At 41.8% G+C, this 144179-nt stretch overlaps 4 protein-coding genes across 17 annotated transcripts; 3 read left to right on the forward strand and 1 right to left on the reverse strand.

Moving 5' to 3' along the window:
• Nucleotides 1-247: 247 nt before the first annotated feature.
• Nucleotides 248-27932, forward strand: LOC142160551 (uncharacterized). 3 transcript variants are annotated; one of them, XM_075215413.1, is made up of 12 exons: nucleotides 248-423; nucleotides 7060-7164; nucleotides 7882-7914; nucleotides 10089-10172; nucleotides 18674-18771; nucleotides 20174-20304; nucleotides 22607-22672; nucleotides 24245-24325; nucleotides 25346-25456; nucleotides 26150-26248; nucleotides 26348-26407; nucleotides 27468-27932. In XM_075215413.1, exons 1-12 carry the CDS (start codon nucleotides 313-315, stop codon nucleotides 27530-27532), a joined length of 1044 nt encoding a protein of 347 aa, XP_075071514.1. In that variant the 5' UTR covers nucleotides 248-312; the 3' UTR covers nucleotides 27533-27932. The 3 variants fall into 3 exon arrangements, with proteins under 3 accessions (XP_075071514.1, XP_075071515.1, XP_075071516.1); XM_075215414.1 differs by lacking the exon at nucleotides 26348-26407; XM_075215415.1 differs by lacking the exon at nucleotides 25346-25456.
• Nucleotides 27933-43498: 15566 nt separating this feature from the next.
• On the forward strand, nucleotides 43499-88687 carry RHBDL3 (rhomboid like 3). Of its 5 annotated transcripts, XM_075178084.1 has the most exons (9): nucleotides 43500-43912; nucleotides 45184-45207; nucleotides 72630-72788; nucleotides 75976-76200; nucleotides 77122-77273; nucleotides 78274-78386; nucleotides 79484-79584; nucleotides 79673-79733; nucleotides 86045-88687. In XM_075178084.1, exons 1-9 carry the CDS (start codon nucleotides 43796-43798, stop codon nucleotides 86314-86316), a joined length of 1224 nt encoding a protein of 407 aa, XP_075034185.1. In that variant the 5' UTR covers nucleotides 43500-43795; the 3' UTR covers nucleotides 86317-88687. The 5 variants fall into 5 exon arrangements, with proteins under 5 accessions (XP_075034187.1, XP_075034188.1, XP_075034185.1 ...); XM_075178086.1 differs by lacking the exon at nucleotides 72630-72788 and having other exon boundaries at nucleotides 43499-43912; XM_075178085.1 differs by lacking the exon at nucleotides 45184-45207.
• A 5657-nt stretch (nucleotides 88688-94344) lies between these two features.
• C6H17orf75 (chromosome 6 C17orf75 homolog) lies at nucleotides 94345-106120 on the reverse strand. Its single transcript, XM_075178089.1, has 10 exons — nucleotides 105923-106120; nucleotides 105009-105089; nucleotides 104544-104669; nucleotides 103042-103182; nucleotides 99574-99631; nucleotides 99024-99143; nucleotides 98577-98641; nucleotides 97876-98012; nucleotides 97324-97427; nucleotides 94345-96817 (listed from the first exon to the last, which is right to left on the reverse strand). The coding sequence occupies exons 1-10, from the start codon at nucleotides 106054-106056 to the stop codon at nucleotides 96596-96598; spliced, it is 1188 nt and encodes a 395-aa protein (XP_075034190.1). The 5' UTR covers nucleotides 106057-106120; the 3' UTR covers nucleotides 94345-96595.
• A 2280-nt stretch (nucleotides 106121-108400) lies between these two features.
• ZNF207 (zinc finger protein 207) lies at nucleotides 108401-125247 on the forward strand. Of its 8 annotated transcripts, XR_012677758.1 has the most exons (15): nucleotides 108401-108574; nucleotides 109742-109868; nucleotides 109944-110082; nucleotides 110174-110338; nucleotides 110567-110642; nucleotides 111004-111077; nucleotides 111454-111608; nucleotides 112002-112094; nucleotides 112836-113078; nucleotides 113262-113433; nucleotides 113974-114154; nucleotides 114369-114436; nucleotides 115079-115131; nucleotides 120744-120802; nucleotides 122192-125247. XR_012677758.1 is itself a non-coding variant. In XM_075178092.1 (12 exons), exons 1-11 carry the CDS (start codon nucleotides 108534-108536, stop codon nucleotides 114132-114134), a joined length of 1446 nt encoding a protein of 481 aa, XP_075034193.1. In that variant the 5' UTR covers nucleotides 108401-108533; the 3' UTR covers nucleotides 114135-114154; nucleotides 114369-114626. The 8 variants fall into 8 exon arrangements, 4 of the variants coding, with proteins under 4 accessions (XP_075034193.1, XP_075034192.1, XP_075034194.1 ...); XR_012677756.1 differs by having other exon boundaries at nucleotides 113974-114436; XR_012677757.1 differs by lacking the exon at nucleotides 120744-120802 and having other exon boundaries at nucleotides 113974-114436.
• Nucleotides 125248-144179: the final 18932 nt, after the last annotated feature.

The raw sequence follows: 144179 nt of genomic DNA on the forward strand, positions 1-144179 counted from the left end.
CCCTGCAGTAGAGTGTTAATAACACACAGATGCATGGTTGGGTGTCGGAAGAGAGAGAGAGAGAGAGAGAGAGAGAGAGTAATATAGGGTTAATGACAAGTAGGTGTTGGGTGCCCGGTGAGTGATAGTAGGAGAGGGTTAGTAACATACACATGAGAGGGCAGGTGCCTGTGAGAAAGAGTTAATAACAAGCTAGTGTCTGCTGAGAGTCAAAAAAGGGTTAATAACACACAGGTGAGTGGGCAGGTATTTCCTCCTGTCTGTGACAGGGAACTGAGGATTTATGAGGAAGTGTAGTAATTTATTACAACCATGGCTTTAAATGATTCACCTCCCGAGGACAAAAATCTCTCCGAGATCATGGAACCCGTGAAGCAGAATCTGTTCTTCGAGGGATTTCTGCGTAAGAGGAAAGACACTATGGTGAGCGCTGCCTTCTTGTATTTATTTATCCTGTGCCTGAGTGGTTGTGTACAGCTTAGCTCAGCTCTAACTCTGTCACCAGCAGCCAGAACTCTTTCTACTAGAGAAGTAGTTCGACTGTAAACTATCCAGAGTCTATTTGTCATAGGAAGAAGAGCCCTAAACCTGGCGATAACGGATCCCCTACCGTTGTAGCTTCTCTGTGCAGTCTATTTAACAAGGATTGAGGTGGTACCTGTACCACTGCAATCCACTGATTGCAATTGTCATCTCAGGATATAGGCAGCAGCAGCGATCGAGAGAAAAAAAAGGCTAATAAGGAATTTTTTCCATTTAAAATTATTTTAAAAATTGTTATATATATTTTTTTGACTATTTATTTTTTTTCTAGTTTTTAAAATGTTCTCATTGTCCAATACTGGGCTTTTGGTGCAGTGCACATGTGTGACCCAGGTGTTTTAATCATGCATACGCAGAAGGGGCCCAGACTGGCCAGCGAAGAGGTTAGTCTCTGCTTACTGCTGCCAGATAGTGTCACTGGGGAGCTGAACATTGCCTACCTTTTTTGCTCACACCTAAAACAATATTAATCACCTATGGTTGACTAGTGATCATTAACACTCTCAGCTAGTCCTTACTGGGACATCATGTCGTAAACAGGTGGATTTTGGAGGGCGGGTTATTGTCAGGGCCGTCTTTCCCACTGGGCACGATGGGCAAGTGCCCGGGGGCCCCACGGGCAAGAGGGCCCCATAGGCAGGGCTCTTTCTTGGTATTTCTAGGGGCTCCAGTGTACTGCTTTGCCCGGGGGCCCATAATGTTGGCACGATGGCCCTGGTTAATGGTAGGTTGTGATTTAGGTGCAGAGGTGTTTGATCTACCAAAGCCCATCAGGAGAGACATTAAGGAGGGGGCACTTATAGATGTGATTGCTTTAACGGAGGTTGGCTTGAAGAAAATAATAAAGACTCATAAGATGGGGGCGGTGCAAGCCGAGGAGCATAAGAAAATCGAAAACTAGTTCAGTGTAATGTTGGTCTATACGGTATGTTACATAGAATCTTATCCCCTAATTTTATATATTCACTGTATAGAGTATATGAGGAGCTTTCTAGAGGAGATATGGTGAGACTTTTAGGCAAAAGTTGGTTTGGAAGTGAATAGATTTTGGGGTTATGGTCCTAGACATTTTTTTTCAATCACAAGGTGGTTTTTGGGTAGACAAGGCAAGTGCAATGCTGACGCCGTGGACCGGGAGCCCCGATCCACCTAAGCGTGAAGTGTGGGGGTTTTAACGAATCGCATTGCGCATCAGTACAATGTAGTTTCAGGCAGCCTTGTACATTCTGCCGAGGAAGCTATTCAGATAAGAGGCGATTAGACGACGGGATTTGAATGGGCCTAGAGAAAGCAAATAATCCCTTGATCCCTATGTTGCATTCTCCCAACATGTAATCCTAGAATTTAAGGTCCATCGAGCTATGAAAGATATGATGCTGGACCGAATGGCCGGCTTATTTCACCAGCTACCCACAGAATATTTGATCGTTTTACCTCTGGTTCCAGCTTCAACAGTTGGGCCTCATCGGGCAACGTGCCTGGAACATGTGACAGGTTGGTGTGCGCCAAATGCTGGTTCCAAGGAGTGTTTACATGCTAAGTAGAACACGCTCTGGTTGCTGGCTGGTAAATAGCATAACTTTCTATGTCTTTTTCCCTGCATGTGTTAATTATGTTGATAAAGTTGTGACCATTTTTCGCCAATACCAGCCTGCGAGTAATTACTTGGTTAGCGTGTGGCAGGGGGCACATTTATTGTGCCAGATAATATTAGCCCTCTTGAGTTATTGAATGGTACTAACATCACCGGAAGATGTAAATTAGCACTAACTGGAAACTTACCTTCATTGTGTTACTTTCACTAGCCTAATATAACCTAATTACATTCCAATTATAATGCATTAGGGAGCATGCTGATGCCATGTACATAAAATGTGTATATACAGTTATTAATTGGTTGCTGTGGTTTTAATGTAGATTTGCATTTAGCAGGGGTGTTAATAAATAATTCTCAATTCAGCTAGGAGATGCCCCCTCCCAATTCCAGTGCATTGAGTGGTTAAAACATTGGGCTATATAATATAAATAATTGTGACACAAGCACACACAACTTCTAACACACACACAGAGACAGACAGAGACAGACTAGGGTCAATTTTAATAGCAGCCAATTAGCCTACTATGTTTTGGAGTGTGGGAGGAAACCCACGCAAACACGGGGAGAACATACAAACTCCACACAGATAAGACCATGGTTGGGAATTGAACTCATGACCCCAGTGCTGTGAGGCAGAAGTGCTAACCATTAAGCCACCATGCTGACTTGGTTCAGCATCAGTTACATCTTGGAACTGAAAAGACAAGTTTAAATACACAAAGCTCCTCCTTTTGGTCTAATTACCCCATTAGACTCTATTTTCCACATGTATGTATTAAACCAGGGGTTCTTGGTTTGAAAGAGCTTAACCGTTTCTGCAGCCTGTACCAGCAGACTTTCCGGGACCTCCCCTGTCCCTATGTAACAGCGATGTGGCAAATAGACCCCTTTGCTAATATATAAAAGCACAATTTTTACACTAGTGGGTGAGAGGCCTTATTATATATATGTCTGTAATGATTATTCTCAAATGCCTGAAAATGAAAAAAATAAATAAAGGACTTCAGAGATTAAGCATACTCCTTGTGACCTGTTGACGTTTACTTACTGTTGTTGAGCCTTATATATTGTATGCTAGCTTTTACTTGTGACTATAAACATATTTCCTTCTTTTATTAATTGACTGACTGAGTTCTTATGGGATTATGGAGTCTTTATTAGTCTGTGTAACAAGTGTATCTTGCCACGATGCAAGAACACTCTTTGCTTTCGGGCATATAACACACTCAGAAAAGAAATGTCTGGGTTGGAGCTGGCTTGGATTTCTGATAGTTGGGATTCCATGGTGTGTGCTCTCACACATGAGCATGAAGTAAAGCTTGGTACCTTGCCTTGGACAAGAGATAGTCCAGATAAGGAATGATTGTCATCCTCTTTGGATCCCAGAAGAGTGGCCAACGCCAGTATGTGAACACCCATGGACTTGTTGCTAGGCTGAAATGCAGAGCCCAAAATTGGAAATGGAAAGGCCAAACTGTGAATTCTAGAAGACATTGAAGGCCTTACCAGAACTCATCCAGTTCTATGCTGGATGTGACAGATCTTTGAGATTCCATCTTGAACCGATGTACTGGAGTCTTGGTGTTCAGGGTCATGAAGTTCAAACTATGCCAAAAGGAGCCATATGGCCTTTAGTCTAAGCAGAGGTTGAAGTAGGACCCCATTCCCTTTTGGTCTGTAGGCACTGGAATGACCACCACTGTCCTAATTAATGTCCAAATAGCTTCCTGTAGAGCCCTATGTTTTACTATGTCTCCAGTGCTGAGGGCTTGGAAGCCAGCCATCTGGCTTCCCTAATCTACTTTCTCCATTGTTAACCTCCCAAGGGGAGATGTCCTCTTGCTTTACCTGCAGTGCAGAAAGATATGTAGACTGTCAAAATATAACTTTCTATCTCCAATGAGTCCATCATCCAGAGCTCCATCCTCCCATTGGAAAGCTTTCTCAATGTAAGGTTAATAATTCAGACCAGGGTCTACAGATTGTGAACTCTCCAAAAGCTACTCTGAGCCCTTAGCCACCACTTTGCTAAACCATGCGGGGGCTACATCTAGTCCAAGAGAGACTAGAGATGCAGATGACTAGCTTCTCTCCTTTGAGGAAAGCCTAAGCGGTCTGTGCTAAGTCTGATAAACCCTAAAACCCTTCAACTCTGGAATTACTCCTATTATCAGCAAAAGATAAGACACAAAACTGACAGCAGCCGTTCACAAAGAAAAGTGAAATCTGCATAGATAGACACAATCCCAACAAGAGTATGTAGTCAGAACCCACACAGAACCTCACTCACTCTAATACTTCTCCAGGGAGAGATATGGAGGAGGAGGTGCAGGAGCCTGTGCTTGACCGCTTTAGTGGGCTTTTCTGTGTGAGGAATGGCTGCCAAGAAGGATGTGCTCGGCTGTTTGAGGTTTTGCACATACCCCTAGGGCCCAGCACTAAACATGGCCACTGTCCAGAGTACAGACCCTTTGCGCATTCACACTGGTTGTTGGGGGCTGACCACAACTGTGGATTCCTCTCTGAAGCCACTACTCTGGCGCCCTTTCTGGTGGTGCGGCACCTGATGGTGAGGTAGCAGTGTGGGGTCATCAGTACTTGTGGCAGCAGTGACCGGGAATCCCCAAGAGTCAGTCCCTCATAAGGAGGGGGGGTGCGGCAGAATGAAGCACTGAAAGGGTACCTCTTCAGCCCACTCCTGGCATCAGACTCTTGCCATCAGGCTGTCTGGATGCTGCTGGCCGCATCAGCAATGAAGAGGTTAAATGAAGTAAAATTACATCTTTTGCTGCCTGAGGCACTCAGAAAAGCTGAGTTGTTGGCAGGGAAGAGATATAGAGAGAGAGTGGAGGAGTTTCAGACTTAGTGAAGAAAATTTAAAGTGCCAAACTCCGGCCGGAAACCTCTATCCCCATTGTCTGTGTCCCCTATAGGATGTAAGATTTATGGTTTCAGACTAAATATTTGCTTATGCTATATGTTTACATGATTTGTTTTTGTGATAAGATTGTACAATTCGACTTTGATATGTGAAAGGCAGAACATACTTTGACCTGGAGAGATCAGAATATATTGATTTTATTTTTAGTGCGACTGACTTAATTGTTACTCATTGTATTTTATTTGCTTCAATAAAGAAACTTTATCCTTTCAAGTTAGTGTAAACATCTGGAAATTGAAAACTGGGAAACAAAATAAAAAAAACTACACAAATGAAACTGTTATGTTTCCAGTTTATTTATCTTCACAAATGTTATATTGGGGACAAATGATGAACTTCATAAAGTGTTCCCTCCTTATACCACACGACTTTGTACACACACCTTACACCCTTGCTTAACACTATATATGTTCTCTCCGAGAAACTGCATTAAAGTTGTATGCCACTAAATGAGCGTCTTCCACAAACCACCCAAACCATGTACTTATGCATTTATTTATTTTCTCCATCTTAGAGGATTGACTTGTTTAATAAAAATAGGTTCCAATAATATTCTGTGTCCATAAACAGTGTTGATTGTGCTTACTGCATGGAACCATGTGTAAACGTAATCAATATCTGTTTGTCAATGCGGTACAGAAAGCCTAAAACTCATAGGTGGGTAAGAATCCTTAATCTGTTTAGGAGAGTAGAGCCAGGGCTGTCTTAACAGCATTATGGGCCCCCGGACAAAGCAGTGCACTGGGGCCCCAACCTACACAACCACTTACAGGGACAAAAAAATTACATTCTAAATAAAATTAGGCTTATGTATGTTGTTACCTGCAACAAAATCAGTGTTTAAACATTCAAAAATCATGCTATACAATTGTTACCTCTCTGATGTATCCAGCAGAGGAGGGTTTAAAGAGCTACATATAGTCTCTTCACAGTACTTCACAATCGCTGTGGAGTGAAGTGTTGAAGTGGGGATAAAAAAAAAGAGTCATAAATGGCCAACAAACCCATAACACCACTCCACATGCCATCACATCTAACTAAATGCCCCTTGCATGCCCATCAAATCTCTCCATATGCCCCTTACATCCACATCAGCTGCTTTTGCTCCCCTTCTGTATACCCTATTTCATACTGTGCCCTCCATTATGCTGATTTGGTTTCCCTTCATCTATCTCCCCTGTTTCACGCTCCCCCTTTACTTACCTTTCTATTGCCTTCTTTTTCTGAATTCTTCTCTTTTGTCTCTTCTTCTGTCTTTACTTGTCGCAGTCGTGGCTCCTCTCTCTGGGCTCTTCACAGAAAATGTTGGGCGTGATGACGTTGTACCCAACATTCAGTGCTAGCGCAGCAGGGAGGAGGAGGGCACCGAATGCAGCAGAGAGGGTAGGGGAGCGGAGAGGGGGGGGGGGGGGGGGGCACTGGATCGCTATGAGGGAGATTAAAAAAAAAATTCCTTCCTATGGGGCCCCCTATTCCCATAGGGCTCCCGGGCATTTGCCCAGCGTGCCCATGTGTAAATACGGCCCTGAGTAGAGCTTCCCTATCTTGCATCACTTTGAGGCAGTGCAGAAACTGTAGTATGAGTGACAAGTCTACAGTCTCCTAGGTAACTCTCTGTACAGTTGGTGGGATTCACACACTGAGATGTGGACAGTGATGTCACTGCAAGCATTGAATGTTTGTCTAGTATACTGACCACAGTCACTCTTGTAGAGCTGTAGGTTGAGTCTTTTGCTGTTTGAAATAAAGGTGGAGAAAAATAAGATTTTGAAACCACTGCAGTGAATCCTGATTAATGTGTATTAATTACCCACATACTTCATATAGACATAAATTAACTTTGTGATTTTATTTGTCCTTTTAACCATCCTTTATTATAACTTGTATATTATTCTCACCTTCATTTAAAAAAAAACAAAAAACGACTACATAAAAACATGGTCATTAATTTGTTTTATAACAAGTTTCCCTTTCACAGAAATTTACATGGGCAAAATATTGGTTCAAGCTTCAAAATACAACTCTGTATTTCTACAATAAGAGAGATTCCCAGCCAAGTTGGAGCCCTCTATCCCCCAAAGAGGTAAAAAGACAAATTACACTATGTCACTCTTTGTCGTGATTATTATAAAATCAGTGGTTTTAATTATTTTTTCTTATACTCTTTCAGCCTGTCCTTCCTTATAAAGTTTACAATAATAGAAATTGTCCTGTTACATATAACACATGTATTTTCTGCTTTTCTCCTCTATATAGTTCCGTTACCTCTATATCTGTCTCTCTCATTGCATTGCTCTACAAATTGATTTACCAAACAGGAGGAGTTGCCCATAGCAACCAACCAGATTCTAGCTATGATTTTTAGAATGTGCAAGGTCAACGTTGGGCAACAGACGGCCCGTGCGCCACCAGCAGCCTACTGAAGCTTCACCTCCGCTCCCGCAGCCAGTTACTCCTGTTCTTATCCGTGTCACATGACTTCCTCTGCACAGGGCAGGAAGTTACGAAAGAGGAGGGAGTGCACTGTGCTCTCCCTTCTTCCTCTTTGTGGCAACTTTGAAGGCGCATGTGGCCTTCCACCCCTTTCATGTTGCCCTTTACTGTACTAGATAAATGATCACTAGAATTTGGCGCTACGGGCAACACCTCCACTTTGCCACTTTTGGTTTTGTTTATTTAGAAGCATTAGTAACTCTACCCCTAAAGGCTTTTCAAATTGTAATGCTTCATAAAGAATAATTAGTTTAGATGATATCTCACCATATATGCTTGATCTGAACTTCTTCCATATATTTTCTAGGACTCCCTTCGAGGTCAATATTACATGAACTCTGTAAGTATGAGACCTTATTGATGCATTAACAATACTTTGTTTAGTCGTTTATATTCTACTGCTGGCTGCACCCCCCTCTCACTGCAGTCTACAGAAGCTGGAACTGCCTTCACACCTACATATCACCTCCCAGGTCCTCTCTCTCATCACCTCCCACTCCTGGTGACCTCTCTACCAACACAAGGCATTTCGTAGGCAACCCCAGTATTCCCTCACACTCCATCTTCTACCTGATAATTTCCCAATCACTACATACCTCAAACTTCATTCCCATCTCTAGTTTTGCCTGGCTCCCCTTTTCTCTCTGCAACAAGCTCCCATCCATCCAGTGATCCAGGGGGTGCTACTGCTAAAGAGCCTGAAGGTACAGTGAGGATGACAATGCCAGTACACCTCGTGGCACATCCTCCCCTCCATTCCCACTATCTTTTGGGGTCCAGCAAGGGTCTGTTCTTGCTGTTCCCCATCCGCTGCGCCACTCTGCAAACTCCTACATTGGTTCCCCATAACCACAAGAATCCAATTCAATCTACTTGCCCTCACTTCTATGCCCTCAACAACCGCCTCCCCAGCATACATCTTTGACCTCATCGCAAAATACTCTCCCTCACGCCCTCTTAGATCTGCCTCTGATCGGCGCCTGTCTGTCTGATTACCACCTCGGCTCTTGCTTCCTTCTTCTCTTATGAAAATAAGAAAAACTTCAATGGGAAAAAGCCAAATAAAATATAAAACCATTACTGAAACATAAAAATAAAAACTTAAAATCATGTACAGTGCAGCTAGAAAGTTTGTGAATCCTTTAGATTTTTCTGAATTTTTGTATAATGACCATAAATGTGTTCAGATCTTCATAAAAATAGAGAACTTCAAATAACACATAAAAGGATATTTTTTGTTTTCAATTCATTTATTGATCAGAATGATCCAACATTAAAATTCTTTGTTAGAAATAGTATGTGAACCTATGCTTTCGGTAACTAGTGTGACCCTATCGAGCAGCAATAACGTCAATCAAACGTTTATGGTAACTGTTGACCAGTCTGGCACATCGGCTTGGAGAAATTTTGACTCATTTCTCCTTACAGAACTGCTTTAACCCATCAATGTTGGTGGGGTTTATTGCATGAACATCCCTGCTTCAGGCTCTGCCACAACATTCTGATTGGATTAGTGTATGGACTAGACTTGGCCATTCCAAAAGGTGAAATTTCTTCTGCTTCAGCCACTTTGGTAGACTAACTTGTGTGTTTAGAGTCGTTGTCTTGCTCCAGGATCCACCTTCGGTTGAGCTTGCGTTCCCGGACAGATACCCTGACATTCTATTGTAGAATTTGCTGCTACAGTCGAGAATTCATACCATGGTGTTTCACGGTTGTAATGAGGTTCTTATGTTGGAATGTAGTGTATGGATTTATTCAAACATAACAATTTTCACTTAAGCCAGAATGTTCTATTTTAGACTCATCGGTCCACAGAACATTCTTCCAGTAGTCTTCTGGCTCATCTAGCTTTAAAAAGCCGTTATATTCTTCTTGGAGAGCAGTAGCTACCTCCTTGCTATCCCCCATGCAGAGAATTCTCTTTCAGTGTTTGCCTGATGGCGGACTCATGAACACTGACACAGTGGAAGAGTTGCCTGCTGATACTTTGATGTTACTCTGGGGTTCTCTGCGATCCCCCGGAGTGGTTTTTGTTGGACGCCCACCCCTGAGGAGAGTAAAAATGGTTTTGAATTTTCTCCAAATGTACTATGTGTGCCTGACAGTTGATTGATCAAGCCCAATGTCTTTAAAAATAATTTTTTAACCTTTTCCAGCCTAATGATCATGGAGAACCTTTTTCTGAGGTCCTCTGAAATCTCCTTTGATCTTGACATGAACATCCATTCACAGAACTGTTTGGTGAAGACCAGTCATTGGTAATGAGGTCTCAGGTTTATGTTTACTAAAAAGACCAAGGCCATCAAAGTCACATGATTGTCATGCGAATGATTGACACTCCTGACTCTAATTATTCCCTTAACTGAACTGATAATCCTAGAGGTTCACATACTCTTTCCGACAAAGAAATTTAGTTTATACATTTTGTATATAACTTAAGCACTGGGATGCACAATATGTAACTACAGTTTCTCCTGGACAGTGATTCTTCATCTTCTCGTGTCCCCACAGGTGCAATCGGTGAGGTGTGTGACCAGCACAGATGCCAATTTCTCCTTTGAGATTGTCATGAAAAATGGCAAAAGGAAACTATTGGTAAGGGCATCAGATAACCAAATTATTTTCCTCAACCCTCATCTCCAAATGCTCCACATATGTCGCCTTCATTCATTGAATTATTCACAAATAGGAGGCCTTGTTATGTATAATAGTGTACAATGAAATAATGACGTATAAGTGTATGGAATTTAACCAGTAATAATGCATTTTATATACGTCAAGGTTTTTACAAGTTCAGTGTAAACATGACAGACTCTAATGTCATAAAACAATTGATCAGATCATTTCGTGGACATTGCGTCCAGCTGCTGTTAACCAAGGATTAGATAACGTAACGTATAACTTGTTCTCGGTAATAAGATGCCAATTGCAGTTGGAAGATTATGACTAACACACAAAGGGTTAATAGAGAGCCTCTGAGCGCACACAATGGATTTTTTTCTGTTTTTTGATGTCCAAAGTTAGCTTACAGCTGTAACACAAAGAGGATATATTTAGGTAGAAGAAAATCTGGTTTAGATTCACAAAATAGCTAGACAGGTTTGTTACTCTGTAGGCGTTCTATAAAAAATGGGTGAGGCTTGCAATGGAGTGAATGATGGTTCATATTAAAAGTATGGAAACAATACTGAAAATCATAGGGAAATGTGGCAAGGTTCCTTCCAGCTCACTGTTAGCCATGGTCACACCCATTTTGTCTGGCTATTTCATTGTTGTTGGGTTCTTTTATATTGGAGGTTTTTTTGACTGAATTGATGAACAAATTGTGATGTGGCTGGAGGGTCCTATCAGCCGAGCTGTGTGTGCGCTACCATCTACCATCATGAAACGCAGGACAGTTGTAATCTGTTCATTTGACCTACCTACCAAATAACAATTTAATACATGCATATGTACGTATCAAGATTATAATCAGGGTTGCAACTCTTATGTACCATATGCTATGCGTACTTGTCTTAGATGCAACTTATCCCTTGTATGAGGGACTATTACTTAACTTTTATGTTACATTATTGCATTGTTACAAGACTCGCATTTTTATCTGCTTAATACCAGAAGAATGTATAATCTATAATAGACTTTTGCTTATAATCGCAACCTTTAGTGATCTGTGAGCCTAGCATCTTCATATGCATCGCCAGAAAGGTCTGGTTGCGTTTCATTGGCTGTAAGAACCACAGCCCTAATAGCAGACTGAACAGGAACTGGCCAATCAAGAACCATTACCAGGCATGGCGCCTATTTAAACCCCTCATAACCAAGACCATCTTTATTCCTGAGGAAGCCTAAGGGTGAAACGCGTTGGTTAATACACTCCTGTACTTTACTTTGACACTCTGTTCATTTCACCACTTCAACACTATTGTGGTACAAAGAACGACCCTTGTACACCTACAACCGTATGCGCAGGTTGGACTTAGCCGCGGCCGCGACTACTCCGTTCCCAAGGCCACCACTCCGGTGTCTCCACACACAGACGGAAGGGACCAGAGGAGACGGGAGCACTATCAACCCTACATAGGGGTAAATTTGTTAATCTACTCGTCCCGCTACTGCTTGACCACAGTAGACACGCCGATTTTATTGACTCTAGCCATTTGGCTTTTGGACAGTTCACCACCCTGCGAATTTATTGCTTTCTATTGAAGTGCACTGCATCCTGCCATTCTATCACCATTTGCTTAATACAGTGCTTGCATATTAGCCCTCGCCATAGGAGCTACTACATTATGGAATCAGTTGTTTTTCTCACTCAGAGACTGAGACAACATGGAATAAGTTATCCTTTTGTTTGGATTATATATTTTATATGCAATGTTGGTATGTCAGACCATGACTATAAAAGACATTTTCTTGAAAAGAACGTAATTGTTTGTACCAGAACCATGCTTAATGACACAGTTTAAGTTCATGTCTGTGCTAGTATATGGTCCTGCTTGTTGCTGTATTTATGGTACATAAGGGTTGCAACCCTGGTTATAATCTTGATATGTATATATGCATGTATTCAATTGCAATACCACATGGTGACATGCCTAGCCCTCTACAAGCCCAAGACCATTCTCCAACCCTGTGCTAAACTCTCCTACCTGTTATTGTAGTTTTGACTACCTGCAGCTGATGTCTTAAGCTCCATTACTGCTAGGCCGGATCTTGGAATGATGGGGACTTGTTTCGAAAAGATATAGTAGTCATATGCAAGCTAATTCCTAGTCCTATAAAACTGCAAACATGTGTTTCTGAATTAATTCATAGTGTTAATTTGGTGTGGCTCAGATGAACTGTGTCCAGCCATGAGTAAAACCGAGTAGGGGGAGACTAAATTACTTTATTTCTTTGATTTGGTTTCTAAACTCTTCTCCTCTACCAATGAGGTATTTATGGAGAGGGAGTCCCAGTTCAGTAGTTACTGATGAGTACCCAATACCAATTTATGGCACGGGTCATAAAAGCTAAGGCCCTAGAAATCTCTTTCTAAAGTTATATTAATAATATTCCAAAACACACCCCTCACATTCTTGATGGTTCTGTGATATCCCAGAATCTGAGCTGCTGGGATTGATTTGAAGGTGAATAAGGTAACAGGAAAATGTCATATGTTTTCAAATATCAGGAGTCAAGTTTGGTATGCAAATAAAGGGAAACTTATGACCTGTTGTGTGGAGGTAATATCTTCTTTGTAGGACATTCTGGTAATAAGTTAAGCTAGTGTAAATAAACCCTAACTTGAAAGGTGTTTGAAAAGAGGTCATAAAAAAACTAATTTGCATTTACACAGGCTGACATCACAGTGGAAGAGCTCAGTAAGGGAGAATACACTGCGTTACCTCAGACTATAATGGTGTGACTGAGAGACACAGCATCTGAGTGCGTGAACCCTGAGACATCAATGCTGGAGAGGCAGCATACATTGAAGTGTTACCCCCCCCACCCCCACATAGAGGAGGGTTGAGCAGGGCTGAAATCACTAGAAAATAAGTAGAATGTCCTGGAAAGGATAAAAATAATAAAACCTCTGGAAAAAGAAAAAACGCCACTCCATGCTGGGATAATAGCCGTTGCAACGTCCTTGGCTAGGGAGTTAGTAACTGCAGTCTTTAGGTTTCCAAGAACAGATTCACAAGTGGCTGGTATGGGGTGTCAGTCTTGGCTTTATCTTGTACCTTCTCCAGATTGTTGGCTTTTCTGCAGTGGGTGGAATGGATCCAAGTGTCTCTTTCTGCTACTTTCAGAGATGTGGTGCTAGTCATCAACACTTGGTACGGACCTTCCCACCTGTCTGTGACAGGTTCAACATCATGACAGTTAGTGTCTGGCATACCAGGTGATAGTATTTTGAGTTTCGATTGCTGCTGTTTTAGCTGCTTGATCATTTTTATGAGGTATTGAACAGTCACTTCATTGTTGCATTTTAAATCTTCCTGTGGACCTATCATCAAATGAGGTTGACGGGCAAAAATATCTCAAAAGAAGACAAATTAAGCGGTGTTCTGGGAGTAGTTCAGATGCTATGGAGGACTAGTGGCAAAGCTTCTGGCCACGCCAATCCAGTTTCAGCCATTATCTTACTCTATTTGTTCTTAATGATACCGTTTACCCTTTCCACCCTCCCACTGGCTTGTGGTCGGTAGGGAGTATAAAGTTTGCTATCAATTCCCATGAGTTTACACATGATCTGAAATATATCACCAGTAAAATGAGCACCCCTATCACTTTATATAATTCTAGGGATAACATATCTACATACAAATTCCTGGAATTTGTTTTAGTAAAACCAGCAGTATTAGTGGCAGCTGGAAATGCCTCTACCCAGTTAGAAATACATCAGTACATACTAATACATGAGATTACTGCAAGGTGGTAATTGGATGAAGTCAATTTGTATTACCTGGAAAGGTCCATCTGTAGGAGGGATATGGAATGGCTCCGTTGGTATTGACATTCCGACATTTTTCCTCAAACAAGTAAGACAGGATATTGTCTTCTTACCAGCTTGAGAATAAAAGCCTGGTGCACACCATTATGCTCTAACCAGTTTACACATACCTTCTTTACCTAGATAAGTCAGACCATGTGTTGCTTCAACTAGGCCTGGGAAATATGCTCTGGGAGCCACGGCCCTACCTTGTCCATCTCTCCAGTGACCAGAGGACTCTTGACCATATCCCTTCGCCTTCCAGACCGCTTTTTCCTGTAGGGAATGCAAATCTTGCATTTCAATTAATTTTTGTTTGTTTGTTGTTTGGAAAACCATCATCTTGCCAGTTGTTATGTTTACAAATAAACTTGCTGCCCACTTGGCAGCTTCGTTTGCCCTGCTATTACCCGGTAATACCAGGTCTTCTTCATGTGTGTAGGCTTTGCACTTGATGATGGCTACTGCCTTTTGTAGATGTATTGCTGTCAAAAGTCCTTTTATGCGCTGTGAGTGTGCTACTGGTGTGCCTGTTGCTGTCATAAAGTTCCTAAGACGCCAGAGGTCCCTGAAATCATGCACTACCCCAAAAGCGTACCTAGAGTCAGTGTATACATTAGCTAATTTACCCTCTGTCAACTCACACACTCTTCTCAATGCCATGAGTTTGACAACTTGGGCTGAGTAAGGTGGACCAAGAGGTTCAGCTTCTACAACATCCTCGTCATCTATGACAGCATAACCGGTACATAGTTCAATGTCAATTTGTCTATGGCAACTCCCATCTGTGTAAAACATAAAATCTACATTCACTAAGGGGTCACATATGTCAGGTCTCGCAGTAAAAGTCTGGCTCAGATATTCCATACAATCATGTGTATTTGTATACCTGCCAAATTCACCCTCAGCTTGAGTTTCCTCTCCTTCCACCCTTTGTGCATCTCGAGGCACATATGGTAGGTATGTAGCTGGATTTAACGTATTGCACCTTTTTTAATAGTGATATTTGCAGGTGCCATTAGAGCGAATTCCCATTTTGTGAACCTCGCTCTTACCTACCAGAAGAGCAGTTGCTGCTACACTTTTTAAACACGTAGGGAGAGCTCTTGCCACAGTGTCCATTTGTGCACTGTAGAATGCTATTGGTCTACTAGCATCACCATTGTGTCAAAACACCTGCTGCACAACCATTAGCTTCCGTACAATATAACTTAAAAGGCTTTTCATAATCAAGTATTCCCAAAGTAGGTACTTTAGTTAGAATCTCTTTAAGGTTAAAGAATGCCTGCTCTGACTCCTCTGTATGTGTAACATGCTCATATTTTGAGGATAAGACTAATTCCTGCAATGGTAATGCCAGAATAGAGAAACCTGGAATCCATGATCTACAATACCCACACATCCCTAAGAAGGTGTGGATCTGCTGTTGGTTCTGCAGCAGTGTCATGTCTTGTATGGCCTTAATTATGTCAGTTGTCAGGTGTCTTAGCCCCTGGGCGAGACAGTGTCCCAAGAATCTGACCTTGTTGTGACATGGCAGTAAGTTGTCCTTTGCAACCTTGTGTCCTGTCTGTGAGAGATTCTCTTCTCTTTGCTTCTCTTTGCTTTGCAAAGCTACCTTCCGCTGTGCATGCGCTCTCGTGCCACATACTCCCTTCCTGTTGCCACGGTTTCAAACAGTCAGTGTGTTTAATTCTCAGTTTTAGTGATTTTATCAAACAAATTTTATCTCTAACAGTACTTAATACCTCTGCATCAAAACTACCAACTTTAGGAAAGGGTTTCACACATTCATCGGTCATATTGACCCATTTATCACAGTACGCCATTGCGTACGCACCATATTTCACACACATAATAAACTTCACTGAACCTATCGGCCCTTGCTTAACCCATACTTCAGTGGTCATCTCACATGTTTGTTTAGCACCCATGTGAAAACTAAATCCTCAACGCTTCGCAGTACAAATCTCCAACTAGAGATTTTTCGTGGCTGTGCATGAATTCTGTAAATGGCATTGACTCGCTTCTTCTCCACTGTGTACAACTAAACAATTCACCTGATTGCCAGCGTACAGAGCGAGGCCCCTAACACCGTCACTTTCAACTAGGGATGTGCACCGGCCACTTTTGGTGTCTCGTGTTTTGTGTTTTGGATTTGTATTTGCTTGAGGTTTTGGGTTCGGATTTGTTTCGCAAAACACCTGACGAAAGGTTTTGGTTCGGATTTAAGGTTTTGGATTTATTTTGAAAAATACAGCACAGCACGAGATATAGCAGGACAGAGGACCACCTAACACAACCTCCCTCTACCCTGATCAATGCCCGAGTGAAGATGGCGGCGGCTAGCGGGGAATTTATAGAATACGAGTATCGTGAGATCCGACAGCGGAATTATGACTCAGAGCCTCGGTTTCAGTTTTGCAATTGGCGGGAATACCCGAATCTGTCTCGGATCCGGCTCGGATCCGCAACGTTCGGGTGGGCTCGGATTTCAGATATCCGAGCCCGCTCATCTCTACTTTCAACTGGGAGAACGGAAATATTAATGTTTAGTGCCTGTGTGGAAGTGGAATCCTCAACGTTTCGCAGCACTAAACAAGAGAACTCCTTCCAGTGAAGTTCCTGCTAAGTACTTTAGAACTGGGAGCACTAAATATTGAATTTCCTTCCACCATTTCACAATCGCGGTGCGTATGCAACAAGTGTGGTCCGATCGCACAGTTTACAGGTACTAATTATATGCACGCTCTACGATTACAATTGGGATTATGAGGAAGAACCCTGTTTTTTTTATCACCGTATACTCCGTATCCTACCTCAAAGTCTTTTATACCCTGTTTCCTCAACAGAACGTCTGAAAGGTTATTTTATACCCTGTTTCCTCAACAGTAACCTTTGTCCTTAACCCTGTACTTTCACAATCGCACAATTCTGTTTTCTGTATAGAAAAATACTTTCCCAAATGTTGGTAATAATTCTCAGATGTTTTAACAATCCATGTCACTATAAAATACAACAGCAATATCTATCAATACAACTGTTTAAACATGTGGCAGATATACAGAGAAATATATGCATATGCTATGCAAACAAACCACTTTTCTATCGCAAAATGATATAAAAAAGAAACAAATTTTCTTTTTTGTCCCTAAATCCTCGCAAGCACAAGCACAAAGCAGATATTCAGTTTGGCAACACTGGATGAGAAAAGGTACAGAACTATTTGCGCTCTTACCTGTATATGACGCGTCTCTACCCTTTGTTGGTAAACCGAAATCCAAAGGATTTTCGAATCCAGTAAGGTGGCGTCACTCGACGAGCCCCCAAATTGTTATGTCCGTATTGTCGCTACCAATAAATATTGTCAGATGTGATTAATGTGGTTCCAACACACAAAAGAAATTTAATAGCAAAATTTTGCAGAACACAATGATAATACAAAGTACAACCGATACATATGCTGCGATGACCTGGATCCAGGAACAGTCAGTCAATTCTGATGTCTGTTGGCAAAGAGTGAGGCTGTTCCTGAATCAGGGGCTGCTTATGTGCTGTTAATTTTAGAAAAAACACAGACAATGTCACAAAATATACACAGATAACACAAAGAGAGTTCTTCATTGGTCTAGGGTTAACAATGTTCCAGTAGACTGCTGGTCATAGGTCAGTTCATTTGATCTTCTTCCAAAGGAGGGGGCTGCTCATGCCAACTGTTGCATACTTGTCTTCCTGTTTAAAAACTGGTGTAAACTGACCCATAAGAAGAGTGCTTTCGAGTATTAATCTCATATTGCTCATAACTAGTGACCGCTAGATGCGATCGCTACTCTTGAAACCAGGTTACTACTGGTGAAATATGAATTAATATGAGACCAAACTCTATATATTTTAAGGGACCTGAACCATACATACCTTTACTGTAACATTATCTGTGCATAAATAACCTTGAATTAATTTATGAAATAATCGATTGTGGATTGGAACGTTTATAAAATGTGTACTATTTCCAAGTGTAAGTGTGAATGTAAGTGTGTGTGTTATTTACCCGTGCGATTGTGTCATTAGATGTGGCATACTAACCGCAATCGCACAGTAAACCAATATTAATTTATTTAGCCTACTTTATCCAATTTTTCGACTTCCCCAGTTACTTTATTATCTGCAACACAGTATGGTGTTGGAGGAGTGTATATAAAGCGTTTATGTCTTACATATACAGGGAGATAGTCTGGCACCCAACTTACTGCAATACTACACAACAACACCTGTATCCACATAGACATTGCTGTAAAACTTGCATGAGCGGGAACCCTCTGTTCACTGATGCCCAGACCCAAGAGTCAGTCAAGACAGAGAATAAAGCACAGGTGAGGAGGTGCCTTACTTACACATATTCTTCAGGACCACAGACCGTTTCATGGTGTTCCAATACCTTATAATGCATGTGACTGTGTATGCAAATGAGAAGGAGGAGACAATATTCATCGGTATTCTAGTAGTGTATAAAGAAAGATGGCCTCTGACACTGTATGTACAAGAAATATTGATAAGCATATACCCTCAGACCTGGCTGTCAAGGTGTTTTAAGCAAGACCGGTTTGTGTTTTTTTTTTTGCAGAGTGCAGAGTCAGAAGATCTGCGAGACGTGTGGATAAAACTGCTGTGGAAATCCATGCAACTTCCAGGACCGGGGCGACACAACTCCTCCTGCACGTGGTACGTGAATTGTTGGACGCTTATCAAATATCTTAGGTAATGTACTCACTGAATGTACCAGTGAAAGGGGCACAGATACATGTGGATGGGCTAGAAGACTGCACCATCTTGTGTTTACATTGGAGATTGCCGTCACTCATTAAGTCTGCTCATCGGCCATCTTTCTTATCTCCCTCACCCCTCTGATTGGTCGATGGCGTTAACTATGCTCTCCAGGAGACCCCACTGAACACTGTACACCCATTATCAGCAAGACTATAGATGCAACAAATTTTTATGTTCTAAAATGAACAACTTGCTTTATATATTAGATACATTTTCAATAACAGCAACCGTCGATTGAGATTTAGAACAAATACCATCATTAGACCTTTGTTGGATGATTAAACTACATGCTTTAAAAAAAATAAAAAAAAGCAGTTTAACCAGTTCAGCTGAAAGATTTTTTGCTACATCTTCATGTACTGACGAACCCATATGTTTTAATTGTCGTAGAATTCCATTAAACATGACAGGATCAAAGTCAGATTTTAACGTATGTGGCCAGCTTTAAGGAAATGCTGAACTTTGTTGGGCAGTCATCCAATTAACACACTGGCAGCCACGGCACTGGGATAGCAATGTCCCTAATGCTGTGGCTGGATGGTGAAGGGCCACCAGCATTTCATCACCTCTCGGTGAAACTCTTCATTAAATGTATTTATAATATTTATAGTTCAGTCAATTCCCAAGCTGTAGAAACTCCCGCTCCGAAAATCAAACAAAAAAAACCCTAATTGTTCTATGGCACTAGCTATAATGTTTATTAACTCCTAGATACAGGGTAATCTGTACCCACAGGAACATTTCCATAAATTTCTAATCTCAGGAATTCCTCTGACTTAATAATAATAATAATAATAATAATAATAATATTATTTATTTGTTAGGCGCCACAAGATTTCCGCAGCACCGTACACCGTACAAACAGTAGACTATACAGGGTGAAACAGTACAAAACAATAAACAAAAATACCAGTACTTCAGAAACTCCAGGCAGGCTAATGCAATAAACACGGAGCAGAAGAACAGGTAGGGAGACAGGAGGGAAGAGGGCCCTGCTCATGTGAGCTTACATCCTAAGGGAGGGTAAACAGAACAGGCACAAATCCGCACAAATGATTTATTCCGCAATCAATATGAAAACCTGGTTATAAATACATTGCTTTTCTATTGATCTAAAAGAGTTGGGTTAAGATTACTGTCTGAACAAATTATTTTATCAATACACACTCTACCCTGCTGAAACACAGTATTTCACAAAACACCTAAGAATTTGAGCTGCAACTTCAGTGTATGCAATATCACTCTATATCCCACATACTGGATCTGTATTAGCGAGTGCCCTCTGTTCTCATTTAAGGTACGACATCCCAGAGCTGGTACAACGGGGTGACTTGGCTTCTGTGGACAGTGAGCAGGGCAGTTTAAGCCCAGATTCCACCGGGAGGGATGACGTCTTTGAGCAGCCTCAAGAACCAGAGCACACAGAAGGTAGTGACTATAACTTACAGACATGGACACATTTATATCCCTCTTATTGAAAATACTATCTTTGCCTCATCTAGACACCTACTATAAAGCATGCACATGGTTCTGCACATGTAGAATAAAACCTGTATATATGTAATGAGGTGCATTACTGCAATCCATCCGAAATAGCTGTACTAAACATCTGAGAAGCTGCAGCGTGGACGGAGCAAGAATTTGCAATAGATGTTTGGTTTGGGTTTGGTTTTTTTTTGGGACTAGTTGTTGGAGGATGATTTTTGTACATCCAGACACATTTGATGCAGGTAACAGCACTTATATGCGCTCAATTACACATGTAATAAAGATAATAATAAAATGAATACACAAAAGTTCCATTTTTAATATAGAATATATAATAAAAAAAAGCAGACCAGCACTCTGAATCACAAAATATATAAAGCATTATGTGTCAGCATATACATAGTTAGAAGAATTTTGTGTACAATGTAGTTATATTGGGATGAGCTCACCTGCCATCATCAAGACATCTCCTGTCGGCAGTGCCCATTGAGAATTATTAGAACTGCGGCATTATGGGTACTTTGCCTAATGCAGGGGATATCTCTGATATCTCCTGCATTAGGCATTTGTTAAATTGCTACTATACTTAAAAATGCATAAACCATGCAGAAACAGACGTTTCTGCATGGTTTGAGGCTTGATAAATAGGCCCCATTGTCGTTTATGTATTGTTTGTTTCAGAGTGCCGGAGTATATTTTCTTTAGAGATGTTCACTGACCCCGTGTTTTGGATCTGGATTAACTTCGTGTTTTGGTTTTGGTTTTGGTAAAACCACCCTCGCGTGTCCCTCTTTTTTTTTTTTTTTTTCTAAAATCCTTATTTTTAAAATCACATAATTTGGCTCTTTTTTTTTTTTTTTCCCTACATTATTATTAACCTCAATTACATTAATTTCCGGTCATTTCCAGTCCATTTTTGTCAAGTGACTAGAACACCGCTACCCATGTTTCTGTATGAGCAATGGCGCCGGATCTCCTGGGGAGGGAGGTACTTATGGAATCCAAAACCCACGAGATCCGACAACGCAACAATGACGTTTTGCCTCTGTTCAGATCTGAGAAGGCGCAAAAGTACCGAGCCAGCTCACAAACCTACTCGGATCCCCTAAGTTCGGGTGGGTTCAGTTTTCAGAAAACCGAGCCCAAGCATCTCTAATTTTCTTTTGTTCTCACATACACAGTGGTCTTAATTGTCCTGGTTACACTTTCTCAAATGATTTTATTGACCTGTACACATTTCATTCATTTAGAGGAGTGCACCTTGGTTTCACTGATTCTAATTTGTTTTTTGGAGGTCGGACCCCTCCTCTCATAAAATGGCTAGCACGGGCTGGTCCTACAGTGGGCTATCTTGGGCTGGGTCACTGGGCTATCAGCATTTTTTTCCCTTTAAAATGTTCCTAATAGGCTGCAGAGCCGAATCTTGCCCCGCAGGCTAAAAGTTGGCCCTGCTGGGACTCGCCTACAGGAGATGTCTTGATGTTGGCTTGTGAGCTTATCCCAATATAGCTATATTGTGCACACAATTCTCCTACTTATGTACATGCTGATGCATAGTTATTTATATATTGTTTGTTTCAGAGCACCGGGCTATCTTCTATTGTGTTTTAATACAGACAGCCCTGATGTCCCCTTACCCCCATTTAGACATGAGTGAAGCTATACTGAGCAGCGTATTAAAAATGAATGAAGGGGTGATTGTAATAAGTTGGATTTTTAAGTGACATTTTTACTTAACCATGTACGTTTTCATGTGAACAGGAAACCCTGATAAAGTAGGCACATCCCTATTTTCCAGGGGAGGGAAGGGTTCCCAAAAGCAGAATACAGACAAACAAGTTGAGATTACCTGCTTTATATGTCAAGCTCTGTGATATACTTTATATATATATATATATATATATATATATATTGCACAAATCCTAATACACATCTAGAATTAACTACAACGCTGTTGCTCAAACAGTGACATGTTAGGCCTGAAACATGAAGCTGATTGATTCTGATGATCTGTAGAGACTTTCCATAAATATGTTTTTGGACTGTGGGAGGAAACTCGAGCACCCAGAGGAAACCAACGCAAACTCAGTCTCCACAGAGAGGGCCTTGGTTGGAATCAAACCCATGACTCAGCACTGTGAGCCAGCAATGCTAACCACCGTGCCACCACGCTGTTCTGTCTTTAGAGTAAGAAAAAAAGTGTTCAGGGTTACATCACTGCAACCTTTTATTTTCTCCTCAGAAGTGAATTATAGTGGCGAATATGATTTTCCGAATTCCCTCCGTGCAGTGCAACAAGTCCACATTGGTAAGAGGACCTGGGGTTTTGAAACTGGGGGCCTGGGGGTCCTCACCAGTTCTGTATGATGCACCCATCTAGCCTTCAGCTCATGTAAGGGGTGGGGAAAAGAACGCTAGTCCAAACTCTGCCACTGCAGACAGCTTGAATTACAAAGTGTTTGGAACATCATTGATGCATTCTATAACATTTTCATCAAATTTTCATAAAATATTTAGCTTTACAATTGTTGGGATCGCACATTAGTTTAAATATATCAAATATAGGATGATCGGTGTTACAAATTAATAAAAAGTTTAAATGACCCTGAGCAATGACCATGATACTTGGGGCTAGATTTACTAAACTGTGGATTTGAAAAAGTTGGAGAAGTTGCCTATAGCAGCCAATCAGATTCTAGCTGTCATTTATTTAGTACATTCTACAAAATGACAGCTAGAATCTGATTGGTTGCTATAGGCAACAGCTCCACTTTTTCAAACCCGCAGTTTAGTAAATATACCCCTTGGAGTCCAGGCCTGACATTGTCCCATTTACTGTGCCTTATACACTGTGTTCCCTGAGAACCAATGCGGTGAGTGATTCAATAAACAAGTTCAATTTCTAAGTGGTGACACTGTCCATTGATTATTGGGAGGGGGCCCGGGGCATTCGGGAAGGGCCGTTCTTGTTTGTGGTTGATACACTTGTACTGGGTGCATATGATAGTGAATCCACTGGGTTCTTTGTGAGCCAGCTTTAGGATTTTAATTTGTATATATGTTTAATATCTTGGTAATGCATATGATATTTCTTATATTAGCTGTCTTCAGCTTAAAGGCTGATGTCTACTTTATTTGATTAAATTATGTCTATACACCTCAAGGTCTTTATTTGTGCCACATCTTGGATAATAATAAATACTCTGGGTCTGATTCATTAAGGAGCGTAAATGCCGATACATGCCATATTTTACGTAAAATCGCACTGCGCACGCCGAGAACTGGACCATACGCCAGAGAACGCAGCAATATCCAATTAATCTTCGAGCACAATGGGCGTATGCATGTAGTTATTGTACAGTAACGGTGAGCCGAGATCACGTACACGCTTTGTTGGTGTAAATGCCGATTACTAGTGATGACGGTCATGCATGCTAGAACATGTGTTTGCGATCAGGAGTAACTGTAAAAATGCATTTTATGTACATTAGACATTTCTAACATGCTAATAAATGTATGTTATGGGGAAAAAATTCAATGAAACATGCTTTTTTTTAATGTTTTGTCATTAATGACTACATTATTAACAGGTGACATTTAATAGTTTTTTTTCTGTGCATTCTTTGTGACTTTATATTCCACGTCTGTATTGGACATATCCTGCTGTGTATTGTCTGTTGGAATTGGTAGCGCTTAGAAGTGTCTTTAAATTTGCTTCTTTCTGAATATAGACGCGGATATCCCCGTAATTTACGTTCGTTTTTAAAAAACAAGCATATAAGACGTTTGTTTTGCGCACCTTAATGAATCAGTTACTCTAAGTATATGTTTCTGATGTTTTATGTGGATATTAATGGTTTATATTACCTCTCGGTTAAAGGTACTGAAAGTGAATCCAGTTCTGACTCTGAATTATATGATGTACCCAAGCGACAAGCAGACATTGCTGCTCCTCCGTCTGGTAATAGAACAAGCCCCCTTCTAACCTATAAACACTTACCCCCCCATATACCCTTCTCACACTTCTCGCATGACTTTTCCAGCTGTTCCCAATCTTCAACTCCTAAACCCGCTTACTGCTCCCACTGTTCTCCCTTAACATCTGACAAGACTCCACTCTGTCCACGTTTTGATGTCTCCTGAAGTCTCCCAGCTCCTACTGTTCTTCTAATCCAATAACAATCCGCTCCCCTTCTAAAGTTCTCATTGACTCCTCTAAACTTCTGACCTCCTCCTGTATCCTACCAAAGCCTCAATCAGTGGCCACCATAACACAGTCCTTCGTCTACAAGTCCTACTTCCTCATCGAAAGATCCACTGGTTTTATTCGCTACTCATCACATTTTTCTGAATTTTTTAATGAAATTATCTGTTCATCAGACTAATGAACATTGGATGACCTTTAAATTAACACTGATAATATTAATTTCTGGGCTATCTATAAATCACTGTTACCTACTGCTGCTGATCTATCATTTATTTTCAAGAACGGAATTATTTTCTCACATTACTGTAAAAAGAATTGTCCTGGGTTGGTATACAGAGCGTCTGGTGCCTGTAGTCATTTAATTTGTGTCTGACCAGCAACAGATAGGATAATTTGTCTGTGATTCCAATCCGCTTTTCTTGCATTTGCGCCTTATCTGCTTCTTGCTTGATCTTCTTTAATAATGTCAAGAAGGCCCCAGGCCAAAGCCAAGCACTGCTTTCTTAATCTTGACAACTAATGTTAACTTTCACACTACCAACTAACAATTCCTTCCTCTGTAACATGTATTGTAGACCCTCTGCGAGAGCAGCTATACATCTCAATGAGTGCGCTAGACCTTTACGATTCTCCTACACCAAAAACCTTACAAAATGTTGTCTCTGGTCAGTATTTCGGAACAATGGAATCCATTCCAAATATACAGGTTGTGACTGATTAACTGTAACTCAGGTCTTGGATTCTCCCATAATCCTTTGCTCGTTGTCCATTTAGGAGAAAAGGCGACGTCACATGTGAAGGACGGCCCGTCTGCTTGTAATATTGTGCAGGAGAAATCTGTTAAATGTGATGAAACTGACATCAAGTCTGATTCAGTAAACTATGGTATGTCCAGGCCACAGGAAGGCTCTTTTGCTTCTCCGTGTGGAAATTTAAAAAAAGTGGCAAATAAAGACTCATCCTATTCCTAACCTGTTTGATCAGAGCCCTAATTTCCCTTCAGCATAATTTTCTCATGTTTGTAGAGATACTCTGCTCTCTCACCATGTATCTAAAACATTTCCTCCTCCTGCCGCAGTACAAATTTAATTTTTATAAAATAGAATCCTTTGGCATTGACTCAGGGGTATATTTGCTGAACTGCGGGATTGGAAAAGTGGAGATGTTGCCTATAGCAACCAATCAGATTCTAGCTGTCATTTTGTAGAATGTACTAAATAAATGATAACTACAATCTGGTTGCTATAGGCAACATCTCCACTTTTTCAAACCCGCAGTAGTGTTTATTTGAAGGCGTTTGTTTCTGAGCAGCTACAGATAGGATAATTTAGCAGTGATTCCATCTTCTTGCACTAGAATCGGCATGAACCTGTTTTCTTCATAACTTCACTAACTTTACAAGAGACGTTCTATTGACTCATCCACCATCGTAGAGCCAGAAATATAAAGTTGGACAAAAGACTTTTGATTATTTTTATTTTTTTTTAACACTTTAATTCTGGAAAGTCTTCAAGGCTACAAAGTTAATGTTCTAGTAACTTTCATATAAATGACTAACAATTCCTTTCTTTGTAATAGATAATGTAGACCCTGTGCAAGAGCAACAATACGTCTCAATGGATCAGCTCGACCTTTACGATTCTCCTACACCACAAACCTTGGAAAAGGATGTCTCTGGTCAGTATTTCTAAACAGTAGATGCTTGTGATAGATTAAGTGGAATCCAGGGCTTTATTTTAACAGAATACTTTTGTTCATTGGCTTGCTATCTCTAAGGAGACGTCACATTCTTTGAGGACCACATGTGCAGCCCACCAATCTCCAAAGGCCACAGAGGTAGGAGGGGTAGTACACTGCACTCCTTTCTCAGTCTTATTTCATTGTCTATTGTGAGCGCTGGTCCCACTGCACTCCCTCCTTCTCCGTTGTTTAGCGCAACTTCCCTGCATTGTGCATAGAAGACCTGATGGATGTTGGCTGCCCACGGTGTACCTTATTCTCTGCTTTAACAAAGCACAGAATATCATCAGGAGAAGCTTGCTGGGGATGCTACAGGTGAATGCTCAGTGGGACGTCTGTTGCCCACCACCGACTAAGGGCAAGAGATGACATCGTCCTGAGCAAACATCCGTTTTACCAGTTGAAAAGAATCCTAACCCTGTAAATTGAAAGTTGCAAACTTTTTAGTACACAGAAGATTTTGCCATTTATACAATGGTCTTAAAGGTTATTAACTGAAACATGTCACATCCATTTCTAAATGATCTATATTAACAAATCCATTCAGTTCTTGTCTACCATGTCCTGCAAACTTCATACTAGTGTCAGTGATCCTCATACTAGTGTCAGTGATCCTCATACTAGTGTCAGTGATCCTCATACTAGTGTCAGTGATCCTCATACTAGTGTCAGTGATCCTCATACTAGTGTCAGTGATCCTCATACTAGTGTCAGTGATCCTCATACTAGTGTCGGTGATCCTCATACTAGTGTCAGTGGTGTCTGTGCCCGGATATTTATAAATCAGAGACATCGTATAGGAATTTAAGGTGTATGTCAGTGTTCTACATTCAGAGTTGTGTGGACTGTGTGAGCATATTCTCCATTGTGGTAACTTCCAACTGACATTAACACTGCATTGATAGTTTGGTTTCAATGTGCACAATACAGCTTAACATACCATGGGCCCATAAGATCTGTCAGTGGTCCGCATCAGAAAGTGAGGAGGGGGAGGGGGGGGGGGCGACTGGATGTGTTGATCTCTTGCGTTTTCTTTACTATAGCATGATTAAATTATATTTTAAACATTCAATACAGCATGTTAAACTTAAAGCTTCATAATCATTCCCCTAGCAACCAGTTATCTGTACATTGACTTGTGTTTGTAATTTCTCAGGACCGCCTACTGATACAGACAACCTGTATTCAAATTTGCCACTGCCAGACCATCCCATCAATTGAAATATAGGTCTTCTCTCACACTTCTTCAGAGACTGAGATAGGTCATGATGTCTTCTAGCCAGAGCCTTCCTGATCCTGCCACCAACTCTCAGGCCAACGGCAGACAATCCTTGTTCCTGGCCTATATTTCTGAGCGACGGAAGGCAAAATTGACAGTGATCATTACCCATCACCTCTCCTGCTTGTCGCCTCCCTGAGGCGGGGGATGGGAACTGTTTGTACCTTATTTACCTTCACTTACAGATTGCTAGTATATTCTTTTATACAAGCGCATAACTTGATCTGTGTAAATAAGTGGAACACAGCTGGAGAGTGACAGTCACTACTGCAACCATGACAACTGTATAAAGTAACTAACTAAAACTAAACAAAGCTAAAACGAATAAAAAATACTCATTGATTTTTTTTTTATTATTTCTCTCATTAAATACTCATTAACTCTTTTTATTCTGGATATTTGGCTAAACAGTACCCCTATATCCCACACTGTGGTAGAATTAATTTACTCACGATATCCATTGAATTTATATATTTTATGTACACATAAGTTAAGGTATATATTTTATGTACAGATAAGTTAGGGTAAAGCTTTGTGATATATTTATGGTAAGGTCTTCACATATATGCCCAAGGCTTCACCATACCTATTAGTTTAACAGACAGGTGCAGACATAATTATAATACATGTTTTTGCCCATCTGCTCCACAGGAGGTTTCTGTCCTCCCTGAGCTCGCCTTATTAAACACTATTAAGGTTAGAAGGTTCTATAGAAAAAGCTTAAAAAAACAACAAACTTGCATACCAAAAAAGAAGAACATGATTAATACACCTGGGGGTAAATGTATCAAGATGAGAGTTTCCGGCGGGTTTGAAAAGTGGAGATGTTGCCTACAGCAACCAATCAGATTCTAGTTATCATTTTGTAAAATGTACTAAATAAAACATAGTAAGAATCTAATTGGTTTTTCAAATCCGCCGGAAAACTCTCAGCTCGATACATTTACCTCCTGATATTTGGATTTATGGGAAAATTTTATTCTGTTGTTATACCTCTTATAGTGTTAGCCAAGATGTAGCGGGGTTACCATCTACTGTTACATATAATGATCCCGTATTGTGCACTTAGGAAGAGTGATGCTGTCATCTAGTCATAGTCTGATTTTCTATATATGACAGGTAGGTAGAAGTGCCCTGAAATCTCTCCAGCGGACACTGAAGTATCAAATGCTCTTTTATTAAAGTGTCTTTTTTGGGTGCATTGTCAAATGTTATGGTGGGGATTTCCTTTGTGAATTCCAGATGCATGTACCTGTAAGATAAACAAAACAAACTAAGTCCATCACTTTTGTGTCTCTTGTTATTGCATATTTCATGATTGTAAAGCCATTGATTTCCACTTGAAACTAACACAAAACAGCCACTATTTCTCAACAATACACAAGAAAAGAAATTATAAGATGATAAAATATTGACGAGCCTGTGCGCCTGCAATTCTGACGCTCTAGGGCAGGGGTAGGCAACCTGCGGCTCTCCAGGTGTTGTGAAACTACAAGTCCCAGCATGCTTTGCCAGTAGATAACCAGCAGATAGGTGGCAAGGCATGCTGGGATTTGTAGTTTCACAACACCTGGAGAGCCGCAGGTTGCCTACCCCTGCTCTAGGGGCTAGATTGACTGAACTGCGGGTTTGAAAAAGTGTAGATGTTGCCTATAGCAACCAATCAGATTCTTGTTAGTTATTTAGCACATTCTGCAAAATGACAGGTAGAATCTGACTGATTGTCCTTACGTTCACCAGAACCACTTATTAATGTTTCACAATTAAATCATATACACATGTAGCATGAGCCTTCCTGGACTTCGTAAGTTCACAAAGAATCAAGGAGAACACACTAGATTAAATCTATTTAATCTGAAAAATGGTTCCAAGGCTTAGTTACAAAAATAAATAACAAGAAATACAATATGTTTGCACAAATAAGTTTCAGAAAATAAAAAATAAAATAAAATCAGTGTCACTACTTACTAGTTAAAACCTGGTTTGTGAGGGAACACAATTGAGAAATAAGTGACATTTCAGTCTTGATGGACCCCCTCATGAAAATGCACACATTATTGCCTAAGTCAGAAGATTTTAAACCTTTTTCCACATAGCTCTCAACCTCCACCTTTGGAGTTTAGCTGTCAATAAGGACAGATTGATCTCCCAAATGTCACAGAGCTTTCGAAGTAAGCTATGGATGTCCTGAGATCGGGAGTATTCACAGAACCTTGAGTTCTCACCTCTGTTCGTTCTGCTTGGCTAGATGGTTTACAACTTTGGGGCTTCAAACTCCTCAGATGCCTATCTCTCCCTGGTCTGGCTATTATCAACAGATTATGACACTTGCATAAGTTCAAACTCATGTCACCTAGCAAAGCACACGTTGAGATTACATTACAAGGTTACATACAATATTCACATTGTCCTACATGAAATCAACAGAAAATAACAATCAGTCATTAGATATAGTACATAATCGTCACAGACTGCTTGGGCGTTAGCTGACCTAAAGGCCTTCTTGAATTAAATTATTTCAAAAAAATCTTCCAAATCATTGAATTGGCTTCAACAGAGGTTTTACAGCAAGGAAAATAAAGCTAACGCTTTCTTAGCATCCAATCTGAAAGGCCAGCACCCCCTCAACAAAATCAATTCCATCAAAAATCAGATTCAGCTCATTTTCAGTCTCCGTAATATATCAGAAAAAGTTTGTGTTTTTGGTTTCTCATTATATAACTTAAACTCGTCATTGCCTGATCCCCTCAAGGTAACATCCACCATAGACCAATACTTACTTTCCTTTGGACTACCCCGGTTGTCCCTGCTTCTTCTCAACCCTGAAATCACAACTACAGAGGTTTCCTAAGCTATTAAAGTCTTCGTCTCTGGTGCAGATGAATACAGCACATTATTATAAAAGGATCTATGATATCATAGCTATGATACTAACCATCTTATTTTACACCTTTCTTCGAGGAGTTAAATATGAGCACACACAACTCTTGCCAAAATTGCAACTATACATAAATCAGGTAAAGATTATAATATCTGCTGCAGTTACCATTGTCTCTTTGCTTAATGTGGATCTTAAGCTCTATGCAAATATTTAGTCAATCTAGCAGAACTGTATTATTCCCTTGTTGATCTTCCCACTATTTTATACTTCACTGTCTGATTTATTTAACTTCTTTCTCTTCTTCCAAAGCTTAAGGACCCCTCCTGGCTCTCCACTCCCCCCACCCTACTGCCCTTTGCCCTCCTAAAAGGGAGCAATACAATTTGCTCCTCCTGGTACAATGTACATGTAGGTCAAATACATTCTATTATGGAATGCATTCTACCTTGTACTTGTTTGATGCACCTCCTTAATAAAAAGTAAAATATATATATATATATATATATATATATATATATATATATATATATACATATATATATATACACAGTATGTATATAAGGTTTAGTCGGTGACTAAGGTTAGTGTGAACCCTAAAGCAGTAGTGCACTAATGCAACAGAACACAAATTTTATTTAATGTACCATCACATTTTATACGTGTAGATAGGTCCTTCATAACGTAAAGGAGAGCAATCAATGTTTCTAATTCAGCCTAGCGCCATAAAACAGATAAAGTTCTTACCGTGATACGTACTGCAGTAACTGCACCAGACATGCCTTATGTGAACCATTCATTATCATCATCACCATTTATTTATATAGCGCCACTGATTCCGCAGCACTGTACAGAGAACTCATTCACATCAGTCCCTGCCCCATTGGAGCTTACAGTCTAAATTCCCTAACATACACACAGACAGACAGACAGACAGAGAGAGAGAGAGAGAGACTAGGGTCAATTTTTTATAGCAGCTAATTAACCTACTAGTAGGTTTTTGAAGTGTAGGAGGAAACCGGAGGACCCGTAGGAAACTCACGCAAACACGTGGAGAACATACAAACTCCACACAGATAAGGCCAAGGTCGGGAATTGAACTCATGACCCCAGTGCTGTGAGTCAGAAGTGCTAACCACTTAGCCACCGTGCTGTCCGCCTATATACCTTCTCCCAGGGACCAAAAATATCACTTTTCTAGACCGTCCAGTCCAATTTCCTGCCTAATTTTTGTGCTCATCTTAAATGGAGGTCAAGACGTTGGTTGAGACATTAGCTCAAATTAATTATCTCTATTGTATGACGATTATGGTGGATTTCTCACATATAATTCTCCATATAGTCTGTTGTTGCCGTCCCTCATATATCATGTGAGAAAACCACCCTTAGTAAGGACGGTGGTTACCCTCAATGGGATTCAAGTCATGTAGGCAGACCAGAGTATATCCAAAATAAGGCTTCATTATGACGGCACAACACCATAAGACGTTCACCGGGTACAGGGTAAATGGTAGCGTGTACCCTATAGCATCCTCTTACATTGTATCTGCAGCATTACACGATCTAAGTCTGTGATACATTTTGATACAATAACATTTTTATTGATACATATTAATACATTTTCCAATGCTATTTCAACCAGTATAGTACTGTGGAGACACATTGCACGTAATCTGCAAGTTCTAACCTAATTACCTCTCGGGTTATCTGCTGACCTAGATAACTAGCTTCGTCTGCCAGCTAGCTATGTTACCAGTCACTCAGACATTGTTCTGATTACTAGCAGCCCAGTTATATGCCACACCTCAAAACAATGGACTTTTGAGACAGATGGTAATTATTTTAGCTAACACAACTTTCCCTCCTGTCATGCAGTATGGCTTCTGCTGTCTTGCTATTTTCACACAATATGGCAACATTCTTTATATTTCTAATAAATACAATATTGCAGGTAATAGCAAGGGCAAAATGTACATAATAACACAAAATAAAATAACATAATACACCGATGCTCTGGTGTATATGCTTAGTTATTTGGCCAAGGATTAAAAAGTACAATAAACTGTGAGAAACGGGTGATGAATAAAAAGTCCTTAGTCGAGTGGGACCCCGTTTCGTCATAAATCATATTACCCCTTGGGCGTATTGAGTCTGAATTCTGGAGAAGAAAAACATTCACTGTGAAGGACTTCCAGGACAGTGAAGAATGTAATGATAAGATTTCTCAATGTGATCAGTCACATGAAACACACACTCTGTATATTTTCATAGTGACAATTTCAGGAATGCATTTTTGCTAACTGGAATGCTTTACTTTTACACACACCATACTCCAGGAACACTTTCTGCTGTCACCAGACATAAAATTCCTGGAATGAACCCCTAGAAGCAAGGTAGACGTGGTCTTGGTGAAAGTATTCAGAGTCCAATGCTGAGGTCAGGGCAGGCAGTGATCCAGAGAGACTCAGGGTCCAATGCGGAGGTCAGGGTAGGCAGCCATTCAGAGAGACTCAGAGTCCAATGCTGAGGTCAGGGCAGGCAGTGATCCAGAGAGACTCAGAGTCCAATGCGGAGGTCAGGGTAGGCAGCCATCCAGAGAGACTCAGAGTCCAATGCGGAGGTCAGGGCAGGCAGTGATCCAGAGAGACTCAGAGTCCAATGCGGAGGTCAGGGTAGGCAGCCATCCAGAGAGAGAATTCAATGCAGAGTTCAGAAGCAGTGTGACTCCACCTATTATCGGCACAGCAGTATGGAGCTTCCTGCACTATAAACATGAACTCTTACACACACTACACATACATAAAACAGTTCAACATAAATGATATGATAAAATACCACCAGTCGCTATTGCTCTGACTTTTCTTCCTATTTAGAATATGTGCACTGATCTGTTTGTAACTGCTTTCACCTACGTTAATAATTACTCGTTTTTACATTCTACTGGCCTGATCTGGCAGTACCACATTTTAATCAAATGCAAGAACAGGTTGGAGAGTGCAGCACCGGGTTGGAGGATCTATATCCAGTTAGGTCTCTTCACCACTAAGGCCCACACAACAATCAGTGCCTTTTTCTTGATCTCTCGTCAGTATCAATGCACCCCATGTCTTGCACCATTTGGTCGTCAATGCAGACCAATGCTGTTCACTCCAGAGGACTGAAGTCTGAGGACTCCATAGGACAGGCACGTGTCCCCCAGGCATGTATGGGGTGGTCTCTCAGTTTATCCTTAAGGCTTCTATTATCTGCATAGAAATCAGTCATAACAATAAGGAGAGAAAACGGTTTGTTCCATGTGGTGCACTGAGTGTCTTCCTTATTTCAAGGTTTCTGAATTGATATCAATTTATTATTTAAAACCAACTTTTTTATTAAAACCAAAAAAACGAAAATGTAAAATAGCTGGGTGTAATTTTAATTGTGGCTTCTATATTTGATTGAGGATATCTTATTTCAGACGGTTAGTGAAATGTTTCACAATTACCTATACAAATTAATGAAGAGGCTTAAAGAACCTCATAAATTAAATAGTCACATGTATGTAAGTGATGACTTTGTTTATATTTAAAATTAGTTTCCACTAGCCTATATTGAATATAAATTCAATAGGAGATCAATCACTTTATTTTAAATCACTGCTTCCACTCATACCTTTTATAGTCGTTACCTTTATAGCTTCTACATTCTTGTTTATATAACAGAATCTGCACTTGTATCTATTTCAACATCAATATTGAAGCTTGCTTGCAGAAAGCCGTGTATCCACATTCCTTTACTTGGAGTGGATTGCTACATGCCTTCTGAATGCTCCGTTTCGACTTTAAGTTGGAATGGGCTGCATTGTGTCAGTCATCTTAAGTTTTGCTTGCAGCAGGCTGTCTATGCGTTTTTCATTAATTTGTTTGAAGTGAATTGCTGACTATCTTTTTAAAGTTCCGTTCTAACTTAGGGCCGAAAGGAGTTATGTGATGGGGCTGACGGCAAATATCAATGTTAGGGCTGATGGCAAATATCATAAACTCGTAGAACAGGCAGAAGAGGTCTTCACCTATAGCAGCCGCCTTTCCCTTAGAGCTGAGCGTGCTCACAGGTACTCGGATTCCCTCAGGACTTAAACTCAGAGTAGTACAAGTTTATAATATTAACGTGGTGCAGGCGAGGGCCAGGTGGTAGCAGCAGCAGCAGCAGTGAAGTCCGAAAACAGGCCGAGGTCAAAAAGGATTCTAGCAGGCAGCGGTAGTGAGGTCCAGGAAGAGGTCAGGGCTGGCAGCAAAACAGTGTATCCAGGAAACAGGCAGAGATCAGGGTCACAAGCAATCCAATGGAGTCCAGTAAGCAAGCCAAGGGTCATACACAGAAGAATCAATCCAAGTAGCTAGGAAAAGAGGAGCAGAGAAAGGGAGCAGGTAGTACACTTAAGCAGAGAATTATAACCGGCAGGGAGGCTAAGCCCTCCCTGCCTAATATACCAGGAAGGACCAATGAAATTAGGGACATAGATAATAATCATTCCCCACCTGGGAATGAATGACTCATAGCATGACGCACGGTCCCGGCTGGCCAGCCGGCCGGGTCGCGGCAGCGATGAGAGGAGCGTCCCGGGATGCGTCTGTGTGGCCGACCGAGCCTGGATGAATAAACCCATCATAGTTTTACGAGCCGCCACAGCTCTTAACACTATGATGGGTTTATTCATCCAGATCTTTCATCGATCGATTATGTATTAGGGTGGGCATCCTCCTATTCCCCAATTGTACCTTTCGTGTCATCTCGTCTGACCCCATCCTTTCAAGTCCACTCTATCTGTCTCTTCTACCCCATTCATCTTCATTTCTAAGTCATCTACCGCCACACTGGTCCTACTTTCCAATTTCTTGATAATTTTGCTGCCTGGTTTAACCACCACTTCTCTTCAGACCTACCCTCCATCATCCCAGGTGACTTCAACATCCCCATCGACAGCCCCACAGACTCAGCATCCATCAAACTTCTCACCCTTTCTTCCTCCTTTGGCCTCTCACAATGGACCTCATCCCCCAGTCTTGGTTATTCCCTTGACCTTGTCTTCTCCCATCAATGTGCTCTTTCTGACTTCTCCAACTCTCCCTTCCCACTCTCTAACCACCATCTCCTCTCCTTCACTTTTTACCTAATCTCCTGCACCACTCCCCACACCCAAATCTACCCTTACAAGTTGCAATCTTTGCTTGAAACTTTCTTCTCCCCTCTTTCCACCATGTCCTGCCCCAAACAGGCAGCCTTTTTCTGCAACCATATCCTCACAACTGCTCTTGACTCTTCTGTCCACCTTCGCTGCTCTAAAGCCCAACCTTTGCACTCCAAATTTACTCAGTTCCTTTAAAAATGCACACATACTGCTGAATGTCACTGGAGGAAGTCTCGTTCCTTGGCAGACTGCCTTCATTTCAAGTTCATCCTCTCACCCCTCAGTTCACCTCTCTCCCTTGCTAAACAATCCTTCTTCAAGTCTCTCATCTCTTCACATTCCTCCAATACCTGCTGCATTTTTTGCTACTTTCAACACACTCCTTTCCCCTACCCCTGCTTCCCTCCCATCCTCCTACTGCCACTGACTTTGCCTCCTTTTTCACTTCCAAAATTGAGGCCATCAGACAACAAGAAATTTCCTCCTCTGATCGCTTCTCTGCCACTCGTACCACTCGACCCTCCATTCCCTCCAGCAACCACCTCTTGTGCTCCTTCCGCCTCACTACAGGTGACAAAGTCCATTCTCTTATATTATACTCTCCATCCTCAACCTGCAGCCTGGATCCCATGCCCTCTCACCTTTTTCGCACCACCTCACTCTCTAACTACCGCACCATTTCTCTTCTCCCCTTTGCCTCCAAAATACTTTTGGAGCGGCTTTTCTACAACCATCTCAGCAGCTTCCTCTCTGACAACTCCCTCCTTGATCCTCTCCAATCTGGCGTCTGCGCCGTCCACTTCACAGAACTGCCTTGATCAAAGTCACCAACGATCTTCTCTTAGAGCCAGATCCAGGAGCCACTTCTCCCTGCTTATTCTCTGGACCAATCTTCAGCCTTTGACACTGTGGATCCTACTCTCCTATACCACACCCTTCACACCCCTGGCCTTAATGACACCGTCCTTTCGTGGTGCAGATCCTTCCACGCCAACTGCTCCTTCTCTATTTCATTTTTTTAACATGCATAGTTTTTATTTAAGGTTTAAAAGTATGGGGAGACGGGGTACAGAAAATAGATGGGGAAAACAATGAGGGGAGGACAGACGAACAATAAGTACTTAGCCACAGAACATTAGCTTAATTGTAGAGTAATGAAAGTCTATCCTTCTCTATTTCTACCTCTGGTTCCTCCTCCCCCCCCCCCCCCTGCCCATCCATCCTTCTCGTAGGAGTCTCACAGGGTTCTGTCCTCTGCTTTTTTCTCTGTACACAGGTTGGGTACGAAATGCTGAGTTCCCAAAACCCGACACAAATTTCCCCGATAGTGTAACACCGATGGTGATCTTACCTACATTGTCTTCATATCGACTGCTTGTAATACACACTTGAAACAATTGCGGCTAATCAGCATGCCGTCCGGGCAAAATGACGTCATGTTAAACAGAGACACTGAGATTGTTGGTATTAAGGTGGTCATTTAAGGAAGCAACGTGTGTAGAATATAGAATGCTTTTTAAAAGAACATTCTACACACGTTGCTTCCTTAAATGACTACCTTAATACCAACAATCTCAGTGTCTCTGTTTAACATGACGTCATTTTGCCCGGACGGCATGCTGATTCGCCGCAATTGTTTCAAGTGTGTATTAAAAGCAGTCGATATGAAGACAATGTAGGTAAGATCATTATCGGTGTTACACTATCGGGGAAATTTGTGTCGGCTTTGGGTAGTCGGTGAAGTAACTACCACCGCTGTGCACCTCCTCTCTGGGTGAACTCATCAGTTCTATCAACCACTAGTACCACCTCTATGCCAATGACTCTCAACTCTACCTCTCATCTCCTGATCTCTCACCTTCCCTCCTCTCTCAGGTGTCTAATTGCCTCTCTGACATCTTCTCCTGGATGTCATCTCTTTAGGCTAGTTACCAAATTGAGCCATCTTCTTAAGCTTCCTAGGCTATTTTACCTGATTACCACTTCACTACACAGTTCACTCAAACTCAAAAAGAAGCACATTGGCAAAACCATGTTGCACCGCACTGGGTTGGGGGGAAAATGTAACATTTGTAAACTGATGTTCTAGACCATCTCTAAATTGCAGTGTGCTAATAAAGCTGTCTAGTGTTTGTGCGCTACATGCAAAAGAAGCCAGTATATTCCCTACATGCAGGCCCGGCGCTTCCATTAGGCAAGGTTAGGCACTTGCCTAGGGCGCCGGGCTCTGGAGGGCGCCTGGAGGGCGCCTGGAGGGCGCCACAGAATTCTGAAATACTTTAAAACTGTGCGGCGACCGCTGACCATACCTGTCACGGCCGCCGCACAGCATTCAGATGGACGGGGAGGGGTGGAGGAGGCTATTTTGTCACCACCGCCGTCTCTCTGCTCCGTCTCCTCCCCTCCACTTACTAGTGTCAGTGAGTGGAGGGGAGGAGACGGAGCAGAGAGGCGGCGGTGGTGAGACAAGGTAAGGAGAGGAGGGAGAAGGGCGGCGATTTTTGCGTGGGGGGGGGCGCAGTTTTTTTAAAAAAATGCCTAGGGCGCCGTGGACCCTAGCACCGGCCCTGCCTACATGCAAAAAAAAGAAATGCATTTGTATCTCTTACATTGCATCATGGCTTGTCCAGGAGTATGTTTTTTTTTTTTGCTTTGCTCCTAACGCTACATAAGACCCTATAATTATACTCTCTTTACTGCATTTCCAAGTTCTTCTTTCATCTATGTGAAATGGTGTTTATGTGCATGATTTCTTTAGTTGCCCCAATTGTGTGCATTTTAGTTGCTGTGACTTTGCACCTTGTGCTTGATTCATGTTCAGATGCAAGCTGCATGCAAGTTGTGTTTTACAATAGAGCGCGGAATTTGAGTGTAGTTCCGTCTGTATTCAAATCCAAGCGGATCTCAAGATACATTTCGGTTTGAAGATGAGTGTAAGTACACTCTGGCTAAACAGTACTTGCCGTACCTAGACACACACACAAAAGACTTCAAAATGCACACGTGTCTATACAATAAAAGGTCACATCAGAACCCTTAAAAAATATTGTAATATAAACTAAAAGAACAGTTCTTCACAAGAATAATCACGTATATATTTTTCCTTCATTTTTTTAACGTTAAATACTTAAATAAAGATACTTCAATGTGTACTGTATATACAATGTGTTTTCATAAGTTATCTTTCTTTCATACAGACATTCTGTCCAAGCTAGTGGTACGCCTACGTGTACTTTTTAAATCAAATGCTATTCTGTCATCACTGTCCGTTGGCAAACTTGGCATTTACTCCTGCTCTGTATTGTATGCAAATGATATGGCAAAAAACGAAGGCACTTACGATAAACCCAGGTCTTGAATCGGCCGCATCTGCGTTTGAACGCCATTACTGTACGTTACCGGTGTTAATCCACCCCACTGGCGTAAGGTCCATTTTGAAGCATGAACAGAGCTATTTCACGCAAGATACACTACGTAAATGGGCATACGTCCAAACATGAATCAGGCCCTGTATCTCCAACTTGCTTGGTCCATGTGTGTGTTCCTTGTGTCATTTCTTGTCTGTAGCCTGTTTGTGTTCATTGCCTGTTTCCGTGTTGTCTCATCATCATGGATCCCTTGCTTTGTGGGTCCTTGTTTCTATGGGTTGGGATGGGGCAAGGACAGTTGGGCATCTGTCCCATGAATTGGAATTGGATTTAAATCTTGCAGGCTGGCTGGCTGCTGCTGAACACTGCATGAATAAACCTGGTGGTCAAGAGGCGGACTAAAGATCTCGTTCAACGATGGAAGAATGCCGTTCCCATTCTGCAGTGTGTATGCGCTCTGGACCGGCAGTGTCCATAGATCTCCATGGAGTTTACAAAGTCACGATCTTTTCAGCAAATGGTTATGACAGATGAAGAGCACAGATCTGAAGGTAAATCGAGTAAAACGTGATTATTGTGTACACATGAATCGGCATGCTGATTGGAACTTAATTTGGTAAAATTGTTAGCATCGTTAAATATTGCATCGGAGAAATTTTGCATAGTGTGTACCCAGCCTTACAAAGCCCAGTCCAGCGCTCCCAGAATCCCATGCACGAAGACATCAGTGCACACACATGGAAGCAGTGACATTAGGGCCATGTGCAGTGAAGTTATTCATGCGCCATTGGGATACTTTATTGTACAGGGTCCGGCGGATGTCAAGCCATGAAGGAAGAGCTCAAACACTATACACATAGGCAAACCGAGGGGTGGGGGGGTTCCTAGTGCCTGGAAACCCCCTCCAAGCCTAGGGCACTGTATAATTGAGGTGGCTGGACACTGCCCCCGATTCACACGGCTCTGCTTGAAAAGGGAGAGCTGCACCTAACAGTAGTGCACGCAGCATTGCCCATGTATATTATAGGGATAGGAAGAGTTGGAGAGCAGCCAAGCACTGTCTAAAATTATAGCCACGCCCCCATGCAGCGTTTGCCCCTGATACATCTTCTGCAATGTATTTCATATATGAAATCCTGGTCATAGGCCCGATTTTCTGAAAAAGCCACATAGGCCAGGCCAATAGTGGGGGAATCTCAATGGCGACAGCGTGCTCACCATCTGTTGTACATTAATCATTTCAGATTTACCTGCTATACACAATGGCTCAATTAAGGCTGAATTATCGAGCTGTGCGGTGTTTTATGATAAATAAAAATTATATTTTGTCAAATAAAAAAATTAATTCAGATCAGGTTCCTGCAATAGGAAAATAAGTGGGCAAATTAAGAACAAGACATTTTGTTCCAGGTGAAATAGGTCACGCTGGATGGTCAAGGTGGTACATAGATGGGACATACACCTTAAATTTAATATTGTAACTAGAAAATAGGTGTAAAAATAGAACAGCATCATTGTAAAAAGGAAAAATTGACAGCTCACTCACTTCATGGAGAAGGTTGATAGTGTCACAACTGTTGCTCATTTTGGGGGTCGTTTTGGGGTCTATTTCACCCTATACCCAATATTATCATTGAAACTTTCACCTTATGGCAAATATCAGAATGTTGACTATACCATGGACTTTCCCAAACATTCGTTCTAGACTAGTAATATATAAAGGTTGTGTTGGTCATTCTTGCAAGAAATCTCTCTCCTCAACGTAATTTGTGAGACAGCCACTAGGTGGCAGCACACTGTTACAATTATTGAGCTGAGGCGGTCGGGAAGAATTAGCCATGCATAGCAAAGTTATAAAGCTGATATTATGTATTATGTTGAAACCCTTAGATAATCACAGTATGGCTTTCCTCAATATCGATATAGGTGAGTACTTATAATGAAATAAATGAATATTGGTGTCAGTCATCTGCAGTTTGTGCTAAATAAAGGACTACCCAGGAGCATCCGTGGAAGCATCTGAATACTCTGTTGTATGATGTAACCGGTCTGATAACATGTGTTTTTCACATGACTCCTTTCACACTGACATAATGCTTTTCTGATTTTAAGATTCATTTTACATTTGCTATGACATGGGTTAAATGTCATAGCTTTTTACCTGATATTAAAAATAGAATTAACCCCAGATAATCAACTCATTTGTAAAACAGATGTGAACAGCAGAATTAGATCACAACTCACTGGAAAAGGGACAGGTAAGTGTTTATATCTCCTAGCTGTCAATTTTAAAATTTGAACACCTAAACCCCCATATATCCATACCTGTCCCAGTTTTATGTCAGATGTATATATTTGTAATTGTCTCTCTCTTTCTCTCTCCCTCCCTTTCTCACACTCTCTATCCCTCTCTCTCTCCCTCTTCCTTCCTCCCTCCCTCTTCCTCTCTCTCTCTCAAACTCTCTCTCACTCTCTATCCCTTTCTCTCTCTCTCTCTCTCTCCCTCCCCCCCTCTCTCTACCCCTCTCTCTCCCTCCTACCCTCTCTCTCCCTCTCCCTCTCCCTCTCTCTATCCATCCCTCCCTCTTCCTCCCTCTCTCTCCCTCCCTATCTCTCTCTCCCTCCCTATCCCTCCCTCTCTCTCACTCTCTATCCCTCGCACTCTGTAACTCTCTCTCTCTCCCTTTCTCACTCTTTTTCGATCTATCTCCCCTTTCTCTCTCCCTCTCTCCCCCTCTCTCTCACTCTCTATCTCTCTCTCCCTCCCTCTCTCTCTCTCCATCCCTCTCTCTCACTCTCCCTCTCCTCCCCTCTATCTCTCACTCTCTCTTTCTCTCTCTCTCTCTACCTCCCTCCCTCTCTCTCTCTCCCTCCCTCTCTCACTCTCTCTCTCCCTCTTTCTCCATATCCCTCTCTCTCTACCTCCCTCTCTCTTCATCTCCCTCTCTCTCCATCTCCCTCTCTCTTCATCTCCCTCTCTCTTCATCTCCCTCTCTCCATCTCCCTCTCTCTCTCCATCCCTCTCTCTCTCTCCCTCTCTCTCCATCTCTCTCTCTCTCTCCCCCCTCTCTCTCTCTTTCTCCCTCTCTCCTCCCCTCTCTCCATCTCTCTCCATCCCTCTCTCTCTCCATCCCTCTCTTTCTCTCTCTCTCTCTCCTATGATGCGTTAGTGTTTTATGCTGTTTTTAGCTGTATTTTATACCTTTATATTTGAAGTATGTTAAGATGTGTGTCCACAGTACAAAACCACTGCAAATGTTTTTTTGCAATTTTTTTTTTACATTTTATAAACCTTTACTGATACATGTATTTTACTGACACATTAACAATATTTGTTGCAAACATTAAAGTTGCAGCAGCCTTAGCAGGGAAAGGCTTCGGGGACTGTAAATTAGGTGTTCACAGTCCTCATTCTATGGCTGTTATACAGCCTTGGTAGTAGAGATATCAGTTTTTTACTGACTTGTTTTTTTACTTTTAATGACCGAAACTATAAGTTAATTTTTAGTGACTGTCCGTTAGCTTAAAAAATAAAACCTACACCCATATGTCTGATAACACAAGAAAAGTGCATGTTTTTCTATGTGGCTTTGTTGGGGTATGATTTGAAATATTGGGGTATATCTGCCATTAAATCACACACAACACTATAACCAAGCAGTCCAGTGTATTATAGAGGAAATAAATAATCATATGTATGATCACATTGTTACTAATACCAGTGTGACTTGTTTTTCTAAATGGTATTGTTGTTTCTTCAGCTCTAATTACAAGTCATCATTATCTCCAGTTACACACTACAGGGAATGCCAGATCTCCAATAGAACATCAGTGGGAGGGGCTGTGTATAAACCACGCCCACCTACTCACCCCTATCCAATTGGAATCTCAACAGCTGCTGTTTAATCTGTTTATGTTTGAGCTGGTTGGTGTTTTGTGTCATCTAATGTACAGGTCTGACATACCAGATGCTGGTCAGCCAATGTTACCCTCCAGGGGGGGGAATTAGAGTTTTTGGTAAAGTGCTATCTACGTCAGCTGTCAGCATTTACCACTGGGACACAAAACACACTCATAGAAAACAGGAATGGAATAAATTACTTTAAAGATACACGTTAGTTGTAACTATTATCGAACATGACTTTTATTTATATTCTCCACTGCACAAACTTACACAGTAACTATAAACATAGTCTGTGGGTGAAAGGGAATAATTCAGTGTGAAGTCTTCTATTTTAATAGAATGTGGATTCTCTCAGATTTTAGTACTCCTGTTGTCTTTTCTGCTTCTTTCCTATATTGTCAGTGTCTTGGTGGTTGTTTGTGTGTGTCTTTTGCAAAAACAAATTTAATAAAATGCACATAGATTAAATGTCCCTACAATGAAAACAACATGCAGAGCAGTGTGTGGTGTGAGGCAATTCTCACCCTGGAATTGTGTTATTGTGGGTGGATTAAATGTTTGTCCCCCCCCCCCACACTTGTCCTGTAATTTGCAATTCTTCAGGCTGCCTGCGAGGGTGCGTTCTCTGTGGAGCTGCCGGATTCTGTGGAGGAGACGTGATGTCAGTGTGGGACTCGTATCATTCAGCCTGGCAGATCTGCAAGGGCACACAGTGGAGGTTTGGAGTGGTGCAGATGGATGGATCTCCTCTCCCAGCTCTCACATGCTGCTCTCTCTCCTCTCCCCTTCACACGGATGGCTGGCTCACTCTGGCATAAGGGGGGGGACACCTTCTTGCCCAGTAGCTGAAACTTTGCCAGGCATGAAAGTTGTCTCTTGAATGACAGAATGGTCGAGCAGAAGGACAGGGCACCCAGCTGTTCCCCGGCAGTGGCCGGCAGTTCCCAGGCGGAGCAGATTGAAGTTCTGGAATCTGTGGACGTCTTACCTATGGCCGCTGAAGATGTAAATATGATTATTTTTTTCCCCCTCTAATCGGATATACCTATTTAAGAGCTAAGTTTAGCTAAGCTGGTGGGGTGGGAATTACCTAATTAACTCCTATGGGTAACTCCCCCCCCCCCCCACACACACACACACTATGGTAGTATTGCTGGTCCTTATAATTAGCCCACAGGTATTTGCTACGACCCCAATAGGCACATCAGAGAGTAACAGTAGATAAAAATCAACAGAGGATAGAGCAATGTTGTATTCAGATTATTAGTTAGTATTGTAGACGTTAGTTTAGAGAGTTACTGAGTAGACACTTTGCTGAGCTTGTAGCAAGTACAGCTATATGTGGTACTGGTGCCCACTACTGTTGCAGAACTGACAAGCCTTAACACTATCATCATCACCATTTATTTATATAGGGCCACTAATTCCGCAGCGCTGTACAGAGATCTCACTCATATCAGTCCCTGCCCCATAGGAGCTTACAGTCTAAATTCCCTAATACACGCACAGACACAGACTAGGGTCAATTATTCTTAGGACTTGTATTTGATGATCAGACATTATGATAAGCAGGGGTCACAGTACATATTTATTACTGAATACGCTGTGAGCGCTGCATGCTTCCTTCCCAGAGAGTCAGGTTTTCGGAGGCTCACGGGCACATCACTGTCCTGTTTTAAATACAGGCAACAAAACTCCACAGTAATCAATGCAGAAAAGTAGTTAGAAGAGCAGAGAAGAGAGAGAATTTTCCTCCATCCTCGGACCAGTGTTTTGTCCCTGAGTTGTTACGCCAGAATATATCTTGATGTCTTTACAGCCTGTAGCTATAATTTATTATTATGGTGACAAATTACCTGAGCTTCACGTCTCTCTGTGATTTCTCACTTCACTAACAGAGAATAAACTAAAAAGGAGACGTGAACAGATGGCAAAAGCTCTTATCGGGTTCAGAGGTCATTTTAAAAGCTGCTTTTTAAGTACAATTTGATGGTATGTACAGTTAGGAATGTATTATGGTGGGACTGGGAGTGAAAACCTAGCTCAGTATTTACATATTGTCATAGTGGTTCAAACTGCATGTGATAGGCACTATCTACTTGTCCTAGAGGCGCTGATATCACCAGTTCTAGACCAGACAGTATCTCATTCAGTATTGGTGCACCTCCTTGGCACAGAGGCAGGGTCACATTGGTTTCTAGTGGAAGGGGTTAATTGTGGTTAAATCTCTCCCTTTCTCCCCTCTCTTTCCCCCCCCCCCCTTCCCTCCCACTCAGCACTGGAAAGATCTCTTTATCCAGGTAAGCACACTCTGTGTTCTGTGTTGTGGTGATGTCATTGTGCTATAATATCACTGTCCCTTCCCTTACACTGACTATATATAAGGCATTGCAGTTGATACATGGAGCAGACTCCCAGAGGAGGAGGTAGAGGCACAATTATCACAACAGGCAATGCATTTACACACACGTGCATCAAACAGCGAGGTGACGGGAGTGTAAAGGTGGCACCGTATGTGGGATCCGCTGCTGGTAAAGCTTGAGAGTCTGTGGTTGTAATGTGGGGCTCAGTATGGAGCAACGTGAGGGGTTACCTGGGACATGGTGTAAAATATGAAGGCGAGCTGCTGCATGACCACAACTCGTCAATGACTGAGATGTGTGAGTGAGTGAGAATGAGATGTAGATTATTACAGGTATATATATATATATATATATATATATAGATATATATATATATATATATATATATATATATATATATATATATATTCTATATATATGTGTGTGTAATTGTTTAGCGGGGCTTAGCAGGTAGAGTTATCACCTATCGCTCTTGCCGTATGTAGAAAGACAGAACAGGGTACTCTGTACACACAATCGTCTGTTCACTACAAAGTCACATCAGAACACTTAAAAAATGATAATTATAAAATAAATAAGCAACAGTTTAAGCATTAATAAAAATATGTATTATGAAAAAATTATATATATTTTTTACATTAAATACATAAATTGAGATGTGTACTGTACATACAATGCGTTGATATAGTAGGTCTTCCTTGCATACACATGTTCTGTACTATCTAGTGGCACGCACACGTGTAGTTTATAATACAAAGACTATGCCGTGTCAGCCATCACTATCAGTCGGCACTTACACCTGCGTTGTTGTGGGTGCAAGTGATATGGCTGAAACCAGGCGTACTTAAGAGAAACCCAGGACATGAATTGGCTGCATCTGCGTTGGCACACCCTTACTGTACATTGCCTGTGCTCATCCGCTGCTTACCACCCCTGTTCCGCCCTCCAACTCGTAGGCAGCTGTACGTGTTATTTGCGTTCAGACGTGAATTGCATGCACTTGTATTCATTGGCGTAAGGTTCCTTTCACACCATGCGCAGAACTATTTCACGCAAAATACGACACGCCTAACGTGAATCAGGCCCAGAATGTGCTGTTACTAAGAATAACCTACTGAATGGCACTAGGGGGTATATTTACTAAACTGTGGGTTTGAAAGGAGATGTTGCCTATAGCAACCAATCAGATTCTGGTTAGCATTTTGTAGAATGCACTAAATAAATGACAGCTAGAATCTGATTGGTTGCTATAGGCAACATCTCCACTTTTTCAAACCCGCAGTTTAGTTAATATACCACTAGGGCTGGAGGTGTGGATTCATATTGTATAAAATAGATTAAATTAAGCATTTTGCCTGTGGTGCACTAAAGATCTGAGAATGCCCAGGCCACCATAAAATGGTCGGGCATGCTGACTCTTGTAGCACCTGTTAGCATACCCACGGCTGCCAGGGCAAGAAGGCACTTGGTGAGCCACATGGGCCAACTTGCCCTGGCATCCAGGGCCCGCTGGGAACTGTAGTGCACCAGGGGAAAATATAAATAATAATACGCACACACTCTTTGAAAAAATAATGTAATTGAACTAAATACTTCCCTACACATCCCTCATTCCAGGATGGCACCTCTGGCACCTTGAAGTACAGAAACACGTCTTAGTAAAATAAAGCACCACAGGTGACACACTGCAGTACCAGCCTAGGTTGGCAGCACTAGGACTAGTTATGCTTTTGTGGAGGGCACAATTTTTAAATTGTAATATATTTTTGGTAGAATCTGTTACATTAGGCCCTATGTGAGGCAGCAGGAACCGCACACATACATGGTTAAGTAATTCTTATGTATGTGGTTATCGTTTTGCTAGTGTAATGTATTTGTCAAAGGAAGTTACTCCTTTGTAGAGCAGGAGCTGTCTGGCTAAATAGACTGAACCCCTGTCACGAGTTTATCCTGCCAGACAATTCACCCCCTGTGCTGATATAATTCAATTTTATCATTCCATATATCGTTTTCATTCTCTTTTGTTTGTGTTCAGCTATTTTCCATGCCTGGATTAGAAAGTTCCACACCTCCCAAGTGTTTTACAGTGTTCATCAGTACAGTGGGTACAGACCCCCACAAAGCGGAATGACATTTTGTTGTGACTACTGCTTTAGAAGCAGTAGGCAACTCCTCTCCGCTTCCTCTTAACTATACCTCCCAACTGTACCGATTTCAGCAAGACAGTCCCGATTTTAGGGCATTGTCCTGCCCATGGATGTGTTTGTCCCACAGAATGTTGGGGAACAGGAGGTATGTAATGGGAAACCTAGATCTTTGCAGCCCTCTGGGAGGCATGATCGTGCCCCTGGCTTGATGTGGCCATGCCCCCACTGAGTTTTGACCACTCCCCCACTGATGTGACCATGCCCCTTATCCCGCTCCCGGGGACAGACATGTTGGACCACCACCACCAGTGGTAGAATGGTGGTGAGCGATTTACACCTCCCTACAATAAGGGGCAGGCTGAGGGTAGAAGGGCATCTGCCCATGGGCTGGTCCCATAGTGAGCTACCTTGGGCTGGGTCACTGGGCCACTTGCATTTTTTTCTTTTAAAATGTTCTTAATAGGCTGCTGTGTCGAGTTTTGACCCCCCCGGGCTAAAATTTACCAGCCCTCCCCTGCCTAGAGTCCCAGTATTCGGGATATAAAAGTCTGGACTGTCTGGAATATCCCTTCAAATTGGGACCATCCCGTCTTAACTGGTACATTTGGGAGGTACGGTAAAGCCTGTACAGACATACGATGCACAGTAAGCGTCTGCTAATATGAGTTTCTGAATTATAAATTGCAGAGGTTATGTTTTTAAGAAGGATAACACTGTATAGTGTGTATATATATGTTACTATTTCTATAACCAGGACCGATTGTATGCCTGCCCCTCTCATCCCACTACTTGGTGGCACAAAACACATTGTCTTATTGTTGACACGCTCAGCCTGGGTGGCTGGTATGTCAGTAATCCCATTCCAACAATCAGAGGAATGTCAGCAATTGTCTGCAGTGTGGAGCAGTTTACAAGACCTCGCTCGCTATCTTAGTACAATCTTCTTCATTGTCTTGCGGGCTGTGTACATTTCAGTGCTGACTGCCAGCATGAGCGATGCTGACATATGGCACCCGGAGTCTAAACACCCCCAGACAATGGCGTCACCTTCAGCCCCATTCAATCAACACTCTTTTAATGAGATATAATTCAGCATAATTCTATATGCGAACATATCACACTCACACATCACTTCTCACTGAGTTCTATATTAATCCACATATACACCGATCAGCCACAACAATAAAACCACCTGCCTAACTAATGTTGTGTAGGTCCCCAACTCTAACCCGTCAAGGCATGGACTCCACAAGACCTCTGAAGGTGCTCTGTGCTATCTGGCACCAAGACGTTAGCAGCAGCTCCTTTAACTCTTGTCAGTTGTGAGGTGGGGCCTCCATGGCTCGAACTTGTTTTACGTCACATCCCTCAGATTGAAATCAGGGGAATTTGGAGGCCAAGTCAACACCTTGAAGTCTTTGTCATGTACCTTAGACCATTCCTGAACAATTGTTGCAGTGTGGCAGGGTGCATTATCCTGCCATCAGCGAACATCGTTGCTTGGTCTGCAACAATGTTTTGGTAGTTGGTACATGTCAAAGTAACATCCACCTGAATGCCAGGACCCAAGGTTACCCAACAGAACATTGCCCAGAGCATCACACTGCCTCCACCTGCTGGCCTTCTTCCCATAGTGCATCCTGTTGCCATCTCTTCCCCAGGTAAACGATACACATGCACCCGGTCATCCACATGACGTAAAAGAAAAAGTGATACATCAGACCAGGCCACCTTCTTCCATTGCTCCATGGTCCAGTTCTGACGCTCATGTGCCCATTGTAGGCACTTTTCGGCGGTGGACAGGGGTCAGCACGGGCACTCTGACCGGTCTGCGGCTACACAGCCCCCTTTCTATCATAGCCAGCATTAACTTTTTGCCAATTTGTGCTACAGCAGCTCTTCTGTGGGACTGGACCAGACTAGCTAGCCTTCGCTCCCCACACACATTAATGAGCCTGACCCTGTTGCTGGTTCACTCAACAACCCACAAGACCTGGAGATGCCCTGACCCAGTCATCTAGCCATCACAATTTGGCGCTTGTCAAATTTGCTCAGATCCATTCACATGCCCATTTTTCATGCTTTCATCATATCAACTTCAAGAAGTGACTATTTGCTTGCTGCCTAATATATTCCTCTTGACAGGTGTCACTGTAACGAGATGATCAATGTTATTCACTTCACTTGTCAGTGGTTTTAATGTTGTGGCTGATGTACATAATAGAGACATGCACAGTAGAGTGTTATCCTTTTATGAGACATCATCTTTGACTGTAATTTATAATCCGCATACCCACTACAGCCAGGGATTGTGGGTAATGATCCTTTTACATCATAATCGTACAGGATACAAAGCTGCCACTGCAGCCAGAGATTCTGGTCAATGCTGTTACCTCGTAATCACACAGTATACAGAACTACTGCTGCAGCCGGGGATTCTGGGTGATATTGTGTTACCTCATAACCACACAGTATATGGCGTTAGCGCTGCAGCCAAAGATTCTGGGTAATGGTCTGTTACCTCCATGATCATACATTATACAGAGCTAGCACTGCAATCACAGATTCTGGCTAATGTTCACTTCTCATACCTCATAATCACATAGTGTACAGAGTTATTGCTGCAGCCAGAGATTCTGGCTAATGTTCTGTAATTATACTCATAATTATAGAATACACAGACCCATCACTGCAGTAATGTGGTTTCCTCATAATCACACAGTACACAGAACTGCCACTACAGCCAGCGATTCTGGGTAATGATCATTTACCTCATAATCATACAGTATACAAAGCTACTGCTGCATCACTACAGCCAGGGATTTGGGTAATGTTCTGTTGTCCAGGAATGCTTGGGCCTCATAGCAAGATTGTGATGGGGAAGGTCTGCACAACATAATAAATTCATACCTTCCAAAATGTCTGTTACATCCTCACTCAATATCCAGCAAGGCAGAGTAATAGTTGCATTTCGTGCAATCTATAAAATTAGACTGAATTATACATACAGTCATTTTATCCTCATTATTTTCCAAATCATATAATTTACAATCTGTTTGTACTTTATGTCATATGTTTTCCCCTGGAAGAAGGCACCTTATGTTGCCTGGCCCCATGTCAGTCACCTGGACTACTATAGCTATAATTATGCCCATGTCTGTTATTTCACAATGACACAGTATACAGAGCTATCACTGTGTGAGGATTCACAACACTAGCTCCAGATGACAGCTGTCAGAGTACAATTACTGTGAGGATTCATAACACTAGCTCCAGATGACAGTTGTCAGGGAACAATTACTGTGAGGATTCACAACACTAGCTCCAGATGACATCGTTCAGAGAACAATTACTGTGAGGATACACAAAACTAGCTCGAGCTGACAACTGTCAGAGAACAATTACTGTGAGGATTCACACACAACACTAGCTTCAGATGACAGCTGTCAGAGAGCAATTACTGTGAGGATACACAAAACTAGCTCCAGATGACAGGTGTCAGAAAGCAATTCACAATGAAAGCTACAAACACCTCTCAATTCCTGTAGTCAACACTCTGCTATGAACAGTAATCTAGCTAGTCACCACACCTTTATAAAGTCCCTGAGTTCAACCAAACTTTTGCAGGAGCTAAGTTTTTTTGTGGATTTCTCTGCTTGTGCTTTGAAGGAGACTTATTTTGTTTGACTGTAGGTCATGAATTCAATTCCCGACCATGGCCTTATCTGTGTGGAGTTTGTATGTTCTCCCTGTGTTTGCATGGGTTTCCTCCGAGTGCGCCGGTTTCCTCCCACAATCCAAAAACATACTAGTAGGTTAATTGGCTGCTATTAAATTGCCCTTAGTTTCTCTTGGTCTGTCTGTGTGTATGTTAGGGGATTTAGATTGTAAGCTCCAATGGGGCAGGGACTGATGTGAATGAGTTCTCTGTACAGCGCTGCAGAATTAGTGGTGCTATATAAATAAATAGATTATGATGATGATGATGACTGTACATCACGATTCTTCCTTCTCCAATCCCTTGACTTTGGCTTCGTCCATTACTATCCTACCTTCAACAATCCATTGACCTTAGTTGGTACCTCAATACCACTCCTATCAGGACTAAGTGGCTTGGCGGGGCTGGTGTGTCTCTGATAGCTACCCAAGGCAAGTTCTTCTTTCCTGGGAACTACCACCTCCATGACAAACTGCATCCAACGATTCTGGCCACAATGATCCATATTACTACAATGAAGGGCCGTGCCTGGGTTGGGCTAATTTCTATGTCAAACATAGTTGCCAACTGTTCTTAATTTTCTGGAACAGTCCCAGGTTTTAAAGTTACTGGAAAGTATTCTAAAAACAAATGTACTTGGTTTTAAATATTGACAGCTGCAGAGTACAATTCCTGTTTTTCTGCTTTTCAGATGCAATTCACAACATCAAATCTTATTCTCTGAGCTTTATAAGTGAACATGTATAGAAGATAAGAGTGCAAATTACAGAAAGCGTGCGTCGGTCTTCAATGTCGTATCTGTCAAGGATGCGATGTGCTGCAGCCGGGACCTGCTGCTAAACACGAATTATGAGCTCATGTGTTTTTGTAGCAATGATGCCAGCAGCTGGCGTCAAGCTGTTCTCCTCACGCAAATAGCATGTTCCCGTGCGCACCGCCTGCGGGAGCATTGACTGTGTCTGGCCAGGATTTCTTCATGTTCTGATTGACACCAGTGTTGCTGTTTACATTGGCTTGAAATCAGCTGGGACTCGCGTAGCTTGTCTGACGAGATATTACGCCCGCACTTGATGGGAAGCTGTTTCCACTACTTTTTCAGTCATTTTCGCACATGATTTTTATTTTTGTGAAGCTTTTATGTTTTTCCCCATGTTGGCGTGGATTCTTCCCACAATTCAAACATATACTGGCCGGTTAATAAGCGCTAATATAGCTGATGTAAGGAAATGAAAAAAAATGCACATCCTCCCCCACCAGATGCTATTCCCACTCCCTTTAAATGGGGGGTTTGGGTTAATAATATAACAAAATAAAGAAAAATAATAGTTTTGTCAGTGGTGCACTACAAATCCCAGCATGCCCAAGCCGCTATTAAGTGGTTGGGCATGCTGGTACTTGTAATGCTACAAGTGCCAGCATACCCAAGTGTCAGGGACATGCTGGCACTAGGCGAACCAAAATGGCAGCATGCCCTGGTACCCAGGGCTTGTTAGGATCTGTAGTGAACCAGAGAAAAATGTAAATGAGACTCAGACGCTGTCCTTTAATTGAATTAAAAAAAAAGCACCCTCTTTATTTTCTCACCCGGGCTGGCACCGTTGGAATCTTGATGGAAAAATCCTGGTCTACAGCAAACAAAAAAACATAATTGACAGCGATAGACTAGCGCCGCTAATGAGCTCTTAGCAATTACACTGTAATATTTATAACCAGGGGATTTCCAATGCTCTGAGGTCAGGGATGACTGGCATAGACTCATTCTGGTATTGCAACTTTCAGAGGGACCCCAAGCTTTTTGTTCCCCCAGTTTTGCAACTACCAGGCTGGCAGCAATTTCTAGTTCTGTGATCATCATTGTCAACATGGATCTTGCACCAGGAGGGTGGCAGCCGCAACAGATACGTCTCCAAGAGGCATATCTGTGGATGCTTCCAGCTCTACATAGCGCGTAAGGAGTATTAACACACCCTTACTGTACTCAGGCTGCACCAGCCCTCCCCTTTCCTTCCCCCTCTTCCGCAAGTGTACACGTAGAGTGGTGTAACGGAGAGATATATATCGCCAACTGCTTGCAAACTGAGATGTAATCCGTACTCCTGCGCATGCGCTGTAGAAGTGCGCAAGTGGAAATACGTCTCAATTTACTATAAATTCACATTAAGGAAAAACGCGTTTAGAGTTTTTTGTGTCGGAGTTATGTCTGACTCCACGTGAGCCCCACAATGCGGAATGACATTGTGCAGAATGGTGGAGCAAAGCCAGAGGTCAAATATTGTGTCATTGGAACATACTCCTAGGCCATGAAACCTGATTTGTGCAAAATCAGCTCATCTACATGCGATACAAGACATTAATGTCCAGTCAAGTGATTGTTGTAGCTCTGTATACATATACTATAGAAGATTATACTGGGCTATGAAAAAATATATGGCGTCGCTTATGCTCGGAGCTGGGACCCACTGGACCCAAGTCATTACATTGACAACACCCTTTCTTTTCACTGTTTAAGCCTTTCACACAGCGTCCCTTGTTTGGATCCATGGTAGTTGGGGTCTGTAGAATAATAAAAAAATGTTACATTGGCCTCTACACCACCAGTAGTGTATTGTACATATATATACCTAGTGACCACTTTATTAGGTGCACCTTTCTAGTACAGGGTAGGAACCTCTCTGCCCCTCATGGCATGTATTCAACAAGGTGCTGAGAACATTCCTTAGAGATTGTGGTCCATGTTGACGTTATGGTGTCACACAGCTGCTGCAGATTTCTTGGCTGCACATTCATGCTGCAAATCTCCCGTTCCCCTGTTGGTCAGAGGGTTGTTGTCTTGTGTTAGCTCAGGGGCTGGTTGGGCTGGTGGCATTTTACCCCCCTGGCTACTTTGTGCTGAGTGTTCCTAATAGGCTACTGAGACGATTCTCGCCCTCAGGGTTAACATTTGCCAGACAGCCCCAGCTCTAAGTGCCATCTGAAGTATGACGTTTTACACACCGTAAGGCTCCTTGTTTGTCTATTTGAAATGGGGGGTGTCTGGGCAGGTGGATTGAATAAACCTTATAAATACAAGGTTAATGATAGCTTGGAGAAGAATAGAGAGCTTTATACCTGGAAGGATTCCCAGAGCACATATCTATTCTGCTGTCTGTGGAAAGCCTTGTTCCACAGCGAGCTGTCCTCAGCGCTGGTCTCATTTGATTTACTTGTCTACTGACAATGGACGACCTTTAACCCAGGTCACTGACAAGTTGGTGAATAAAGAGGGAGGATGAAAGAGATCGGCCCAATTGCGGCAGCTGGGTAGCTGGGAATGGCTGATGAAACACATTAAGATCAGATTGATATATTGTCCTCTCAGGTTGTCATCTGGCTGCTAAGACTGAGGACAGGGAACAGATTTCTTATAACTCATTTACAAACATTGCATTTAGGTGCGGAATTCTTACTAAATCCTAGCAACCAATCAGCAATTGTCTTTTATTTAGTGCAAATTAAACAAGCATGTGCCTGATTGGATGTTGTGCTTTGTTGCAAATCTTGCACCTGAATGCAATGTACATATGTATATATGGGTGTATGTGTGAATATGTGGTGAGATTGATAGGCTGAACAGGTACAGGCACTGGCATTTCCCTTAAATAGACTGATAACAATGATCTCTTCTGAAGAGCTGACAATTGGAACCTTGATAGTCGACTGGTGCATTGACTAGAGCTTTGTGAGCACAGCAGAGAAGTTAGAGGCAAGTCTGATCTGCATCCCACGTCTTTCTCCACCTCTGACGTCCCAGCCGCCCCCGCCTGTGATTTATGGGGAGAGCTGTGGGCTGTGGCACATTCTGCTTGTTGAGACATATATCCCAGGAGAGTTTCCATTATTTGCTTCCTTTGTATGTTCTGTACCTGCATTACCTCCTCTGACGGTTCGTATCAGAAGATGCTGTAATCTGGTTCATTGAGGAGCTCACAGATAGAGTGAACTACACCGCTATGTAAATTCTCTTTTCTCCAGGCTTTTCCGCTGTCCAAAGCTTGTGTCACACAGTGTGTGGGCATTGCTGAACAGTCCCCAAATCTGTACTATACAACCCCCATTCATGCTTCCTTTACTTTTTTTATAGAAATCCGTAGAAAATTAATAGATTCCTACTAATACTATCTATATGTTACAGTTATATGTGGACTCTCCAACAAAACATGAACACTGGACAGTTCCTTTGTACTATACACTCTTGCATTTATGAAATTGGAACTTATATACCATATTCAATACAAGAATACTTAGAATTACCCCAGCGTATAGAACAGGGGAAGTGATACTATGCAGCATAACAGCATACCGAACAAAACAAGTGGTAGAAGAAGTGGTACTGTGTAATTATCCACACATAGAGAATTGAATTAGATAGGGACAATTACATAGAGAATAAGTTGTACTGTAAACATTTTGTTATAGAATAGAACAGTATATAACAATAGAATTATATATATATATATATATATATATATATATATATATATATATATATATATATATATATATATATATAACAACATATAACAGTATATAACAATAGAAATGACATTTAACTGAAAAGGATCTTCCGGGACAGCTTGGTCCCGATCGGTGGGACAGTTGGGGGGGGGGGGAGTGGAGAGAATAGGGCAGCCTAACGCTTCAAAAGCACTAGGCACGTCCCCTGGTGTGGCCACACCGCTTTCCCGCTGCTGGAGAGACAAACATTAGGAGGTAAGCCAATGGAACAAGACACACACAGACTAGGGTCCATTTTTCGCCAATAAATCTACCAGTATGTTCGATTGTGGTAGGAAACTGGAGTACCCGGAGGAAACCCACACAAACATACACACCGATAGGGTCCTGGTTGGAATTGAACCCCAGCACTATGAGGCTGCAAAGCTAACCAGTGGATCAGATCAAGATCCCTGTGCAATTTTATGAATTAGTACTTTCCTGGAAAATACTACCAGCAAGTGTGGTAGGCTGCAAAACTGTAAGAAGCAGAGTATAGGGGCAATTGCTGTGTGTGTAAGAGTGCTCATTGCAGAATATCTTTAGAAGACTAAGGGCTAAATTTACTAAATGGGTTTGAAAAAGTGGAGATGTTGCCTATAGCAACCAATCAGATTCTCTCTGTCATTCATTTAGTACATTCTACAAAATGATAGCTAGAATCTGATTGGTTGCTATAGGCAACATCTCCACTTTTTCAAACCCGCAGTTTAGTAAATCTAGCCCTATGTCTGTTCTCTGCTAAATTTGATATTTTTGGTTTAATAACATTTTCTCTGTATCACTAAGTAGTTTACTATCCGCTGCCTGACAGGAAGACATGTTAATTAGTGTTTCCTCCTGGAATCACGGATTAATCCCCATGTATTTGTACACAGACGTCAATCAGGTTGACAATGTTGTCACAACATCTCCGTGCTAATCCCGCTTAGTGGTTTTCTGGCAGATGTCTGAGGTCGCTGGTGCTGTTTATTGACATCTGAATCGCATGTTAATATGGTGAGGTGCAGTGTGGGAATCGGGGTATTACAGGCCCCCAATAAAACATTTTAGGGGCTCGATTTTGAGTCTGTGAGCCAATAACATGCCTTATATGTATTTTATATTTCTATACATGATAATATACTATGTTGAATTTTAGGTACTGGAATGTGTTCTGTATCTCTGATCCAGATCAATAGAAAGTTGTGAGTACCAAGAATACCAAGTAGACACTTAGGAGCCGAATGTATTGACCTGTAAACTTATATCATGCCAGGTGTGTTTGACTAGAGTTAGAGCACATGATTCTTCATATCCTGTGCATCTGTATGGCCACAGTTTGGTTTGAAATTGTTGCGGATAGTACAACCTGTAGCCAATGAGATCATTGGAATTGTGCACAGCAGCACAGATTATTTCAGATAATCGTTGTACCGATCTTGTGGGATGCAAATGACCTTTCCACTTGTGTGACTGTGTTATTGAGGACAAGCATGCATGTGACACTGTCATGATGACGGGGGAATGGAAGCGAGCAGGAAGCCACAAATGAGCTAGACAGTGGAAGGAGCATAGTCCTCTAACAGCACAATGCAGTGATGTAACATTGATGCTGGAAGAGTGGGGTGACAGACTCACCTCCTACAGAAAATAAGGTTTCTACATCCAATTTGTTATATGATATTATGCAGATTAGTTCTTTAAACAGTATGTTACAACACCCATCTAATCCAACACAGAAATAACTGTGCACTTGCATTACATTTCTAACACACAGATTCTCCAAATATAGACTATTTCGTTCTGGGTTTTTTCAGTCATAGGCATCAAAAATGGAGAGAGGAGCTACCAGAGCAATGATATTAATTGGTAATTGATAGAGAGTGGGGGATTTAGGTTGGCAAACGTACCCCTACGCAAACATGCCCGGACGCAAGTTAAATATGTCCAGCTGCATTTGGAGCTGCATCACACAAGTGCGTCTAAACTCTAAATACAGATATAACCAACGCACAAGTTAGTATTTACATGGCAAGTAGAGAACTTGCACATAAGGGGCATGATTAATCAAGCAACATAAATACCGATATGTGCAGGATTTTGCTTAAAATCACTTTGCGCATGCTCAGAAACGCACTATACACCAGTGAACGCAACTGCATGCAATCCATCTTCGAACACAAACGACACTTCCGACAGCATCTGCTTTCAAGGGTGGAACTGGGGGAGGTGGAAAGGGGCAGACACAGTAGGCAATGTACAGTAAGGGCGTGCCAAGGTCCAGAACACGCATATTCGTCCGATTCAAGCTCTGGGCATCTCTCGGGTACGTGTTTTTAGCCGTATGACTTGCACCAGCTACAGGTCAGGTGTAAGTGCCGAGTGATAGCAATGACGGTCACATATGGAGCATGTAAGAATGCATTTTATGTACAGCATACTTGCCTACTCTCCCGGAATTCCCGGGAGGCTCCCGAATTTCGGGGAGTCCTCACGGAGTCCCGGAAGAGTAGGCAAAACTCCCGAAATTTGACACGGGGCTTAATTGTGTCATTAAACTCCGCCCCCTCTATTCAATGCCGTGATTTTTGGCTTTATCCTAGTGGGGGCGGGGCTCCTCCTACTACCCCATGTCACATGACTTCTCCCCCGGATCTCCCGCCGGGTGAGAAATCTTAAAAGTGGGCATGTATGCTGTACAGTAGACACTCAGATCATGATACATGTATTTAATGAAAAAAAAAACTAAAAGTTTTTGTTATGTTTGATTATTATTATTATTATTATTATTATTAATAGGTGTTAATGTATCTAATAATATTTTTTTAAACTGTACATTCTGATGGGATGTTAGGCATGGTGCGTATCCTGCTGTGTGTTGTGTCTGTATGCATACGGCAAGTGGTGTATAGACAGAGCGTACTTACACCCAGATTCAACTAGAAACATAGAACTTGAATCCACTTTAAAAAAAAAAACAGAAATTGCGTCCATTTTTCATCTCACTCTTTTTTTTTTGTTTTTTGTTTTAGTCGTGCATTTAAACAAGAAAAGTATATAATTCAGCAATTTACAATGATAAAAATTGGGACAGGATATGTAAGCATTCTGCATGAATACTAAATAAATATGCAAATAACATATTAAAATATAATCTACAGGTCTCAAATAATGCAAGTCTGAATAAATACACTTGCGTGCAAGTTGGGGTTTAACAAATATCAGGGAACTTGAGCTTAGTTCTGCCCGTACTCTGCGGCTCTGACTAAATGTGACGCGCCGTATGTTAACAGATAGAACAGACTGCGGTATACGCACAAGCATATGTATAATATAAGGTCACTTAAGCACATAAACAAAAATGTTATATTGTAAAATAAACTAACAACTCTAAACAGTATAATAATTAAAAAAGTGGTGAATTTTTTTTTTTTTATTAAAACTTTGTTTACATTAAATACATAAATCAAGATATTCTTAATGCATACTGTACATACAGTGCGTTTTTATTATCTTCGTTGCACAGACATGTATGCTGGCTCCTGGCACGTATTTGTGTACTCTCCCAAACAAAGACTATGCCATGTCAGTCATCATCATCAGTCGGCTCTTACACCTGACCTGTAGCTGGTACAAATGGTACAGCTGAAACGAAGCGTGCTTAAGATAAATCCAGGACTGGTATTGGCCACATCTGCATCAGAACATCCTGGCCCCGCGACCCACGGCCCTTCGCCCCTTCCCTCCCCCCGATCCGCGCTTCAAGTCGTAGAGAGTCATATGTGTCATTTGCGTTCAGACATGAATTGCATGCAGTTACGTTCATTGGCGCAAGGTCCGTTTCTGAGAATGCGCAGAACTATTTCACCCAAGATACACATGCAATTGAAGTTATGTCCGAACATGAATCAGGCCCATAGTTCCTAGAGATGTATACATGACATTTGTGAATGTGTAGTGTGGCATTTCTTGCACAAAATTATGATGTGCACATGCACTTTCGTCCATCTCTAAAGTGAGCTCATAAAGTCTCATGCACAGGAGTAACATATATTTAGAATTTTTTAATTGTAAATGCCTACTCTATGTGTTTCCCTAAAGAAATATGTATTAAAAAGTGATTTTAGTTTAAATTTAAGTATGAAATTATTGATGTATTTTAGGGTCCCAATCATCAGTTATTTATATAGCGCCACTAATTCCGTAGCGCTGTACAGAGAACTCACTTACATCAGTCACTGCCTCATTGGAGCTTACAGTCTAAATTTCCTAACATACACACACAGACAGAGACAGACTAGGGTCAATTTGATAGCAGACAATTAACCTATTAGAATGTTTTGGGAGTGTGGGAGGAAACCAAAGCACCCGGAGGAAACCCATGCAAACACGGGGAGAACATACAAACTCCTGACAGATAAGGCCATGGTCGGGAATTGAACTCATGACCCCAGTCCTGTAAGGCAGAAGTGCTAACCACTAAGCCACCGTGCTGCCCGTTTAACCCGATCAATCTTAGGGTCATTTCTTAGTCTAAATAAATGTATAGCCTACTGACTGTAATGTGTCATCCGTGTTTCCTCGGTCATGGACTGGTTCAATTTATATATTAGGTACACGTGTTCATGTAAACGTGTGTGTGCATTGGTTGATTAGTTGGCTCCTACTCTCATCTCCTGATTCCCAGCAGTGGAAAGTTGCGATTACTTATTAAACCCACTCTCCCCCTCCCACTCTCCCTGCATGAGGGATCAATGACTCAGGGTTGTTTTCCGCTCCATTACAAACCAGCTGGACACTCAGATGATTTGCATGGCATAGTCAACATACAGCTTTTACTGGGAATTCCTCTTGTCTGCCACCCACACCGTCCCCCAGGCCTTCATTATCCACAAGACCGGTCGCTTTACCACCTCCGCAGGGTCTGTCTGTCAGAGGCTGACCAATGCATGTAATAAGCGCTGTACAACAAGATGGAATTTAGAGTTCTGAGTAAGATACACTTGCAGCTTCCTGGAGAAGCGGATTGGAACGTGTCAAGTGCAACTTGAGCTCTGTTGAAGATACACGCTGATAATGATGATCATCCACACGTGTCTTTACTAGTGGAAAAAAAAAAGTTAAATGGATAATAATAAAAAAGATGTAGCCATTGCCCCCAAAAAGTTAAAACCAGCACTCAGGGGGGAGGGGGGGGGAACATATTTGTCATTTCCAATTGAGCTACTGCAGGAAAAAATATTCCCATTGGATTTTTAAAGAGGTAAACGACCGATGTGGGAATTGCTTGTATGTCATCGCATTTTATATGGAAAATGCGACTTTTGCATATATTAATAATAGTCAAGACACTTCATTACATTATTATATTGTGTACAGGAAGGGTAAGGTGACTACTAACCCCATCAAGCCGCATCTCTGTGCTGTCGTTAGGTATAAATAGACACATTACTGAGGCTGGGTACACACTCCAGAAAATTTCTCCCAATGCGATATAGTTAACGATGATACCAACAATGAAAATGTAAAAAAAAAAAGTCATCGTCATCATCACCATTTATTTATATAGCGCCACTGATTTCGCAGCGCTGTACAGAGAACTCATTCACAAGTCCCGATCAGAATGCTGAGTCATGTGTACATACAAAACACATTTTAAATGATTTACCTTCAGATCTGTGCTCTTCATCTGTCATAACCATCGGCTGAAAGAATTGTGACTCTGCACATTCCTTAGCGTTCTATGGACACTGCGGTCCTGAGTGCGTACACGCTGCAGAATTGGAACGACATTGTTTCATCGTTGAATGACATTTTTTGTCCAGTTTAAGAATCAAACATTACGATGTGCTTTGGTCCGATAATTGCTCATTGTTGCATCGTACACACTAATGTGGTATCGGGCCGAACGGTCATTTACCGTTTGATTGGTCCGATAATCGGCTGAAAACCCTGTAGTGTGTACCCACCCAGCCTTACACCTAAAGCAGTGTATCCCAAACTTTCTCAGTTTAAGGCACCGTTAGGGTCTCAATAATTTTTTCAAGGCACCCCTAAGCCCAAAAAATTAACAAGTAGTCCCCCCACTTGCTTACCACCAGGCCTGGCTGCGGCACCTCTATGAGATTCCTGCGGCACCCCAGGAAGCCACGACGCACAGTTTGGGAATCTCTGACCTAAAGTGTGCATGGTGCAAATCCTTCTGGCTTTGAGGTGCATTCACCTATAGATTCTTCTGACTCAACAGGCACAAGGTAAATGCACTATTTGTTGTGTGTATTTTTCTACATGTGCTCAGTCCCCAAATGTGTCCACAAATGTGTGACCCACCATGCTCGGGAAGGTGCGAACAAAAATGTACACAATCGAGTCCTATTTCCAGGCACGTTGAGCATCGTGTGTCCCGGAATTCAATAGATCCCCTGCCATTTGATGCGTATAAATGACGTACGAGACGACTCCCGCTGAATTGAATCGACCCCCATATCTGTATTGTCTCGCTGTGTGTAGAAGGCCTTTGTCTTCTAAAGGTTGAGTTATGTGGTCCTGCACGGGTCAATTCAAGCAAATATATGTGACATTAATGTACTGATCCTTAATTATCTGCCAGAATGTCAAGAAACATGCAGCTGGCTTATCAGAATACATAGTTAATAGACCTACACATTACATGGGCTTCATATTGAAAATATTTACTTTAAGCAAAAAAATAAATAAACTGTGTATGTATTTGTGTAATTCTTAGTGTTCTGCAAAATACGATTACACCAGGGTTTCCCAAACCCAGTCCTCAGGGCTCCCTAACAGTGCAGGTTTTCCAGATCTCCTTGCTGGAGCACAGATGTATTCATTACTGACTGACACATTGTAACAGATCCACAGGTGGTCCTAATTATGTCACATGTGATCTGGAAAACCTGCACTGTTGGGGAGCCCTGAGCACTGGGTTTGGGAAACCCTGGATTACACCTATGTATGTGAGATGATGTATTTGTATTTCAAAAGTCAGTATTGAGTAAAATAAATAAAGTATCCATCATTTAAGGTATTTATTCTTCAGAACTGGGTCCACAAGGTGTGCAGGAAATGTTGGTAGCATTTATATCCTTATAATTAGTGCTTAATTATAAAGATATTAAGTCACCTTGGAGTTCTCTATAAAATGTCCTTTTTAGTTGTCACTATGACCTGTAGCAGCTGTATAACACGATTGGTGCCTAAATCCTCATATTAGTTATATTTCATTATAGTGCTAAAATAATCTGCAGTGCTGTACAAACAATTTTGGTAGCAGATAAAGGTCAACCTTCCTATCTAGTTAGCCATTTCCCTTATTTTCAGGACAGACCTGTGTTTATATCAGGGATATTTAAATATCTTTACCGTTTTATTTGTTTTTAACTACATCTGCTGGGAGTTTGCTCCAGTCATCTACTACTTTTTCATCAAAATAATATTTTCCAATATTATTCTGTGTCTTTGCTAAGCCACCCTATATATATTCAAATGATACATTAAGAGGCGACTAGGGTTTTCTCACATCATCATCATTTATTTATATAGCACCACTGATTCCGCAGCGCTGTACAGGGAACTCATTCACATCAGTCCCTGCCCCATTGGAGCTTACAATCTAAATTCCCTAACACACAGACAGACAGTGAGAGAGAGAGACTAGGGGCAATTTGATAGCAGCCAATTAACCTACTAGTATGTTTTTGGAGTGTGGGAGGAAACCAGAGCACCCGGAGGAAACCCAGGCAAACACGGGAAGAACATACAAACTCCACACAGATAAGGCCATGGTCGGGAATTGAACTCATGACCCCAGTGCTGTGAGGCAGAAGTGCTAACCACTTAGTAAGAGATCACATTTATTACAGGACCATCCAAGCTGATTTCACCAAGCTTAAAACATAAGTGAATTCAAAAGTAACAGTTGCGGAGAAATCTTTGTAATTAAGACACAGACGTGAGAGAGCAGCCATGTGTGTGTGTACTCTTTTCTTTTCTAAGAAGTAGTACGATCCGTGTGCCACCTCCCGGTGCTGGTAATGTGGCGATTCCAGATCAATGGCACAAGAAGAAAAGTAATTGCAAAATATGGGGATTTCTGTTGATTCTCCAGCACCTGCCCGGCCGCCGTCTCACATAATATAAAGTGACCGTGTGGGACTGGCAGCCCCTTTACAAGCGTTTGTCTGTATTTGTTCACAAACAAAGGCCTTTTGTGTCAAGATTAAACATATTTATGCTTCTTCCTCGCAGCTTCTTTACATAAGAGGATTATCAATTCATACTCCAGGGTTTGTGCTGACTGCCATCTGGGACCCTCTCGTCTGGGGCTCTTCTCAGCTGGAATTCTCGGGGGCCAACAAAGACCCTCTTTGTGAATGAAATGTGTAAAGATTGAAGCCCATTGCTCTTTTGTTAATTTTTTTTTTTTTTACTACACTTGTGGGACTCTGTACATAACAAAGAGATCTTTTGAGGCTTGTACAGCTTTGGAAACATGAAGAAGAGACCTATGAGGTCTATAGAGATCTGGACACACAAAAAAGGGACCTGTCAAGTTCATTGAGCTCTAGACACATGAAGAAAAGACCTGTGAGGTTCATGTAGCCCTGGACACAAGAAGAAGTGACCTGTACAGTTACTACAGCTCTGGACATGTGAAGAAGAGACCTGTGAGGTTTATGGAGCTCTGGACACAAGAAAAAGAGACCTGTGAGGTTTATGGAGCTCTGGACACATGAAGAAGAGACCTGTGAGGTTTATGGAGCTCTGGACACAAGAAGAAGAGACCTGTGAGGTTTGTGGAGCTCTGGACACATGAAAAAGAGACCTGTGAGGTTTATGGAGCCCTGAACATGTGAAGAAGTGACCTGTGTGGTTGATGGAGCTCTGGACACATGAAGAAGAGACCTGTGAGGTTTATAGAGCTCTAGACACATGAAGAAGAGACCTGTGAGGTTTATGGAGCTGTGGACATGTGAAGAAGAGACCTGTGAGGTTTATAGAGCTCTAGACACATGAAGAAGAGACCTGTGAGGTTTATGGAGCTCTGGACACAAGAAGAAGTGACCTGTGAGATTTATGGAGCTCTGGACACAAGAAGAAGAGACCTGTGAGGTTTATGGAGCTCTGGACACAAGAAGAAGAGACCTGTGAGGTTTATGGAGCTCTGGACACAAGAAGAAGAGACCTGTGAGGTTTATGGAGCTCTGGACACATAAAGAAGAGACCTGTGAGGTTTATGGAGCTCTGGACACATGAAAAAGAGACCTGTGAGGTTTATGGAGCTCTGGACACATAAAGAAGAGACCTGTGAGGTTTATGGAGCTCTGGACACATGAAGAAGAGACCTGTGAGGTTTATGGAGCTCTGGACACAAGAAGAAGTGACCTGTGAGGTTTATGGAGCCCTGGACACATGAAGAAGAGACCTGTGAGGTTTATGGAGCTCTGGACACAAGAAGAAGTGACCTGTGAGGGTTATGGAGCTCTGGACACATGAAGAAGAGACCTGTGAGGTTTATGGAGCTCTTGACACATGAAAAAGAGACCTGTGAGGTTTATGGAGCCCTGAACATGTGAAGAAGAGACCTGTGTGGTTGATGGAGCTCTGGACACATGAAGAAGAGACCTGTGAGCGTTTTAGAGGTCTGGTCACAAAAAGAAGAGACTGTCATTTAAGAATGAAATCTGTTTGCTGTGCCTTACTCTCCACCCTTCTATCCCATTGAAATAATCTTGCCCTGCAAAAATGTAGAGTCATTTTCACACGTGGGTCACAAGGCACGCCCTGACCCACCCAACTCCTCCAGATATGAGTGGTGCAAAAATTTCTACTCCAGTAGGCGTGTAACATCACAAAAGTTTGTTTGCACGGGGGCATTGCACGTTTGCACTTGTGCAACTGAGCCTGAAAAATCACCCACCGCCATAAAGAACCCAGGCCCGGACTTCCCTTGAGCGCCTGGTGGTGGCAGATTATAATGAGAGCTGATGGGACTCCAGCCCCATGTGCATCCTGAACTGAGTCATTTTGAAGGCTGGGTCCTCACTATGTAGATTATATATTCAATGTGTAGCACTTTGTTGGCTACCTGGCTGATTCCTTCCTGACTGATTAATCTGGATCACCACTGCTGGGCACTGACGCAGGACGCTGGGCTAAATGTTGGGCAGTCGGGTTATGGATAAAATGTACGTTTCAATCTGTTGCCTCAACAAGGACGGGCAACTCCCAGGAACAAGCAGGATCTAGTAGTAATGATGTTTATTGGCTTAAATAGCTCTTATAAGAGAGATCCCTTTACGTCTGTACACACACCCCATTTGAAAGTAGTGATGTTTGTTGCACAACATACATGAGCTACTAGCCATTTTCTTAGACAAATTTTACACACGGTACTGGAGGGGGGTAACCCAACCCCCTTAACCAATCCTGGCTCTTACCTGTGCATGAGGGTCATCCTGGTCATTTTATTTTCAATTCTTTACTATAATTGCTATGCGCAATACCAGCTCATTGACAACATACACTGGGTGGATTGTGAGCAATCCACCCCTACTCTCATCATCCTTTCTTTAATTTAAATAACTTCCAGCGGTCTTCTCCTGAGTTTTTCGACAGTAAAGAGTCTGAACTGCTACAGCCGTAGCCCCCAGCGAATCTATTTCACCCTTAATTGGTAATAAGAGGGTGTCACACATATGATTCCCATGTCTGTTGTTGGCCCCTGCACCCAATCTTCTCTAGCTCCATCACTGGTCTTGAGGGTTGTCATGAACATCTGGGCAGACATAGGGGCCTATTTATCAACTGCTGTTTTCGGGGATTTACCACTAAATTACTATGTATTATTCTAGCATCGCAGCAGATATCTCAGATATCTGCTGCTTTGCTTCTCTCATCGTTTTACTGAGCACTCCCCATAAGAGTGTATGGTAAGTGCTGAGTAACGCTATGTACCAATGACCGGTACTTCATCTGAAGCTGGCGTACATTACCATGATTGAAAAGTTTCACTGAAAATAGCTCTGCTCCGAAGAGCAGAGCTGCACAGCGCATGTATGGAGGGATCGCATGATCCCTCCATGTCACACGCCTCAGGTTCATTCAGTCAGGGATCTCTGTGCGCATGCCCGAGTTTACCGGTCGGCACGTGTGCACAGGGATTGTAAGAGGGGCGAGCAGCACCGCACAGGGAGGAGAAGAGAAGACCCAAGTGAAAGGTAAGTGTTAATCTTCACAGGAGCAGCCGTTTTCGGAATGGCTGTTCCTGTGTTGAGTTTTTGATACATATGAGAAACTTTTCAATCCGCATCTATGCGATGAGGATTGAAAAGTTTCAATCATATGTTGTGGTGATTGGTAAATAGACCCCCGAATGCTGGAAATGACAATGAGCCTATCGCTCATCTGCTTCTTTTAAAATAACCAAGATATGGGTAAGCTGCATTGCTGATGCCCCATACTACCAATCCAGACAGTGGATTCATAACAATTTAGGTTTAGTTTCCTTGATACCTCGCTTTGAATAATATAGACAGTTGAAATCCGCTGTCCATCAGAAATTAGCTTCACCTTTATGTGGTATTGGACTAAGGGGCCAGGTGCTACTGGTACCTGGTGAAACTGTGTACAGAGTTCTCTGAGGGCTTGCACTCTTCCGGAGAACTTTTACATCTCCTAAATTCTTTATCTGGACAGAATGATAAAGTAATGTCCCGCTCTGCCATAAGATAACATTCTCAATGATTCTTCTCTGAATCTTCTCCAAGTCCTTGTTAACGAGCAGGGCATTATAGCTGCCTTTAACTTGGCAATCTGGGCTTGTAGCTTTGCCACAAGAGCCTGTAAAGAAGACATCACGCTCTCAGAATCTAGGGACTATTTTGTTGCCAAGAATTTAGTTTTCATGCTCAAGCGAGTTTCAGTTACTGACATTTCATGGCGAACATCCAAAGGTGTATGGAACGGCACCGGCTGGATTGAGGTGATATTTCTGGGGCGATAAGTCATGTGTTTTATTCATTGTCTAATTCTACTCTGATTGACCTGTCATGCAGCGATGCCTCCTTTGGCTACAACTTTGTACAGGACCTGTCTATGCAGTTCAAGTACTTTGACCATTTTTAACCTTATTTTTGGATGGTGGTGTGTAGCTGATATAGTAAGTTAGTAAGTAGTTATATTCTATGGCATCACCATAGTCATGAGAAGTCACTTTCTCTTTACTATTTTAAGTAGCCCTAATCCAACTCTGCTGATGGTCCCCTCAATCCATAGAGCAAATGCAGCATTCAAGGTACAGGACGGCAGTATCCCTCCACACTTCATAGTTTTCCTCTTCAGATTTCTGTGTCCATCATGAGTCTCCTTTGCCCTCACTGAAACTATGGTTTCCTTACTTTCGACTGTTTTGCCAAGACTGCTAAGTAACTGATCTTATCAGCTTCAGTTTCGGGGTTCACAATGGGAACCCCCAAGCCTCTGGGATGTTTAAAGTGGTTACGGCAGTGGATCCCAAACTTTTTCCGTTCGAGGCACCCTTAGGTTCTCTATAATTTTTTCAAGGCACCCCTAAGCCAAAATAGTTACCAAGTAGTGCCCTGCTTTGCTTACCACCGGCCCTGGCCGCGACACCCCTGTGAGATCACCACAGCACTCCATGGAGCCATGGCACACAGTTTGGGAACCACTGGGTTTCGGTGCTGTCGGGTCCTTCACTGTTTTGACCGAACCTCGCTCCACTGTAATACCTGCACATATAGCAGCCAGCAGGGGTAATGGGGTGCCTGGCGCCACCAAGCTTTGAATTAGCACAGAGCTAACAACACAAAATAACAATGCACAAAATAAACAAAAAGGGTCTATTTATTTAGGTTGGGTGTACAGGGAATGGGAGGGTGAGGACAGATAAACAATAAAAGGCTGTTTAAATGTATTGTGGTTAAAGGACAAAGCAATGCTGTGCAGCATAATTGCTCGGAGATATCTAGTGATTACACACAGTGGTCAACGTGTAAATGGGGAAGAAGTGGCGGCATGGAAAATGTAAGTGAATGGAATTTGCTAGTTTTGCAATCAAATCAGCAGGAGAAGTGGTGGTTTGGCATACGACCGTATACCAGCCTACTTCCACCACTGATTATACATCTATACAAACAGATGTACAGTATAGTGCATAACTTTGGGACTGGGTCCTGTTCAACTATAGGTCAAAACACTGGCATATCTTCTGAAGCTTAGTTCTAACTATAGTCACCACACAGTCAACAAGGTAAGGTTTAATGCCTCTATGACACTTGGCTGAAAAGACAATACTGGCTGGGGGGAATAATATGCACAGTGTGGAAGTATTAGTGTTTACCATAATACCTTACATAAAACCAATAAAGACACGGACACCAGATTAACATTGGATTAAAATATTATTTATTAAATGACTAATTTTAAAACTAAAGGGGGCTGAAAGGCGGACGAGAGCAGGGCAGTAAGCGAACACAAAACCAATAACGGTGGAAAGGTCAGACCATTGAACCACCAACCCAGGATCATACCTTATCTATTGGCCGGTGCGAAATATCTGTCCAACGGCAAGACTACACCTCCCATTAACCGCCAGTAAAACCTTAAACATACTGGCCCAGAGTCCCATTCACTGGACCCAACACACGTGATGACAACACAATCCAAGGGGGAGTAGTGACCTATGACGAGATAACCCAAGCACCATATGCAAACTTACCAACTGCACTGCTCTCCCACCTAAAGAAACCAAATATAACAACTCAATAATTGCCGGGTGGGCGGGACGGAATCCGGAAGCAGAGAGGGGAAAATGGTGGAGAACTTTCACATATATAAAAACAGACCACCCCCCTCCTCTGCCCTATTGGTTAGAAGATAAAAGCAGCCCATAGGCTACACACCTAATCACTCACCCACGTGATTTTATCTACGTTTAGGCTGATGGCCCCACTTCCCTTACACCATCAGATTTCAATATATTAATAGTATTGCACTCGGTTCTTTAAACAATATTAAAGTATCTTGCAAGCATGGATGCCCACTGATATATTCTGATGTGCTGCCAGACCTCAGTGATGAATTGGCAAAAAGCATTGTGGCTGCAGGTTGTGGGACAATCCCAATTCCGGCACCTGAGACCCGGTGCCATGCAGGACAGGACGGATACATGGGTAAGCAGGGCAATAACGTACTGTAGTATTTCTGTCCTGAGTCTCCCTCGGTTTCCCCTGTGTCATCATTAGCACATGCTGTGGGTGATAAAACCTGATTAGCAACCACCAGAATCTTGGATCCATAACTCAGAGCAGGTGTTACAACAATAGCATCTAATATATGTATCGTTACATTTCTTATGTCTCAGTGGCATGTTTAGCTGTTATTTATGATCATTTGTGTGTTAAAGTCTGTCAAGGTGTTGGGAGTTTGTGTGATCAGAGGAAAAAAACCTATAGCTAGTGTTACATGTCCTCTTTTTCTTTGTTTTGGAGTTGTTGGTATATAAAGACCAATTTAGAGAACTAATGGTAAAACAAGTTGCCATGGTTACTATTGGATATGATTCTGACGGTAAGGATACGGCAGGTTTTTTGTGTGTATTTGCGTGTGTGTGTATATAAGCATGTGTGATCGTCACAGTACTTAGAGGTGGCTCCCACACTAATCCATTACACAATACGCGGAATTGGATGCATACGTGACCAGAAATTAAGCTCTAAAAACTTGCACTTAAAATAGCGTATTTACACCTATATGTTGAGTAACATGTGTGCCAGGTTTACGTCAGTCATACCATAGGCAAACTGAGGGGGGTTTCCTAGTGCCTGGAAATACCCTTCCAAGCCTGGGGCACTGATTAATTGAGGTGGCTGGACCCTGCTCCTGCTTCACACAGCTCTGCTTGAAAATGGAGAGCTGCGTGCACTACTGTTAGGTGCCCATGTATATTATGGGGATAGGAAGAGCTGGAGAACAGCCAAGCACTGTCTAAAATTATAGCCACGCCCCCATGCATGCTAGTCACGCCCACTGGTGGCATGGTGTGGAAACCCCCCTCTACAAATCCTGTGTTTGCCCCTGCATACATACATCCACATACTTTCACACACAACCGGGCCGTAAGCACAAGAGAAGTTTGTTAACATTTCGTCTGATAGCAAAAATCACATTTGCTAATATGGTTGATTTTAATAAAAAAAAAAACTCTATAACAGCAGATATAATATTTATTTTCACACATGAATGAAAGTAGCAAAACAATTAATTTTACAATATGCACATAAAATCATATAATATATGCACGGTCAATGAAGAAAGCACCAATCAGCTTCAGAGGTGAATTCACAATCAGCCAATCAGAAGCTGCTAGCTAGTGCTGACAACCGCCAAGATCATTATCAGCCTTCGGTCACCCTCAATTAAAATGCTGCCGATAGGTGTGTGTGCGTCTCTGTGTGGGCATCAGTTTACAGTTAGGCCCTTAGGTGGATAGCCATCGCTCTTCTTACCACATGACAGGACTTTGTAAAGCATAACAGCAATACATAGAGCTTCCAGTTCTAATGATAGCATCAAACAGAGCTTCCTGTTTCGTCAATGAGCCAGGTCCCAGCACAGTCTCGTTAGAGCAGTATCGGGATTCCAGGGTGATTAGTAACCCTTATCACTATGACTATACTAATATAGCTCAGCTGCCATGGCAATAAAATAATGAGAAGATTGCAACGATAAATCATTTTTTACACTTTTCAATGCGAGAAATAGGATAGGCCCCCCTTGTCTCCAGTTGCCGAAGGGGCTTGGCTCTATGTTTTATTAACGCATCAGTCATCACATTGATATTTAGCGTTAACTGATTGAAGAATAATGACATAATCTGTCATTTTGTACCATATTCCCCTGCTTCTTTATCCTTACACATTTTCCATTTTTTAAGGAGTGATCTAGATAAATTCCTCCATTGGCTCCTTAAGTGTCTCTCTGAGATTATAATGTCATCTGTCATGTGTGTGGTATGAAGTTTTGTATAGTGAGTTGTGTTTCATTGATTATCTCTATCCGATGTGTTCAAGCTTCTGTGTCTTTTTCTAACACATATTGGGTCTGATTCATTAAGACACGGATACTGAGCGCAATGTGCTTTTGTTTTAAAACAGACGTAAATCGGGTATACGTACACCCGAATTCAACAAGGAGTGGATCTGAAGATATGTGTGGGGATGAATGTGGGACAAGACACTGTAGGATAAGTCCAATACATATGTGGAATATAAATTCACAAAAGAACGAACAGGAAAAAATGATAAGTCATTTAAAAAATGTGTTCTTTATGTCTACTGTACATAAAATAATTTTTTACAGTTGCTACTGATTGCAAACACATGTTATAGCATGCATACACAGCCGACATCATTAGTAATCGGCACTTAGACTAGACCTGTAGTTGGAGCAAGAGATACAACTGTAAAACTAGTAGCTGAGAGATGCCCAGAGTTTGAATGGGACGCTGCTGCGTGTGCCCGAGGTTGGCACGTCCTTACTGTACATTGACTATGGGCCATACTCGCCCTGATTCCTCCTTTAAATCATATGCTGTAGTAAGTGTACTTTGCGCTCGAATTTGAATTGAACGTGGCTGCATTCAGTGGCGCATTGTCCGGTTTTGGACATCCGCACAATTATTGTGCGGATGCCCAAAACCCAATAATTGTGCAGATTATATGGATAAAATCACCGTTTACATCCCTTAATGAATCAGGCCTATTAAGTGTCCTTCCTTGATAAATGTATGTATAGATATGAGACTGCTGAATAATTTTGTTGGTGTATTAGGAGACTAAGCCCCCCAGAATAATGAGTGTGGCATGCCGGGGTCTCCAGAACGCACACGGTGAGGGTCTCTGGAGATTAAGCTCCTGTTCTTTTTTTCCCCCACTCAGTTTGATTCTGAGAGCAGTGGATATATCAGCACCCAGCAATTCTGGACCCTGCTGCAAACACACAGCTCTGAGCTGGATCCCCATAAACTGGACGTCCTGCTGGCCTTAGCTGACAGCAATGCTGATGGGAAGATCTGCTACCAGGATGTTTTGAATCTTGTGAGTAGCCGGCAACGGAATTAAAGTTTATTCAGCATTGAGTGGTTGGGCTCCTCATTTACATTTTCAGTCCCGCCCAAACCTCAACATACATCATAGATGTTAACATAACATTACTGCACTGTCACTCACAGAACACTGTTACACTACTGGAGGGCAAAAGGTTTCATAATATGAGTCTGCTTGATTGGACTACAAGTGGGTGGGATGCATTGAACACGGCTCCCCCTTTACGAGTGGAGTAGCATGAAGTAGGACACACTTTCCAACTGTCCCTGCAATACGGACAAAAGTCCTGCCGGACAGTCTCCTAAACATTAGATATGGCATGGAGTTTTGACTAATTGCTGCTGGATCTTAAGCTTGGCTTGATCCTGGAATGTTGGAACCTCTAACCACCCCCAATATTAAATTAATAACATTCACATTTAACAGGCATATATCCTCCAATAAGTCGCCACATTTAATAGATAATCTCAGTATAGTATGGTCTACAACCTTTTATTAGCCCCACTATCTCCTCACTACACTAATAGCCCCCACATTTAATAAAGTTCCGCCACATAGTGATACCCTCATCTTTGGTGCAGGTTATAGGTGACAGGTTCTGGAGGAGGGACAAGCCACCTGGAAGCACGGCAATGTCAGGCCAGTCATGATAATCTTAAGCAGCGCAGACATGGGTACCAAAATCCTCCGTGCCCCTCTCTCCTACAGTGCCAAAGCCCTGCCTAGCAGCACCCACCAGGTTGCCTAGTGGTAGATCAAGCCTTGGGAAGCAGTCAAGACTGATTAAATAAGTGTACAAAAAGGGCAGGGGGTATTATTAGATTTCACCCAAAGATATTTAATCTCTGCCCCCTAATTCAATCATAAATTGAGTCTTCACTTTCAGGTTATTTGAGCAAAGTGATACCAACATTTCCTGGGTCAAATAAAATATACAAACCTAAACTAACAGTCTGATTTCCTATCATCATCATTTATTTTACATTTTACATCATTTATATAGCACCACTAATTCCGCAGCGCTGTACAGAGAACTCATTCACATCAGTCCCTGCCCCATTGGGGCTTACAGTCTAAATTCCCTAACACACACAGACAGAGAGGAGGGTTAATTTTTTTTTTATAGCAGTCAATTAACGTAGCAGTATGTTTTTGGAGTGTGGGAGAAAACCAGAGAACCTGGGGAGAACCTGGGGAGAACATAGAAACTCCACACAGATAAGGCCATGGTCGGGAATTGAACTCAGGACCCCAGTGCTATGAGGCAGCAGTGCTAACCACTAAGCCACCGTGCTGTCTATCTTTCCACAGCCCTGACATTAGCCCAAATCCTAAATCTTAATCTACGTCAAGACTGAATGCTAGACCTAACATTAATCTTGTAAATCTATTTCAAGCTCTTAATCTATCACAACTCTGATCTTCCACCCCAAGATCTTCCACCCTGAACACAGAGTCATTTTAACCAGTGTAAACATAAATATTTTTCAAGCTTGCTTGAGATAATGAACTACCTACTACCTACCCTCCCAGAATGTTCAGGAGACTCCGGAGTTAGGGAAAGATTTCCCGGAATCCCGAGAGAACAGACAATATCTCCTGGTGCCGCAAGGTGGGCGAGGAGATTATACAATATTATCAATTCATCAAGCCCCACCCAGCTCAGTAAACTACTCAGTAATGAGTTTGATGAAACAGTTACCCACTTCAGATGAATCTTGTCATTAAGCACAAACCTGCTCTTTTACTAACTCACTGTATGTCCCGGAAGCGAGGTAAGAAAAGCGGGCTAGCTGCAGGAAATTTGATGCACTGTTTAGTGTGTGTATATATATATATATATATATATATATATATATATATATATATATATATATACACAGAGGAATGCATTGAAAAACTGCAATGACCTGTTATATATGTATAAGACCTCAGCCACATTGTGTTGGAGATAATTATTACTGAGTTGTGGTCAGAGTGTCATGGGTGACTCTGGTTTCCAGGAGATGTTACAACACACGCCACAGACCATCCCACCGCCTGCACCTACAGTGCACAGGGATTACATATTAACCAGCGTTCTGCTTTAGTTGAACCAGGGCTGTTATTATTATTACAAACATGTTGTCTGCTCTCATCTCCTGGTAGATATGAGATAGTTGCAGCACCTTGACTGTCACTTTATGAGCTGTAGAATACAGTAAGTCCCGTCATTTATTGTCCTGTAAAAGAGAAACAGAGAGCTGCTTCGTTTTATCTGTATAATATCTTGCTTTACCTTAACAATGTTTAAAGTGCAGTGTTTATGGGGAACGGTGGTGCCATAGGCTGCTCACCAGTGGTGCGTTGTGACTCCTGTTCTCCGCTGTCACATATCACTCTCTATTGTTTACACTTCACAGGCTGTCAGTGGTTATTAGTCCGATGAGTTCAATGGGCAATGAAAAAAACAAGAGGGCTGCTGAATAGCTCCTGTGAAACAATCATTCATAACCTAATAATAATTCTCTATAACCCTATATATTTGCACAACTTTAAAATCGCATGTATAAACCTCCACAGATAATTCAGCTCAGAGTGGCACACAAGTAATTTTTCTTGTGGAAGGTACACATTTACATATTGCTAATGGCACCAAAAATGTCTATGCACATGTCCGTATCTAGTAATTAGTGACCACCCCAGCATGTCGTTGACTGGTACTGGTTGCAGATTTCACAGGGGGGCTGTTTGCCCCCCCATCATCAGTGGTAACCAGCCCGGGCTATGAGCTCCTATCCTTGGTTCACGTTTAGGTGTGGGAGAGCACACAGTTTTTACTTATGTAATCAATTTTAAAAAATATATACATTAAAATGCCAGTCATCATCATCAAGTCGATGACCACGGCTGGTGATTTTGGCATGCGGCCGCATGATGAACTAGTTAAAGCCTATGTTGATGCGATTTAAATATATCTTCATGCAAACATATTCTAACGCAAGATTTTGACTTGCGCGCATACATTATTTGATGCAAATATCTGTATAATAAGGGAGTTTTGATGTCATCACTTCATTAGAAATGATAACATTAATAGTTATAGATTATATGTATATCAGAAGACACTCAGGCCAAGTCCTGGTTTTTCTAATACTCTCTTTGTAATACTCTCTTCATATCGTCCTCTGTTTTTCAGATGAGCAACAAAAGATCAAACAGTTTCCGTTGTGCCATCTTGCAAGGGAACAGGCGCTTGTGCAATAAGGCTCTTCTGGAAGAGTCAGGGCTAAACCTCACGCAGCGGCTGATCCGCCATGTTGCCTACGAGACCCTGCCCAGGGAGATAGACCGGAAGTGGTTTTACGATAACTACACAGGATGTCCCCCACCTTGGTTCCTGATTACTGTGACCATTGTAGAGGTAAGCCCAACCATGTCGGTTGTCAATAGACCCACAACGGTGGTCATGGTTATTCTGACCATAAGTGGCAAGGATGTGGGAAAGCTAACCTAGCTGGATCTTGCCTAGTCAGCCACCCTAGCCATCTCTGCTGAACTCAGCGCATGATTTAGGCTGATAGAAACTCAATTTTCCTGCAGAGTGATGTGTTGTGCCTGTGGCCTCTGGCCATTCAAATATCTAAATGAATGAGTGGATCACTACACTGCATAGACAGCTGTAGTGTGATGTCTAAGGGAGAGATTCAATTCATTGCTTAGTGGTTAGCAGTTCTGCCTCACAGCACTGGGGTCATGAATTTGATTCCCGATCATGGCCTTATCTGTGAGGAGTTTGTATGTTCTCCCCGTGTTTGCGTGGGTTTCCTCCGGGTGCTCTGGTTTCCTCCCACAATCCAAAAACATACTAGTAGGTTAATTGGCTGCTATCAAAATTGACCCTAGTCTCTCTCTCTCTGTGTATGTTAGGGAATTTAGACTGTAAGCTCCAATGGGGCGGGGACTAATGTGAGTGAGTTCTCTGTACAGCGCTGCGGAATCAGTGGCGCTATATAAATAAATGGTTAAGATGATGATGGAACAGTCCCCGGAGACACATTGCTTCGATGTGCTGACTAAAATTTCCACACATTTTCCCTTGCGTCCCATAGAGGTGCGCAGAAAAATGAGCGGAGATCTCATACCCTAATAGATAGAAATATCCAAGAGATGTTCAACGGCACCTCGTGCTGAATAGACTCTCCCCCAAACAGTAGAGATAATATGCATACAAGGTTAGACATTTATACTAGAAGTTAAAATAACGCATTAACAAACGTTGTCTTGTGTTGTAAACGTTGTCTGGGGCTCTGCCATTATATTGTTGTTTATGTCTTGGTTACAGGTTGTCTTCTTTGTTTACTATGGGCTGGTGTTGGATCGATTCGTGCTTCAGGTCACACACTCCCAGTACTTGAAGAAAAACCCAGTCGTGTATCACCCCCAGCTCCGAGCTCAGGCCTGGAGATACCTCAGCTACATGTTCATGCATGCAGGGTAAGTTCCATGTATATTTCACCAGCAACAATACATAAATCTGTTTTACGTACCTATATAGTCAGCCAACAATAAATGCTGAATGTTGCCCTCAATGTGGACTGCCCTGTGCAACTGCCCAGATCTCCCACCCCAGAGGCTAGCCAACCTCATTCTACGAGACAGCTGTTTAATGATGACATCTTAGTATTTGTGTGTGTGAGCAAACTCTCCCAGGAAGACTATAAATACTCCTGTGAGAGGAATCATAGGTTAATGCCATAATTGATCACTCACTAGAAACATAACGCAGTGTTTACAGCTATTGATCTCTGGGAAGGTGACTGCAGCACTCCTCACTGAAGGAGATGAGTGTTCCTATATATAATACATTGACTATTCCTATATATTATATATAGCCTGTGTGATCTGCACAATCTATCAGGAGCACTGGCAGATGTTATTGAGTAGGGTTTAAATCCCCTAACTGGGATCGATTTTTATTTTTTTTAAATGCTGAATCAGATATATTTGTCTTACCTCTCAATGTATTTTAATTTAAGCTGCTCTATTACCTGTTTGGCTCAGATAAAATTAAATGTCTTATGTGACTGACACCTTATTATAAAAAGTTCCTGTTTCAGTCACTAATGTGATGTCACTGTAAATTCACTATCTGATGTTGTGTTTGATATACATAGCCCGTGGGGATTAATTCATCTGTGTATTTGGCTTCTGAAACCAAATGTTTGCTGTCTTCCTAGAAAAGGAAAGTAAGTTCCTCCCCCCAGATCAAAAAGGGAGGAGTGCAATGGAAAATTGCTTGTCACACTGAGAACATGCAATTCTAAATATATAATCTCTGCCTACGAGTACCAGTATGTTATTACTGTATATTACTGTGCCCTGTACACTTAGCTTGTGTCATAGAGATAAATTCCTTTACATAGATGGGAAATGATTGATTGTCACTCAAGGGAATGTAGTTGCACTTGTATAACATGCGGTTATTGTCTCTTAGGATAGAACACTTGGGGGTGAACGTCGCCCTGCAGCTGCTGGTGGGGGTCCCACTGGAGATGGTACATGGTGCTCTACGGATTGGGTTTGTGTACATCGCGGGGGTACTGGCAGGTAGTGTCTCTTGTCAAATTATCTGGGGGTCTCTTTTAGTGGGATGGTATCTAAGGTAAAATTAGCCCATTATTGGCATGTGCAACAATGATTGGCGTGTTCAAAAATGATTTAATCAAATTGGCTGGAACATTTTCCGGCATGTCTGAAAATCTGACGTGAAATCTGTCAAACACAGTAATTGAACAACATATAATCCCGCCAGATCTGACAAATTCCTAGTCACGTTAGTTCAGCGAGTAGCCATTTGTCAGATCACAAGTGGTAAAGGTATCCTCTAATTATATTTAATCTAATTGCCCCATAGAACATGTCCAGCTTGTTCCAAAATATCATCACTGTTCTGAAACCAATAGCAACCAATCATAGAATAGTTTACATCTGACAGACTAATGAAAAATGACCTCTGATAGGTTGCTGCTTGTTAATCACTTTCAGCTTTCATATTGAATAGAATGTGATTTAGGGGATCAATTCCAGGAGCAAACACAGGATTTTAAGTGTCAAATACCACATCACATTTTTATATATGGTCAGCAAACATATAATATACTCACATACTATACACAAGTATGGTATACATAAGAATACGGTCCATGTATTGTACAATAAATATACAGTTTGAATGGAAGGGCTCCGACACCTGGTTGTCACAAGTGGTACCTCAGATGTTTCTTTTAACTTTTTTAGGCTGTAGATACGTTTAGGTGAGTCACTTAAGTAGTCTTCAGAGGGAGGGCAATGTGTGGTGAAGCTGGTCGCTGCCTCTAGGCCTGTCTCCTGTAAGAGAGAGCAGAGACTGAACCCTGGTCTACTTCTTAAGAGGCCCAGAAAATCTGGCATCAGTTCTGGTTTCCCCCACGTTTCTCCTGAAGTTGTTGATCTGCGGACTCCGCTAAAGCGGGACAGGCCGGGGAACAAACCTACGCGTTCAGTGCACTCAGTAAATATCCCCAATTAAACTAATCGGTGCCTTAGTCTAGAGTGAAAGTAACATATCTTGTGGTGATGTAATGCATAGCCATTAACTGCATTATAGATCCGTACAGGAGGGTTTATATATAAATCAGGGTAATCATTATCTACATCTGTCTCAGGGTCTCTGGCGGTGTCCGTGGCTGATATGACCGCTCCTGTGGTGGGATCTTCGGGTGGAGTCTACGCCATTGTTTCTGCACATCTGGCCAATATTGTGATGGTGAGAGACATTGTGACTCCCTGGATGAGAGTTACTGGTCCAGTGATTATAATGCTGAGTGACTTCATTCTCTTTACTTTCTCCCCAGAACTGGTCCGGGATGAGATGTCAGTTCAAGCTCCTGCGCATGTCCTTCGCCTTAATATGTAGTAAGTATGTCCAATCACATACAGTATATACACGTGTTTAATGACGCTACTTGGGCATCATCAGCTGCTCTTTCATGGGTCAAGGAATTAATGACCTATCATTCATGTTACGTGGGTGCGTTAGGAATTTGTGCTGACCTTTCTGTTCTCTATGTGACCCATGTAGCTGCAGTTTTTCCATTCATACACCTTCAATCCCTTATAGGCCATTGATAAATGACCAGCACTGTCCTGAAGAGCTAGCGATCTCACGCCCCGTTCACAAGGGTTACTGCTGGAATGAATCATCATCATCATCCTCATCAACATTTATTTATATAGCGCCAGCAAATTCCATAGCGCTTTACAATTGGGAACAAACATGAATAAGACAATACTGGGTAATACATACAGACAGAGAGGTAAGAGAACCCTGCTAGCAAGCTTACAATCTATAGGACAATGGGAGTTTGAAACACAAGGGCATGTGCTACATCATATTGCACACTGGACCAGCTAGAATGCAAAGGTAAAAGTATTGAGTGGGATGTGTGTGTGGCAATGTTGGTCAGTGGGTTGTTGTCTTGTGTTAGCTGTGTAGAGAGTGGTAATAGGGTAACCTAGGGAGACTAAGATGATGGTTGAGGAATATTATAAGCTTGTCTGAAGAGGTGGGTTTTCAGAGAACGCTTGAAGGTTTGAAGACTAGAGAAAAGTCTTACTGAGCGAGGGAGGGAATTCCACAAAGTGGGTGAATGAATGCCCTCTGTTGTTTATTCCCAAGAACTGCTTCCTATATATAAATACAAGATTAGCTAATAGAGCTCTCTGGGAGGCCTTTCTTTGCATCCTCTACTCATTTAAAAACAAGATAGGAGCCTGTCATTTGTCTCACACATATAACAGGAATCTGGACGAGTCTGCAGAAGTCTGTTCTAAGAACTACATCAGTTCACTGATCTAATTATCATCAGCATCTAATTAAAATACACCCAGGTAGCTCCAGCAGCACGAGATTCACACTTCTTGGCAGACACGTGTGATTAACACTTCTCATGTGTCAGTGTTTTCCCCACTGAGTCAGCCGACACGAGGACCACGGTTGAGTAAGAGGCTCACAGGAATGATGAATCAGAAGATAGCTTGTCTTTAGTTTACAAAACCAGTAAATCATATAGATACATGGTCTGTAACTCATATAGGTATTGGGAATACATATATACATTTATCCTAGTAATTATAAATGTCCTTATGTATCTGTATTCAAGACCATGAAATGGGCAGCACGGTGTCTCAGTGGTTAGCACTTCTGCCTCACAGCACTGGGGTCATGAGTTTGATTCCTGACCATGGCCTTATCTGTGAGGAGTTTGTATGTTCTCCCTGTGTTTGCATGGGTTTCCTCCGGGTGCTATGGTTTCCTCCCACACTCCAAAAACATACTGGTAGGTTAATTGGCTGCTATCAAATTGACCCTAGTCTCTGTATGTATGTTAGGGAATTTAGACTGTAAGCTCCAATGGGGCAGGGACTGATGTGAATGAGTTCTCTGTACAGCGCTGCGGAATTAGTGGCGCAATATAAATGGTGAAGATGATGATGATGATGATGAAACGTCCCAAAATCTGCAATAGTACCAGCACCCCCACCAAGCTCAGTGTAGAGGAAATCTTACATGTTCTGCAGTTCAAGATATAGACCATTTTATGTATATAATTTACATTACGATATGTAGAATATAATTCAGTAAGTACGAGGTCTTGGGATAGAATGTTGTAATTATTTTATCACTTCTGCTGTGTTCTAATGTAACGCCTCATTCTTTAATGATCTGAATAGCACATAAAGGGGTCTTCTGAGCTGATACAGTCTTGCATATGCCAGAGGCAAACGCAGGATTTGTAGAGGGGGGTTTCCACACCACGCCGCCAGTGGGCGTGACCAGCATGCATGGGGGCGTGGCTATAATATTAGACAGTGCCTGGCTGCTCTCAAAGTCTTCCTATCCCCATAATATACATGGGCAATGCTGCATGCACCACTGTTAGGTGCACGCAGCTCTCCCTTTTCAAGCAGAGCCGTGTTAAGCAGGGGCAGGGTCCGCCCACCTCAATTATACAGTGTCCCCCTCCCCCCTCGGTTTGCCTATGTATCCCAATCTTCAACAATGATTTTGATGATAGGAATCACTCTGAACTTGGACACTGAGAGATTTATAAATCCGGTGAATAAGCTACAGTCAGCCGGAGGCCTTCTGCCTAAACACTGACCTTACATTAATAAGACTTTGTAAATGCCCCCATTCGGGAGTCATTTTTTCTCCACTCTTAGAGGATTTCTATATGGAAAACGTCTGTACAGAGAGCAATGGTATCATTGGGCAGCGAGAGGCGTAGACAACACTGACTGCAACAGTAATATCTGCAAATATAACCAGACTGGTCCCTCCCACTGACATCACCCCTGCTGCCTCAGTCCCAGGGAAAATAGCGTATTGGAGACAAGGACTAGTCTGCCATCTGCTGGCCATTTGTTAAATGTCAGGAACAGTATTGAAATGGACCTCTGCAAAAGAAAAATGGACATTTGAGTGCTTGGACCTCATTAGCGCAGAGCAGGTTGTTTCGTTCGTAAGCTTAAGTGTAATGAACCATAGACGCAGCCTCACTAAGAACCAGGGAATACCAGGCAATGCTTTCTGGAAATAAATATTAATGCATTTTTCAGAAGTCATTTTAGAGAGGTTTAATTTAAGATAATAATCATTATAATAAATAATAATAATAAAAACAGCAAAGCTTCTCTGCCTTTTGGCTAAGATCAAGGGTCGTACTGTCCTAGGTTGGAGTCCTCTGGCCCCAGGATCAGGGACAAACGGGCCCTTCCTCTTTAGACAAGGGCCTAAATGGCTGCACCTTATTCCCTTGTTTTTGTTTTATTGTTTTTTTTTATATTTTTATATTTTTATTTTTTTACATTTTTAAAGCACCTTTTTGAGACTTGAGAGCTTGTAACCTTGGCTTTCTATAAATAAAGTAATGTTAGTTATGATTTTATTGTGTTTCTTGAATGATTTACATCTTTAATGATTCCTCTGTATTTAATATTTCTATGCTACGGTAATTTAGTATGCTGATTATATGACCTCTTTATACTGGGCTTTTACTATTATTTGTTACTTGTTATCCTAAAGCATATGGAAGAGGATATCTCCTTGAAACGTGTAGCATAGAACGTTCTCGTTCTTCTGGTTAACCTGGAATTTGATACTCTTAAGGAGGAGTACTGCCATGTAAATGCTCTACATGTGAAATTATATACATGCAAAAAAATTTTTTTCAATAAAACAACGTGATCTATTGGAAGTTTTACTGTCTTCCCTGTTCAATGTCCAATATATTCTGATTGTTATAAAAAAGGGATATATCATACTTGCCAACTCTCCCGGAATGTCCGGGAGACTCCCGCATTTTGTGAGAGTCTCCCGGACTCCCGGGCGAGTGTGGCAATCTCCCGAATTCTGCCCACTTCACTAGGAAGTGCCCCACTTCCTAGTGAAGTGGGCAGAATTAGATCCCAAACGCCGCGATTCCCGGTGAATCGCGGCGTTTGGCCCCGCCCCCGCTGTCAAATGACGCAATTTGCGTCATGACGTCACAGGGGGCGGGGCTGAAATGACGCGATTTCTGCCACCCCGCCCCTTCACGCCCCCCTCCACTGGCTGGCTCCCGGAAGGGAGCTGAAGAAAGTAGGTAAGTATGGGATATATATATATATATATATATATATATATATATATATATATATATATATATATACACACAAGTTAACCCGTGCAAGATACTCATGCATTCCAGTCAAATCAAGCTACTTAAGGTGTTAAAAAGGTTCTTGTCATGCATTTGGGCCCTAGCCCAGGCCTCCTCAGGGGAAGAGCGTTACTTCCCGACTTAAGCGCCCTTTTTTAACGTGGTTTTGTCCACATGTCACCACCTCATCATTCTTCTCCATCACCTCATCCTTCATTTGCATCGCCACATCTATCCAGATGTCTATCCAGACACAGGGATCTCTCTCAGCGGTCCTGAGTATCACACTCCTCTCGCTCTGTCACCCCCGGCAACCACCAACCACTCCCCACTGTCACCCCCGGCAACCACCAACCACTCCCCACTGTCACCCCCGGCAACCACCAACCACTCCCCACTGTCACCCCCGGCAACCACCAACCAATCTACAACTGTCACTTCTCCTTCAAGAAATATATATATCTATTTTTTAAATCTTTATAAACAATATTAACAATTAACAAATTAAATTAACAAATTAAAAACATCTTAGTATACCAAATTTCAGCCCTTTCTGAATTTTTATTTACACACACACTAAGAATTTAGTAGGTCAGTGTATAACTCCGCCCAGCAGGTGGCGCTGCAGCTTGGTTTTATTTTTTCCACACACACAGACAGACTAACACACGCCACTAAGCATTTATATTATAGATATATATATATATATATATATATATATAGGGAAATAAGTTAACACTACAGCCCCCCTTCATACACACAGATCACATTCTGCATTGCCTTGTTTCAGGTGGGCTTCAAATATGCATAATGTTTTATAAAAGTTTAATAAAAGATACATTTCTTAATAGTAAAACAAAACAACATTGGAGAGAATGAAACAGATAGGGAGGCAGTTTAATAAAACATACAGGTGGACAAAGCATTTCTTAATACTACAGGTAATTCATTAAATTAAATGAACAATTTTCCCCACTTCCAGATGTAGTGGGAAGTGATCTGTGGGTTTTCTCAACCCCTTAAATGCAGAGGACGAGTGGGATTCTTCCTTAGCACTTTAGGTGGTCATGTAGGGATGAATCCCACTTGTCTTTAGCACTTAAGGTATTACTTTGTTACTCTTTAAGCATAGATCTGATCATCAATTTTCTTAGCTGTATGACTGCCAGACACACACACACACACACACACACACACACACACACACACACACACACACACACACACACACTGTGCATGCAGTGGGGAGATGGAGCTCAGAGGAGTGTTCCAAAGCCTCTCTGCTCACTACATCATGTGCCATGTGACTATGGGTGCCATGGTAGTCACCTGACAATGTGCAAATTTATAAATCAGTAATAGCAGCCTGAAGAAGCAAAACGAGGAAAATGGCAATTATCTAGCTTCTTCTTATAGCCTGCCCGTTTTTTCATAGGATTGCTTTAAATTATTTTTGTTTTTTCCAATAACATTTTATAAAAACTATTTATTTCTAACACTTTGGAGAGAACTTATAGTGAAGCCAGGATCTGATGAATTTCTCTTGCACACTACTATTCATAAACCCAGCGTTATTTGGATCTAATTGCAGCAAACATGTAAACTTTTACTGCCATACTTTGCAAATTTAAATTTGGTTAGATCATGTATAGTGACTCTCACACCGTAAATGACTGTAGCTGCCGTTGAGCCGGTGAGGATGTTCAGGTTGATATTTGAAGTGAGCTGAAAATTTTAATAATCTGCAGAATACATCACTATGTGTCTGTCAGGAGTAGATGGAGCAGAGCAATGTTCTGCAGATCTCTAGAGAGGTCAGTAATTTAATAAACTACATAACATATCAATATGTATCTGTCAGGGGATGTAAGGAACAGAGCAATGTTCTGCAAATCTCTAGAGAAGTTAGTGATATAATAATGTGAATATGAATATGCACCTGTCAGGGGCGTAGATGGAACAGAAAAATGCTTTTCACATCTCTAGAGAGCTCACTAAACTAATAATCTGTGAACTATAATGGAATATAAAGGAAATGCTCAGTATTTAATTAACTATTAACTATTATGAAGGACATGCAAAGTGAATGGGACTGCAGGATGGTGGCTATATACCTGGAGAGCCGACATCTGTAGGCTAAGAGTAATCCCACCTTATTGCAATTCAAGGGGAAGTAGTAGATCATTTGGGAGAAATACCCTAGTGCAGAAATTCCATTGAATCAATGATTTATAATTGGGGTAGAGCATGTCCTAGATGATCTTTTAATGTCAGTGTAAAAATAAAGCTATCAAGTATTTGCGTCCTACATGAAAAAAGTCAGTATTATCCTTATGTGCAAAATAATAAACTAATTTTTACCCTTTGCATTGTAACACGGTTTTGCAAGGCTCAAAGTTACTCATTTTCTTTACTTTTCTTTCCTTAATGAATCAGGCCCAATAACTTTACCCCGCAGCATTTAGTAAATTGTTCAGTCATTGCTCTACTGATGTTTTGTCTTTGACCTCTTTCAATTTGCAGTGAGCTTTGAATTTGGGAGAGCCGTCTGGTTGAGGTTCTACCCATCTGCCTATCCTCCGTGCCCTTACCCGAGCTTTGTGGCCCACCTAGGCGGGGTTCTGGTTGGCATCACCTTGGGAGTCGTGATTCTCAGGAACTTCGAACAAAGACTCCGCGACCAGTCTCTCTGGTGGATCTTTCTAAGCATCTACTTGTTGTTTGTGATGTTTGCCGTCTTATGGAACGTATTTGCCTTTAACATGGCTGGTCTTCGATTACCTCCACCCCCATAGATGGGACATGGGGAACCAGGGAACTCTTCCATAATTCTTACCAGTTATTGATGGTCCAGTCACTCAACTGAAACAAGAATATCTTCATCCCACCGACGAGAAGCCCGCCCTACAGCAACCAATCTACAACTGTCAACCATGGAGGAGGATATAATTTATATACTTTCAAAACAATCAACCTTCCTCATACCAAAAGTAACCACACGTGGTCTGTATTTCCTATCTCCAAACATTAAAGAGATGTTCACAATTGTTCCACTTCCAGGAGAGAGAGAGGGAATTCATCCTAATGCCGAGGTTTTCTATGAAATCTCTCCTAACATGGTACATTTATTGGGAGTCAGATCTAAGAATGATAATTTCCACATTAGATTACATTCCAACTTGTTTTAATACTTTTGTCCATTTTCTCGCCCCCCAAAAAAATATTTTTTCTGTAAACTTTATCCGTGAACGAATGGGGTCCAGCGACACTTAGGGCTAGATTTACTAAGCTGCGGGTTTGAAAAAGTGGTGATGTTGCCTATAGCAACCAATCAGAATCTAGCTTTCATTTATTTAGTACCTTCTACAAAATGACAGCTAGAATCTGATTGGTTGCTATAGGAAACATCCCCACTTTTTCAAACCCGCAGCTTAGTAAATCTAGCCCTTAGTCTCCGTCACCCTGGGCTGTGGTTCCGGGATAGAATTCAGCAGGAGCACAGCGGCTGTGCCACATATAGAAATTATAGCTGTCTGGAATGGAGTTTTAAAAGAACACAATAAACACAGGAAACTCAGATATAAAACACACACACACACACACACACTAACTTTAGCTAACATTGCCTTAATCATGTATATTACTGGAGAGCACCTTTCTATCATAGTATTGATTTTTTTTAATGGCTAGGGGAATTATTTATTAAACGCACAGAACGTGTCCACCGTTTCCGTGTCATTACATTTTAAGTAGCCATATTTGGAATGACTTATAACATAAAAACATCATTTTTAATAGAGAGCTAGAGCAGCAGTTCTGTATTAAATGAAAGTTAAAAATATCTAAGAATATATGTGGTATATTACCAATTTACTATATTTTTAAGGAATTCCTTAAAGTTATTTTTTTATATGAGACCAATGTATATTTCTTGCATTAATGCCCTTTAAGAATTTATCTTTAGTACAAGACGAAAATTATGCCGTGGCAAGTCAGAACAGCACAGATTTTACTGGGCAGTAGAGCTGAGTGGTACCGTCTCCTGCTTTATAAATCATTAGTACATAGGTATCGCTGATCGCTCAACACATCATAAACTAATCAGTGCTGGACTGAGGTCCACAGGGAGTAGAGCTCAGAAATGATTAAGGGTGTATTTGATCATTGACCTGGCTTTACTAATATTACTCATGTCATTGAACTTTTATTACACAATTTTCTCCAGCAGACGATATAACCATCACCGCCTCTCATTGAATATCAGCAGAAGTCTTAGCTGTTACCTGTAACAACCAATTAGATTTACACATATCAGAAGGCAAAGTGACATGAGAGTAGACCACGCCTCCAAAAGAAAATGCCTTAAAATTGATGGTTCTATTAAACACTATACCCCTCCCCAATGCTCGTTAATAGCCAAAAAAGTATACTAAAGTTTATGTTAAACACCCATATTAATCATCACACTTTAGTGTTAGAATCCAAGTGGTTTAATCTTTTTCCACCCAGATGTACTATTAAACCCTCTAGATAAATATATATTAAAATAAACGTCCTACGTTCAAGTTGAATAACCCTTCCAATTAATATAAATGGGCTGCACAGATAAGTAACTGTATAGCAGCTATACAGTGTTAGACCACTTGTATCCACGTCTCAGTTCCCAAGTTATGAGGATGACTACGTCTCCGCCGAAGATTGTCTGTGGGGATAAGAACCCCAAACTGTTATCAGCATTTCCAAAGAGCAAATCACTAGAAGAATCTCACAACATCTAGAGACACTTTTCAGTTTGTTCAACTAACACATTAGATGCTCAAATGGAACCTCCTTGTCCAGAACAGTGAGCATGATCCTCTAGAATGCTGAATGTATGGACATAATTACATAGGGTTCTGCCTGTATGACAGCAAGTGGAATACCATTTACATCTCTAGACCCCTTCCTTCTTCTACACTCACTTGTGCTTGCTGAGCGGGACTGAAGGACTAGATCCATGGATGGACACAACCCGGGCATTACATTAGTCCTCATTCAAGAGGGCACCTGCAGTAATATCCGCCAACGTTATGTACAAGCAATTATTTTTGTACTGAAGTGTGAAGTGTAAATACAGTGTTTAATGCCAGTTAATGTTACATGATGCCATTAAATTTATTTAACAAATATGGGGTACTGAATCATTTCATTGCAGAGTTAGGGAGAAACCTCTTAATGATATATATTATGCCAGGAAGGCTGACACTTATTTTGTGCAGAATTATAATTATGGACCACTGACTAGTGTATTTCCAGGATGCCCACTTGGATCTTTATTTCCTATGTTTAGTAACCTCTTATAATTTAGGCTACCAGTATTGGGGTTTCTTATTGGCTCTTTCATTTAGAATACAATAGAAAAAAAGGGGGGACAGAAGATGTCTACAGGCTGATATCAAACAAGTTAATTTACTAATCCCCCAAAAGAACCCCATAGCAATTGCAAGCAAAGACTATGGATTCCTCTTCCTCATCCTTGGCAGAAGAAACCCCTTCAGAAGGTATATAAGGCTGCTCATCTTTTCCTTCAGGGCCTTCTTTTCTATACTTCTGTAGCGGAGTACAGGCAAAAGTGTGTAGCTACTGTGACCGTGTGAGGGGAATAGGTACCATCTCCTGGGGTAAATAGCAGCAAACAGCAGCAATAAAGTCATACAAGTTCACTATTTGCGGTGTAATTGACCTCAGTCAGTTTTACTAGCACATTCAAATAAACAAAACATAAATAAAAAAGCCTTGCCTGTTCGGCACTCACTACACATTTCATGTAGACCCTCTTTCAAGTGTGAAGGACCTTATGTCTCACACACAAATCAAACACATATTATTGCTCACCACAACAGATTCTCTCAGGAGGCAACTAACCTCCTCCCTAGGTCTGAGAGACTGATTGCACATTCTAGCTTCATTTTAACAGGCACCACACAGGTGCAGCTCCTGAGCAGTCTGTTTAGAGACTGGCAGACTAGAAGACCCGGACTGGGCCTTATGTGTGGAGCCTACCCTGCTCTCTCCATACAAAACACCAGGGACCCTTAACAGGTTTTCCTGAAGCTGAACACACTCTTTTGGATGATGTTCCTATACAGAGCAATTTCCCTTGGTTTAAAAGCATATAAGGAAGACAGCCTGGGACACAGATACTTGTCATTCAGTATTATGTTCCCACTCTTTACATTTTGTTGTAGATAAACAGTACTCATTCCTTAAGTCCTTGGGGATCGCACAGTTAGTACTAACTGTAAGGGGGTTTTAGGCATCCTCCAAGTAAAGCACCTTCCATCTCATGGCCAAAGTTAGAACATTAGTCGATATTGGGAGAAGCTGCTTCACAAATGACATGTGTCATTAAGTTCTGGAACAACATAGTTGGATTATCAGCCAAGCAGAGTCACAACCATCACAAAGACTGAAATATCTAGTGGTTTGGCTGGACACACTACAAGGGGAAAAGAATCAAAGTTCCTAGAAAGGAATTCAAGAAATTATAAATTTGTGGACCATTCCCATGGTGGAGTTGTTCTTAAGAGTTCTAGGCTCATGGCTGCAGCCACAGACGGTGTTCCTGGGTCAAGGTTTCATATAAGGCATTTGGCAAACGACATTCTCAATGTTTGGAACAGAGATGTCAAAGATTTTCATCAATCCATTCCATCACAACGAGAAGAAAGAAGGCATGTGCAATGGTTGTTATAAGGAAGACACGCAGTCCGTAGGGTAATTTGTATGGAGATCATGAATGGATTATCATTACAACAGGTAACAGCAAGACCAGATGGGGTAAATACTCTTGTCATCCGACAGACCAAGGATTGTGGGAAGGAAATAAATCCATATTGCCACAAATAGATCTCATGTCAACAGCAGAGAACTCCAAGGGAGGAAGAACTAACTCACGGTATGTTGACATAACATCGGAAGGAGTAGATATTCTCTCAAGATGCAAGTTTAATATGCGGTATGTGTTTCCTCCAATCCCTAAGATTTCCAGAATTCTAAGAAAATAAGTAAAGACCTTTTGAAGGTAATTGCAATCCTACCTTTTTGTCCACTAAAACCATCATTCTCAGAGGTGACCCAGTTGGCAGTAACACAGCCATGGTCTCCCTGAATGTCCGAATCTTCTGCATCAAGAAGTATGGCATCCACATCCAAAATCCCTGAAAGTTGTGCAGTGGATAAGGAATAGGTACTGCTAAGATATCAAGGTTTCATGACAAAGGTGATATTCATTGAATTAAAAGCCAGGTGTTATGATTCCTAGCGAACTCAGGAAGCGGCAACAGAAGTATAAAAACCAAGGGGTAAATGTATTAAGCTCCGGGTTCTTCAACACCCGCGAGTTCGGCGTTTAAATTTAAAGCGGTGTTGCCTTGTAAAGGGAAGTCTCCCTTTACAAGGCAGCACCGCTTTAAATTTAAACGCCGAAGACGCCGAACTCGCGGGTGTTGAAAAACCCGGAGCTTAATACATTTACCCCCAAATGTCTTTATTCATGCAAAATATATGAATAAGGATTCAGTTTATGGAATATGGAGATTTTCAGGTAGCAGCATAAACAGGTATAACTCCAATACACAAATATGAATAGGTGTGATGAATGGCAGGAAAGTCCACAGAGCAACAGGTTCCAAGCAATGACTGATACAGTTAAAATGCAGGAACAAGTATAGAGTTACCCTATTGCCAGGATGACGAGTCTGTCCAGAGAAGCAAACAGAGTAGCTGAGACCAGTGACCAGGCAGAGGTCTGGGCAACAAGAGTTCAAGCTGAAACCAGAGTCCAGGCAGAGTTCAAGCAGTATCCAGTATCTGGGCAGGGTTTCACGGTCACAAGTGAAAAAGCTTAAACCGGTAATTAGGCCGAGGTCACAACGGGAGATCAAGCAGCAGTAGCACAAACACTGGAACAGGGAGAAAAAAGCAGCAGCCAGGGATTAACAACGAACTGCACAGAGCACAGATTGAGTCAGGTATTTGAAGCTGTGAGACAGGTGCAGTTCTAATCAGGCAAGGAGATTAACTCCTACAGGCATGGTGTAAAGTTGAGGAGCAGAACAGCAGCACCTCTGGTGGATTTGAGGTACTGCTGCCACATACAAAATATAGAGTAGTAACACCAGGAAGCAGAAAACATTTAAAGTGTACACAACCTGGAAGATTTTGAGCAACTGGTGCAAGTAATTCCTTCATCAGTCACATCATGGAGTTTCTGCAAGAAGGATTAGATAAGGACCTGGCAATGAACACACTAAAAGTACAGATTTGTGCTTTATGGGTATTACTCCAGGTGGGATACAGTAGAACGGCACTGGGAATGCCAAAATAGTTTAAAACGTTGAAGCCCGAGAATTATAAAATCACGACTTACCATAAAACACACATCAAGTTTGTCCAAAACCTTAAATCACAGTCCTGTGTAAAACCCGAATGGTACAAAATTAGGTCATTTACAATGGGCACAGTGAAAATGGCGCTTTTAAAGCGTCAATACTCGGACCCCACTCCTGTATTCCATTATACGTTTCGGACAAACTTGATGTGTGTTATATGGTAAGTCGTGATTTTATAATCGTCGGGCTTATAGTAATCGATATTGTCACGTCGTTTTAAACTATGTAGGCGTTTCTAGTGCCGTGTTAATGACTACCACCGATTACTACACAAGATATTAGCTGCAGATTAATTTGTCATAAGATTCATGCAGAGAGTAAAAATAATAAGACTGGTATTTTGACATCCTTTGGCACTATGTGAACTGAACTTGTTATTAGTAAATTTTACTTAAGTTCCTTTCCTTGAAAGTGATCTTTCTACTGGCGATTACATCTGCACAAAGAGCTTCAAAGCTGTCAGCACTCTGGTCTGCGTTGGGTACGAATTGGACCGACTCGCCTTGCCTTTTTAATGCCGACAGTGTGACTCTTGTCATTTTCACTGTAGTTTGTTTTTTTGCCGTGTCGGGATTTCTTCCCTGTCAGTATTTACAACATTAGGTATTTGCTCCTTATCAGTATTTTGATTTTCACGTCAGTCATACTGTCTGTATTTTCACGGTCAGAAATATGACTACCGCCACTGTGGTCTGAAGAACATTTGCTGATTTTTTTCAGGAAAGGTGGAACTTAGGATAAAGTCTTCTTTTTTGTCCACGGTGGTATCAGAATTTTATGTAAATAAGGAAGTTGTTCTTACCTAAGCCCAATGTCTCGGCATGGAAATTGTTTTACTGCCTGGACTTGGTTAGGTCATTATACATTTACCTGTTTCAGACTGAAGGACATATGAAGACCAGACAAATACTTCTTTTGACTCATGACGAAGGGCAGGCTGCCACTAAGGTCACTATTGCCAGAAGGGGTACATTGTGTATCCAAAGGTCTACAAGATCAGAAAGGTGGAAAGTCCAGATTCTATCTAGGCGTATTCAGCTAGGACAATGACCACATCGTAGGTGGAGAAAGTATCCGCCTCATTTGAAGAATTGTGCAAGAGAGCAGGATGGTCATCTGTACACCACCTTTATACACTACTGCATTTTCTTTTGTGTCCTAAGTTATTCATCACTATTGAGTTACTGTAAATTTCCTTTGGAATTGACTCTTTTAAACCTTTGCCGATAGTGAAGCAGGTGGTTATTTGAGAAGATAATTCTATGTGATATTACACACGAACATACGGAGGAAGTTTCCTTTCAGGGCTGAGACAGAGGTCAGGTCATGAAGATGTTGTCCCCAAAATACAAAACAGAAGTGAGACTATATAGTCTGTAAGCCAGCTCTTTCTATGTTCACGGCGTGAGAATGGATGGGGTGAATGTTTATTTCATACATGGAAGTCTCTCCTGTCTTTACTATACCAACTTACCAACTCGATTTCAAACCTGCATCTGATCCTTGAAAAAATCGCAGGAGGTGATTTAGGATTCTTAACCACACTGGACGCGCACCATAAAATTACTTTTGTCTACCTAGATGGTCAGCACAGTGCACGTCACGGCACATACACTCTCCATCCTCAGGAGACGCCTGAGTGTATCATCTCATCAAAGTCAAACCTCTAATCATTTTACAAACCACCCTGTCAAAATAGGCTTCTAGTAAATATTGACACTGAATAACTTTTTGCAGCGGAAATTCAATTCGATTTAAATGGAAATTTCACACCAAAATATATTCCTAATAAAATGAAGTATTCACTCTACAGGTTGCTAAATTAAAGCTCTTTTCTTTTACAAAGAATTGTACTTCTTTAAAGATCTCATTGTAACACATATATTTTAAATACAATTTAGGGCCTATTCTGAATGAAGCCCCAAGTCACTTGGTTTTATTACAGGGCTGCAGTGGTTACTGAACTAGGATTTGTTCTTGAATAACATGTCAGTTTAATATGATACACTTTACCAGCAGAACAGCTTATTGGCTAAATACCATTCTGAACATTATTTCAAGCAGCATCCTAGCTTACTGAGGATATCAGCTGAAGTGTTTACATGCAGTTTGATTGCGTCAATTCGAACAGTGCCACAGCTTCCCAATCTGACAGGGAGTCTCGTGTTGTATCGTATACCAGTTTCTCAGAGACAACGCGTCTATCTTAAAGTGCCGAGTCCAGCGACAGACTGACTGCAGCTCTGTTCCCGTCATCTTCCTCCACAAACCTTCACGCTTAGAGGCACACCGAGGCTCACGACACCTCTAAAGACTTTTGCGCTGTGCCTCGACCGCTTTGTTAATGAGGCACACTGATGACACTTGTGTAATAACGAATGACACAGGATATAATGGTTCACATACAACATTTAGTAAATTGTATAGACTATTTACAGGACATATATGCAACAGTCATTGTCCAACACTGCAACTTTATTTAGTACAGAACATAGGAAGTCAGTAAACTACTTAATGACATTGTGACATTACTGGAACCTCACAAACTTGGGCACTGAGGCTGCAGTTTATGTATTATATCATATGTTAATGCCAAGATATATTGTCTGTAGATCACAAGATTCACAGCTGGCTGGGGGAGGTTGGCCAAAGACAATACACAGGCCAGACGTTTATGTTTCCGGTCATTTCTTCATTGTAGGACCTGAAATGTGTAGCCAGTGAAATGTATTCATTGTTCCTTCATTTACTTCGGTAAACCCTGCTCTAAAGGGAAATGTTCATTTTTGAATAGAATGTGTTTAGTAAAGCTCCTTGTGCCGCATAACATTATATTACTAATTATGCAACTCAAGAAATAATGGTTAACCTGCTTCTTCCTTCAACAAAACATTCTGTACACAGACTACAATAGTAACAGTGCCTGCCCTACAAAAAGCACTTAATAATCGTGTTAATAACTTGTGAATGACGCACAGCTCCGAGATGGCTGTACCTGCCATTAATCTACAATAGTAGCCCCACAACCTGGCTTTCTTTAAGTGGTACATAATTGGTAAAGGTTGGAGTGCAAAAGCGGAATTCATTCCACTTGAAAACAATGACACAATGCTTAACTTATCACCCTGAACTCCAACCCTGGGAGGACATGTGTCTTACACACCTTGTGTCCCACATACTGAATGCAGAGTCTTGGTGTCTCCCCCTGTATGTGCTGTACACAAGCTCACCTCCAATATGGATGTATAACATGTGTCTTACCCTGTTTGTATGTTGTATAGGTTAGCGGTCTATAAAAGGAGCTACTGTTAGGCTAGCAAGAGAGGAACGAGTGTCATTGTTAATCTTGGCAGCGGTAGGGTATGAATTAGTAAATACTACTGTGGCATGAGCTGATTTTTCTATAGCATAACAGTCACTGGGGTAAATATACCAAGCTGCAATTTTGTGACCGGTTTGAAAAGTGTTGATGTTGCCTATATAGCAACCAATCAGATTCTAGCTATGAGTTTGTAGAATGTACTAAATAAAGGATGGCTAGAATCCGATTGGTTGCTATAAGCAACATCTCCGCTTTTCAAACCCGTCGGAAACTCGCAGCTTGATACATTTATTACCCCACTGTCTCTAAAGACAACATGCTGATTGGTGGATTTAAATTGTCAGCCATTATTTAAAAACAAACAAAAAAACTTCATGTTGGCCTAAACTTCACTATACCCTGATGAAATGTCACACACACACACTTACACAAAAACTGAAACACAAGGTAAACATGTTGTAGTGTTACAACACCCAAATTCAAGGTAAACATATTGTAGTGTTTAGAACACACAAACACAAGGTAAACATGCTGGACTGTTATAATCAATAAAACGTATTCTTACTGGAATGAGACAATAGAGCTAGCTGAATGGATAGGTGCAGGTTTATATGCAATTAAGAATCTTACCCAGCGTTGCCTCTTAATAAACAATAAAAAAACACAGCTAAAAGGTTTCTTCAGAATAAATATTTGCCCACTGTGTCACTTTAAATGTAATACAATTAATACAAGCATAAGGGCAGTAACATATTAACTTTTATAGCTAGAGCTGGTGTGTCTGAGGAACAATGTCTCAGCTGAAGTATTAGAAGGTATAATGATTGGGTATTTATAGAGATTGTCTAAGCATTTACATAGACAACCTTAATCCTAAACTTGGTTTTATATTGTATTGCGGAGGCGCATTCAGGTTTAGGAAGCAACAGGTCAGTTATTGAACAAAATAATATTTTCTTGGTGGGATAAAACCTCATCAGATGTACTCTCAGCACGCACATGTACTCCCATATGAAACGTAACACTAACTAGCCTTGTGTGGTCTCTGGCTCTATGGGGTATCAGATGAGCTGATCCTGTTAATCTAGACTCTGACTTTAGACGGACTGTGTCTGAAAGTGAGCTGGTACAAACACACCAAGAGCTGCCTTCACGTTACAATGATGTTAGAGCCCGAGGACATGGGTAAATCATACAACTGAATGACGTACAACATTGCTAAAGACATCACAATCAGTCAAACAGTCCTCTGGTCCATACAGGAAGCAGTAACCCATACCAGGCACATGGAACACGAGAAGCACAGACATGACACACAGGTCAGGAGTTGTGCACGGAGAAGCCTTCCTCGTTGATAAACTCCTCCAGCACTTTCACCACACTGCTAGCCTCCGGCATCTCGCCGTGCTCCACCTTGACGATCTGGAGAAGGGTGTTTCCATTGCCGCAGTTCTTCAAGAAGGTGTAACAGCGGAAGAGGGCGTAATGGCTGTTCTCTGCCTGGCGGATCAGTCTCTTCAGGTTGTTCATGTCCTGAATGGCCTGATGAATGACAAGGGGGCATAAATATCGCCACCATCAGGCATATTCAGCAATACATTTCAATAGAGAAGAATGATAATACTTCTGGAAGCTGACACCTGTAGTAACTTACTCTGGGCCGATCAAAGCTGATCTCCGATTGGTCGCAGTGGGTTACAAAACATCAGAACTACATCATATTAAATAACACTTCATGTTTTCTCTGGAAGCAAATAATATCTGCATACTGCCGACTAAAAATAATTAAAAGCGGGAAGGTGGCGGGAGGAAGACGGTGTGGCCCAGAAGACAGGCCTGAGCCTGTTATTTTTATATCAAAATCAATGCCATTATTATATATACAAAAAGAAAATTGTCTGTCCGTGCTTGTCCTCACTTGTATCATTTTGTGTAGATTTCTAGGTACAGGAAACTTATGTGGCATCCGATTTTGTCCAGAATTAGATATAATAAGGTTAAACTGTGCACTGGTAATGTCCTTTTTGTTATTATTCCAGAATACTCACCTTCAGCTTGAAGTTCTCCAGCTTCTGGCGGAAGAGAAAGGGGTTCCCCCCGTCATAGCTGTTAATGAAGACCTGCATCCAATCCTCACAGAAGCGGTTACTAACTGTAAAAAGAGGAGGGGTGGTCTGTGTCACTTTGTTGCTCTGCAAATATCACTTAATACGCTGGGATAAATTATTTACATCAAATATCAGCATAATTTAACTTTCTTTCTTCGATTTACACTATTCCTAACAAGTAATCCGGCGTTTTGTAGGACGCTATGCACCTAGGAAAAACGCTACAAGCAATGCCTTGAATCTACAGGCGTTTTATATATAGAATACAGCTAACTGCAGAGGGATGATGTCAGTGGATTTTATTTGTAGGTGTCACAAGAGAGATGGGATTTACTGCAATAGGCATAATGAACACCTTTATGCAGATTAACTACCTACATGTCGTATTCCTTCTTCTCGCAGGTGGTGGAACAGAGCTGTGCTTACTTGTATTACCTGTCCTTTCCCCGCCTCCTTTTCCTGTCTACCCTGACACTGGGGTGGGGGGCTCACCTGCATTAACAAGTTCTGGCTGATTGTCCCTGAAGTCCACGGTGACAGATCGATGCTCTCTCTCGGTCATTGCAATGCACAGAGACGTCATAGTACCTTCCTGTACTAGGCCCTGCAGACTGGCCGAGGTCAGGAACCTGCAATAGAGTCAGAGTGAAAGGATGGAGGACACAACTACAACAGAACCAGGGAACTCTAGAAATAGGGTCACATGTGAATATAAAGAGGGCCATGAAACTTGAGAGCCACATGCCAATAAAACTCTGGGAATTCGAGTAGCAGAACGGTGGTACCAGTAAAGAGGCTCATGGGTCAGCAGAACCTTGGGACCCTGAGGTAGGGGCCATAGGCCAGTAGAACCTTGGGACCCTGAGGTAGGGGCCATAGGCCAGTAGAACCTTGGGACCCTGAGGTAGGGGCCATAGGCCAGTAGAACCTTGGGACCCTGAGGTAGGGGCCATAGGCCAGTAGAACCTTGGGACCCTGAGGTAGGGGCCATAGGCCAGTAGAACCTTGGGACCCTGAGGTAGGGGCCATAGGCCAGTAGAACCTTGGGACCCTGAGGTAGGCCATAGGCAAGTAGAACCTTGGGACCCTGAGGTAGGCCACAGGCAAGTAGAACCTTGGGACCCTGAGGTAGGCCACATGTCGGCAGAACCTTGGGAACCTGAGGCAGCACTTCATCTATGGCAAGTATTTACCTGTTGATGTCATTCCGAGTTCTCTCATCAGAATTTATAACTTCCACTGTAGTGTAGCTCAGCGCCTGGACATAGGTAAAGAGCAAGTTGTAAGTGTATGATGTGTACATACTCAGTTGTGGGCTAAAACGCAACTAAATATTGAATACAAGTTTAGGAAAAAAAACATCTTGTACTATTGACACAAATCTCATGCTTCATACAAATCTGGTTTTAAGCTACTCTTCTCTGCACTTAAAAACTGCAATGTACTTCAGTACAGTTACTGATTGTAAGTCTGCAGTGCATAGAGTAAATAGTTCCTCCTATGATCAAACCCATATTTCAAATCTAATTTAACTTCTACATACATGTATGCAAGTATTCTTAGCAGCTGTCTACTTTAACAAAACCTGCCTGTTATGTTTAGTGGTCACTTAATGATTTAAATTAGAATGTGCTTCTTACCGCATGTAACAAATAAGCCAATTTCTCCTGGAAGAGATTCACCACTCTGTGGATTGGTAACACGGAGTCTTCAAACCAACTGCTCAGATAAGGTTTTATGTCAGACTCCAGGTTACTCATCTAGATGGGAAATATATAATCAGATGCTGGGTGTACATGTAACTCTAGAATCAGGTGTCAGACATGGGACAGCATAACCAGAAGCAAGTGCTACATGTAACTCTAGAACCAGAGTTGACCAAGACGGGGAACAATCATCAGATCTGGACGGTGCAGATCACTCTAGAAACAGAGCTGGCTGATATGGGGGATAACAATCGGGTGTGGATGGCCCATGTAACTCTATTAATCCTTATATCAGCCATCTCTGTTTCCAGAGTTATGGAAGATGGTACAAGTAATTCTCGAAATGGAGCTGAATGAGATTCGGAATAATAGTCAGTACAGGAGCTGGCGGAGATAGGGAAGAATCAAATGTAACCCTAGAGATGGATCTAGTCGAGAACAGCGGACAATGACTCCTGAGACTCCAGCACCATCCTCATCTTACCTCAGGCTTCAGTTTGGTCTTCAGGCCCTTTACATGGCTGTCCAGTTCCAGTCTGAAGGTAAAAAGTTACGGAAACAAACAGAGGAGACACACAGGGGTCAGATCATGAAAATAACACCTTTACTAGACGTATGCGATACAGTAGGGTGTCCAAGGTATAAAGACCTGACATGTTGAAGGATACATAAACATACCATACCTGTTAGAGGTAAATTATTTTGAAAACACTATTAATGTTGTTTGGTTAAACAAAACATACGTCTTCCAGTATTGGGCACAATTCTGTCAATTACAATTATTCAACCTTTATTTAGTAGTTATGCAGCCACTTTAGCCAGACTTCCCGGAGCCCCGTTCCACAGGGTGCCTGCTGCAATCCAAGGACTTTGCGTAGGCTTGGAGCCGCTCTCTGCTACTCAGGCATCCAGTTCAGCGGGAAATTGTTACCAGACCCACTAGGCCACACCACTGTGGAAACCAGACCGGGTTTAAAAGAGAGCTCAGATGTGAGGTTGTGGTTTCACTTTCTAATTTGGACAGGCTGATTAGGGGTTGAATTTACTGTTGGTCCAGGATTGTGACTGCTGGATACGAAGTCTCCATGCACTTTGTATCTGTGTGGAACCAAAAGCAGGAGAACATTGATCTTGGTACCTGTTCCACTGGCAGAGGAGTAAAACAGTGTGGCTCGGTGGCCAGGACACCACTCCTGAGGATACAGTGCTTATAGCCCCTTTAGGGAAGGGTAGATTCACTGTACAAACAACCCCCTACTTTAGCTAATTTAGTTGTACTCCTTGTGTGACTTGTAAATTTATATATATATATATATATATATATATATATATATATATATATACACATACATACACACACACATGCACTATTATATATATATATATATATATATAATGAAAGGTACATTTGTATCTTTCCAGTTGTTTTGCCCGAGTGATTCTGAAGTTACAAAAGCACTGGGTATCCTCAGCTAGCACCTAAGGCTGTTTTCAGGCTGACCAGCTAGCGTGGAGAGGGCAAAAGAGCGGAACCCGGTAATTCCCTAAACCACACTCAAATTGTACCCTATACACTGACCAGTAACATATGTCAGCAAAACAGAGTCATAAGAAGGTGAAGAAATATCACCCAAGAGAGAGAGAGAAGGTAGCGGATAGCTGGTCAACCAATGCCGACAACCTGGAAAATCACCTAAGTTGCAACAATATGTGAATCATAGGCTTCACTATGAAGGCAGATGGCAACACTAGAATGCAAGCAATTTATCAATGGACTTGCTGCTCACAATGTTTGGGAAGGAGCTTTTAACAGGAACTCCCATGGAGCAAGCCGAACAGATGTCCATGTGTGAACCAACTTCTGAACTGTACAGACAGGGATGCTGTGCTATTTTAGGCTTGTGCCATGGAGGTCCAGAATAAATAAGCAAATCTGTTTATGTGAAAAAGGCGACAGAGAGATAGGAGTTAAATATGCCAGGTTTTGCATATCGATCAAAAGCAGATCTTTTTTGGACACATCACATTCAGTGGCTAGATACAAACAAGTTATATTCGAAACAACAGGGATCAAGCAGAGTAACTGGTATATATTCTTGATTTACTTCTCTAGAGAACTGTCTTTAGTATGGTACTTTTATTATTTATATTTCAGCAAGCCACATTTATCGATCAAAACAAATTGTCTTGAATGTTGGTTAAGCAGGTAGGGAGGAAGGAGATATCTGTAAGAGGATGTAGCTAATCACTACCAATGTAGACAGATCACCCAATAATCATGGAATAATTTAAAATGTGTTGGATTCTCAAGAAGCTGATCAGGGATTCCAGTTATATGTATGGATGAAATGAACAGTAATATAAACAGTGTAGAGGTCATGTTTAATATAAATAGTCCTCCACTGGATGGTGAATTACCTCTCTTTGGTCTATTAGTGGAGAGAATGGGGATGAGGAGTATTTGGCCTGTCCAGCACTGACATGGCCATGGTGTTGTTAATGTATGATGTGAATAGGTCAAGTGGAGCTCTGCACCCTGGGAATTCTGACCATTCTGAACGTGTAGTCTTATAAAACCAATATAGTGTGGGCTGCAGTAAAGGCCTACATCTGATGTTCCATTATTGGCCAATTCAGTACAATTAACATAGTTAACATAAGGAAAGAGAGGTTGGGCTGATAGCTTAGTTAATTAAGCTTAAGTAAAGTACATACCTAAGCCCCTGCAAAAAAATCCTGACATCTTGCAAACCTTACTGGAGCTTATAAAGCTTTCGTGAAACGTAAAGATGTCTTTCATAAGGCAAGCTTATCTGGAAGCAGTTGTTGGGCTTGCATGTGGTCAACTTTAAGATCATGTGTCCATGTATATGTGTATGACAGGTTACATTAGCTTAATGCCAGCATTAGCTATTATAAACATCTGTTTTCAAGCTTTCTGGGTTCATTAATAACTGGACAAAGACAGAGCTGTTTCTGATACATGCGATCCTAACTCCCTTTAAAGGAGAGTCAGCACTCAACACCTGTGTCACTGAGCTCCTTTGTGTTTGTTGTACGATAGCCAACAGTTTCAGACTTTGTCCTGTGATATTCGGTTCTCACTAAATACTATGTATTCAAGGGAGTTCAGGCTCTGAGAACTTCATCTGTTGGCGGAATTAATCTGCTCAAAATGATGTTAATGCCAAAGGTACTTTACACTATACTAAACTCTCCTATTTATTTATCGGAAGGACTGCCTGACAATGTTATTCATTCAACCATGATCTCAAGATGTAGGCAACCTGGATCAGAGATCTAAACCGTCAATTATATTTTTAGCAGGATACCTGCTGGCAAGTTTCAACAGGACTGGTGGTTGGTACCATGAACACAAGCAGGGTCTCCACGTTTATAATTTTGGAAAGTGTTTCCTTTCAGAGATCTTCTGAAGAATAGCTTAGTCTGTCTAATTTTCTATTGTCGCAGAGATATAGGGAACACATTGGGGCACTATGGTAGAACATACTGAAGAAATATAATAACAACAGACTATTGGGGGCAGAAAGGGGCTATTGTGGATCATGTCGTGACAATATGGCCATTACTGTATATGCTGCATAATCACCATCTCATCTGCTATACAGTCACTACCTCTACGACATTCACCCTGAATGTGAGCGATTATAGTGTCCTAGTCAGCTCAGTATGAAAGGGCGCCCAGCTGGACACTTTACAGTTACATCTTAGTGCCTGAAGAGTAGGCAGCAGCAGCCATAACATACACAACCCTTTAACCATCTTTCCACAAAGAACTCTCCAGCGTACCCTTACTGGAGACAAGTGTTATGACCCCACTCTGGTCAAAAGGAGAGCTACCCTTCAAGTAGACTAAAATCTCCCCTGGGGAAAGGGGGGATATAAGTGACAGAATATTTCTTGTACCCCACAAAACACAACCAAAGGATATAGATCCAGTCCTTTCTCTGAGCCCCCAAGAAAGCAGACGACATACTCCAGGGAGGGGGGTGCGGGCTCTGAGCTACTGGCTTGTCCTTGCTTGTCTTGTTCTATCAGGCAGTAGTAACAGCCCAGTGTGTATTCTAGGCAACTGGAATTAGACAAATGTGACATGGATTAGAGATCAAAATTATAACACAATTAGCACCTGTCCTTGCTTGCTGGTGCGGCAATAATCTGTCATTTGCACATTCTAGGAAATCTTTTTTTTTTTTTCTTGCTACATTGTAATAAAAGGACACACGGTTTTATCTACATAGAGTTAGTTTAAACTACAGACAAACTCTTTCCTTTGCGTGCTGCCTCTCAACTTAAAGGCAATACCCGTATTGCAAGGAATGACCAGTGATAGACAGATGTCATACTGCAGATTTACGTGTGGTTAGGTAGAGTCTGAAGAGCTGCAAATATGTCCTCTCTCTGTAATGCAGTAAATGGTTCAGTTTCTCTTATCCCTGACCTCCAGGCTGTGCAGCGTCATCTATATTTATACTTTGCTCTCCTAGAATATCACAGCCCCTCCACATTGATATCTAATACAATGAAGTCAAGCATTGAATGTAATAATGTTTCAGAAGAGAACAACAATGACACCAGATGGCTGCTCGAGATCCTGCAGATATATGGTGGATACAACAAAACTGAATATCGCACAAATGAAGGTGTTTCAGACATTCACTTCCTAAGCAATCCTGCTGCCCATGTATAGCTCCCGACTTGGAGATGCAGCTTTCAGAGCTGGACGACTCAGTCCGACAAACGAGCTTCAACGGAACTGTACTGAATCTCTATGGATGGCTTCCAAGGTGCTGGTTTTCCTTGCAGAGCAAATACAGAAGTAGCAAGACTGCTCTTTGATTTTTTAAACTTGGGTGGGGACCACTCGATTTGCTCTATGCAGGAAGCAGGATTCATTAAGAAAGCCAAGCAAAAATCAAGACTGCTCTTCCACATTTTACAATTGAAATCTCAAAGATCCTATAGGATTTATTAAAGTGGATGCCTCCCCTACACATTAAAGACATCTCACAGGCACTAGTAGACATGATCTGTATGTTCCTAATATGTTGAATCTACTTACATGTGTCACCATCATGGACATTGATCCTGTCACTTGGGCCAAGATCACCCTATAAGTAGCCAACATTACAGCATAAAACGGCTGCCTCTTGTTGACCACATGCTATTACACTAACAATTTAATCTCCTGAAGACTTTACTCAGCAATTGTAATCTGCACTTTGGTTCCTAGCTCTCTATTAGTACATTGGTAACCCAAAAAGACAGGCGATTGCTTTATTACAAATTCATTTATATACTTAACATGATTCATGCTCTTCCTTGTTGTGCTGGGTATTTTGTGACAAAGAAGACTACACAAACCCTGACAGGTCAACATCACAATCATACAATCACTAACAAAACTCTCATGCTTACAGTTCAATGTCTTACCTGAGTTCTAATGATGCTAAGTTACCCATCCCCTCAAACATGGCTCCCCGCGACAGACGCTTTGCAATAAAGTTCTTGAGCTCAGGCTCCGCTTCGGCCGGTAAATTTGTGTCCACCGAAGAGAGGCTTTAAACAAAAAATGGATACAGTACACATAGCAATTACACCAACTGCAGTTATGAGGACAGTTTGAATGTATGGTTGTATTAGTCACATGAGTACCTGATTAAAATACAGATGTGGTGGGTATTATTGCTGCATTCAACAGGCTTGGCTCCTAAGTTACCACCAGTTATCGATACCGCATGTATTACACTATAGTGAATGTGTGTAGAGGTGACATTTGCATTATGGTGTGCTGTAGACAGAGCAGACTTTAGCGTGCCATCTGCATAAAGAAAGCTGAAAAGGATAGTTGTGTATGTGTGTGTGGGCCTGGAATATGGACACAAACAACCCACTCACCTGAAGTTTTCCCCAGATGGGGTGTCAGAGGCAGCACTCCCTTGGCTCCCATCATCAATGTCTGCCGAGTTTTGGGACACGCTGGAAAAGACATTACGTAACTTCACAGTCTTATTTATGATACTTTCTATTCAGGGCAGAGGAAAATGGGATTGATGTTCTAATCAAGATACAGGGGATTTAAAATTGTCTAACACACTTAAAAGATAGTGTTTGCTACACACCACCCCTCCCCCTCATATATCATAGTAATCATTTTTTTGTGTACTATACATTGTATAAGGGGTCTCTGCAAGATACAGGGTGTAGGTCACAGAACGCACCAGGGAAGAGAGCTCTCCACACTGTACAGGGGATCTCAGCATTTTATAAAAGGTCATTGTGTGAGGGTGGTCTTGGCACTGAACAGGTCTCAACATTGTATATAAAGGTCTCCTTTGAAAGTGGAAGTCGAAGTGGAAATTTAGAATTGGAATTTGATATTTTTGCAATTAAAGCAGTAGGAGAATTGATAGTATGGCGTACCACTGTATACCAGCCCACCTCCACCACTGTGGGGAATAGTGTCATTGTAAAAGGGGATCTCAGCAGTATTACAGGAGGGCTCTGCACCCCCTGTAACATAGGGAGTCTCAGCATTGTGCAAGGGGGTCTTAACTCTGTTGATGAATGTGCAGCTGTCTATGAAGGGGGGGCTATAGTACTACAGCGGTCTCAGTATTGTATAGGGGGGGATGTGCTAAGTGGGGGACTCAGCGCTGTACAGAAGATCACCACACTATAAATAACTAATATTTCACTGCATGGGGGATCTATACGTGATGGGGGGGGTCTATACATGATGGGGGGTCCATACGTGATGGGGGGGGTCTATACGTGATGGGGGGAATCTATATGTGATAGGGGGTCCTCACCTCCCAGCCTGGTAGATGTACAGGGAGTAATAATAGTTGTTACACTGCCTCTCCCCCCTCCTCTCCTCGCCATCCTCACTCCTCAGCTCATCCCCATCCACGGACTCGGCCAGTGACGTCTGAGCCGGTAACATCCCCAACACAGATGCCAGCGCGGCCGCTGTGACAGGTAAACAAACAGAGGTCCGCCCGTATATCCGTCCGTCGCAGCCGCTACAATAAGGTTCCGGGTAGGACTGGATGGTTCCTACCTCTCAATCAGTGACACTACCGTTTCTGGGCATCCGCAGATTACACACCCACGGTATATAACAGATAACCATGCCAATGCCATTATACTATCCACTTCTGTCATACATTTTATTTTGCAGCATGGATTTCATGTTAGTCCCCCTGACAGGCAGATGATGTCTGGCAATTTAGCTGCCTTCATTCAGATTTGCTGGCAGAGATATTGGTGTCTATTGTAGATGATGCAAATAGAATTGGATCAGAATTGATCTGTCAGGGGAAAAAAACACAGTCTGCCAAAGTCTGCTGCAGCATGTCTATGTATGTCACCATGACCACTGACTGAAGTCATGTACACTGCCATCTTGCAATGATGAGTTAAACCCAGCATTGCTTTAAAATATGAACATAAATACAAGTTGATGTAATTATTAAAAAAACATCTTGGACCTGATTCAGTAAGGCAAGCAAATGTATTGTGCATTTTTTTTTTAATCGCACGTAATTTGGTTATACGCCCGTCCGTATTCAACTGTCTCTTGTTGAATGCATATACGGCACTTGTCGTATTGAGACAGACACAACGCAGGATATGTACAATACATATGTGGAAGTCCTAGCAGAATGCACAGAATTCAATTATTGTTACCTGTAAATACTATAGTCATTACTGAAAAAAAAAAAAAAAGGGAGGGTTAATTTTTTTGTCCTCCATGCAATACATTTATCAGGATGTTAATATCTTTTGTACATAAAATACATTTTTTATTTTTTTTAACTCTTTATTTAAAGAGGAAACAACAGGAAAAGATACAATCAACACGATTGACATAAAAATATTAATATTCAAGATGTCTCCTCTATGTTTTATATTTTTATATCGGTGGGGAGGGGGAAAGAAAAAGAAAGGTTGGGGGGTAGGAAGGCACAAGTTTTTGTAACAATATAGCTAACAAATAACTAAGCAAGCAAACTTGGGACATTGCTAGTAAAAGCTAAGCCACACACTTATATAGACTACCAAAAAGGAAACTGGCATACAAACATTACTCACCAGCAGCGCACCATATCCAGCCCGGGGGATCCGGAGGCGGCCCAGGAGCTATATTCCAGCTGCAGAAGGGGAAACTGTATTGGATAAGCAGCTACCACTTTCTAGTAAATACCACGGGGCCCATACTCTATCGAAATTGTCTGATTTATCATGAAGATAGCACGTTATACTCTCCATGCATGCGACATGCCTTATTTGGGACCTTAACTCCTGCATAGAGGGAGCCCTAGGGTCTTTCCAGTGTCTTGCTATTAGAGATTTAGCAGCTGCCAAGATATGGGAGATAAGCTTATTAGAAGGTCCGCTCTCATCAGGTACAGGGCGAGAGAGAAGGAATGACCACGGGTCCTTACTTATCTGTTGTTCTGACACAGAGTTTATGAGAGTAAGGACCATGTTCCAGAAAAGAATAAAATACATTTTTACAGTTGCTCTTGACTGCAAACACAGGTTCTTCTAACATGCATATGTGACCGTCATCACTACCACTTGGCACTTACACTAGACCTGTAGCTGTTTTCAGATTTGTGATGTTGCGGATGATTTATATCAGTCCCGGGTTTCCAAAATTTGTCTTTGGAAATGTCCCGTTTTCAATATTTAATGTACTGTAAAATACAAATCCACCAGATGCAATTCTTACCAGCTACTCTGGGTTTTATAAGTCAACATTATAGAAGATAAGGGTGTGAACTGCACTATTATCCAAATTGGTAAACATGGCATGGTGGGATTTGTAGTGCTTCAATGCCCATTTGTATGTAACTAGCTCAGCAGTAGCATTCATTGGAAAATATTTTTAAAAATATTGCCAGCTAAGCTCACTTAGGTTTGTTGGGTACAGATTGTTGTAGGTGTCCATGTCTGTAATGCCTAGAGCAGTGTTGGCTAACCTGTGACACTCCAGGTGTTGTGAAACTACAAATCCCAGCATGCTTTGCCAGTAGATAACTAGCTGATAGCTGGCAGAGCATGCTGGGACTTATAGTTTCATAAACACCTGGAGTCTTATATCTGTGTGTGACACACTTTCACTCATAAAATTCTTCATGTTGTACCAACATTTGCGGATTGGTATTATTGACTCCTTCTACTACTGTCCATCTCTGCCCTCAGTAAAGATGGCTCCCTACAACGCGGCTCCTCCCCCCTAGTAGGCGTGTCTAGCTAGTTCCCGCCCGATGCGCGCTGCACTCTGGGAAGAGGTGGTGTGTAACAGCCGGCGCCATCTTGTCTTCTCCTTTGTGGCCGTTCTCCGTATCAGCTCCCTGTTCCCCGGTAACTTCCCCGTAACCGCCGTCCTCCCCGCACACTGTGACAGCCGGCATGGGGCGGAAGAAGAAGAAGCAGCTGAAGCCCTGGTGCTGGTATCCTTTCCTCATACTGTGACATAGAGATGGGTGGTGTAGACCGTGGTGGTGAGGCCTGATTAGGTGTGTGTGTGTATGTATGTATATATATATGTATGTATATATATATGTATGTATGTATATATATATATATATATATATATATATATATAATGTTGAGATATATGTAGAGATATGTGTGTATGTATGTATATATATATATATATATATATATATATATATAATAATGTGTGTGTGTGTGTATTTGTATAGATAAATATCTATAGTAATGCAAGTGTGTGTATAACATTTTTTTTAGTATTTGTGTGTGTGTGTGTAGTATTGTGTGTGATTTTATATATAGATATATCTATCTAGCTCCACTGTATTTATATTTACTAATCAGATTTTTGGAAATTTCTTGGACCAGGCCTGAAATAAGTGGATTTATGGTTCTCTATATCCAGCCTTTTCTTCTGTGGCCTCTGCACCTCTTGTATACTTTTCTAGTACAGTTTTATATTATGGGAATATGTGCAGCTTGCAGTTATAGTTTGTCAGCACATAGGACAGCTTTATAAATTATTTATCATTTCTTGACCTGCTGAGAGCAAATGGATTTCAAGCTGCACTGCCAGCCTCTTGATGATGGCTTTTCTTCAGGCTCCTTCCCTCTTGTAGCCTTGCCCAAAAAAAAAAGTGAGTGGTGCTTGTTCCTCCTGCTCGCACACCGCTCCCTCTGCCTTCATTTTAAGTTGGTACCAAAATTTATTTGGAAAAAAAGGCTGCATCTAACAGCCCCTAGTCGTCTGGCTTTGTGGGTTGGGGAGGTGCTGCATTGCTGCCTTTAGCAGTTGTAAGTGCGGCTTTCAGTTGTGGAAAAATTGTAGTAATTATTGTGAATGTTCTGTTGTTTTCTACAGATCTACACACTTTGTTTTTCAATGATGGTGTCATTTGAAAGTGGGGTTGGACCATATAATTTTCAAGTGTAATTGTAGAAATGTAAATTTATATATTAACAGCTGCTGTTTACAGTGGTGCAAGTGGCTGTATAGAAAATAAATGTGTTATGGTGGGTAATGCCTGTCCTCAGGACTGGTTGTGCATGATGATGCACTGTTTTAAAAATGTGTTAATGAATGCCACTGTCTCTAGTCTGTAGAATCTTTAACTGCTCACCAGGTATTGCAACAGAGATTTTGACGATGAGAAGATTCTCATCCAGCACCAGAAGGCCAAACATTTTAAGTGTCACATCTGTCATAAGAAGCTGTACACCGGTCCAGGTCTAGCCATCCATTGTATGCAGGTAAATTGTCAGGAGTAGTAAATTGCAGCGTGAGTCATTATGTTTGACACACCACCTAATGTTCTCTCACTGCAGGTACATAAAGAGACCATTGATGCTGTCCCAAATGCCATTCCTGGCAGGACAGACATTGAACTGGAAATTTATGGCATGGAAGGAATTCCTGAAAAAGATATGGATGAGAGGAGGCGGTTATTGGAGCAGAAGACGCAAGGTACTTGTGGTAAAGCCTGTGGGGAGCCCTTAGTGGATGGTCTGATTTCACGTTCTGAGTTCTCATCACATGATCTGTTATCTTTCCCCAGTAGATGGACAAAAGAAGAAACAGGATGACTCTGATTATGACGACGATGATGATTCTGGGCCATCAACTTCATTTCCGCCGCAAATGCAGCCTCAGCAGGGGTACATGCCTGCAATGGGTCAACCAGGTCTCCATAGCTTAGCAGGCGCTCCAGGCATGCCCCCAGGTAATCATCTGGTAATTGTATGATGGGAGGGTGGAATCCTTATATGGGCTAGATGTAATGCCATTGCCATTTTGTTGTCTTTCCCTTCCTGCATGTAAACCTGCGACTGGAAACCTATGTGTACATGCCATACCCATTCTTTTCAACATGCAAGTGGTACCTTTCCCATACTTGTGTATAATGTGTATGTATATAGTGCATTGTTCATCTAATATCATTTTATTCTAGGAATACCTCCATTAATGCCATCTGTGCCCCCACTGATGCCTGGAATTCCCCCAGTTATGCCAGGAATGCCCCATGGGTTAGTATGGGATAGGGAATATTTCCTGTCTGTACTCTTGTATAATACATTACCCACCTCCCTTTTGGCGTCTCCTTTCGCAATGGGATTTCCACTGATTTCTGTGACTGAAACAAATACTGTGTCCCTTTTGCCCAGTACTGCCTATCTGATCACCTAGATGGCAAAGTATGAGATAATATGGTCATTTAACAGTGAGATGTCACGTTTATTTGAGATCAATGTGCCTTTACATCCCATGTGTCCCTTCATCACCTTTGTTTTTTTTTCTCTGCGTTAGAAAGTTTAAATTATGTAAACAGCTATTGTAATTTTTCCTCACGTGTCATTTACATGTCAGTGTTTTTAATTATCTTGTCAGGATGCTGCCAATGGGTGGTATGATGCACCACCACGGGCATGGGATGCACCCTATGATGGCTGGTTTGCCTCCAGGTATGTTTAACACTTTAAAAATATTTGAACTTCTAAATGTATACTGTTTATTAGTCTTTATTTGTATAGCACCTACATATTGTGCACCTTTACAGAGAATATTTAGTTGTTCACATCTGATACTTTACCAGTGGAGCTTACAGTGTATATTCCCTTCCCCACATCCATGGGTTAATTTTGTTAGAATCCAATTAACCTACAAGTATGACTTTCGATTGTGGGAGAAAACTGGTACTTCCGGAGGACATACCAACTGCACACAGATGGGACCATCTAAATGCAACCTCTGGGCAGTTAGCTGCAGAACTGAGTAATGGCAGCATTCATCTGGAATGCTATACATTTATCATAAGTCTGCTTTTCCCTTTCTCTTCAGGTGTCCCTCCACCCGTTGGGCCACGTCCTGGTATGCCGTCAATGACACAAATTCAGTCCATCTCAGCACCAGGTGTCGGTAGACTGGCAACTCCTAGTACGTCTGCCCCCACCATGCAGTCTGTACCCAAACCACTTTTCCCCAGTGCTGGACAGGTAACAATTACACAGTTGTACAATGAGGGTTGTGGCTTGCTCTGTGCTTTGTTTTTTTTTCTTTTGTTTCCCACTAAAGGTTAATAAATTACTCAACCAAAGTCTCAAAATCCATTACCACCCCTGAGACTGTTTGTTTCTCATAGTACTTGGACAATAAATGGACAGTCATATTGGTATATCATGTATTTTGTCTTAGGCCTGTCACTTGTAGTCTGCTGTTTTGAGTGATTGTGTAGGGGCCTGGCCAGTCACTTGTAGATGGGTCTTTGTATGTGTGATGGGTTATGGACCTGGAGAGTCACTTGTAGTCTGCTCTGTGTAAGTGTGATTGTGTAGGGACTTGTCCTGTCACTTGTAGTCTCTTCACTGCTTACTCTCTTTGTGCTGCAGATGGGATCACCTGTCACAAGTTCAACTACATCGGCCTCCAATTCAGAGACCCTCTCTGCACCTGCTAAAGCTCTGTTTCCTAGTGCTGCACAAGTATGCAGGAAATTGCAGTATTTAGTATTCGCTTCACAGATTAACCCTTTGGACCCCTGCCCTAAATGTTTCAATGCAATCAGAATATGGAAATACATTAAAATAGAGGGAAACATATTTCAGTTTATGCTAACTGGTGGTCTAAAGGGTTAATGCATGCAATCATAATGCGTTCAATGAGCAGATATTGGCTTAATGCATGGATGTGTGTCTATAGTCCATTTACCATTAAATCAAAACACTAGAACATGAATACATGACTAGAATATTAATTGCATTGGAGAACACCATGGTCTGTCTTAATAGGTTCACAGTGGGGGTATGAGTCCCATTTTAATTGTAAAAGTTGCCCAGGAATTAAATTTGGTTTCAACCCCCAGTGTGAATTACATGTTTCTAGGCCAAATTCTGTAATTTGGGGTTATGTGCATGTCTTAAATTGCCACATGTCAGTCGGTGTGGGGGGTGGCCTTGTTACAGCTCTTGGTGAAGGAATGAGGGATGGTGCCCAGTAGGTGGCAGCACTGTAGTATCCCAGGCTTGGCATTGTGTCTGAGCTTGTGATGCTCTCAGGGATGTCACTCCTAAAAATCACACACACACACTGGTTTGTGTGTGTGAAGTAAAGGCCTTTTGTGTGTGTTGTGGTCTGGCTTTGCTCTTTAGTTTGTGCTTTGTTGTAGTGCAGTGTATGCATGTGTTTCACTTATAGTGACGGTGGTTTCTGTTTTTACATTTCAGGTTCCAGCAGCAGTGGCAGGACCCGTGGGAACAGACTTCAAACCCTTAAACAGCGCGCCTGTTACAACATCTGAGCCTCCTAAACCAACATTTCCCGCTTACACACAATCAACCATGTCAACCACTAGCACCACTAATAGCACTGCTGCTAAACCGTCTGCTTCCATAACAAGTAAGCCTGCTACCCTGACTACTACTAGTGCCACTAGTAAGTTGATCCATCCAGATGAGGATATATCACTGGTAAGTTCCCAGCTATTCCCTGTCTCTTGTATCGCTAACCTGCTTGTTCCTAGGATCACAAATCTGATTACTATGTAAAGTATTTAAGTGTAAATTATTTCACTACTGTTGCTAGTGTATAGATTAAAACCTTCAAAGTTTCTTTTATCTTAACTTGCCCTTGTTGTTGTGCTCTGTGCCTAGGAAGAGAAACGTGCCCAGCATCCAAAATATCAGCGTAACCTTCCACGCCCAGGCCAGGGATCCATGAGTAGCCTGGGTAATTCAGCCATGGGGCCACTAGGTGCCATGATGGCACAACAGCCTGGAATCCCGTCACAGCAGCCTGGTATAAGGCACCAGATGCCGCCTCATGGTGAGTCTTCAGCAAACTAATTGTTCCACACTGACCTGTCGCAGCTTCAGATGGAAGATCTAGTCTGGTTTTGTCCGTAACAAATTGGATGCTTCAATTTTTTTAGTATATTTTATAAAATGAAAGCAAACGTTTGCTTTCCCTGGGTTACAAGACCTTCTCCGGTTACCTATAGAACAGCTTGCAGAAATGTCCCCTTACAGCTGAATGAGGACAAAGACTTGTAGTGTAAACAGTGCTTCTTGTACGGCATGTGGATAATTTAAGAGACAAGCTTAGGTGAGATTCTACTAGTGTAAAAAGAAAGGTGAATCCTTCCAAAGCTTTGAGGTGTAATATACAGAAGTTATAACCCGATCTGTAAAATCAACTTATCAGCATAGTCCAGGCAGCAGTGGCAGCCATGTTGTAAAGAAAATGTCTGTCTATATTATATCTAACGCACCAGCTAGTGTATAGGTGATAAACACCCGTGTTGTATTTGATAATGTACTTGTGATCTCCATGTGACAAGGGCTTCTCCGGCTCTTCTCTCCCCAGGTCAGTTTGGAAACCCGCACCAAGGCATACCTGGCTTTCACCCTGGTGCAATGCCTCCCTTCGGACAAGCACCCCCTATGGTTCCACCTTACCAAGGAGGGCCCCCTCGACCTCTGATGGGGATGCGACCTCCTGTCATGTCTCAAGGTGGCCGCTACTGACCATGCTGCACTATTAATAGGTTTGGAGATTAAACCCTTTCTCACCTTGTGCTGTGTATATAGCCAAGCTCCATCTCTCCCTGCATACCAGGACCTGTTGGACATTTGTTTTACATTGGGGGAGGGATATTTTTATTTCAAGGGTTGGGGGGGAGGGAGGGGGCTGTCAGGGACATAAGATTGGGCATTTTCCTGATGTTGCAATTTATACTGTATGGCTTCTTTTCCATCTAGGTTTTTAGAAGTGGCGTATAGTAAATATGGTTCGTTTAATTGTGAAGGCGCCAAATACCACCCAAAAGGCAAGTTCTGTAACATTACTTTGCTCTTTGTAAGGTGAGGCCTTCACAGCTCCTCTGGGGCTGTTGGACTTCTGGTCCCCAACTTTGGTTGGTGAGGGCAGTAACTGTTTGTTGTATCTAGAGATGTCCTTTGACTGACCTCCATGTATTGTTCACTTGCGCATTATGTAATAAAACGAGAGAAACCCTTCTGACTTCTTATTAATTGCCAAGAATGTGGAGCGGCCTCGAGGTTTGTACAGTTGCATGTCACACAGCATTGTCCTTCCTTGATGGCTCAACAACACCATTAGAAGCCGCCTTTTATACAGTAATGAGCCAACTGCATGCGTGTTTAATTTCTCTGTAGCTAGATCTGTACTAACACACAGTTGTCTACTTCATTTAATGCTTTCCAAGCACTTCCTTTTCATACTGCATCCCCTGCTACCTACGAGTCCAGCCGGTGATCCTACTGGTGATAGCCATGTTTGTACAGGTCTAGCTACTTCGCGGTGATTGGAATAATGGCAGTAATTTGTGTACAGGGATACCGGTGATTGGGTCTGATGATTGGAGTGTGTAAGCCTGAAGAATTTGCATGTATTTCACTTTCACGTTACCTGAAACATGTTCTAAATGTAGCCTTTCTTCTCCCTATAGCACTGCCCTAGCACAGGCTGAGGCTGTCTCAGTGTTGCCCTGTTCAGTCTGAGGCAAGTGGCATTTATTTTATTCAGGGGCCCTCACAGCTTTAGCTGTTGGATATATATGTCCCCAAACTTGCAGCAAGTTTGGTGAAGGTCCCTAACATTTTCTTTAATTTAGGGCTACTGCTAGTTAAACGTTGTCTTACAGTGTTTCTAGAACTTTTCTTGCTGCACAGTTTCCTATTCTTCACTGCCACCTCAGTATTCTGCAGAAACAAAGTGTAAAATAACTGGTGGGTGTCAGGGTTTCCATGTGCAGGTCGAGTTACGTAGACAAACAATGTTCTTTCTGCTTATCTGACCTATTTAGTACTCCATTACTGTCTATGAACACAACAACCGCTTTATAATTTCATTAATCAGCTATATTCATGGAGCTCCCAATATATATATGATTTTTGTTAAGGTTTAGTATCGGTTTTAAGTAATCTATCAATGTTGTAAAATTATCTAGCTATGTTAATTTGATCAGAAATGTGTGTATTTTACGATGCATTTTTAAAGAGGCCAAGTCCTATTAAACAGATGAAGTGCGTCCGCAGTCAGTATCCATAAATATCTCAGTGTAAATATTTGCATAGTGAATCATACAGAAAAAAATATATTGAGTACAGCAGCATTTTATCAGGTGTAGACTGGCTGCTGTTTAGCAAAAAAGAGGGATAATTACAAAAGTTGGACTCCTGGGCTTGGCTCCATTCCAGGATGTCGCATTTGCCCCTTGAACATAGTTTGAAAAACAAAAGCCGATAAGCTCTAGGAGCTGGTACGGGAACACTTACCATCCCATGTGAACTTATTGTGCAGTGGGTGGCAGTTTTTCTTTTGGTGGGGTATCTGACCTCCCCAGCCATGAAATCCATAGTCAGGTTGTATGTGCTCTAGACAGTAATGTCTCCTACTGACACTGGGTATTCTGTGTTCTTGGTTACAGCCTAATGAACAGTTGCTGCTTGCAATCTTACTTTCTATGCTTCAACATGCTATTTTATAGTTATATTGTGTATATAGTTGGACTTATTGAACAGCAAACATTATCTGACCTGGACCAACTTCTCACTTTCTCTTCCTGTATCGGTTAAAGTCCATATAAAAAAAATGTGGGGCTCACCTACATAAACAGTGCTTGGCACAAGTATCTGGACCATTCCTTTAAAAAAAAAAAAAAAGCTGGGGTAATGTTCACATTGTTTCCAGAAATGTCACATACTTGTGTGTATCTAATATAATATTGAGTGTGTATGTATACACTCGCAAAATAAACCTTACAATGATTGTCCAGATTACCACACCCTCCTGGTCTCCCTTTTCCCAGTAAGTAAATTGTTCCCCTTCATCTAACCTCTTGTAGAAGCAAGGGTGATATCCCTTGTAGAAGCAAGGGTGATATCCCTTGTATCGCACAGCATGCTGGGTGCTCCAGTGATGACATCACGCTTGCATGTATGTGGTGTGTGATACTAGGAATATCCACTCCTTTGCTTGCCACCTCTGTATAAACAGGAAAAGTATTCTGATACGGGTGCACTGTGGAAACAATACTGAATCAATATTAAAATTACAGATTTTATTCAATTATCAATTTTCTATCAGAAATCCCCAATAAACTATCTAAGTTGCCTCTGTTTGAAGTAAGTGATGTAGGACCATGGAGAATGCATTACAGAAGAGGGCTGCTTTGATGAAATAAGAAGGTGGTTGGAAATAAATAATGGGAAGGGTAATGATTAGAGGACCATGGTGGGGGGAAATTACTAGTGTCAGTTGACATTATTAGGCTTATTGTTTAATAGTTGCATTTCTGACTAACTGCAATGCGGTACGTGAGTATGTATGCGAGAGAACTTGCATTACAATTTTTTTTACATTTTGGAAGTCCACGAAATGTAAACCAGCCTGACAACTTGGAAGCCACCTTAAAATATTGTTTCATACCCTGTACATCTATATTATCTACCAACTTGACATTATCCCCCACCCCCCATTTATTGTATGTAGTGGAAATTTGCTGTTGTCGTCATTCCTTGTCTTTCATTCATAACAGGAGATCTTGATCTTGTGCTCATTGATCATCTTCCATACATGTCTGTGCAGCATTAAGTTGTCTGAAGCTCCAGTTTCATACTGTACTTCAGGTTTAGTGGCCTTTTCTCAGTGTTAACACTCAATATAATACAAGAGTTTCCATGTCATGAACTTGTTTGATTTATTTGAATGAAGGTGCCTCCTTATCCCCCTCCTTAAGTGCGGTTAAAAGCAGTAATACACATTAATCACAGATTGAACTGTAGGTGTAGCAGCCCTTGTTAGAAAATGCTGGAAACACATCCTTTTGGGGGCTATCTAAGGATTGAATAACTACACCACCATAATGTGGGCAGGGATGGCAGGAACAGAGTGCTGATTACCAGCTGAAGAAGTGTGGGCGGTGTACTTGGACAGCTGCTAGACCATTCATAGCACTGAGAACTGAGCAGCTTAAAACACTGAGCATAGTGTTATACAACCAACTCAACATGTGTTTAGATGGCATATTAACTGTGTTGCCGGCCATGTACTTCTATGAGTGGCGTCAGCCTTGGCAAAATCTTAGCGCAGTCTACTGCTGAACTTACTCCGCACGCAATTTGTTCCGAGGTGGTGAGTGAGGCAAACTTTACAGCTCTACAGTGGTCTAGTCCTGGGAGGGTTTGGACTCTGACCTTTCCTCTCAGTAGGATGGACAAGTGGCTGAGAACTCTGCCATGGAGGATTCCTGGTATTCTGATAAGGACTCCTTTAGGAAACAAGAGGTTGAGGGCCCTGCAACAGACTCTTAACATTCAAGACCAGTGAGGAGCTGGTTTCTCCAGACTAATTGTTCAAAAGGAAGGAAGTCTGTTTCTTTCCCTTCATCTCCTCAACTGAATGACTTCCTTTGTGATGAGTGGACTAAACTGGAAAAGAGCTTCAAGGTCTTGCTCAGATTGCAGTACTCTATCCTTTCCCAAGAGGGGATTGTGGCAATGGGAGCCTCTGACACATGTGCTATGGAGACATCCACCTTAGAAAAAGACCACAACTCATTCTAATCAATGTAGGCGCTCTCAAATATGGCTCTGGTAGGAGATTTTAAAATCTATATCCCTACCAAAAGCATGTGGACATACAAACATTGCTAACAGGTGTATGAAATAAAGCATACAGCCATGCCATTTCCATAGTCAAACTAGTAAAATGGGTCGTACTTAAGAGTACAGTGACTAAGCGTGGCACGGTCATGCTATGCCAACTTTTCAACATGTTGGTTTGTCAAATCTTTGTCCTGCTAGAGCAGCCCCAGTCAACTAAGTGCAGTTATTGTAAAGGGGAAATTTCTAAGCAGCTACGTAGCAGTAGGCCGCATGAGCTCACAGAATGGGACTGCTGTAGGGTGTAAGAATCTGCTGTTGGGTACAACACTTACTACAGAATTCTGAACTGCCTCTTGAAGGACTGTTTGCGACCTATATGGGTTTGGTTTCCATGGCCAAAAAGCCACGCACAAACCTCAAATCACCATGCCCAAAGCCACTTATTAACTGGAGTGGTGTAAAGCTGTCTGACTTTGGACTCTAGAGCAGTGGAAACGCATACTATGGAGTGACTAATCACGCTTCTCTTTCTGTCAGTCTGTCTGCCAAATCCGGGTTTGGCAGATGCCAAGAGATGATTTACTACCCGGATGCGTATTGCTAAATATAAAGTTAGATGGAATCTCTAGACTCTCTTTCGGCCTGGCAACAGCACCAAGGGTATTCACAAAAAAATCATGGTGGCTAAGTCAGTTCTTCTGAGGTCCTGGGGTGTGACCCTTATCACTTGGATGACCTATTAATCAAGGCAAGGTCCTCTTTCACTCCGGTCCATATATGACGACTGCCTCTCTAGGTTATCATCAGCCTATTGGCTATCAGATTGATGACTTTGATTTTTCATGTGGATCTTGTGGAAGACTGCCCTCATCTTTTATTCAGTACAATTTGTGCTGTACAACTGAATGGATTTCCAGGTCAGACCTATTAAAATGGAACATGTCCAGTCAATTCATGAAGTTGTCTCCAAAGCTGCTTCTTTGGTGATCCAGGGTCGACAATCTCAACAGCAGTTGTCCTTTCACCATTTTGAACTGGATGATCATGACAGTGGATGCCAGTTTTTAGGGTTAGGGGGACTTTTGTTGTTAAGCACCTTCTGTAGGACCTGTGGTGGAGATGAATCTAAGCTCCCCGTATATATTTTTTGGAACTGAGTGGTGTTTAAATTGTATAATCGGGACACATCCTCTCCTGTGATGAAAGGCTATAAAGATTCAGTTGGACAATGCCACAATGGTAGCTCAAACCAATCATAATGAAGGCACCAAATACAGCTTGATGATGACTTCAACCTTAAGGATAATGTGATGTGTGGAGCTGAACGTTCCAGAAATCTTGATGGTATTTATACCTGGGTTGAAGAACTTGGAAGCAGATTTTCTCAGCAGACATGCCTTACATGCTGGGGAACGGTCCCTTTATCCAGAAGTGCTTCTATATATCGGCAGAGTAGGGTGAACCAGGTTGACATGATGGTATGTCTGTTGAACCGCAAAGTTGCTTGGGTACAAGGGATCCGAAGGTGCTTTTAGACTCCGTCTGTTCATTGTAGATTTAATTTAATGGGGTATTTATGTGATTCTTGTGGCACAGAGAAGCTCTTGGTACAAGGATGTTCTCGAAATGGCGGCAGACCCATCATGACAGCTTCCTCTAAAACGTGACCTGTTAACTCGTGAACCATTCAATCAAAATTGAGCTTGGTTGGTTTAATGGAATGGTTGTGTTTAAAGAAATTACCCTTAAGACGTTTTTTCTGTCAGCGTTGTGGAGACCATGCTAATGGTTAGAAATTGATCTTGGCTAGAAATAGCCATGCAGTATGGCAGATATATTTTTCTCCTTCCTTTAAATTGCCAAAGTTCCTTCTATTTTTGCAGAAGGGTATTGACACTGGTCTAAGGCTGTTCCTTATGGTTCAAATTTCAGTCCTGTCTTGGGTCTTCCTGGAGAGATTGGCACGATTACCGAAGTAGACTTCTGCAGGTAGTGCTGCATTTTCAACTTCCATTCCTCCTATAGCGATGTGTGATAAAATTGAAGTTTAATTATTAGTGTGGTCTCATTTGTGTCTCAGTAAGTGTGGACACATTCCCCCTAAACATTTTTTTTATTAAAAATATCCTCTATTGTTTTAAAAGTGTTTTGGTTCAGGGCAAGTGTGGTAACTATTTAATTCCTTATCCGTCAACAAAGGTAGTGTTGCATATGAAATGTATGTCTCTAAATGATGTCAGTGGCAAGTTTGAAATTGGTCTGTTCATACACAACATTGTCTATGCAAGGTGCGGTCATTCTATCACCAAAAAAACCCACAAAACTGTGAATTACATTATGTAAACTTATACAAAATATGGCAAATGGATGGCCAGGACAATGCCACCCGTGCCTATCATTCCAGTCACTCAGTAGTTTAGAGATTTTATTGATGAGGTGAAATATCTTTAGTTTACAAAAAAAAAAAAATTACCTTTGCTAACTTCACGTACTTTATATCTACAGAAAATGAAGAAATAGCTGCCTACATTTTGGCGTATGTCTTGGAATGAGCAAATAACATGGTTAGAATTTTACAATTCTGTTTTCAAACTTATACAAAGTGTACCTATTTGTTTAATCTTCATAAGATACATATAAATGACATCTGGACACTATAGATTGTTAGAAATTCCAGATGTGTGTCTGTACACAGGAGGAAATGTCTGTCATTAGGGGTTTGCATTAGTGAACATTGGGAGATGCATAAGATAACTAACACAAATTACTTGTCGTGCACTGCCAGCACTATTGTGTTCTTCTGCTTGCCACCCTGATAACTTTGGCTAAACTCGATTTAAGCACCTTTATAGCACACGTCAATTCATGCCAGGTTATTACAGTTGGGGAAAAGAAGTGGCAGACCCTTTTTTTTTTTTGCTTTGTCAGACTTGGATGTTTTAATAAAACAGTTGCAGCCAATAAATCCACATACTAGATCTCTCTCCACCAATAGCTGGTCAGTTTTATTGTAGTCGTTTTTGTCACTGAAGTTCTGTCTACTAATAAAAAATAAAATAAAATTGAGGGTCTTGATCTTACAGGAGGACTCTGCATGTTTCCAGCAATTGGACAGTTCTGTTTGCAAATGGAATTAGCCCAGCAGTTAACTATAGAGCACAGTATCTACGTCACATGCAGTATCTTACTATTGTCACACATCAGTAGTGTAAAAGTAACCTTTCTCACAATGGTGTATTGGTTATGAAAAGTATGGACTGACTTTAGCTATGCTGGGAGACGGTAGAGGGTACCCAATACTAATCTACTTTTGAATGCTGCATTTCTCCTTGTGTGGGCTCATCATAACCATTTTGGAAACAAAATGATTTTAAAATTGTTTACAGTTCTTCCAACTATTAAGTTTATCTAGTAACTCTATGGTGCCTGTTTCAATATGCAAATAAACCATACAATTAAATTGTTCACATGTCAACCATAATTGCAGTCTTAAGCTTGCTTCATTGTAGCTGTTAAAATATACCCCACAGTTGACAAGTCTATCAAAATTCCTCTCTGACTGACCCAATCTGCAAATCCACCAACCCTCTGGATCAACAGTTAAATCTTAATAGATTACATAAAGGCTGAAAAAAAAAAAAAAAAAAAATGAGCATATTTGTCGATCACTTAGACTCTGCCTTCTGCACTGTCTCTCTGTGATACAAGATACACACTTCACTTTTTTTAATGGTTTAAAGGTATGTGAATAGATTTATTTTACACTCCTTGTTGGGTCAGCTTTTTGGAACACATTTATATAAAAGCAGTATTGCAGACTTCTGGGATTGGGAGCAGCGAGGTGTGTGTTTCTTGTCTGTGTGTATTGCAGGTGAAGTGGGACTTGGGATAGTTTATAGGACCCTGACGTACACTGCGCCTCAGTTTAATGCCTTTTGTTTCTGTCAATTTAGCTACTTAACTGGTAGAGAAGAGTACGCACAGCACTGCCAGTACAGGTTAGTTTTAATCTGTAAGTACTCTGTGTTTGTAATTCTTTTATTTCTAACTTGCACTTGATGTGTACCTGGGGGATGATGTCAGATGGCCAAACTCTATACCAATACACTTTTATAATATTGTTCCCTGTTTATTTTTATTTTTTTAAGTATTTTGTACGTTAAGATAGACTAGTATAACTTTTAAATACTACCACTGCTTTGCTAACGTGTGCATGTTATCTGTGCTTCAGTTGTCTTATAGCATAATCTGTGCTGTGTGCCCGGCATTAAACGGTTTTTGTTCATGGAACCTCAAACAAATAACCCCCTTTTAAGCGCTTACACCACATAAATCTAGCAGCCTGGTCAAGTCTATGAAGTAACACTACACTCAAATTCAATACAAGCTTAAAAAGTTAGGAATTGACCTACGGTGCTTAAAAGAAACGTGTACACCAATACTGGTAAAGAAAAAAAACAAAAAAATTAACAACTATGACCAGTGGTAAATAAAGTCTCTATTGGAAGGATATTTTCTCGATAACTAGTATTATAGAAGAATTTTTGTAGGAGATGATCTCCTCCTTTACTGTTGTACTCGCTTGACATAAGCTGTTTCAAGACCTGCAGTGAATCCACCATGTTGTCCGGGGTCCTTTTCTTTGGTCTGTTGCTCACGATAAGCACCTCTCCCTTCGCCTCTTAAGACATTGAGTCGCACTTGAATCTTCATATTTAAAGCTTGGGAAGAAGCAAAACCAAAGGTCTGGTGCATTACCTTTTTATATTTAGCATAACAGCAACTAAAAACACATCTACAATTTCTTTAAAATTGCTTAAGCTCATCGTTGATTCTTCTGGGTGACTTAAGAATTCTGTTTGCCTGAGAAAAAAACCATATGAGTGATTCCAGGCTTATATTATGTTGTTGAGAGGTGATCTTACTACTAATATACATTACTAGTGCTTGTGGATTATACAAAAAAGTGTAAATTCTTTAATACTGTGTTTTGCACTTGGACTTATGATATGTCAAAAACTTTATATTTACTGTTAGTCATAGTTGTTCATATAACCATGTGTACACCAATATTGGTAAAGTGTCATAGGTCAATTCCTACTTTCTTTTTTAAGCTTGGTCTTTGTTCCTAGATTTAATTAAATACTTAAGCCCTGGATCTAGTTTTAAAGGATAACCTCCCTAAAATCTGACGCCTACTCCAATCAGCACCAGTTTGGTCCCACACGTCAACAACCAAGAATAGTTCAGAGTCCTCGTGAATTGCAGATCCCAGTCATGGAACCGTCTTGGCTTGTATACATTTTAGTTGGAGTTTGCTTTTAAAGATGCTATTTATAGGAAAGGACCAGGATGTCCCAGAGCCACCTGCTTTATTACAACTTGTGTTACCACCAGCTACAGAAGACTTATTTAGATGTGATACTGTGCTAAGCTTGAAGCTGGCGCCCCACAGGCCAGTCCTGGTGGTCTGCTCTCGGACTCCGTGTCCAAGTTGACCACACTTAAGTGGCCAAATTAGACACATCAGTCCATTCAACTCCTCTGACCAATCTGATCAGTTTACTGTGACCTTTATAAGTGTGTTTGGAAGATGGCCCCACACACAAGCCAATATTGATCCAATAGGTTTTGAATTGTCAGACCTCACCGTTTTCAAACCACACATGCTGCCATATTGAGTAATACTGGCTGTGGTATTGCAGTATGTGTGGCCAACATTACTGATATTGCAGCTGCTGTTATCCGTGCCATTCATCCCTTTTACAATCCATTCTGCTCCACTTTACTTCATTGTGTTACAGGGCCATGGGAAGAATTCAAAGAATACAACCAAGAAATGGTTTAGAACTACTCACATTATTTTCAAAATTCTCTCCATTTCTTAGAGATCGGTTGCAAGTGTCTTAACGTGCCACACTCACATGACATAGTTCATCCCCTGTTAGTAAAGCTGGCCACACGGTACTCTGCTCAATACTTACTGTGTTTGTGTGTTTCAAGAGACATTTATACCCAAGGTGGAAGACACCTTGACGTGTCCAGATTAACTGAGCGGTAAGTGCCGTTACTGTATGCTTGGTAAGTACCTTGCTTTATTTGTCAAATGCTTTTCTTACATGGTCCCCACACATCTATTGGGGTTTCCACAGCACTAATATTTACATGCTCTATCATGGACAGAACAGGTTGCTGTCCTTGTACATGCCCACCAGGAACATGCAGCCTGTTAAGGTTTTGGACAGCACGGCATAGTATATCCACCCTAGTTTATTGATGAGATAAGGACAACCATGCCATTCATTTTTAACTTTTTGTGTATTTTGTAGGACGGCTCTATCTGGAAACATATTGTAAACTTCTTCGGAGAAGCTGTTATCTGTAATATATGAGGCTCTTTGCAACCTGTAGAGGGTTATATTGCTTTATCAACACATTTCCATCTTCAGGCTTCATTTTAGATGCTGTTAACAAAAATATACTGATACTGTGATTTTTAAAGTAAGGACAATAGATGCAAATTGCCCTTTCAATCTATCATTTTCATATTTCTGGAATGCTGTTGAAGGTTGGCTGCTTTCTGTCTTCCTGGGCAGTGCATGGCAGTCTAATGCAGGATTGTAGTCATACCCGGCAGTGGTGGGCACTTACACTCCACATTTTCCGTAACCCACTTTTTCTATTGTCAATAAAAATATTTTCATCAAACATTGCTTTATGTCCTTAACTTTAACTAATTTGCTCTGTTGCTAATTAAACACAAAAGAAAGAATCCTGTTTGAATTTCACTTTTACTTGAGAAGCTTCTTTGAGCGTTTCTGGTGTCTGCTCTGTAACTCTTACTGCTAGGACGGTGTATCCTGATGTTCCACTATGTTTGGGAGTAAGGGCATCTTACTTTGTACATTGTTTATTTTTACAAAATTTGTTCGGGTAACATTGTTTCAAAGAAATTGGGATAAGGCCAAAATGTTTTCTTTTAAAAATAAAAACATTTCATTTTCACACAGCGGTAATTGCTTTCCTGTGCCTGCACACATAATGCAATAAAAATCTGATTTTGGTGATGTACTCATTGTATAGATCTTTTCTTGTGATAAATGGTCATGGCTGTTTATCTCTACTTACACTGTCTGCTGTAAAACAGTTGGAATAAGACTCTTGATCAATATATACCATGGTTTCTTATTTTTTGTTAACATGTACCCACCATAATGTGTGCATATGTATTCAGAGTACCCTTTGATCAGTTTATTATACCAAGCTAGTCCTCTATGCATTTAAATATTTTAAAAATAACCCTTCAAAACATTTTAGTTATATTTAACAGACTGGACTATTCAGTGAATCTGTCTGGATACACATTCAACAGCCGTAAACTCAGTGACTACTATAAGCAGCTGATGAATGGTGCAAAGTCTGCAGGGTGTCGCTGGACACTCTTTGGTAGTAATGGGTCATTTTCTTTACAAAAATCCCTGTTTTGTATTCTATGTAAAACACGAACCAGCATTCAGAGATCAGAATTCACAAGGTAAATGGATATGCTTTTGTACCAAAGTGTTTAAAAAATATAAAATGACCAGCACACTAATAGTGATGCTAAAGAACTAAACAAGTGTTTTAGACTATCTATTCAAAAATGGTTTCAACAATTCCCACAGGGGTAAGTGAGCCAAACCATTTTGCTTTTTATGTGGTTGGTTGATATCAGATTAGACAGGAAGTCATTGAAGCTCATCCCCCTTCTTCCAACAGTCATTGTCCATGATGCCATAAAGATAGGTTCAAAATAAACACATGTAAATGGCATACATTAAAAAATTTAAAATAGTATTTATATATTTGGTTAAAGCACTATATTAAACCTAATTAGATTTTGATATAAATTCTATAAACTGGCGTACCTCTGCCCCTGGGGAAAAAACGATTTCAAAACAAAATTGCACATTGTTTCTGAACTTGTATAAAATTGACCTAGTTGGTGTCTCCACCAGCAAACCAAATGATTACATTTTGGGGTATGCTTTTTGAAAGCACCATTATTCTTTGAAAGTTTTTAGCATTGTTTTTATGCAATTAATTCAATGCAGTACGTTGAACATCCCTTTAAAGAAAACTTTGCTTTTAAACCCCTCAAACTCTTTTTTGAATCCATAGAAAACAATTTAGGACTAAGATATTGGACATTTTACTGTGTGTATATGGTAACTTTTCACACAGATCTTTATCGGTAATTAGCAATAAGACACAATTAGTAGTTTGGGATTAAGACTAGAGACAGCTATTTTTCCTAACAATTACAGCGCTATCTGTTGGCAGTTAGTGTCGTTCTTACTGTTTGCTGTGTGTGGTGCAAATGAACAACAAAGTAGAAAACTTGCTTTAGATTATTATTGTTAAAGATGGTTTTACGAACTGCAGCATTATGTGGGTTTTTCACACATGGCATCTACATGTTGGCTTATGTTTCTTGACTAAATTGCAGAACAATGTGTTATTACACTGGTTATTTGTCACATGAGTTTAGCTTTAAAATTTTAGGACGTGATGTCTGATTTTGCATTTAATTAGCAATTGACTAATGAACAGGTTCAGAAATATTGCAAGGCTTTAATCAAATGTGTAAGGTCTTTCCATGTATAGGTTGATGCATCTGACTGCAAGAAGACTGCTGTGCTGCATTGAGACAAAACTTGAGCTCCTTGGTCGACAAAATCACTACTATTTTCAGGGAGCAAATTAACCTACATCCATTAATTACGGCTTATTCTAATGTGCTGTATATTTTTAAGCTGAACATTTGTAAGGTAAGAATGCCTGTTTTTTCACATTCTTAAACTGGCTGTAAAGGTGGTAGTCATGGGCGAGGACACAATAGGATCAATGAGGGCAGGCTAGATGGATTTTTATGGGCAATGTATAGCAGTTGTGCACAAATCCTGTTTAACCATGGGTTGAATGTGCTCCTGAAAGGCCTCTGCCTTCAACCTTTCTGACTACATTGTTCATTAGCCCCTTTATGCCAGGGCATACTCTGCATCTCCATCCGTGAAAGGCCAGTGCCGGCTGTGCTGTCCTGCAGCTCTTATTCTACTGGGTCATTTTTGGGTGGGAAGGAGGAGTGTAAGTCATGTGGGGACTAATAGGGCTGTCCGCGTGGGATCATTCTTTCAGAAGTCATAGTGGTCATTAATACTGCTGATGAAGACCTGTTGGGGACAGGAGCATCACCGGGCACCCTCAAGAGATGGCTCTGACTGGAAACCATTTCCTCTTTACAATTATGCACTGAACACTCTTCGGAAATAAAAATGTTGCAATGTTGATTTGAAAGCACATCCTGTTTTCTCATCCAATCTGGGGGATACCGCTGCCATGGGGTTGAAGGAGGGGACCATGGAGTTGACACTTAACTAGTTAATTTATTTAATGTAACTGACAGAACTCTACCCTTCTGCGTCCCCCTGTAGCTCCTTAGTGTTTAAGTGCCCAAGGAAGTGGGCTTATTGTGGGCCATTCCTGTTTTATTCATTTTTACTCCCATCAATGGTTCCCAGCTTCCAGATAGTGACAATTGGATGGCTCTCACGGATGGGTTAGAGTAAGAACCAGTTGAGTGAATACAATGGATTTCAACTGCTGGCTCTCTTTGCCACACTAGATGACTGGCATAGCCATTAGGCAGAGAGCACCGTGATTCAGCAATGGTGGCCGCCATCTTTGCGAAATGTCCCTAGTCCCCTGCTAGTCAGAGGAAGGCGGGATTTGGCTTGCATACTAACTACGGTTGGCACAATTACAGTAGTAGCCAGACAAAGATGCCGTTTGCAGGCTTAGGACACTGGAGCCATCGCAAGCGGCTGATGACTTCAGAAGGAGGAAAGTTTGAGGATGCCTGGGAAAGCCATACGGGGGGTGGAGCAGTATTGATCATGGCTCCCCCACCCTCTCCAGTCACTTGGTGTCTTCCTAGAGCAGGAACTGAAGGAGGACAGCAGTATATTGCTATTGGACTGCTAGGAATGCACACTGCTGCTTCCAAGATCTGCTGACATGCTCCTCTCAGTTTTTGCTGTACTAGTCCTTTGCTCCCAGGGAGGCTAGTTTCTTATTGTAGTCTATATGATATTTTCATGTGTGTGTGTTTACCACCTAAAAGGTTAGGGTACATTCTTTAATATAGATATATATGAGATATATAGATTTAGTAATATTAGGAGTTGCTGCTTTGGGCTAATAGCCAGGGATAAGGTCAGTATCCTTTTTGTAAAACTTTATTTTAGTGTGACTTCCATTCCTGCTTCTTTTAGTTGTGAACTGCAAGTATGTTTATGCAACAGGGTAACTACTGCACCAATAATGTCTGACAAGGGAAAGGGATCCCGGTTAAAATATTTCACTAGTTTCAAAAGTAAAGCAAAACTTCCCTGTGGACGGCAGGACTTGATTTGTACAGTCAGTGAGGCTGATGGCCTGGGTGAGCAGGCCCAGTGTAGTGCACCACTCCACTCCATATGGAGGAACCACTGTGGCCAATTATGCTGGTCGGTAAGGGCACTTGTCCAATTGCTAGCCCGTCAGGTGAAGACCCCGGCGCTTGCTGTGGCTTTCCCTCTGACTTCTATTCCTGTAGTCTCTTCTGTGACTGTCCTTGTAGCGGTTGTTTATGAGAATGTGGACCTGGGCCCCTCTGGTCCTACACCTCCCACTCTCTGGGGTCCTCAGTGGTAACCTTCTTGATCTGCGTCATTAGTTAGGTACCTGGACCGATTTAATAGGTTCCTGGGCTTGCCCAGAACTCAAGCGCCACACAAATGTCATAGGTCCATTCATCACCTCCTTTCAGTCTGACTTGGAAGGATCGTAGAGGAGTATGAATTCATTGAGGACTCTTGACTCTCCTCAGTTGGGGGACCTGGAGGAACCTTCTAGCAGTCGGGGCATAGAGGATGTTGTTATGCAAGGGCAGGGGGAGAGAATTAATCCAAAAGACAAGTGTAAAAGTTGCAATGGTCGAAAGATTGTCAGAGAGAAGAAGATTCTTGAAGGTGAACCCAGTTGACCTGTGCCAGCTGGGGTACTTCTAGTGACATAAAAGGTGAGGAGTTTGTTTCCCGCCGTCAGCAGAACTTACTGATATAGTGAAGTCGGTCTGGAAACAACTGGATCGTAAGTTCGTTATACCTCACAGGTTCATTGGCCTTTATCCACTGCAGGTTGATGAAATGGCCCACTGGGAACAGGTACCTAAAGTAGATACACTGGTGGCTAGATTGGCTTACCACACAACCCTTCCAGTGCCTGGTTCTGGTTCCGACCCTTAAGGATGGTACAGACTGCAAAGTAGAGGACTTTCTCAAGTCAATTTATGTGGCTGCAGGCATTTTGCTCAGACCCATACTGTCTTCTCCATGGGTCGCTAGGGCGATGGGGACCTGGGCTGGGTCAACCTCCTGGCAGCCGGTTTGCAGTATTCAGAACTACTGGCTCTGCATTTAAAAGAGCCTTCAGGATACCTTTTTATCAGGCAGCTCAAAATGCAGATTCTATTCTGTGTCAGATGCTGCCAGTCGGACTCTGATTAAGGTCCTGGGATGCCGATGGTGAGTCGAAAAAGTCACTAGAGGCTCTTCCCTATTTGGGTTCGGTCCTCTTTGGGCTGGAATTGAATGCTATAACGTGTCAGGCCATGAGAGGTAGAAGCACTTTCCGTCTGGTGAATGTCCCCAAACCATGGGTTCCAAGGTTTGGTTCCTTTCACATGCCCTTAAACAGCAATTTGTCCGTAAGGGGTTAGTCTTACAGAGGTAGACCTTTTGTCACCAGGGGTCACTACCAGAGGAGCAGATCTTCTTACTCTTTGACACATCCAGGGTCCAAGCTCCTTGATGAGCCAGCAGTCTGATGAGATTCGTCCCCTTCTCTCGGAGGTAGGGGAAGCCTGCTGCTGTTCACAGAAATATGGACTGCATCCTCCCAGAATTGGTGGATATTGGGGATTCTATAAAGAGTTTACCTGATTGATCTCTCTAGGTCGGGCCCCCCATAGACACCACGGCAGTCCGCCTCCAGGGCTTGGGAACTGTGTTTCTTCCCCACTGCCTACATGGTCTTTGATCGGCAGAGAGGCGTCTCGGCAATATCGAAAATTTTCATTCCCGCTGTGGAAAATTGGGAGGCCAGCTACCTCGGCAGACACGCTGTACTGTCGGGGGCATGGTCTCAACATCCAGAGATCTTTCAGTCGTTGGTCCAGAAGTTAGGTCTTCCGGACAGAGACCTTATGGCATCTCGCCACAATCGTCAGGTGACCCGGTTCTGCTCGAGGACCAGGGACCTTCTGGTGGTTGCTGTGGACGTCCTCACACGTGGTTTGAGTTCCAGTTGGGATTCCTGTTTGCCCCATCCTCGAGTTCTCAGCCAGGTTAAATGGGGCAGACTTCCAGTGATACTGCTGGCTCCCGATTGACCACGTCGGGTTTTGTACTCAGACATTCTATGCATGGCAGTAGGTCTGTTATATCGCCTGCTTCTTTGTGACAACCTGGTTGTGCAAGGTCTGTTTCGACACCAGGGCCTGTCACGGCTGGCCTTAATGTTGTGGCTCTGGTGGCCAGTCTCTGGCGGTCCACGGGATTGTCCACTAGAGTAGTAGACCCTATGCTGTGGGACAGGGAACTTCTCTGTGTGTGAGCAGCGGGTCTGCCACACGGCTGTCTTTTGGCTTTCCCGCTTCCTAGATTTTCTACAGAATGGCTTGAATGTTGGTCTTCGCCTCACTTCCTTTAAAGGTACAGGTGTTGGTGCTATCTATCTTTTTTTTTTCTTCCCAAAAGAGTGCCATATTTTCCTGAAGTGCTTCCTTCGAGGGATTTGGTCCTTTTTTAAGTGCTTCAGAAGCCACCAATGGGTTCTGCGGAGCTACAGTTAGACGTGGAAGGTAGTGTTTCTACTGGCCATAGCTTCCGTGCGGTGGGTGTTGGATCTTCGGACTCTTTACTGCTGTTCCCTTCTCATTTTTTTTACATTGACAGGGCTGTGTCATATAAGGTTCCCTCTTTCCAGGCCAAGGTAATTTTGAGTTACCACCTAAATCGGGAGATTGTTGTCCCAGTCTTTTAGGATGCGTCTGCCTTCGCAAGTCATAGGTTCCCAGGATGTGGTCTGTGCTCTTCGCATTTATGTAGAGAGGATGTCCGCTATGCGGCGGGCTGATTCTTTGTTCTGTTTGATGTCCATGCGTGTGGCTGGCTGGCTACAAAACAAACCGGTGTAGTCAACTTATCGATGCGGACTACCCCGACAAGACTTACCCTAACTTCTCCTCACACGAAGGGCTCCTTCCGGACGAGGCTCCAGGGCGACTGATGAGTCAAGCAACTGGAAGCAATTGCGATGAATGAAGAAGCCGCCGCAACTTGATGACGTCACTGCCAACTGCGACGCTGTTATTGGTGCTGTTAAGGGGGTAATGTAAGTGCGTTCATTGACAATGTACTTTACAAAGCGTAAGTAGTGTCCCTCAGATTGGAGAAAAGAGGATTTTTATATTTACGATAAATCGGTTTCTCCGATTCCATCTGGAGGCCATTGCATTCCCTCCCTTTTACTTTTCGGGGTTTGTTTGGTTTGTTCCCCTTTCTTGGGACTTTATAGTTACACCGAGGAGCAACGAGGGGAGGAGTTCAGTCAGTAAGTTGCATTAAAGAATTAATTAGTTTAGTGCTAACACCATGGTTCCTTTGTACACTCCCATGGTAGCAGTATACCCCAGATTAAATTGGATAAATGAATTTATTGGAAGCATAAAATTCTTCGCTGGGTCATACTCAAGCAGCTCCTCCTGCAGACTAGTCCATGTAACTTGACACTGTTCGCATCTGTTAACATAGATCGATCCCCAGGATCACGTGGTGGTAGGCTATCCATGAATGCTATGTCCCTGACTTCACAAACTGCTCAGTTGACACTCCCTAGACATGGGCACTTGTCTACTTTAGAGACTCTGTAGTGGCTCTGCAACACTTTTATTGAGGCCCCCTAAGACAACTAAGAGATGAATCTGTGCTGGAGGATTTTTATTATTCAATCCGGCCCAGAATAATTTCCTGAAATTGGTCCCCGAGATCAATTCCTCTGCTGCTGCTGATGCTCTCAGAGACTCTTTGACACATAATTGGAAGTGGCTCTGTAGTGGGGCAGCCAACCAATACTGGATTTTAATGGCCCAACTGCAGTGATTCCTTGTTCCATACTCTGGTTCCTGAAATCGAGACCTGGAGGGGTGGAGACATAACTGTCCAATTCTCCCTGAACCTGAAGGTTAAGTGCTTTCTTTTGAATGTAAACATTTTATTTTTTTTACTGTTTATTGCTGACATCACAAGAGAAATAATAAAGAAACTAGAAATGATAATAAACAAAGGTCATGTGTAGAACAGTATACAAAGTCCACAATTGTCTTGACCTATGAATATATGTACATAAAATTAAAGTAACTTTCTAGATACCAGCATCAGTGTCTCAAACTTTAACATTTATCAAAGGGAAAGGGAGAGGGCAGGAGGAACAGAGAAGAGGTTAAGGGGACAAAATAACAGAGGAAGTGCACACAAATAAATAGAGCAGTAAAAGGACAGGAAGGCAAAGTAGTACCCCCACCCGAAGTAGAGTCACGCCTAATGGTGGAGCAGTGTCTGATTATGGTAAGGCAGCTCAAACTTTATGGAAGGAAACCGAGTGCTTCAAGATGCTGGTAATATGTTACATTTGGTAAATGTGCCACACCCGGTTGCAGACTGAATGGAGCACCAGTGGAGAGAAGTTCTTCCAAGAAGCTGCAATCTGGCAGGTTGCTGCACAAATGATGTGTCTGAGTAGCTTATGGGAATGAGAGGGGTGGTCCGAGCTGGGCAGAGGGAGTAGCACATATTTGGGGTCAGAAGGAATAGAGGTACCAAAAACAGCAGAAGCAAAGGAGATGACGGCAGACCATAAGGGACAAAGCTTTGGATAGTTCCACCATATGTGCAGAAGAGAGCGAGCCGCAGCGGCCATGGGCACAGCTGTGGCTCGTAACAGCAACAGGAAGATTATTAGGGATGGAAACCAGATGGGGAGGGTATGACAGAGGTACAAGAGTCTGGGCAGTACAGAGGTGACCCGGCCAACCTACAAGATCATAATTTTATCCCAAGAGGCTGTCATTTTTTATACAGTTAATCAAAGTGGGACAATTGACCTGATAGAGGAAATCCACTTCTTGGTGAGGGTGGTGCCCAAATACTTTATATGAGAGGAGTACCAATGGAAGGGGAAATAGAGTTCTGGGAGTTGTTTTACTTTGGGAGGAATGAAAAAAATCCAGAATGTTAGTCTTGACAGCGTTAATTTTGAAATTTGAAAGGGTGAAAGAGATGAATCCCCTGTAATAAGTTAGGGAGAGAGATGGAGGGATTAGACACTGTAGGAATGATATTGTCTGTGGAAAGCATAATATTATGACTACCCGAGGGTTTAGTTATACAAGCTATATTGGAGTTCTAGCAAATTTAAGTAGCTAATTGCTCTATAATGAGAGCAAATAGAACGGTGGGTAATGACAACTTTATTGGGTCCCCTTGCGCACAGGAAAGGGGGAAGAAGAATATTCATTCATCTGAACAGAGGTAGTGGGGTTATGGTATAAAGCCGAGCGAGACCCCAGATAGGAAGCAGTCTTGAAAACCATATGAGGTGAGTGCCCTCATCATGAAGGGCCACCCAACTCGGTAAAACACGATTTGCCAGTATTTTAGCGAAGATCTTGAGGTCAACATTTAATAAAGAAATGATAGTACAACCCTCTGATCTTTTTATGGAGGAGATTGTGTTAGTGGTGCACCTCTGCCTCAGTCTCAGGGCCAGGAGGGAGATTGCCATGAGTGTGAGAGGGTCAGCGGAGAAGATGGTGCAGGGAGATGTGAAAGATTGACAGGGAAGAAGATGGTGCAGGGAGATATGTGTGTGAGACAGGTGCGTAGGTGGTGCAGGAAGACATGGGAGAGGGTGGTGCAGGGAGACATGATAAAGATGGGGGAGAAGGTGGTGCAGGGAGATGTGAGAGAGACAGGGGAGAAGGTGGTGCAGAGAGACGTGAGTGAGAAAGACGGGAGAAGGTGGTGCAGGGAGACGTGAGAGAAACAGGCAGGGGAGTAGGTGCAGAGAGACTGGAGAAAGGTTGCAGGGAGACGTGAGAGAGGAGAAGATTTTGTAGGGAGATATAAGAGACGGGAGAAGATTGTGCAGGGGAATATGCGAGAGGGACAGGGGAGAAGATGGTGCAGGGGGATATGCGAGAGAGGAAAGGGAGAAGATGATGCAGGGGCATAGGTAAAATAAAGTGTAAAGGGAGAGACAGCTTAAGAATGGGAATGTCAGGGATGCAGCCATCATAAAACACAAGTAGTAATGAAGGATGGGAATGCACAGAGAGGACAAGTGCTAAAAAAAATAAATACAAATTCAAGTCTCCATTCACTTATATTTTCCATACCCCTACTTCTAAATTTCCACTTCGACCACTGGATCTCATGGCAAAAGCCCAGAATGCCAAGGTATGCTGGCACTATATAAATAAATGTTGATGATGATGTTGATGAAGGTATTCCAGTTTTGCTCCCATCACTTTGACAACAGGGCACTTGGAGTAGAAGGAAGCTCTGTCAATAAAAACAAAATCTTGATATGATGTGTTTCCTCCATTTCCTATCATTGCTCCCATTCTGAGAAAAATTAAGAAAGAGGTAATGGAGGTTGTAACAATCCTTCAATTCTGGCATCACTGTCCATCTTTTACAGTGGCTTGGAGAATGCTGCAAGAGCACCTTGGCCTCTACCATGCCGACTCCCTCTATTTCAGGGGTAGGCAACCTGCGGCTCCCCAGGTGTTGTGAAACTACAAATCCCAGCATGCCTTGCCACCTATCTGCTGGTTATCTACTGGCAAAGCATGCTGGGACTTGTAGTTTCACAACACCTGGAGAGCCGCAGGTTGCCTACCCCTGCTCTATTTGAATGCATGGAGATTGAGTGATCACTTTTGGGACACAAGGGATCTATGATGAAGTTTTGTTCAAGCAACATAGAATACATTTCTTTATTATATATTATAGAAGCTGGAGAAGATTAATTTTGTGGTGTATAGAGAAAATAAAGCGTCCCACGTCTACAAGTATCCAATTATTTTGGAATTTCTTAAAGATGGCTTTGATAAGGCTCTGGCTCTGTAAAGTGAAAGTTTCTTCTTGACGTAAAGCTGAAGACATTATTTTTTTTTTCCAAGCAATAAAAAGATTATGACCTAGGATCAAACCTTATATGGCACCATGGGATCACAATACTGTTTTGGATGCCTAATTTCAGATTCATTTGAACCTTTGCAAGATATTCCCCTGAAATGGCTCACTCTTATTATTGTTTCTAGTATCAAGTACATCTGCTCGTCGAGTGGGAGAACTAATATTTTGTGGTATAAATATCCATGCAAACAAAATAGTGAGAACTATTTCTACTTATTTACCTATTTTCCTCTTTCCATATTCACCAAGAGATCATACTACCTTCTCTCTGTTCCCAACCAACTAATAAAAAGGTGTTATGAACCGAGGCTAAAGTAATGCTGGGGCTTGTAGTTTTACAACACCTGGAGAGCCTCAGGTTGGGCAGGCCTGGTTTATAAGGATGAAACACACTGGCATGCAATAATTCTTATAATATTAAGAGAAATAACCTTTTCTCACTTAGAAGTGAAGGTCTTGAAAACTCAGCCATGACAGGAGTGCTGTTGTATGCCGCTCTACCAGGATAAATATCATCAGCTTACAATCTATGGGACAATGGGAGTTTGAAACAGGGGTATGTGCTACATCATATTGCACATTGGACCAGCTAGAATGCAAAGGTAAAAAGTATTCTGTGGCCTGTGTGATCAGTCACAGAGCCATGTTGGTCAGAGGGTTGTTGTCTTGTATTTGCTGTGTAGATGGTGGTAATAGGGTAACCTAAGGAGATTAAGATGTCTTACTGTGCGAGGGAGGGAATTCCACAAAGTCGGTGCAGCCCTAAAAAAGTCCTGTAACCGGGAATGGGAGGATGTGATGAGAGTGAAAGATAGACACAGATCTTGTGCAGAACGGAGATGTCGAGTTGGGAGATATTCTAAGACAAGTGAGGTGCTGTATGTCAGTGCAATTTTGTTGACGGCCTTGTATGTTAGTAGAAAAATTTTATATTGGATTTGTTGAAATATAGGCAACCAATATAGAGACTGACAGAGTGGCTCAGCAGAGGAATAACGGTTTGCAAGGAAAATCAATCTAGCCGCTGCGTGCAAAATAGATTGTTCAAGTCTGATTTTGGAAAGACCAGTAAGGAGGGAATTGCAACAGTCGATGTGGGAGATGAGTGCATGACTTAAGGTTTTTGCAGTGTCTTGTGTGAGATATGTGTGTATTCTGGAAATGTTCTTTAGATGTATGTAACATGATTTAGATATAGAGTCGATGTGGGGAATAAATGATAGTTGCGAGTAAAGGATTACACCTAGGCAGCGATCTATGGTCATGTTATCAATAGAAATGTCAGGCAGGAAGTTTCTGTTTTTGGATGGGAATATTATTAATTCAGTTTTTGAAAGATTGAGTTTGAGTTGGCGAGAAGATATCCAAGATAAAATGGCAGAAAGACAGTCAGTAACGTGAGACAACACAGATGGTGAAAGATCAGGAGAGGATAGATAGATTTGTGTATCATTCGCATAGAGATGATACTGAAATCCAAAGGAGCTTATTAGTTTACCAAGAGAAGTGGTGTAGATAGAGAATAGCAGAGGACCTAGGACTGAGCCTTGTGGTACTCCAACTGATAAAGGAAGTGGAGCAGAGGTGGATCCAGAGAAATTAACACTGAAAGAGCGATTTAGATAGGTAGGATGAGAACCGGGATATGACAGTGCCTTCAAGACCTAGAGATTGTAACGTTTGTATGAGGAGAGAGTGGTCAACAAGTGTCAAATGCAGCAGAGAGATTCAGGAGAATTAGAAGAGAGTAATGGCCTTCACTGTTTGCTGTGATCAAATTATTGACAACCTTGATCAGCGCAGTCTCTGTGGAGTGTTGAGAGCGAAAGCCTGACTGAAAAGAATCCTGTAGGTTGTTTGCTGTAAGAAAGTGTGTGAGGCGAGTGTAGGCTATTCTATCGAGAAGCTTGGAGGGGCATGGGAGCTAAGAGATGGGGCAGTAATTAGAGAGAGAGTTTGGGTCAGAATTTAGTTTTTTAAAATAGGAGTAATCACTGCATTCTTGAATAGTGATGGAAAAATACCAGTAGGGAGAGATAGATTACAGATTTTAGTTAGAGATGGAATAGGAGACAGGGACCTACCAATTTGTGAGGGAATGGGATCAAGAGGACAGGAGGTAAAGTAGGAAGATGAGAAGAGTGTAGAGACTTCCTTTTCATTTGTGGGATCAAATGAAGAGAGAGTGTCAGAGGAATTGAGCTGATTGCTTGTCGAGAGAGATGATACCATTTCAAGTCTGATCTTCTATTTTGTCCTTGAAATAGGAAGCAAGATCCTGGGCACTGATGGTAGTCGGAGGGTTTTGGGTGGGAGGATTGAGAAGAGATTTAAATGTGTTAAAAAGCCATTTGTGGTTAGAAGCCTGAGCATAGATGAAATATTGGAAGTATGTTTGTTTTGCAGTGTCCAGAGAATTTCTATAGGAGTGGTAGGTACCAGTATAGGTGATGAAATCATTAGAGGTAACAAGATTTACGCCAGTGATGTTCTGCTTTACAAGAAAGTTTTTGTAGCATTTGTGTTACTTTAGTGTGCCATGGTTGGCAACAAAGTCTACGCAGAGTATATAGTGTCGCTGGAGCCACTTGATCAAGGGCAGTTGCTAGGGTTTGATGAAAATAGGGTACTGCCCAATCAGGGGAGTAGAATGTAGAAATTGGGGAGAGAGAAGGTGTTGGAGAGAGGTGGAAATCTGTTGAAGAGCAATAGAGTTGATATTCCTGTGGTTGCCTAGTGTCAAACTCTTCCAAGCCTCCTCACAGAGTAAAGAACTGGGGGTGAGCGAGTAGCTAATAAGGTGATGATCTGATAGGGGGAAAGGAGTGTTACGGAAATAAGAAACTGAGCATAGTCTAAAAAAACAAGATCAAGACAGTGGCCATCCTGATGAGTAGCAGATTCAATCCACTGGGAGAGGTCAAGTGAGCATGTTAGAGAGAGTAGTTTGAAAGCAGCATTGGAACGTGGATTAGCAATAGGGATGTTGAAGTCACCATGATGATGGTGGGGATGTCAGAGGTTAAGAAGTGAGGGAGCCATGCAGAGAAGTGTTCAAGAAATTGTTGGTGGGGTCCAGGGGGGAGGATAGATCACAGCAACACGCATAGAGAATGGGTTAGAAATCCTAACAGTATGTACTGCAAAAGATGTGAACGTGAGTGATGGGACATTTGGGAGAACGGAACGTGCACTGTGGGGAGAGAAGTAGTCCACCCCAACCTCCTTGTCTGCCTCCTGGTCTGGGGGTGAAATGGAGACCACCATGTGAAAGGGCGGCAGGTGAGGAGGTGTCTAATTAAAAGAATTACCAAATTGCACTACTACTCTGATTACACAGGACATTGCAGAGTGAGGCTGCAGTAGATGGAATTTATTCGTGGATGTCTGGACAGCAAGGAATAATGATGTGGGCGGAAGTGTTGAATGGAAAGTAATAAAGAACAGGTGATGGAGTAGCTGAGTACTTGCAGAGTCATGAGAGAGGAGAGTGGTTCCAAAATCAGTTTAATTTCTTCCTACTTGTGATGGCAGCAAAGCCTTGAGTAGAATTGAAAGTACAATGACGAGATAGGGGACTGAAATAGCTGTAGCATGGGTAGGGAGTGGCTGAGCAAGTAGTACAGCAGGCTGATTAAACAGATGGGATGTTGCAGGGAAAATAAACTGACAGATAAAACAAACTTTCATGAGCTGAGTAGAAAATAAGAGCAAAGTCCAAAACAATCTTCTTGTAGTGTGAAGCTTGTAGCCACGGAGAGATGGAAACAGCAGGAGTAGAATATGGACTTTCAGGTGAATACTGACTGTTGTCCTTGTGTAGCTTTTGTAATAGAATGTTCTACTCCTGTTTAACTCCGGTATAACTCCGGATTATGGTATTTAATTTTTTTACACTTGTAACTATACACACTAACTACGCAGCCATCACTTGGCTTTCAGACGTTTTACAATGAATATATTTGGTTAATAAACACGTGATCAGTGTTCTTCAATCAAGCCCTCAATACACTCCCCCAACAAACACTAGCAATAAAAGATTTACACAAGCACACAGTGAAAGGACAGCATACCATTACAAATAAAAATGCACGTTCTTCGCTTAATTCAGTGCAAACACTGGTGCAATAAGGTTGAAGTAATTACCATTAGAAATATAAATGATTTTTTTTTATTCAGTTCCAACACTGGTTGGTAATTACTTCAACCTTATTGCACCAGTATTTGAACTGAATTAAGAATAGGAGCAGCCTCCTCAAGTGAATAACTAGCAGGTAACCAATTAGCTCTAGATACAGCAAGCTGCCAGAGAGTTTATTAATAGTAATATCCCTGCTAATGGTGACAGACTAAACAGATGGAAATAAAATGCCCTTAGGAGTTAGATGGGGAATCCTAGTTTGAGTCACTGTCAATTTTCAGAAGCAAGTTGTAGATAGAAAAATCGGTAAAAGTAAAGCAGGGTACACTGTTATGTGGGAAATAAAAAAAAGTCTGTGATTCAAAGCAAAGTATGTGTGACAGGCAGAAAACAAATGTGATCCGTTTTCCAAAGTAAAAATCGTGGGCAGATAGAAATCAAGGTGGATTTGTTTTCCGAAGCAAAGTTCCTTAATAGGCAGGAGACAAGTGTAACATAGTTTCACAGAAGCCAAGAGTACTAGTACAAGAAGGTCAGACTTCCACCAGCAATGGAGAACCAGTGAGAACAGAATATATATAGTACTTGATTGAAACACCTGGGTCATTCCTGTGACTCGAACACTCAGCTGCAGGTACTGAGCATTTAAAGATGGAGATCCAGGACAGAAGCCAAAAGTAACCATAGTAATAGGATAACATGAAATAGCTCAGAGAATTGCACAGCTGTGAAGAATCAAAGATCTAGTTCTGAGAGCAGCACCTGCCATGGATTCTAAGAGTACTCCCTTTTGAGGAGGGGTCAAGTGACCACAATAACGGTGGTTTTGTGTAAATTTAATGGGGCATATTCAATTGTTTGAATATTCCGCCACGTTAAAACTTATTACCGTTATTATGGTAATAGTAAGCTGGATTTCAGCTTGCGGCTCAGGGAGCTGCGGGCTGAAATCCAGCAAGAAAACTACCGTAATAACGTTTTTTACGTGCACTATTACCGTAATAATGGTAATAGTACGCGGAGCGTGACATTTTTGGCGTTTCTGCCGACATTTGAATATGCCCCAATGAGTCTATTGGCATGTAGATTTGTGGTTGGAATCCAAGATCTTTCTTCTGGACCATAGCCCTTCCAATGAGCCAAGTAGTGGACTTGACCTTGAATAAAACTTAGATACTTATATTTTTACAATGACATATTCCTGATGCCCATCAATGATCACTGTCACGCCTGAGAATCTGTCCATACCCAGACTGGGTTGTGTCTCTGGAGTTAGGCTGGTGACTACGTACACAAAGCTGGGTGGCCTGATTATAGTCCTTTGCATGTACAGTCATGGCCAAAAGTTTGGAGAATTATTGGTTTTCACAAAGTTTGCTGTTTCAGTGTTTTTCAACCTGTTTTGTCAGATGTTGCTATGGTATACTGAAGTAAAATTACAAGCATTTCATACGTGTCAAAGGCTTTTATTGACCATTACATTAAGTTTATGCAAAGAGACAAGATTTGCAGTGTGGACCCTTTTTGAAGATCTCTGCAATTCTCACATTTAGTATGTGGCCACCCATTCTTGCCTAATAAATGTTTTGTCAGAATTTGTGAGTTTTTGTTTGACCACTCGCCTCTTGAGAATTGACCACAAGTTCGCAATGGGATTGGCGAGTTTCCTGGCCATGGACCCAAAATTTTAATGTTTTGATCCCCGAGCCACTTAGTTATCACTTTTGCCTTATGGCAAGGTGCTCCATCATGATGGAAAAGGCATTGTTCATTACCAAACTGTTCTTGGATGTTGGGAGATGTTCTTGGAGGATATTTTGGTACCATTCTTTATTCCTGGCTAAGTTCTTAGGCAAAATTCTGAGAGAGCCCACTCTCTTGGCTGAGAAGCATTTTTCCAGATGCCTCAAACAATCTGAAAGTGGATTCATCAGAGAAAATGACTTTACCACTGTCCTCAGCATTCCAATTCCTTTTACCTTTTCTAGAATATCAGTCTGTTCCTGATGTTTTTCCTGGAGAAAAGTGGATTCTTTGCTGGCCTTCTTGACACCAGGCCATCCTCCAAAAGTCTTCTCCTCACTCTGCGTGCGGAAGCACACCTGCCTGCTGCCATTCCTGAGCAAGCTCCACACTGGTGGTGCCCCAATCCAGCAGATAAATCAACTTTAGGAGACGGTGCTGGCGCTTGCTGGACGTTTTGGGGTACCCTGAAGCCTTCTTCACAACTATTGAACCTTTCTCCTTGAAGTTCTTGATCCGATAAATGGTTGTGTCACGATTTGAGTAGTTTTTTAATGGTCCCTTGCCTCTGTCTATGATGATCTACCTCAAAAGTGACAGAGGATAGTGGAGGCAACACTCAGGCTGAATATCAGTAGTAATAAGACACTGGAGAGATGAATTAGGTAAGTCCAGCCGGCAGGTAACAGCAACAATAGACTCAGGAGGCCCAAACAGAGGGACAGGTAATGGTAACCAGGAGCCAGGCAATCTGAGTAACATGAAGAACAGGCAATGACCCAAAGGTTATGGGTAGTTTAAATAGTACTCAGGACCAATGAGAATCAGGGAGGAGGTCCTGATCACGCAACCAGCAGCACCTGTATGAAAGTAGTGTCTCTGAGTGGGAACAAGTCCAAAACATAGTTCATAGGAAAAAAGTCACAATGCCGGCACCTATCTAAGGGACCGGCGCGTGACAGTACCCCCCTTTTTAAAAGTGACCAGTGGACACTTAGCGATGATTTTCTGTGGAAACTTAATATGAAACTTCCGCAAAAGTGCCGAACTGTCCTGAAGAGAAGTTAAGCTGGACTCCCAATGCTTTACACAAGGCTCGCCAAAACTTTGAAGTAAATTGTACTCCTCTATCCGAAACGATCTCTTGAGGGCAGCCATGTAACCGGAATATTTCCCAAATAAAATGTTGAGCCAAAACTGAAGAAGATGGCAGACCTACAAGTGGAACAAAATGAGCCATTTTTGAAAAACGGTCTACCACGACCCAGATGGTATTATGACCCTTGCTAGTAGGAAGATCAGTTATAAAATCCATGCTGATGTGAGTCCATGGTTTAGAAGGAATTGACAATGGCAGTAACGGTCCCATAGGAGCCAAACGGCAAGATTTATGCTGAGCACAAACATCACAAGCAGCCACAAATTCTTTAACACCAGTACGAAGAATTGGCCACCAATAGGAGCGAGAGATCAGTTCATAAGTCTTCAAAAATCCTGCATGACCAGAAAATTTAGAAGCATGATACCAACGCAATAGTCTCTTCCGGAGTGTTTTAGGAACAAAGGACTTGCCAGGAGGAGTAGATGGAGAAACTGTAGACACTTGCAAACACTTGGGATCCAAGATGGAATGATTAGTAAATTAATCCAAATCAGATGAAGTATCAAAAGCTCGAGACAAGGCATCCGCTCTTTTATTTAAATGTCCCGGTTTAAAGGTGACATGAAGGTTAAAACGAGAGAAAAAGAGGGACCATCGAGCCTGACGAGGGTTAAGACACTGTGCCGTCTGTAAATACAAAAGATTCTTATGATCCGTAAAAATGGTCACCACATGTTGAGCTCCCTCCAACAAATATCGCGACTCAGCTAATGCCAACTTCATTGCCAATAACTTTATCTCCTATCGCATAATTCTGTTCTGCTGGCAAAAATCTCAGAGAAAAAAAAGCACGAGGCAACAAAGGACTGGTAGACGATCGCTGGGAAAGGACTGCTCCAACTCCAACTGCCGATACATCTACTTCCACGAAAAAAGGCAAAGACAGATTTGGTTGCTGAAGAATAGGTGCTGAGGAGAAGGCTTCCTTGAGATAGGAAAAAGCCTTTAAGGCCTCTTCTGGCCATTTTTTCGGATTTGCTCCTTTTCTAGTCAAAGCTGTAATGGGAGCCACAATACTAGAATAGTTCAAAATAAACTGTCTATAATAACTTGCAAAGCCCAAAAAACGTTGAATAGTCTTGAGAGTAGTTGGAAGTGGCCAATTTAGAATAGATTGAAGCTTTTCTGGGTCCATTTGAAGGCCTGAACCGGAAATAATGAATCCTAAAAAGGGCATAGAAGCTGCTTGAAAGGAACATTTCTCCAGCTTACAATAAAGATGATTTCTGCGAAGTCTAGTCAAAACTTCAGCCACATGTCTCCTATGAATGTCCAAGGTTTCAGAAAAAATGAGGATATCGTCCAAATATACAACAACATAAAAATACAAAAGATCTCGAAATATCTCATTAATAAAACTTTGAAACACTGCAGGACCATTAGAAAGTCCAAAGGGCATTACCAAATATTCGTAATGGCCATCACGGGTATTAAAAGCAGTTTTCCACTCATCTCCAGACCGAATACGAATTAAATTATAAGCCCCTCTGAGATCCAGTTTGGTAAAGATTTTAGCACCTTTAATTTGATCAAATAACTCAGTGATCAATGGA

Source organism: Mixophyes fleayi, chromosome 6, assembly GCF_038048845.1.
Source record: "Mixophyes fleayi isolate aMixFle1 chromosome 6, aMixFle1.hap1, whole genome shotgun sequence".
Taxonomy (NCBI): Eukaryota; Metazoa; Chordata; class Amphibia; order Anura; family Limnodynastidae; genus Mixophyes; species Mixophyes fleayi.

Bases quoted from the DNA above. Each gene is read 5' to 3' on its own strand.
- LOC142160551 (XM_075215413.1), top strand. From the start codon at position 313: ATGGCTTTAAATGATTCACCTCCCGAGGACAAAAATCTCTCCGAGATC. The intron at 424-7,059 runs GTGAGCGCTGCC...TCCCTTTCACAG, and splicing joins GTAAGAGGAAAGACACTATG to AAATTTACATGGGCAAAATA. The intron at 25,457-26,149 runs GTATGTCCAGGC...TCTTTGTAATAG, and splicing joins GTCTGATTCAGTAAACTATG to ATAATGTAGACCCTGTGCAA.
- RHBDL3 (XM_075178084.1), top strand. From the start codon at position 43,796: ATGGTCGAGCAGAAGGACAGGGCACCCAGCTGTTCCCCGGCAGTGGCC. The intron at 43,913-45,183 runs GTAAATATGATT...CCTCCCACTCAG, and splicing joins TACCTATGGCCGCTGAAGAT to CACTGGAAAGATCTCTTTAT. The intron at 77,274-78,273 runs GTAAGTTCCATG...ATTGTCTCTTAG, and splicing joins TACATGTTCATGCATGCAGG to GATAGAACACTTGGGGGTGA.
- C6H17orf75 (XM_075178089.1), bottom strand. From the start codon at position 106,056: ATGTTACCGGCTCAGACGTCACTGGCCGAGTCCGTGGATGGGGATGAG. The intron at 99,632-103,041 runs ATATCCTTTGGT...GTAACTTTTTAC, and splicing joins TCAGAGAAAGGACTGGATCT to CTTCAGACTGGAACTGGACA. The intron at 98,642-99,023 runs GTAAGAAGCACA...ACCTATGTCCAG, and splicing joins TGGCTTATTTGTTACATGCG to GCGCTGAGCTACACTACAGT.
- ZNF207 (XM_075178091.1), top strand. From the start codon at position 108,534: ATGGGGCGGAAGAAGAAGAAGCAGCTGAAGCCCTGGTGCTG. The intron at 108,575-109,741 runs GTATCCTTTCCT...ACTGCTCACCAG, and splicing joins CAGCTGAAGCCCTGGTGCTG to GTATTGCAACAGAGATTTTG. The intron at 113,434-113,973 runs GTGAGTCTTCAG...TTCTCTCCCCAG, and splicing joins GCACCAGATGCCGCCTCATG to GTCAGTTTGGAAACCCGCAC.